Genomic DNA, 138,302 nt, shown 5'->3' on the forward strand with positions numbered 1-138,302 from the left:
CTTCTTGCCTCCAGAGCTGAGAGAGAGAATCAACGTGTGTTGTTTCAGCTGCTGGGTGTGTGGGGCTCTGTTGTGGCGGCCCTGAGAAACTCACGCACAGGTCACGACATGTTGCATCCATATGTGTGACCTCCTGTGCACCTTGTAGGCAGCCTGCACGACCTCTCTGGGCTGCAGGAACTGCACCTGAAGGGTGGGTGTAATAACGGCGCTGTGCCTCGCCCGGATGCTGGGGGTGTAGGAGCTGAGATGTCACAAGCAGTCCCAGCCGTGCCCGGTAGGTAGTGAGGTCTGCAGGTGCAGATGAGTGAAAAAAAAATACAAATAACCTTTTTTCCTTATTATAAATAGAATTAGGTTCAATGAAATATATAGGATATTTCTTAGAGTCAGATTAGAAGATGAGACCGTGAAATCAAATCTGCGGACGCTAATGAAACACACAGAGTGTTCGAGAATAGAGGCTGTCCCCACCAAACCTGCCTTGTGCCTCTTCTGAATCAACCGCGCCCTAGCCAGACTCCAGGCTTCCCAGGCGAACTACAATTCCCAGAACCCTTTGCACTCTATGATAGTCATGTGACAGCTCTGGCCAATGGCGTGCCACCTCTATTTCTAAGGCTGCAGGAGAGTTCTATCTGCGTGCAGATGATCCCCTTCTGCAGTGAAGAGATCTGGGGTGTATTTGGGGGCGGGGCTGCTGTGCCAGGACCGGGGTGTCTTCACGGAGGGACCCTTCTCCTGTGGTCCTGACCCTCAGACCCTACTAATAAAAGGGTACAAGCTTCCAGTTGTGGACCCCGCGCGTCTTCGGTGTCCTCGCCACAAAACAGACGCGGCAACGTGGGAGTGTGTCCCGTGCCACCGTGCACACCTGACACGGACACCATGTGGTAGGACAATTGTACAACACACCCGGGCGAGCTCTGATCTCTCTCCACAAGCGTGTTCGCTTGGAGTCTGCAGGCGTCCACCGCTGGACACGCACAGATGATGTTTTCAGGGACTGTGGAAGATTCCCCTCTTCTTTCCATGGTAAATTCACTATAAATGTAATCATGGTGATAATTCAATACAAGTTTGTAATGACATATAGGCATTATATAATATATATACACAACATATTTGTGCATATAAATTTATATATCATTATATATATAACATATTATTTATAAAATATATATTTATATATGTATAAATATATATGAATATACTTAAGTATATAAGTGCTATAAAATATAAATATGAAATATATTATTTTTAAAATATATTTTTATATTCATGTATATAAATATATATGAATATACTTATGTATATAAATACTATAAAATATAAATATAAAACAAATACTATATAAGATAAATGTATATACAATGTATACTCTATAAGATATATAAAAATATGTATCTATAAATATGTATATATATTTGATGGACCGATAGGATGGATAGATAGATAGATGATGGATAGATAGATAGGTGATATATAGGTAGATAGATATGGTTGATGGATAGATAGATAGATATGATGGATGGATGGATAGACAGATAAATGGATATGATGCATATATCTATAGATAAGATGGGTGGATGGATAGATAGACAGACAGATAGATAGATAGATATGATGGATGGATAGATGGGTAGATAGGTAAATAGATAGATACATATGATGGATGGTTGGATAGATAGATAGGTGGATGGATGGATAGATAGGTGGATGGACGGATAGATAGATAGATAGATAGATGATACATAGGTAGATAGATATGGTTGATGGATAGATATGATGGATGGATAGATAAATGGATATGATCCATAGATCTATAGATATGATGGGTGGATGGATAGATAGATAGATAGATAGATAGATATGATGGATGGATAGAAAGATGGGTAGATAGGTAAACAGATATACAGATACATATGATGGATGGTTGGATAGATAGATGGGTGGATGGATGGATAGATAGGTGGAAGGATGGACAGATAGGTGGATGGATGGATAGATAGATAGATAGATGTGGCTCAGTAATGGCTTTATGATTGAGCTGACATTACAGAATCTGACTTTCAAATTGCCTTTTTTTTTTCTGACTACATGAAGCTTGCTTGTTGTGGAGACTTGTAAACAGGATCTGCATGTGCACTGGTATTTTATCTTCCATCGGACAATTCACTGTACCTTGGGTTGCTTTTTGTTCCAGAGAATTTGAGCATTGATGAGAGCACATTAATCATTTTCTTAAAATTTCTTCCTCATGATACATCACCAGGGCTCTGCCTGGACTCGTGCATTTGTCCCCAATCCCAGGGACACCCCTACCCCCCCGTCCCTACCACCATGGCCTCTATCTTGAGCAAGTGTTTATTGACATTGTGTTTGTTTGCTCATTGAGTTTACTTCCTTTTTCTTTGCATCCCTGGGTGTCTTATCAGATTTATGTGTCCCTGAAGATGGGGACTTGCACCCAGACTGTCTGTTCTTGCTGTCTTGTGTGAGACGGTTGTCCTTAAAGCTCACCGATCTTTCTTTTTGATGGCTGAGAAATGTCAAGGTGGAATGTGATACGGAGGGTGGGTGGATTTCAGAGCCCGTCAAACTTGTTCCGATCCGGTATTGCAAAGCAGTGATGACACATGGTCCCCAACCTGCACCAAGGGGGCTCTGCTCATTGGGACAGTTCTTCAGGATCCTTATTCTGTCCTCGAGCCGTGTAATGTGGGACTCTGAAAGCTAATTCTTGCTCTGAACCCATCAACCTTTCCAGGACACGTTAATCCACTTTCACACGGGCCTTGAATTTTTTGTTTGTTTGTCAGAATGTCAGAAACATGGCCAAACAAATTACTTGAACCAAATAAGTAACCTGGCTTTAGCTTTGTTTCAAAAAAAGATTATTTACTTCTTTTTGCTCATAAACTAGTGATGGGACCCTCGATTTGGAAAGTTTTATTACTATATCTATCTATCTAGATATATGCATATCTGTGTATATCTAGAGATATATATGTATACGTACAATGGAATATAATTCAGCCATAAAAAAAGATGAAATCTTGCCATTTGCAACCACGTGAATGGATCTAGAGTGTATTATGCTAAGAGAAATAAGTCAGAGAAAGAAAGAAATACCATATGATTTCATGTATATGTCAACTTTAAGAAACAAAACCTATTATTTAAATAGAAGTTAGTTAATTCATGGCCAGTGCAAGTTCACTCAGACCTTCGTCTGTCCCCTTGAAAGCAAGAAACAAGTTTCCTGTATGAAAAATACCTTCTCTTACTAACAAGGAACAAGACACCCTTATCACCAGAAACTGGGGCTTTAAAGCCGAAAAAGCTGTGTATGCAAACCTTCCTTTTTCTGATCTGCCTCGGCCCAAATTCTGTTCAGAATTCCTTACTAGTACAGCCCCTGAAATCTGTGTGTGTTTGTTTTTTATCTTGTCCATTTCTCACAAATGTATCATCTCCACCTAAAACGTATAAAAACTGCCTGCGTTGGTCATTTCTTCGGTTATCAATTTCCTTGGCCTCTGTGCACACGTAACAAACCTTCGAAGTTTTTTGTTTTTTGGTTTTTGGGTCTTTTTTCTCCTCTGGTTAGTCTGTCTCATGTTGATTTAGTTCCTGAACCAGCTGGAACACCTTGAAGGGTAGAGGAGGAATTTTTCCTTCCCGACACTTTGAAGGACTTCTCTTCTGGAATTCTGACGGGATGGTCCTTGCATACAGGTGCCTTGTTGTGCCTGCATCGGACTTCTGGACGTGCCCAAGATACACCTGCTAAGAGCACTGTGCAAAAGTGACATCTTCCTCATCTCCTTGGCCTCACTGCTGCGAACCACGGTGCGGACAGCTTCCCTGCGGGCTGTGAGGCGAGAGATTCTGCAGCTGTGTCAGGCATTTGGGTGCAGGTGATAATTGCTTTTTGAGACACCAAATGCTGCTGTCCCCAGGCTCCCCAGAGGGTTATGTTTTACATTATGCACTTGCAGACTCCTTAGAGAGTTCAGGGCTTTGTTCAGAGTGGAAGGGACGTTGTGCAGTGCAGAGCCACCGATTTTATGTCATGCGATCAAGTTTCCTCGCAAATGAGACCTTGGGGCTGAGGACAAAAGTTGGGGTGCAGAATTCCAAGTGGAGATAAGGTAGGTTAGCTGATGATGGCTCCTGTGTTGTCTTGTGATTCTAATGAGCTCTGGTGAAGAGAAAAAGATGTATATTTTATGTACATATAATTATATATGCATTATACATATACATTATTATATTTGTTAATAAATTAGTATAAGAAAATATAATATACGGTATATATAATATATAGATTATAAACATATCATATAAACATATAATTATTACATAATAAACATAATATAGACAGATATATATGTGATTTATAGCATATATTATTGATACATATCATATATAATATGTAATCATATATAACATATATAATATATAATTATATATTATAATATGTTTATATGTGTTTATATAACATAAAATATATATATACATATATACATATGTACCTGTATATATATACATGTACATATGTATATATACACATATATACATGTACATATGTATATATACACATATATACACAAATATATATACATATATACATATGTACATGTATACATATGTATATTACATATATGTATATATGTATATATAAACATATATAAACATGTGTATGTATATGTATATATAATATGTAATCATATATCATATATCATATATAATTATATATTATAACATGTTTATATATATTTGTTATATAAACATATATAAACATGTAGATGTATGTTATATATACATATTACATATATGTATATATAAACATATATAAACATGTATATGTATATGTAATATAATATGTTTATATATGTTTATAACATAAACATATATAAACATATTATAATTATTATGTAGTAAACATATAATATAGACAGATATATAGGCGATTTATAATATATATTGATACATATCATATATAATACAATTATCTATATTATAATATGTGATATATAGAATTTACATGACATTATATATAATATCTTACATATATAAGATATACACACATGGGATATATAAGATATAGATATCTCATATTTATACAACATATATAATATAATAATATAATATAATATAGATATACAGATATGGGATATATAATATAATGTATAGAATATATTTTATATTTATATATTTTTAATATATATGTATATTGCTTGTAAAAATATATTTAAGGAGAGCTAGGTCTTAGAGCTTCAGAAATTTCATTTTTTTGTATATATTCTTCCTAGGTCTACAATCTTAAAAATCTGTTAAAACAACGTGCACAACAATGTCAGGAAATCATCAATAAAAGAGGAAGTGTTGGTTATTTGTGTTTGTTAAATTTCACAATAAAAATTCGGAAGGAGTCACAAAAGAGAGACAATGGTATGTATGATTCATGCACTCCCCGAGAATCTTTTTTTAAATTTTTTAAATACTTATTTATTTTTGAGACAGAGGGAGAGAGAGAGAGACAGACCATGAACGGGGGAGGGGCAGAGAGAGAGGGAGACACAGAATCCGAAGCAGGTTCCAGGCTCCGAGCTGTCAGCACAGAGCCCGACGCGGGGCTCAAACTCAGGAACTGTGCGATCCTGTCCTGAGCTGAAGTCAGACGTCCAACTGGCTGAGCCACCGAGGCACCCCCGACCAAGATTCTTTTAAAATGACGTTTTTTGCCACCACAAAGGCCCATCATCGTTTATTAATATAATATATTACAAATATATATATATTAATATAATTAATTACAAATATAATGACGTTGTGATGAGGAACAGTGAACGCCAGGACCTATGTGTATTCTATTTCAGTAGGAAAGCGGGCAATGGCAGATTATTTCAGAATGTAAGAGTATCAAGGAGTCTTGTGACCAGAAGGCTTGAGAACTTCCGCTAGATTGTATGAATTTGGATGCTTTTCTGTGGAAGCCACACAAAGCCATCTCGAAATGGATAAAACCATAAAGATATTATCACATAAGAAGACCTAGTGAGGTTTCAGCCTCTGGGGTGGGGTAACGTGAGGGTTCAATAATTTCCTCCCGTGGCCCAGTTGTCTGTTTGGTGACGTCAGCTTTTGCAGCCCATTAGCCAGTTTTACTCATGGCGCAAGATGGCTGCTGTAGCTCCGGCTGTCACAGCCTGCCTCCCACCAATCTCGGGAGCCCTAATTAAGACCCATTTCCTATCTGCATTCCGGTTTTATCTTTTATCCGTTTATGCTTTTGACTCGGGACGGGGATGGAGGTTGAAAGTTAGCCAGTACATATAAGTCCTTTGATTATTATTATTTCTTTTTGTATCCACTGGCTTGCAATTATAGTTCTTTAGATATGACCGTGTCCTACAATACGGATATACAATTGCAGTTGTTTAATTTGCAATTGCAATAATCGTGTAATAGGCATATTTTTTCTCATCCTTTTGCTTGTTTTTCAAGTTAGTTCATTCAGCCTTTGTCTCAAAAGCGCGTTGCACAATCACACCGGTTGGCGGGTTTTTGTTTTTGTTTTTGTAGCTTCTGGGTTAGAAATCTATCCCGACACATAGTGATTATAAAAAAGGAAACCAGAAGAAGAAGAAAGTAAGGTCCTTTACGTCTGCAATAATACTTTTTCTGGTGTAGGACGAAAGTCACATTCTCGGGGCGCCTGGGTGGCTCGGTCAGTTAAGCGGTTAAGCCTCAGAGTCTTGACCTCAGCTCAGGTCAGGGTCTCCGGGCTGGGGATAGGAGCCCCGCCTGGATTGGGATCTGATGCCTGGGACTCTCTCTCCCTCTCTCTCTGCCCCTCCCCTGCTCACCGGCTCTGGTTCTCTCTCAAGATAGATAAATAAATTAACTTAAAAAAAAAAAAAGTCCCATTTTCTCCCCAGGGCTCTGTTGGGGAGAACGCAGACTCCCTTGTGCAGTCAGCAACCGCAGCAACGGCCTTATCACAGGAAAGCAGAGGACACCCCACCTTCCGCTGGGGGGTTAAAAATGGACCCACCCTCTGGCCAGGAGCCCGGCAGCTCCCCTGGGGTCACTGCCTTTTGTCCTGGTTTCCAGGCCCAAATTCAGGACTGCAAGCGTCCCACGGGGCAGGCAGGGGAGTGGGGCAGGGGGTACTGGGTCTCAGGACACAGGACGGCTGCTGGGGTTCCTGAACCTTCTCCTAAACCTCTCGGGTGATTGGCCATTTCCCGCTGCCTTTCATCCTGGCCCACCCTCTCCTGCCCCCAGGGTCCAGCGGCCCCCTCCCCACCTTCCCCAGGGGTCAGAACAGACCCTGTGCGGGAGCCCCCTCCCACCTCCCCCAGGGGTCAGAGCTCACCCCGTCCTGGAGTCCCCTCCCACCTCCCCCAGGAATCAGATCTGACCCGGTCCCGGAGCCCCCTCCCACCTCCCCCAGGGATCAAAGCTGGCTCCGTCCTGCAGCCCCCCCCCCCCCCCAGATCAGAGCTCACCCCGTCCTGGAGTCCCCTCCCACCTCCCCAGGAATCAGATCTGACCCGGTCCCGGAGCCCCCTCCCACCCCCCCCAGGGATCAAAGCTGGCTCCGTCCTGCAGCCCCCCCCCCCCCCAGATCAGAGCTCACCCCGTCCTGGAGTCCCCTCCCACCTCCCCCAGGAATCAGATCTGACCCGGTCCCGGAGCCCCCTCCCACCTCCCCCAGGGATCAAAGCTGGCTCCGTCCTGCAGCCCCCCCCCCCCAGATCAGAGCTCACCCCGTCCTGGAGCCCCCTCCCACCTCCCCCAGGGGTCAGAGCTCACCCCGTCCTGGAGTCCCCTCCCACCTCCCCCAGGAATCAGATCTGACCCGGTCCCGGAGCCCCCTCCCACCTCCCCCAGGGGTCAAAGCTGACTCCGTCCTGCAGCCCCCTCCCCCCCCCCCCCCCACAGATCAGAGCTGACCCCATTCTGGAGCCCCCCATCCACCTTCCCCAGGGGTCAGAAAAGGCCCCGTCCTGGAGCCCCCTCCCCACCTCCCCCAGGGATCAGGGCTGACCCCCTCCTGGAGCCCCCTCCCAGCCTCTCCCTGCAAGCCTCTCCTAGATGATGCATCTGGAGGGCTTGTGCACACACAGCACCCACTGGCCCCCAGACTCAGTTTTCTGTTCCTCAGGGTTCTGGGCTGAGGGTGTGCATTCCTGAGATTTTTCCCTGGGTGTGGAGGGGGGGAGTGCCAGGGGGGAGGGGCTGCTCTTGCCGTCTGGTGGGGGCAGAGCCAGGGCTCCCGTTTGGTGGATTGCTTGGGGGCGGGGTGAAGCCCACCCAGCCCCTGGCCCCCTCTCTGGTCCTCTGAGAGCTGGGCTGAGACACCAACCAGAATTCCAGCTTCCCTTTGGGAGCGCTTATCTGCGACTCAGCACAGGGAAAGGGTGGCGCCGGGAGGACAAGAAGCCATCTGCATCTGCGCGCTCCAGCCGGACCTCCCTGCCCCTCAGGCTCCTAGGGAGAGGGCGTCCGCCCCCCCCCCCCCACCTCGCCCTTAGCTCCTGCCTCTGGCTTCCGAGGCCGGTGGGCGGGTGCCCCTGGCCTGTGGGGGTGGAGGCCAGGACGCGGGGTGGACCCCGCTGGGCGCAGGACGCCCCACCCCAGCGCACGCTGGGCACGTGGAGAAGCGCCAGAGGCTCCTGGTAAGTGGCCCGGAGGTCCGCGACGTGCGTGTGAATGGAAAGCTGGAGGCTTGTGCTCCGCTTGGACGGGGATGTGCCTGGGCCGCAGGGGGGACACTCAGGATAGGCGCCAGGTCAGACTCCACTGCGCACGCAGACCCCCACGGTGCCCACTGAGCCCTCGTTCCGCGCGCACACACCCCTGGCACTAACGCCCCACACGATGTGGCGTGACGCGGGGGGCGGGGACGCCCCGGTTTCAGGGCCTGGCAGCCGGCTCTGCTTGGTGCGGCCCCAAGCTGGCGTCCACCCAGAAGGCTCTCTTGCCGCAGGACGGACATTCTCAGCCAGGCGTGGTTTCGTTCCCGGAGGCCTCGGGGCAAAGTCTGGAGACATTTTCAGTTCTTACAACTGGGTGAGGGGGCTCCTGGCAGATGGTGGGTGGAGACCAGGGAGGGACGCTGGGCAACACGGTGCCCAGGACGCCCCGTGTCAAAGAGTCATCCAGCCCCAGACGTCAGCAGCGCTGACGGCAAGAAACCCTGCCTCGGGACAAGAGACTCCATTCGTCTACCCATCTAAATATCCAACCATCCATCATATCTACCTATGTATCTATCCATCCATCATATGTATGTATCTATCCATTATTTATCGATCAATCCATCGATCCGTCCACCCATCCATCCGTCATCTATCCAACTATTATCTATCCATCCAACATATGTATGTATGTATGTAAGTATGTAGGTATCTATCTATCTATTATCTATCGATCAATCCATTCATCCATGCATCCATCATATATATTATCTATCTATCTATGTATCCATCCATCCATGCATACACCCATCCATCCAATCATCCATGCATCATATCAATGAATGAATGAATCAATCAATCTTATCCATCTATCCATCCATCCATCCATCCATCCATCCAATCATCCATGCATCATATCAATGAATGAATGAATCAATCAATCTTATCCACACATCCATCAATCCATTTATCCATCCATCTCTTCTATGTATCTATGTATGTATCTATCTATCCATCCATCCATCATATGTATGTATGTACCTATCTATTATCTATTGATCAATCCATTCATCGATGCATCATCCGTCATCTATCTATCCAACTGTTATCTATCTACCTATTCATCCATCATATGTATGTATGTATGTATCTATCTATCTATCTATCTATCTATTATCTATCAATCAATGCATTCATCCATGCATCCATCCATCCATCCACCCACCCACCCACTCATCCATCCATCCATCTGTCCATCTGTCCATCCATCCATCCATCCATCCATCCTAGCAATGAATGAATGAATCAATCAATCTTATCCATCCATCCATCAATCCATTTATCCATCCATCTCTTCTGTGTATCTATGTATGTATCTATACATCCATCCATCATATATATATATGTATGTACCTATCTATCTATCGATCAATCGATCGATCCATCCATCCATCATATCTATTATCTATCTATCCATCCATGCATCCCTCCCTCCCCTCCTCCCTCCCTATGGCTAACTACCTAGTGCTGATTCTGCCCCTCAGGGGACTGTTGGCCATGTGTGCAGTTGTTTGTGGTGGTCACAACTGAGGGAGGGGAGGGAAGGGCCACTGGCATTTATGGGTGGAGACCAGAGAAGCTGCTGCATACCCTACAGTGCCCAAGATGCCGCCCATCAGAGCATGCCCTGCCCCACACGTCACCGGTGCCGGGGGGGAAACCCTGCTGGTAGACAGCTTCCAACCCACAGAAAGGGGACAATTTGGGAACCTCACTGTCCCATGTAGTAAAGGAGGCAGGACCCGTCTGGGACATTTGCAAATGGATCTCTTACTGTTGGAGTCCCGTCCCAGGACCCCATGCCTCAGAGGAGGGCCTTTGCACGCAGCACTCCACACTTTGCTCACTGACAGGCCAGAATGAGGCCCAACAGAACGACCCCGTGGCTCGGATGTGTGGGGACACTCGGGAAATAATGGAGCCAGAAGGAAGACCACCACAGAGGCCAGGGAGCCTCCCCCTGCCCCTGGAAGTGAGGGGGGTGGGGGGGGGCGGAGCAGGACTCACACGGGAACTCTTTCCCATGCTGTCCACCTTCCTGAGAACGTTTCTCCTCTTCCCACTGCTAGTCTGGAGGCTGCGGAGATTTCAGAGAACCTTCTAGAGGCTCAGTGAGCCCTGCAGATACCTTTCCAGACCCCAGAAGCGGTCAAGCAGGTGCACACAGCCCGTGGTGGGGGCAGGGAGCTCCATAAGCCCCTCTCCAGTGGGGTCAGACCCACGATACCTTCGTGGCTCACCACGTGTGCGTTCTGGAGACCGTGAGCATGATGAGGTGGGGCGCTGCCCCCGCGTGTTCCAGATGGTGTCGCCCATTTCCCTCCCCGGCTTGCAAGGTCTTAACAGCTCTGGGCCCCTCTGGGCCCTGGGTTGAATAACCCCACCAGCACCTGTGCCCCGAGGCGGATGGTTATCCATCAAGCTGCTGTCTCTGTGGACAGGGGCTGCTGGAACCTGGGTCCCTTCCCTTCTCCGTCTCTGCCATTGTTACGCACAAGGTCCTGCTTTTCCAAGCCCCCTGAGGCCTGCGGCTTTTAAGGATGCAAAGCCCCTGTTCCCCATGCAGTCACTTGTGGGCCACTTGTCACAATGGGGAATCATGAAATCCACCAAAGTCCTGTTGTGGGGAGGTGACCTCCTCTGTGACTCTTCTGTCCTCCTCCCCTACCCCAGGTGACTTCGCAAAGCGGGAAGCCCGGTTCTGTCCCTGAACAACAGGCATGTCAACTCCCCCTGCAGATATATGTCCCCTGGACCCCAGAGCTAGAAGGACAATGACAGCTCATTGGATCCAGGAAGGCCACACAGAATGAAGAGCTCCAGAAGGAACTGCCTGCTCTCTCTGACCACTGGTCCTTCACGCTCTCCCATGGCCCCAGTCACGAGCTGTCTGGTCTCAGGAGTTCTTGGCCCATCTGGCTGCCATTTCCCTCCCTCGGCGACTCTCCACGGCTCACGTGTCTCCTGTCCTAACACTAACTCCTACCCTGCTTTCGTCTGCTGACCCTTCAAGTTGTGCGTCCAAGACGTTCGTCTCTTCGGGGCAGCATTTCTGGGTATCCATGTTCCCCCTTCCCCATCCACCCAGTGACGCTGCAGGAACTCACTCATGCGTGGATACGGACACCCCTCCCCCAGAGATGGTGCAGGAACTCACTCATGCATGGATACGGACACCCCTCCCCCAGTGACGGTGCAGGAACTCACTCATGTGTGGATACGGGCACCCCTCCCCCAGCGACGGTGCAGGAACTCACGCCTTCGTGGATACGGGCACCCCTCCCCCAGCGACGGTGCAGGAACTCACTCATGCGTGGATACGGGCACCCCTCCCCCAGCGACGGTGCAGGAACTCACTCATGCGTGGATACGGGCACCCCTCCCCCAGCGACGGTGCAGGAACTCACTCATGCGTGGATACGGGCACCCCTCCCCCAGCGATGGTGCAGGAACTCACTCATGCGTGGATACGGGCACCCCTCCCCCAGCGACGGTGCAGGAACTCACTCATGCGTGGATACGGGCACCCCTCCCCCAGCGACGGTGCAGGAACTCACTCATGCGTGGATACGGGCACCCCTCCCCCAGCGACGGTGCAGGAACTCACGCCTTCGTGGATACGGGCACCCCTCCCCCAGCGACGGTGCAGGAACTCACTCATGCGTGGATACGGGCACCCCTCCCCCAGCGACGGTGCAGGAACTCACTCATGCGTGGATACGGGCACCCCTCCCCCAGCGACGGTGCAGGAACTCACTCATGCGTGGATACGGGCACCCCTCCCCCAGCGACGGTGCAGGAACTCACTCATGCGTGGATACGGGCACCCCTCCCCCAGAGACGGTGCAGGAACTCACTCATGCGTGGATACGGGCACCCCTCCCCCAGCGACGGTGCAGGAACTCACTCATGCGTGGATACGGGCACCCCTCCCCCAGCGACGGTGCAGGAACTCACTCATGCGTGGATACGGGCACCCCTCCCCCAGAGACGGTGCAGGAACTCACTCATGCGTGGATACGGGCACCCCTCCCCCAGAGACGGTGCAGGAACTCACTCATGCGTGGATACGGGCACCCCTCCCCCATCGATGGTGCAGGAACTCACTCATGCGTGGATACGGGCACCCCTCCCCCATCGATGGTGCAGGAACTCACTCATGCGTGGATACGGGCACCCCTCCCCCAGCGATGGTGCAGGAACTCACTCATGCGTGGATACGGGCACCCCTCCCCCAGCGACGGTGCAGGAACTCACTCATGCGTGGATACGGGCACCCCTCCCCCAGCGACGGTGCAGGAACTCACTCATGCGTGGATACGGGCACCCCTCTCCCAGTGACGGTGCAGGAACTCACTCATGCATGGATACGGACACCCCTTCCCCAGTGAAGGTGCAGGAACTCACTCATGCATGGATACGGGCACCCCTCCCCCATGGATGGTGCAGGAACTCACTCATGCATGCATATGGGCACCCCTCCCCCAGCGATGGCGCAGGAGCTCAGTCATTCAGGCACTGCACGCACTCCTATACTCATTCATGGATTCCCTCCTCCTTTGACTGAAGCATGCGTTCAGTTATTCCCTTCGCTACTCACTCACTCACTCACCGGCGGATAGGCTCGCTCACTGTTGCATCCATGCCTGAGGTCGGTCCCGCACATATCCAAGTCTTAGACGCACCCTCTGGTGCTTTGCGGGGTCACAGGCACACCCCTGCGTGCGCACGCGCGCCCACTCGCGCGTACACTCACAGGTGCCCTGGCCCAGGCGCGCACGGATTCAAGTGCTGAGGCGCCAAGACTTCATTAATCTTGTGGTCCTCTCCCGCCTCCCTGCGCGCGCCCGCTTCGCTCTTCCCTGAGCTCGCCCCGAATTCGGTTAAGATCCAGCGTCGCGGTCCCTACGGGTAGGTCTCCAGCGTGGCCTCCGCAGGGCAGCTCGCTGGCCTTGAGCCCAGGCCGGCCAGGCCACTGCAAACATTTACTTTGGAGCGGGCTGGTTGAAGGTTAAATGTGCAAACCTCCAAACCTGGGGCTCCAGGATTTGGCAAGGAGGGGGCTTCGTGGTGGGGTGGGGGCAGGGGCGTGGACGGAGGGCTGTCGCGGCTCGCTCTGGCGCTGGCCGGGGGGGCGGGGTCTGCGGCGGAGGTGGGGACCTGTGCCCCTGCGGCCGAGCGGGGGTGGGGCCTGGCTTCCGGCGAGCGGCCAATCGCGGGGCGCGGGCCGCGGGGCCTCCCAGCGCCTGCCCGGCCGGAGGCTGCCGGAGCGCAGGAGGTGTGGGGGGCGCCCAGAAGGTGTGAGGGGCGCGCGGCTGCGGGGGCTGGGCAGGGATCGGGGGAGGGGGCGCCGGGCTGCCGGAGTGCGCAGGAGGTGTGGGGGGGGGGTAGCGCAGGAGGTGTGGGGGGCGCGCAGAAGGTATGGGGGGGCGGAACTGAGGGGGCTGGGCAGGGATCTGGGGAGGGGGCGCCGGGCTGCCGGAGTGCGCAGGAGGTGTGGGGGGGGCGCGGGGCTGCGGGGTCCTGGGCAGGAGTCCGGGGAGGGTGTCTCCGGGTTGCTGGTGCGCTCGGGACGTGCGGGGGCGTGGAGGCCGCTGGGGCGTGGCGGGGACCGGGGCGGGGGACGCTGCGGGGGAGCCGAGGGACGAGCGGCGGGGTGGCGCACGCTGTGGGGGACCCGCAGGGAAGGAGGCGACGGGGGGCGCGGGGCCAGGGTGGGGCCGAGGCCTCCGGGCGCTCGTAGGAGGGGCGGGGCGCGGCGGGGCCGCAGGTGACTCGGGAGCTTCGAGGGGTCTAGGGGCCCCCGGAGGGGGGGACACGGCGGAGGCCGGAGGGCGGAGGCTGGAGGGAGTGCCGGGCACGGCGGGGACGCTTCTGACACCCGGGCGGGCGGGCGGGCTAGGGCCAGAGCGAGCCTGAGGGTGCCCCGGGGCGCAGAGGGGTCGCAGGTGACTCCGGGTCGAGGAAACAGGGTCGAGGGGAGCTTGGCTGGAGGACAGAGGCTGCCCACGAGCACGGACGAGGACGTGCAGGGCACGGGGGTCGTGGAGGGGGCTCGGGTTCAGCAGGGCCCAGGGTCGGGGCGCGCCGGGCTGGGGCTGCAGCTGTGGGTATCTGGAGTGCAGCTGTCGCCTGCAGGCCTGGAGCTCCGCGCGGGTCCCCTGGAGACGACGACGACGACGAAGCCGCCTCTGCTAGGCCCTGCTCCAGCCGGCGGAGTCCTCCCGCGCGCCCAGGAGAGCCCAGGCGGTCAGCCCCACTGTGCGCCAGGCGACGAGCGCGGAACCATGCCGGGTGAGTCGGAGAAGGCTTTGCGTTCAGCCTCCCTGTTCCTTGTGGCACCTGTGAGATCCATCTGATCTGGAGAGACCCCCGCTGTGCCCCCACAGTCTCCCCAAGCCCCTCGCCTCCCCAGTGCCACCCGAGTGTTTCCGAGCTTTTGCAGAGCCTGGTGCTGCCAGGTGGGCGGAGTTGGGGGGAGTCTCACCAGCGGGGAGGGGCCATTTATAGCATGGGCAGGGGGCTTGGAGACTCCCGAATTTTCCTCCTGTCAGTCGCGGCCCGGGGAGTTCCAGTGGGCTAGTTTCTTGGCCACAGGGTTGCACTGTGTGGGGTTCTCAGCAACCGGGCGGCAGATAGCAGGTTCCGGGTCATCTCCCGGCACCGCAGCAGGCTTAGGGTGGCCGCACGCCTGGGACTTAAGGCTGGGCCTGACCCCGAGGGCTCAGATCCAGCCCTTCGCACGTGGCCTTGGGTTTTGTGGACGTCAAATGTGGACACTTCAGGGAGCCACACAATTAGGTGATTGGCATGTGACGTTCGCCCCCCGAGAAAGATGCCTGTCCTCCTGCTGGCACAAAGCCAGCCCCCGTCTTGCACCAGACCAGACGTGACCATGCAGGAGCCCATTAGAGAAAGAAAAAAAACAAAAAAACAACAAAAAAAAACACGTTACTTTTTATTCAGAGGTTGGTAAATCTGTGCTTTCCTCTTCTCTGGCCTCAGAAAGGAGAATTGTTGAGCGGGGACGCAGGACCATGGTTCCCTGTGGTTCCCGCTGTTAAGAGTCTGTTCCCAGGAGGAGGAAAACAGGTCCTGTGTTGCAGGGAGAGGCCTGCGTTCCTGCACAGGGGAAACCACCTTCCCGAAGCCGCTGGGGCCTGTGGATAATGGCAGCATTCAGTGAGAGGCGTTGGGACACATCCCGGTCAGCCCTGCAACGTGCTCCAAGACCCCAACTGTGGATTCCACATTTTCCTTGGGTGGGGGCGGGGGGAACAGAAACCAGGTTTGAGTCAAAGCGGAGGGGGCGGAGGAGGGAGCCAGCCGGCTGTGTTATTTCGGAGGGGGGCGGATGGAAGACAGGTCAAGTGGAGGACAGGCCAGGAAGAGACACGGGTAAAAATAAACGGGTTTCTTCCAGACCCATTGGGAAACTCTCAGCTGCCACGTTCGTCCGGCTGAACTTGCTTTTGCAGGAATATCTGTTTTGTTGTTTTTTCTTAAACCCGCATTGGCTGATGCCTTATGGAAACTTGGTCGGTGGTAGCTTCTTAAAAGCAGGACTGTGTGGGTGGGTGAATTCTCATCCTTGTCAAGGTGGAGACCCATTGGTCTGCGTTGCTTCCTCTGACGGGGGTCCTCCCCGTGAGTGATTTTGCGCACTCCTGTTAGCGGGATCACGAAGCCGTCCATCCTGAGCAGAATCAGGCCCGGGTCCTTGTGTCCAACCAGCTCAGTGGTCCCAGCTCCGGCTGTGACTTCTGTAGGAATCAGCGAACGAACTGCCTGTCCGCAGTGCCTCATTTGGGGTCCCCGGAGACCCCATGCCTCACGAGGAAGCCGCTGATGTGTCCAAACCCGGTCGTTCTGAAACGTGAGATGGTTGGAAATCTAATTAATTGTTCTGGGCCTGACGGTTGTCTTTGTCGGGTCGTGCTGTTACCTTCCGCTCGGCCAGAATTTGACGTTCTTTTTTGGGTGCTATCCGAGCAAGCTTCGTTGGGGATTTTCTTTTTCTGTGAGGAAGGGTCACTGGGTGATTTCTCTGCTGCTTTTCCCCCGGGCTGGGTGTGCCATTAGCGGACTCCTGTGACAAATACTCCCGATGACGTGTCTCAGATGACACACGTGTCTTTTCTCCTGGTCCTGGAGGCTGGGAGTCAGATCCGGGCGGGGCTGAGACTGGTTCTTCCTGTGGCCTCTCTTTTTTCGTGTGTAGACCGTCTTGTCCCCGTGTCCTCATATGGTCGTCCCTCTGTGCCATTCTGTATCCTCAACTCCTCTTATAAGGACCTCAGTCCTGTGGGATCACGCCCACCCTACTGACCTCATTTTACCTTAATCTCCTCTTCAAAGACCCCATCTCCAGATATATCCATATTCTGAGGTCCCAGGGGGGAGGAGTTTGTGGGGGGGGGGACGTAATTCAGCTCATAACACCCATCGATTACATCAGGTACATTTATGTCCCTACAAAACGCTGCAAAACCAGTGTGTGCCGTTACCAGTGTTTGGACACTTTCGTGTTCTGTTCCACCCAGTACCTTATCTCGGGCCAGTTGAGCAACACTTGCCTCTTGTCTGCATGGCCATCCTGTCACAGGGCCATCCGTTCTGGTCCGGGGCTCTCTCTCATCACCGTGAGGTCTCTGGGGGACCCCAGTCTTTGTTCCCATGTCTCAGACATCACAGGGGTGTCTCCTCAGCCTTCCAGCACCTCGTGGCAAAACTACCCTCCTTGGTTTTCCCACAACATTGTTTTTTGTTGTCCATATTTCTGTGAGTGCTATCCCTGTCCCTGCAGACTTAACAGCATTCAAAGCCAGTTGTGTAAAAAAAAAACAAAAAAACCCTAGATTGATAGAAAAAGAGATAACTAGATGATGGATGGATGGATGGATGGATGGGCGGATATATAACAGACAAACAGATATGGATGGATGAATGGATAGATAGGTGATTGTAATAAATGGTTGACAGATGACAGGTGGTGCATAATATGTGGTAAGTAAATGATAGATGACGGATATATAGATAGATGGTAGGTGATTGATATGTTGGCGATATAGATAGATGATAGATAGATAAATAGATAATACATAGAACGGATGGATGGATAGATAGATATGGATGGATGGATGGATAGATATGATGGATCGATGGATGGATAGATGGATGGATTTATTGATGGATGGATGAATGGATGGATGGATAAATAGATATGATGGATCGATGGATGGATAGATGGATGGATTTATTGATGGATGGATGAATGGATGGATGGATAAATAGATGGATAGATAGATATGATAGATAGATAGATAGATAGATAGATAGATAGATATGATGGATGGACAGATAGACAGACACAGAAATAGATGGATGGTTAGAGGGATGGATGGGTGGATAGATATAGATAGATGATAGATAGATGGATAGATGATAGTTGGATGGATAGATAGATAGATAGATAGATATGATGGATGGATGGATAGATAGATAGATAGATAGATAGATAGATATGATGGATGGATGGACAGATAGATAGACAAACACAGAAATAGATGGATGGTTAGAGGGATGGATGGGTGGATAAATATAGATAGATGATAGATAGATAGGTAGATAGATAGATATGATGGATGGGTGGATAGATGGATGGATTTATTGATGGATGGATGGATAGATAGATAGATAGATAGATAATGATGGATGACAGATAGATAACACGTAGGTAGATGGGTATTTGGCGCCTAGAAAGTTGAGCTCTCAAGTGTGGGGTAAGACTCAAGCCACAGAGGAGACCGTGGAATTCACCCAATCCTCTTAGCAGTAGCCACGTGTAGACGGGATCCTGTTGTCACAAGTGCACTTTGGAATGTAGCCCCATGGCATGTAAAGGTCAGGGAGGCGGCCCAAGAAACAGGCCTCGCTCAGAAGCTTGCCTTTGTCACGTTATATTTACTGTGAATGTGAGTCCTTCAGGCCCTCCTTTGGGAGCCGCCAGCCCTGCTGGGAGGGGAGGGGAGGGCTCAGCTCGGCTCTCTGGCCTTTGAGAACCGAGGTCTGTGTGTTCGGGCCCCACGCCGCGTGCTGCGAATTTTAATTTCTGCAGACAGCACGGAGCCTGCCCAGGATTTCTTTACGCTGTTGTGTCTCTCCTGGCAACGCGCTCTGGGCGGACCAGGAACTAAGTCTGGAAGTCCCAGGAGACACGAACACCGGGAGGGACGATGTACTTGGATTGCAAATGGCCCTCAATGGGATCTGCTGTTACCGTTTCCTCCTGTCGTGTCCACGCGTTGGGAAACCGGGCGTAACTTTTTTGTGGCAAGTCTCACGGACATCTAGAATGTAGCTCGGATCATCGGACGGTGGCTGACTCGTTTCCGTGTGCTCGGGCTCAGGATCAGATATTTGGAGCATCGGCACCTTATATTCTGCTGGGCTGTGTGCTTCACGGGTGGGGTCTCCTTACACTCCATGGGTGTCTGTGTGATTTCTTTTAGTTTTTTTTTTTTTAATATTTACTTATTTTTCAGAAAGAGAGAGTGTGTGTGAGCAGGAGAGGGGCAGAGAGAGAGAGAGAGAGAAACACAGAATGGGAAGCAGGCTCCAGGCTCTGAGCTGTCAGCACAGAGCCCCACGCAGGGCTCGAACTCACGAACCGTGAGATCGTGACCTGAGCTAAAGTCGGACGCTCAACTGACTGAGCCCCCCAGACTCCCCTGTGTGTGTTTTGCAATGAAAAGGGACGTCAGGGAGCCCGACTGGGAAGCGTGTGACTCTTGATCTCGGGGGCGTGAGTTCAAGGTCCACGTGGGATGTGCAGGTTATTAAAAAAAAAATAAAGGAAAACATAAAAAAAAGAAAGGATGTAAGGAAAGTGTTCCCAGGGAACGTTTGAGAAATATCGAGCAGTTTGCGATGATTCGGAGGCAGAGACAGGGCTGACCTCGAACCCGGCCACCTGGGGAGACGCCTCGGGACGTCACTCTGGTGTTTTTGTCCACAGTGTTGGACCAGGCGTTTGTGACGCTGGCCACCAATGACACGTACTGCCAGGGCGCTCTGGTGCTGGGACAGTCGCTGAGGACGCAGCGGGCGACCAGGAAGCTGGTGGTTCTCATCACCTCACAGGTGTCCAGCCTGCTCAGGTAAGACGGGAAGATTCTCACGCGCTCGGCCGCTTCCTGCTGCTGTGCAGGGACGCGAGGCCGCCGATGCTCCGGGAGGTGCGGGGGGGTCCGGAGCACGGGCCGTCACGGGGGGCGTGTGAGTCTGGTACGCGCCAGTTGTGACCCACGTAGGCAGGTCTCTCGAAGGAAGATAGAGATGTCAGTTCGGGAGTCCGGGGATCCTCAGGCGGTTGTGCAGGAGCCTTGGGAGGGCGGAACGGGGCTCTGCTTCCCGATGAGCGCGTACGTGTCCCCGTGTTGCACGCGGATTTCCGGGCGTCTGTCGGTCGTGGTGGTGAGTGCGCGTCTGGGTACGGAGGAGAGCTCTGGGTTTCTCGTGGTGACTCTGGGAGAGAGAGGCTGGGGAGGGTCGGCCAGCAGGCCCAGGGATGTCACAACCAGGCGAGCCACGCGAGGGACGGCTGATTGAGAAGCCTCACGGTGCCTGATGGGTTGGGTGCTGTCGGTGCCCCTCTCTGGCCCCATGTTAGCAGCACCCCTTGGGCGGGCGTAGCCTGCACATCCACGCCGTGCCTGCCACCTGCTCCCCAGGACGAGACACTGGGAGCGGTCAGGAGGTCGGCGGTGCACGAGGGTGGGGTTGATGGTCCCATGAAGGAGAGTGGAGGCGGTGGGGTGGGGGCGTTGCAGGCACACAACACCAGCCCAGTAGAAACAGGACCCCCACTTGGCCCCATGGTCAGCGGACACTGTGTCTGTACAGGCGGGACAAGGAAGCAGGTGCAGGAGGCGGGGACAAGGAAGCAGGTGCAGGTTCCTGCCTCGACGGGCCCCTGACGTGTGTCCTGGGAACAGGGGGCGCCCATGCAGCGATCTGAATTGAGGCGCTCCACAGTCCGGGACCTTGAGATCGCCACGCAAGGTTTGCCACGGGAGGTCGAGGACGATTCCAAGCTCAGGTTGATCACGACGCCTTCACGGCCATGGGCGCGTGCTCGCGAATGCAGACGCGTGAGCTCCTCAGACGTCCTGGTTCTGTAGAGCGGGTTGTGCATTCGCACCCGAGCGTGGGGAGGCTCGCAGACGCGTGTAGGGGTGTCACCACACGGTCGCGAATGGTGCTCGTTTGCGTGGGCAACCCCGCGTTCCTTCTGGGTGCTTTCCGGGTGACCCCGGTCATGACTCCGGGAGCAGATCCCATGACTGCCCGTTTTTCCTTTACTACGTTTGCTTCTAATAAAGAGAATTCTCTTTTTTCTTCATCTTCCTACTAAAGAGAACTGTCTTGAAGGTGACTGTTGTAAGAACAGACTTGTGTGAATTCAGGTGTATAATATAGTTGTTAAACATGTCCATACAGGATCCGGGGCTCATCGCGACAGGTGCCCTCCTTCGTCCTTGTCACCTGTTCCCCAACCCCCACCCCTCCTCCTCTATCTGATATATTTATTTGATAAAGGATGGACAGATGGATTGGATCACACGTACAAGGAAGGAAAAGCAGAGGCGATCAGAGGGTTTTTCCGAGTGCAAGGATCCAGGCAAGAGACGCTATCTAATCAAGTGGAGAATTCACACGTTACATAATACCGCTCAAGACCGTGCACCAACGATCCCTATACAAAGCACGTAAAAATAAAACCTATCTGATACACAGGCAAACGGAAAGAACCGTAGAGGGAGAGTCTTTTCATAGCGTTTTGCTGGTTTTTAACTCACAAAGCAGACATGTAAGTAAGTTGATCTAATGAATAAAGCATAAGGTATCTCTTAAACGTTACGTGTTCTATAAACAATGGCCCTTTTTCTCATCTGCCACGGACCACTTAGAAAAATTGATTTTATACTCACGGCACAAGGAGGCATTTAATGTGTTACTTGACGCAGGAATTGGATGTTATGTCCTTTGACTGTAATGTGATAAACGTAGACATTAAGAGCAAAACACATTTAAAAAACAGCATTACCCTCAGACATTTTAAATCAGAAATTCTCTGCTTGGGATTCTGTTTCCTCTCTCTCTCTCTCTCTGCCCTTCCCTGGTTGGCGCTCTCTCTGTGTTTTTCAAAATAAGTAAATAAACTTAAAAAAAAAATGGAATCTTAAAAAAGAATGCTAGAAGGCATAGAAAACATTGCTACCCAGTACCTGGGGGTGGGGAATAGAGACTTATCAGTTAGAAGGTCCTGAGACTGGGCAGTTGATCAAGGGCGTTCTGTTACGTTGGCCACAAGAAATTAATTTCCATGTGATAGGAACTGTCTCAGAACCTAGGGGGGAAAATGAACATGTTCATTTATTTTAACAAACCATCCTAAGCTTGAGACCCCAACTTGATTTACAGAGAAAGGCAGTGATCCAGTCCTTTTAATATAAAGTTAAACGTGTACCAGGATGAAATCCAGATGAGGAAGTGTAACATTTTTTAATGTGTAGACAAATCTTAGAAGTCGGTAGATCAGGGTGCCTTGGCTCGGGCACTACTGCCATTTGGGGCTGGATGTCTGTCTGTTGTGGGGTGTCCTGTGCATTGTTGGGTGCTGACCAGCATCTCTGGTCTCCATTTGGGATATGCCAGTAGAGTCATCATCCACGACCCTCCCTGCAGTTGTCGGAAAGACACGTGTCTCCAGACACTGATATGATGGATGGGCCATTCATCCGAAAGCTGGGAAAACCATTCTAAATTAAATCAGAGGCTGAGAGCCAGACCTCTGTTGGTCAGAAATACCATGTGTAAACGTGAAAGATCAAATAAACTAAGGGGCACATTAAGGAGATCTGCGGTGGGGACGAGGCTTGTCTGTATCACGTTCAAGGAAGTCTTACAAACAGGACGCACAGACGGACAGGTGGACGTAACAGGGAGGGAGGGTGGGAAGCATCACTGTATCTTTGGAGGATATTTATAACCAGAGAGGTTAGTCTTGGTTGAGATTAAGATGGAAAACGTGGGGTACTTCCTGGTTGCCTACTGTCCCATCAGTTGCCCCGGTGATTGGGGACCGTCATATTTTTTTTAGAGAGAACAGTCCTCAAAGAGCCCAAAGCATCCCCATGACTCCCATGTGATTCCCTCCTCTGTTCCCGTCTCCTCGGGGTCGGTACAAGCTGTCCACACTGACTTTCTGGCAGTCTTCTGGTCCACCGAAGACGAGCCGTAAAATATTCAGAAACGTTCAGTAACCCTGGGAAGGTCCAGTGTTGGAGAATCATGACACGGTTTGCAGGCGTCGGGAGAGCTGAGGAACGGTGCCCTGTGGTCCAGTAGAAGACAGACAGTGACAGGTGACCGCAAGTGACCAAGGGTGTGAGTATGGGGACCACCACTCTGCTTTTGTCCGCTGTAGGGTCCAAGTGCAGAGTGGAGTCATCTTTCTGCACAGAAACAAACCCAGGAGCACGTGCTCGGAGCTTCAAACAAATTGTATTCGTGACACTCAACTCCAAGACCAGGGATTTATTTTGAGAAAACAAGCAGAACTGAACAAAAGAATTCAAGGACATGATACCAGCATCTATTTGTAGCAACACTGAGTGATGCTTTTTTTGCCCTCCACCCTCCTGGCTCCCGGATCTTTACACAACCCTGAGGATGCCATAAATTCCATAAATAACTGGGTTAAAAGCAAGGGGAACTTGGCGTTGAAATAGCACTCTTTCAGACACGTAGGTACTTTCAATACTATTCAGTGAAGCACACAAAAAAATGTAAGGCATGAGCATAAAAGCTGGTATGGGATATAACGGCTCGACTGGGAAATGCCAACACCTGCCTAATAATGGAAATTTCAAAAAGAGAAGAAGAACAGATTGTAGGGAGGAACTCATCTCCTATTTCCGCTTTGAGAAAGGATTTTAGGTTGCGAATGCCCCGTGAGCGTTGAGCACATGAATGAACCCAACAAAGAGCGGAGAAAGGCGCTAAGTGCACTTGAGCATCCGTCAGGTTGAGACAGTGGATGTCTCACATTCTCTGGAGCACAAAGTACTTGTGGAATGGGATTTCTCAATTCGGCCACATCAATGCCGTTCGAAAGCAAAATAAAGATGTTTCAAATACGTAAAAGCTTAATAATTCTACCCCTCAAAGACCTTTTGGGAACATAATTACTTCAGGATGTACTCAACCAGAGTGGACTATGAATCCAGGCAGGAACTTGTAATATAAGAAGGATTGCTAAACAAATAACTAAGTAGAAATCGGATTAAATTGTAAATGCATTGTGCATAATTATGAAGATAGTCTGGGATTTACACTCCACAACAAGGCGATTGTGGAGTGCAGTGGGGAGGGACAGAAGTGAACATCAGGTGATGTTCTTGCCTCTTCTGGGGTGAACATACAGATGCCGCCGACTATCTTTACGTTTGGTAGAAAATATATTTTTAAAAGAATTTTAAGTGTTTTATTTTTGAGAGAGAGAGAGAGACCGTGCACGAGCTGGGGAGGGGCAGAGAGGGGGAGACACAGAATCTGAAGCAGGCTCCAGGCTCCGAGCTGTCAGCATAGAGTCCAATGTGGGGCTCAAACTCATGAACCATGAGATCATGACCTGAGTTGAAGTTGGATGCTCAACCAACTGAGCCACCAAGGTGCCCCAGAAAATATAAGTTCAAATATGTGTGTTGACAGTCTGAGGATGGTAACCACCAGAAGACCATAAAGGGTATGTACAGGTTCCCAAGCATTAATGGAAAAATGCGTGGAATGGAAAAAAAAAATCTAATCCATGCAGTGGAAGGCGGGAAAGGATTACAAAGAAGAAGAAAGTATGATAAATGTAAAAAAAAAAAAAAAAGGGAAAGAATAAAATTGCAGGACTCAGTAAGAATCTGTCAATGATGATACTAAAGGTGAATGGGTTAAAAACCCCTTTTAAGGGAGAGAGACTACCACCAGGGGAAAATAAACATAAAATCCAGCCATATCCTGGATGTGTACAGGAGGCACCTTCAATAGCAACACAAAATGTGGAAAAGAAAGGATGTGCTTGATATTAGATGATTCTGTTCTCCTCCAGGACCCTGCATTAATTATCACGTCTGCCCTTGTGACTTCCCATCTATCACATTTTCTTTTTCTTTCCTTACGTGTCATGATCTTGACATTTGCAAATAGTACTGGTCAGTTATATTATAGAATTCCTTTCAGCTGGGGTTTGTCCGGTATTTTCTCGTTAGTAGAGGTTATGGATTTTTGGCAAAAAAAAAAAAAAAAGTCTGCAGGAGTGATGTACCTCTTTTAGGGCATCCTATCAAGGAGTATGTGATGTGGCTGTGTCCTGTTAGGGTGATATTAACCTTGGTCACATGGATAAGGTTCTATCTGTGGGGTTATGATTTTTGTCTTTGTAATTGATAAATATCTTGGGGAGATACATTCAGACTATGAAAACATGCTGCTGCTTCTCAGAACCTTCACCCATTGATTTTAGCATCTATTGGAGAACCTTGTCAACAGCAATTATTACTGCAGTGTTAGCCTAATGGTGATTTTCTTTTCTTTTCTTGTTTACAAATGTTATTTTATTTATTGTGAGAGAGAGGGAGAGAGGGTATGCATACAAGTAAGGGAGAGGCCAGAAAGAGAGGGAGAGAGAGAGAGAGAGGCTGAAGCAGGTTCCACGCTGTCAGCACAGAGCTTGATGTGGGGCTCGACCTCACCATCTGTGAGCCAACATCAAGAGTAGGATTCTGGGGGCGCCTGGGTGGCTCAGTCGGTTAAGCGTCCGACTTCGGCTCGGGTCATGATCTCGCGGTCTGTGAGTTCGAGCCCCGCGTCGGGCTCTGGGCTGACGGCTCAGAGCCTGGACCTGTTTCGGATTCTGTGTCTCCCTCTCTCTCTGACCCTCCCCCATTCATGCTGTGTCTCTCTCTGTCTCAAAAAAAATAAAATAAAACGTTAAAAAAAAAAAAAAAAAGAGTAGGATGCTTACCTGAACCACCCAGCCACCCCCAATGGTGATTTTCTATTTCCCTCATTCCTAATGCATTTATTTATTTTTTATTTTTTTTTCAACGTTTATTTATTTTTGGGACAGAGAGAGACAGAGCATGAACGGGGGAGGGGCAGAGAGAGAGGGAGACACAGAATCGGAAACAGGCTCCAGGCTCCGGGCCGTCAGCCCAGAGCCCGACGCGGGGCTCGAACTCACGGACCGCGAGATCGTGACCTGGCTGAAGTCGGACGCTTAACCGACTGCGCCACCCAGGCGCCCCCTAATGCATTTATTATTTGGAATTCTTCTGCTAGTCCTTCTTTCCCATTTACTTATCTATTAATTAGCATATTAATACTAATATTATGATATTAATATATTTTTGATACTAATATTAATACTAATATTGACCCATGAAGATTCATTTTATACTTTGGGTTTCTTATTTGTTTTCCTGTTCAAAGTGCTTCCAGCTTGGGCATGGGTAACTCTCCTGATTGGCTCCCTGTATCCTTTTGACCTTCCACCATCCTTTTTCTAGGTCTTCCTTAATTCTTTGCATCCCCAAACATTCTGGTCTATGATGAAGTAGAACTTTAGCAAAAAAATAAGTTAATGGAATAGAGGGAAATTTCATTTTGACAAAATGTCTTTCAACATTTGAGTGTTGAACTTGTATGCGACCAACAATGTAGGTTTTGAATACGTAAAATACAAGCAAAAAGTAAATACATTAAATGAAAAAAATAAAAAATAATCATAAAACAAAAACTGATAGAGATTGTCTGTATCTGCTCAGCATTCATTCCCACAGCACACACATTTTTCTAAGAGAATTGCCTTCTTAAGGGATGACGAGAATCAGTCTAAGACAATTTTGTATAGTTGTCAAGCTTTTTAAGTTTGCGTGAGGCTTAAGCATGAGTGGGAAGTATACAAAACTCCATGGCAAAAATAAAGCCTGAACACAAAGATTGCTTGGGGTTTTGGATCCGTGCTCCATCTTGTGAGTAGCAAAGGGGTGTCATCTTGAAGGGATAGCATGTCCTGTGTTGAATAGTCCCTTGCTCTCCTAGTATTTGGTGTGGCTCTTTTCCAGGGTTATCCTGTCGAAAGTGTTTGATGAGGTGATCGAGGTGAGCCTGATGGACAGTGCAAACTACAGCCACCTGGCCTTTCTGAAGAGGCCCGAGCTGGGGGTCACCCTCACCAAGCTTCACTGTTGGACCCTCACCCATTACAGCAAGTGCGTCTTCCTGGATGCAGATACTCTGGTGAGTACAGGGGGGGACAGCGAGGAACCCCTCAAAGACCCCTTTTAAGTAGCCTGCTGGTTCTTACTGCTGGGTCCCCACCTCCACCTCTGTCACCAGCATTGACATTCAGCGCATCGGAACCAGGTAGAACACAGCACTTGCACTGCCGTAGTCCCCGTTCGGGACACTAAGGGACTTGAAGCCACGCTCCTTCCCTAGGAGGGATTTCTAATCACATCGTTTCATCTACACGAAATCGAATAATTAGAAAAGAGTATTTCGCCTTGATTGGATATTGAAATGCATAGTCCCAATGGGACTGGAACAGCTGGCTTCTGAGGCTGTGGCTCCCTCCCTTTGTCATTTAGGGTAGTGACCCGAAGGGTGGGAGCCTATGTTGGCTGCCTTCAAAACCAGCCATTGGAAAGCTAAAGCGTGACCGGGAGTTGAGATGTCGCCAGTCCATTGTAGGTCGTCTTGGTGGGGCAAAAGCATCTCTGTGGGAAGACGGGGAGGTGCCAAGGAAAATAAGACCCGTAGCAGCATGGGAGTAATGTCTTCTTTTTCCAAGCAGAGCACAATTTAGAAAGGCAATGGGTGTTGGAGGGATTAATCTGGAATTAATAGTTAAGCTCCGGAAGGCAACATCACGTTGACTTGGAAACCTCTCCGTTCACGGGTTTGCAGAGTTTCGTTGGCCACCTTTGCTGGGTTAAAGAGGATATTCAGGTGGGCAAGCTCTACACAGGATTTTAAAAACCTTGAGAAAATAATGTCGTCTCAGAGATGGTGTTACTTCAGTCGCCTGAAATGAGCCGGAGAGCAGTCTTACTCATAACGCTCTCCTGTGTCTGTTGTTAGCCTAACAGAAGAGTCGGTCAAAAAACATGCACGGGTTTCCAGTCGCTGGACATAGTCTGCCCATCCTTAAGTGTCTGTGGCGTTTTCACCCGCATCCCAGACGTAAGAGACGTGTGGCCACACGGTTTCCCATGCTGTGCTTTGCCAGGTGCTGTCCAATATCGATGAGCTGTTTGACAGGGCGGAGTTTTCCGCAGCCCCGGATCCCGGGTGGCCGGACTGCTTCAACAGCGGTGTCTTTGTCTTCCAACCGTCTCTTGAGACACACGGCCTCTTGCTGCGACATGCCGTGGACCACGGCAGCTTTGACGGTAAGCGAGGGAAGCCGGACGTGGGTGGAAGAGAACGGGGCTCTTCCCAGGAGCCATATCCCTGCCTCATGCTCACCTTCCCCCAGATATGTGAATGGCAAATCGACGTGAGTTAAAGACGGGTGTGGAAGAATAGGGCCAGGCACGGTGTTAGGAATTAGTGAAGTCAGTCAGTAAATACGCAACGTAGAAAAGCATTGAAAACATCCGCAGTGAGTAGGAAGGATGGGTCCCCAATCCTGATCATACAGGAGGTAAGCCTTGGTTGGCCAGCCCCTGGAGTAGAATAAAGTGACCCAGCGAGAAGCCGATATTTGGCTGGAACAGGCTTTAATAGAGGGGGAGCGTGCTACGACTGTTGTCACGTAAAAGAAAACACGAGACTGATCGAGAATCCTGTCTGGGTACGGGCCAGGAGTTGCCCATTCGGCAAACATGGTAGAGGAAGAAGTGTTGCTACCAGATGGGGTTCATTGTGGGCAAGATGGAGAATTCTGGAGACAACATGTGAGTTTATTATCAATGGTCTAGGTTATGGGTGCAGAATTTTGGAGACGATATGCAGTGTTAAGATTAACGGTGTGGGCGACCACTCCCTTTTGAGACGAACGGTCGTGTTGTAGTGGGCAGAGAGGAGACACGTAATGGGACCTCGCGGGTGGGTGGGTGTGTATATTAAGCCCTTCAAGCGCGTCTTGAATTCTCTCCGAGCGCTCTTCCGTCATCTAGGGGCAGATCAAGGCTTACTGAACAGTTTCTTCAGTAGCTGGTCCACAGCAGACATCCACAAGCACTTACCGTTCATCTACAACTTGAGCAGTAACACGGCATACACCTACAGCCCCGCCTTCAAACGGTAAGTTCTCTGTGTTCTAGATCCTTCTAGAGCAGCTGCTTTCTGGCAACCCTGTCTCTAGAATCTTTATCAGCTTTTGGCATTTGGGTTAAAAAAAATCGGATCCTGGGGTGCCTGGGTGGCTCAGTCGGTTGAGCGTCTGACTTCGGCTCAGGTCATGATCCCGCGGTCCGTGAGTTCGAGCCCCGAGTCGGGCTCTGTGTTGACAGCTGGGAGCCTGGAGCCTGCTTCGGATTCTTTGTCTCCCTCTTTCTCTGCCCCTCCCCAATTCATGCTTTGCCTCTCTCTGTCTGTCAAAAATGAATAAACATTTAAAAAAATTAAAAAATATTAGATCCTCCCTCCATTTGCCTTTTGTAATTATAAATTATAGGAAGCCAAGGCAGGGAGTTTTAATGGTAGTGGTTCTCAAAGTGTGGTCCGAGGAACCCCCCAGGGGTTCCCCACAGTTCTTTTTAATGTCTGCAAAGTCAAAATGACTCGAAAAAGAATTCTAAGATATAAAAAAATAAAAATAAAAATAATTCTAAGATGTTATTTTTTTCTTTTCTTCTCACTTTTTCATGAGCGTATAGGAGTTTTACAGACACTCTATGATGTAATAAAAAATGCACTGAAAAACAAAAAATCGAAAACAGTGTCCTGAATGCACACAGATATAAGAAGCTGGCTGTTTCCTCTTGGGATGGTCCATGAAAATACAGTTATTTTTCATGAAAAAAGTATGAAATGAACATCAACATCTCAGGGGGTGATTGATTTCTAATGAATTGATTAAATCTGTTTTCAGATTCCTGTTTTAATTTCCATTGCGATAAATATGTACAGATAGAATCCATGTGAACAAATCTAGGCTTGTGGTCCTCAGTGCATTTTAAGAATTTCAAAAAGTCCTGAGACAAAAGTGTTTGAGATTTGCTGCTGTGGGTGATGCTGTTATAAAGAAAAGTGGAAAATCTGAGCAGAACGTAGCGACAGAATAATTCTAGAGTGTGCATTTTTAACAGGGGCCAGACTGCCTCCAAGGGGCAGAAATTGGTCCTTGGAGAGTGCAAACATCCTATTCTTTTTTTTTTTTTTATTTTTTTTTCAACGTTTATTTATTTTTTGGTACAGAGAGAGACAGAGCATGAACGGGGGAGGGGCAGAGAGAGGGAGACACAGAATCGGAAACAGGCTCCAGGCTCCGAGCCATCAGCCCAGAGCCCGACGCGGGGCTCGAACTCCCGGACCGCGAGATCGTGACCTGGCTGAAGTCGGACGCTTAACCGACTGCGCCACCCAGGCGCCCCAACATCCTATTCTTTTTAATGTATAAACCAGAGATGTGCATACGGAACATGCATTACAGTGCAAATATAGTATTAAAATTTCATGGGAAGACGCATATGGAAAAAAATGTTTTAAAATATTGAGAGGAGATGGGGCGCCTGGGTGGCTCAGTCCGTTAAGCGTCCAACTCCGACTCAGGTCAGGATCTCGAGTGATCTCACGTGAGTTCGAGCCCCGCGTAGGGCTCTGTGCTGACAGCTCGGAGCCTGGAGCCTGCTTGGGATTCTGTGTCTCCCTCTCTCTCTGCCCCTCCCCCACTCGTGCTCTGTGTCTCTCTCTCAAAAATAAATAGACATCAAAAAAAATTTTTTTTAGGGGCGCCTGGGTGGCTTGGTCGGTTAAGCGTCTGACTTTGGCTCAGGTCATGATCTCACGGTCCGTGAGTTCGAGCCCCGCGTTGGGCTCTGTGCTGACCGCTCAGAGCCTGGAGCCCATTTCAGATTCTGTGTCTCCCTCTCTCTGACCCTCCCCTGTTCATGCTCTGTCTCTCTCTGTCTCAAAAATAAATAAAACATTAAAAAATTTTTTTTTAATTTTTTTTAAATGAAAAAAAAGGTTGAGAGGAGAAAATCCACAATCTTTATAAGGTTCTTGACTGATTCTTCTGCTTTGGGGGGAATACCCCAGTGGGTTATGATTATGTTCCTTGGTATGTAGAAAACCAAATACTGCAAATGCTGAGTGTTTAAACCGTTATCTTTAAGGAAACCTAAGTGTGGGTCCAATTAGTAGGGTTGAGACAGGTGTTTACTTGCTGCTGTCTTTGACGTGTCTCATGGCCGCGTGATGCTTTCCGTGTGTGTGTGTGTGTGTGTGTGTGTGGTCACTTCCAAGCGGAAAGTGGAATGCTGTGTGTTTCCTCCTCAGATTCGGCTCGAGTGCAAAGGTCGTGCACTTTCTGGGACCCACAAAGCCATGGAACTATAAGTACAATCCGCAGACGGGCTCGGTGTTGGAGGACGGCTCCGGGTTGGGGACCCAGCACCAGACGTCCTTCCTCAACCTGTGGTGGACAGTCTACCAGCACAGCGTCCTGCCTCTTTACAAGAGCTTCCGGGATGCGGGAGAACACGTGGCTCCAGGACATGCCGTAAGCGGGTGACGCCCTCTGGAAACAGGCGTTGGGCATGGGTAGATGCTGTGCGTGGTCCAGATGCCCGGTGTACTTTCTAGAAGCTCATGCTTCTGTTCCCACATGCTGTATTTCATAAAGGATGCTGAACAGACAGACACCCTGTGTGGTTATTGTCTCCCCCCCCCCCCCCCCCCCCCCCGCCTTCGGCTCAGAATCGTGAATGTTTAATGCGCCAGAGTGTTGCTGAGATTTACAGGATTTGTGCATAAATCATTCCAATTAGCTGCCTGCGTCAGGGAAAGAGCCGCTGGGGGATGAGTGGCCGCGGGGGATTGATTACCATGTCTTGCGAGGACACACTTTCCAATTTACGTCATCAGTTGAAGCACGTGTTGCGACGCGTGAGTGAAGAGTATTTCTGAAACTGTAGATTGGCGCTGATCTGGTTTTTTTTTTTTTTAATGTCACGGTGACTTTTTTTTTTTTTTTTTAAATGATCAACGTTTATTTATTTTTGGGATAGAGAGAGACAGAGCATGAACGGGGGAGGGGCAGAGAGAGAGGGAGACACAGAATCGGAAACAGGCTCCAGGCTCTGAGCCATCAGCCCAGAGCCCGACGCGGGGCTCGAACTCACGGACCGCGAGATCGTGACCTGGCTGAAGTCGGACGCTTAACCGACTGCGCCACCCAGGCGCCCCAATGTCACGGTGACTCTTAACGCACTACGTAACGATGTGTGTGCAGTCCGCCGACTAGGGGTACGGCAGGTGCCTCGCAAAAGAGTTTTCGGAATTCGGTCCCAGGGAACTTTCTTACCTGATCGTTGCTTACCGGCTCGTTTATTAGTACGGGAAGGTCGATCCATCCACAGGCATGGCGTTGATGGGAAATCGCAAAGAATCAATCCGTCGTTCAGTCTTTGCTGCGGGTTCTGTCTGGTGGAACCAAGTGGTTCTTCTCTTTGTGAGGACTCGGGGTCTCGGGTCGTGTCACATGAGCGCATACAAGTTTATCTGCGTTCAGGTTGCCACCGTGCTCCCGCCAGGCGGTGAGCCAGGCATCAGGTTTTGGGGGAAGGAAAATAAGACGTGGAGTCAGGTGCTTGTGAGAAATACAGCATCCAGAGCAGTGAGGACACAGGTGGTTTTCACGAGAATGGGGCAGCTTGCATGAGAACCACCTGTCACCTGTTTGATCGGAGCTGACCTTTGCAGGTGTCTCATGGCCAGCAGCCCCTATGGCCCGAGAGGCTCTCTGTCGGCCAGGGTGTGTGGGATGCTGGGGTTTGTTTCCAGAGCAGTTGGCTGTCTGCACAGCCGACCCAGAACATTTATGGCTTGTTGATAGGTTCTGGGGTCCTGGTTTCCCAGGTCTGTGTGCATTCCCTGGGCAAGGCTGTGTTTACTGAGTTGGGGAGCACTGACCTCCCAGGGCATGGTATGAGTCTTGGGGTCCCCAGGGCAGCTGCAGAGTTGGAAACAGGAGGAGGACTTAGCTAGTGTGTTCATCTTTCTGCAGACTGGCGTCGGGGAGCCGTGTGCAGAGTCAGCAGGGTCCAGCCAGCCTTGGCCAGCTGAGGGCCCTTCGGAGGAGACGGTGGTCATGGAGGACATCCCACCTTCCCCCAAGGGATGCCGTTCGGAGGACGTGAGTACTCGACGTCCACACGGCTGTGATGGGAGAGTCAGACGCTGGCTCCCCAAGGACACAGAGCTGAGAGCCTGCTTCCAAGGCTCTGGCTTTGGCGTGGGGGGCGGGGGCTCCTGCGTTCATGTAGATCATTGCGCAATTATACGTGGATCATTGCACAGTTTTATGTGGGGGGGCTCCTGCGTTCACATGCATCATTGTGGTACATCAGATGATTCTCCCCGACCAACACGGGCACGTCCTGACTCTGGGAACCTGAAAATGCTACCTTATCCGGATGAGGACCTCGTGATCAGATGATTCTGAGCAAGGCAGAGACAGAAGACGTGAGCTCCGCTGGCTTTGGAGGAACGTGGCCACAAGCCAAGGCCTCCGGTGTCTCTGGAAGCAGGAGAAAGCCAGGAAACAGACGCTGTGTGGGAGCCGCTGGAAGGAGCTCAAGGCTGCCCACACCTCCATCAGCCCGGATATACTCGTGGGGGACATAATCCCAAAGGATTACGGGTAATCCCAAAGGACACCGGTGTTCCTAGACCCCATATCTCCAAGTGAATACATTGCGATAATATCCGGTGTTGAAAGATTTCTGGATTTCAGTCTTCACGTTGGAAGGCACTTTTATTCCCCTTAAGTTCTCTGTGCTGCACACGGCTTTGGGGAAGCTGTTTTTCAGTGGAAAGAAGCAATGTTTAATTGTTTTTAATGTGTATTTATTTTTGACAGAGAGACAGAGCATGAGTGGGGGAGGGGCACAGAGAGAGGGAGACACAGAATCCGAAGCGGGCTCCGGGCTCTGAACCGTCAGCACAGAGCCCGACGCGGGGCTCGAACCCACGAACCGTGAGATCATGACCTGAGTCGAAGTCGGACACCTCACCGACCGAGCCACCCCCAGGCGCCTCAGTGAAAAAGCGATGTTTAAAGTTTAGCGGACATTTTTGTGTAAGGCACTCTACAGTTTGTTGCACCTCCATGCCTCCGTGCCCCAGGCTTCCCAGACATCTCCAAACGGCGGGTGCCTGCGATGAGTAACCAGTGTGTGCAGATTGCAGAGGAAGGAGTCTAGAACCATCCACCTGGAGGTAGAACTTGGGTTCGCATTCAAGTGCTCAGGCAGAAGGGATCTTCCAGACGTGCAGAGGCAGGGAGGGAAGACATCCGACTTGTCTGCTGAAATGTGTCATTAGGGCCAGGGAGGGGTCACCTCTGAGGATCCCAGTGGCTCGATTCTCTGATGATGACCTTGTGTCTCTACAAGCGATGAAGTCCTCACACTTTTAAAAGGACGGGACGCATCGGTAAATTCCAGCCCTGAAACCAGTATTATGCTCTGTGTTAACCAACTAGAACTTAAAGAAGAACTTGAAAGAAAAAACACCAAAGGAACTCGTGCCTTCGCTGTATCCGAAGTGCTTTATTTTGGAATTCATTACACAGCATTACTGCCACCTACCGGCCATGTATTGAATTATTGACTCTGGGTCTTTGATCTGGGGAGCTGGAACCCAGTCGAAAAACAAAAAATTATTTTTATAAATTCCTATAAATGTATAAGAGCTGGGTCCTGACCTTGGGATCCCGATGGAAGACAGGAGCCTTTGTAAATATGGCAACCAGTACTGACAACTAGGTATCCGTTTTCAAAAGTTACAGCCGGAGGTCTAATTTTCTTCCCATGTACATTGATGTATTAGGCAAATATATTTGCCATTTATTATTTTCTCAGTCATGTGTTTTGTCCTCCAGTATCTTGGGTGGGGAAATGTAGTGAGTGAAAAGACAAGGAATGCCGTTTATTTTTTTGAAGTTATTGGTTGTTTTTATTGTTTGTAGAACATCCTCCTCCCTCCCACCCTCCCTCCCTCCCTCCCTTCAAGCTGAGGGATAACATATGTGTAAAAAATGACACACGTGATAAGTATATACCTTGATGCATTTTCAGAGTGAAAAAAATTCTAAATAGCCACAATCCGGACCTGAAAATTCACCCCAAAAGACCCCTTTCACCCTCCCGGTCACTAGAAAATGCTACCCTGACCTTGGCCCACCATTACCACTTACTTGTGAGTGCCCTTGAGCTCCTTATAAATGGGATCCTACAGTATGTTCTTTCTAGTCTGGTCTCCTTCACGCGACATATTTATGAGATCCTTCCGTCTTGCAGAGTGAGTCAGTAGTTCGTTTATTCTGTGGGTTGCATGGTGTCAAATTGTAGGAGGACACGATATATTGATTCTAGCGTTGATGGATACTACCGTTTGGGCGATACAGATAACGCTGCTGGGAACAACGTTGTGCGTGCCTGGCGTTGCCCTTGCACACGCGTTTTTGGTGAGGTGATACTTAGGGGCGGGGTCGTTAGATCAAAGGGTAGGCTTTTATGTACCCTTTTGCGTTAGTAGATTCTGCCAAGGATTTGGCAAGTGGCGGCACCCCTAGTGGGAGTCCTGGTGGCTTCACCTCGTCAGCAACCTTCCAGAGTGCCAGTGAGCACGTGGGGCGTCTCCTTGTGGTTTTAGTGTGCATGTATCAGATGAAGCTGAATTAACATGAGCCAGTTTTTGGATGCTTATCAAGCTGTGACGCTTTTGGCAATGCTCGTTCAAATATCTTGAACATTTTTTTTTTCCTCCAGGGTCTCCTGTTTTAAAGTTAGTCTTAACAATGTGTATATCAAGCTCTTTTCCAGTAGTACGGTAAATACTTTCTCCTACTCTGTTACCTTTTCAGTCCCCAAATGGCATCCTTTGATGCCCAGAAATTCCTAGTTTAGCATTTCCTTTATGTAGAGTCTGTTTTATTCACCGTTCAGGAAAATCTGTCCCAAAACTAAGGTGATGAAGACGTTGCATGTCTTACAGAATTTGTATTGTGTCTTCTTTTTATATGTAAGTATATAATCCACCTGCAATGGATGTTGGGTAAGGAATGGGCTTGGGGTCAACATTCATTACTCTTACACGTGGATCTAGAATGAACTCAGCACAGGTTAACAACAAAGCTGTTATTTCCCCGCTGCTTTGTCATGTTGCCTTTGCCATCATTCCTGTGCCCATTTGTGGATGGATCTGTTTTCCGATTCTATATTCTTTTGTGTTATCTTTCCCTTCCTTGCACCAGTAACATACTGCCGTGATGACCATGGCTTTAAAATAAGTCTTATTACTGGTCATACAAGTACCTCAACTTTTTTCTTCTTTCCCTGCCTCTTCTAAATTTCCCTGTGAATATTAGGATCAGCTTTACAGTGTCTTGGAAAACAAACACACAAAAAAGTCTTCTGGAATTTCAGCTGTGATTGCACTGAACCTACAGATCAGTTTTAGAAGGACTGATATCTCCAAAGTGTTGAGCCCTCCATTCTGTGGACATAGTATATTTCTAGGTAGATCTTCTTTATTTTATGTCAATATGTTAAATTGTTTGGTAGGGATCTTGGATACATTTTACTAGACTTATTCCTCATTTTTGGTGTGTTTTGAGGCTACTATAAATGGTATCATTGTAAAAACTAATTTTCTTACTACTTGATGAGGGTGTATAGAAATACGTTTGAGTTTTGAAATCCAGCTACCTTGCTAAATTTTTACACACGAACAGATTCTGCCTCGATTCTTTGGGTCAGTCGACATGCAAAATCACATCATCTGCAAGTGAAAAACTGTATAGTAATTTCTTAAAATGTCATTCATACATGTACTATGTACCTTCATTTTAGGCCGTATTTTACTGGATGTGGAATTCTCCCCTGGCAGGTAGTTTCACAAGGGCACCCTAAAAATGTTGTTTCTTAGTCTTCTGACCTCCACGATCTCTTAGCAAGTCCGTCTTCCAGCATCCTGTTTCTGCACTTGAGGGCAATTTTCTCTTTTCTCTGGCTGCTTGTCAGATTTGTCTCTTGGGCTTCGGTTATCTGTTTCCTCACGATGGCTCTGGGTTGTTTATTCTTTGTGTTTGTCCTCCTTAGAGTTTGTAGCAGTCCTTGACCCTGTGTTCCTTCTGAGCATTCTGTCTTTCTCTGTTCTCCCTCTTTCTCTCCTTCCTTCTCCCCACTCACCTACTCTCTTGTTATTGTAATTAGATCTTTAGTATGCCTTTTTATGATGTTCCTTGTATCTGTGACTCACTTCTCTACATTTCCCTCCCATCTCGCTTTCCATGCTTCACTCTACTGGCCTGTTCTCCAGTTAACCGATCTTTTCTTTAGCTGTGTTTAATCAGTTGTTAAACCCATATCCTGGACACTTAACTGCAGTTACTGCGAGCTTGTTTTAAGTTTACTTATTTTGAGAGGGGAGGGGCTGCAGAAAGAGAGGGGGAGAAAGAGAATCCCAAGCAGGCTCCACGCGGTCAGTGCACAGCCTGACGCGGGGCTTGAGCCATGAACCATGAGATCATGACCTGAGCTGCAGCTGCATACTTAACAGACCGAGCCACCCAAGCGCCTCAGTTACTGTGTTTTTAATTCCAATAAACAGAAAATATTTAATAGGACAGTTTCTGGACTCCTTTGAGATTCTCTAATTTCCCCCTTTATTTCATTTAAAGTATTTTTTAGACTTGATTATTGATTATAGTGCGTGTCTGATAAGTCATATGTGGATTTCATGTTCTTGTGGTTTTTAAAAAAATTTTTTTTAACGTTTATTTATTTTTGAGACAAAGAGAGACAGAGCATGAACGGGGAGGGGCAGAGAGAGAGGGAGACACAGAATCGGAAGCAGGCTCCAGGCTCCGAGCCATCAGCCCAGAGCCCGACACGGGGCTCAAACTCACGGACCGCGAGATCGTGACCTGAGCTGAAGTCGGACGCTCAACCGACTGAGCCACCCAGGCGCCCCATGTTCTTGCGGTTTGATTTTTTTCCCTCGTGCTTTTCATTCATTTGATCCTGTTTTGCTCTATGCTGGTTGATTTTGAATAGCCTTCAAGACATTCATTGTACATGGAAAAATTGCTGGGGTCATTGGAAGCTCTAAATCATATTATCCTCATCCAGAGAGCATTGTGTTTTGTTTTGTTTCATCTTTCCTGGCGGGAAGTCTTCATACAGGTGGTGTGCCCACACCCTATGAGGGGTTGAGCTGGTGTGAAATCGGGCTTCTGTGTTTGTAAGAGTCGCTGTTTCTGGCCCTCCTTTTAGTGTGGCCCCACGTGAAAGCCTGTGGCGTTCCGAGGGTCCCTCTTGGACGCCTCATCATTTGTGGGTCCTCAGCCTCATGGCACTGCTCAAATGTCTGCCCAGATTCTTCTCGACAGCCTCTTGGTTGCCTCAAGGGGAAATAAAATGCCAGGTGTATTTATAATATTCATCTTACAAGCTCAGCCCAGTCTACCTGCGTGATTTTCGCAGTGTTTTTGCACAGAGAATTGGGCACATACTCGGCGTTCTCTAGTCGCTGTGGCTGACTGATTAGCTTAGTCTTGCAGAAGCCTTCAGAGCACTTATGGCCCCCAGCCTGCGGGTGCAAGCTTGCTTCCCGATTGTGAATTGGTCAGGCTTGCCGTGTAACAAACATCCCCAAATGAGGAAAACTCTGTGCCCATGTCCTAGTCAACTGTGGTGACAAAGATATGTGTGGCTCCATGCAGTCATCGAGGGGTCCAGGATCCTCCTCTTATTCCGGTCCAGCGTCTTCTAGGACATCCCTTCTCTGCCATGACTCCCTGAGGGACAATTAGGATCTCCTGTCGTAGCCAGCCATTGAACACAATGCGTTATGCTGTCTCTCGTACACCTGGAATGATCTTGGCTGCATACCATCCTTGGAAGAAGTGAGAAAATAGTCACTCAAATCACTTTTGGTCGGGGTTTGTTTTCTGGTGGAACCCCAGTTGAAATAGGCTTCACCTGACCTGGGAGTGGAGAGGTTAAGGAATGTGTATTCCGCCTTGCTCTAGGTGAGTCACATTAGATCTCATGCGTGTGGGTGAGAAGTCCTTGTGTGGCTCCACCTAGGGGCAAGGAGGCTGGGACGCGTGAGCCCGAGACTGAGGAGTAGACACAGGCATCAGTGAGCCCGGCAGCGTCTGTCCCACACGTCTTCCTTAACGGGCTGCCCTTGTATCATGGATGCAGAAAAAAAGAGATTGGGTGTTTTCAGATACCTGCAGGAGGGCTGACCTAATTTGCTTTTCTTTCTTTCTTTATAACAGACGATAGGGTGGCCTGAACTTGAGACTTCCGCTGGAGTGAGGTGTGACCCATTATCACCACCCTCCCCCCAATGTGCAGACTCCACAGAGACCCAGACCACCTCGGTACACCTCATTTATACTCCTTACGCACATCTGTGTCTCCTAGTGTTGTTTTCTCAATGTGTCTGTGTCTGTCAATACCAAAGATTCCCCATGCTTTTCTTCTTCGTCCCATGACCTTTCTGAATGGTTTACCTCACCTCAAATACTTTGTGTGGTGACTAGTCTATAAAGGACCTGGTCATCTGTTCAGATTTTTTTTTTCTCCTCCATCTTTCTGTTTCCTGTCGGCCATTTGGTCACTCCATTTTCCTTTAGGAAGCATTAGAAATGACAAAGGTGTAACATCACCATGACATATATTCTCCCATACATATATTTTTTTAAATAAAAAAATTTGGTACGATTTTGGACCCATGTTTAATATCAGTATTGAAGGATGAGGAGTCCTACCCCTGTTTTTTTTCTAAATTTGCCCTCGTGAATCTGGGCTGTCATTTGCTTGCATCATCAGAAGATTGAACCCAGAGGCTGCTATGCTGCCCGAGAGGCGAGCTTAGTAAAATGCTTCTGTGGGTATTTGGTATAACCTGTAGTCAACCCTTGGATGGCACGGGGTTGAACCACGTGGGTCCACTTGTACACGGATTTTTTCAGTAAATGCAGTACGGTACCATAAATGTATTTTCTCTTCCTTAACGATTGTCTTAATCACATTTACTTTTCTCCAGCTTACATTTTGTAAGAATACAGTATATAATACATAGAACATGCAAAAGAAAAACGTGTTACTTGACTTTTTATATTATTGGTAAGGTTTTCGGTCACTGGTTGACTAGTAGTAGTTACCTTTTGGGGGAGTCCACGGTTATCCGTGGATTTTCGACTGTGTGCAGGTCAATGCCCCTAGCCCCGTGTTGCTCGGGGGTGAACTATAATTGAATCCCTGTGTGAAAAATTAGCTTTGGCACATCCCATAAGAACTTGCGGCATCTTGTGTTGTGCAAGAAATGGTGGGTGTCAGGGGAGAAGGTGGGGAGTGGTGGAGCCCACATTTCTAGACTTTGCAGAAGAGGCCATTTAGCACAATGTGTGCCTTTGATTCTATTTTCCCCTGGCAAAGATTCTCTGTCCTCGTGGCTAAGGCTGTAGTTGTCCTGAAGCCGTCCGCAGACTAATGATGGCCTGGTTGTGTTTCTAGCGGCCTGCGGATAAAGCAGAAAGTGGCCCGTCTGTGGAAGCCGTGGAACCGAGCCAGGAGCCCCCTGTGGATGTCACCGGGGACCCCAGTCCTCAGGATGCTCTGGAGGTGGTACCCTAATTGTCTTGTCCGGCACTCCTGGTGGATGCCGTCCGCCGTGTTGAGGCCAGCCATATTCACGCACCAACCGCTACCTCAATTTCCAGCCTGACTTTCTGGCAATAAGACTCCACCAGCCTCTTTGGTGCTTTTGATCCGCGTCCTTGTCCTTTGCAGCACTTGCCTGTGGTCACTTTCTTTTCCATCCTTAACCACGATGGCCTTTCTCTCTTTTAAACGCCGTTCTGCAAAAGTTCATTGACCATCGGGGGCTTGGCTGTTTTTCTGTATGGCGAGTGTGGGAACGAATGCTGAGGGAGCCATTGTCTCAAAGGAAGCGGATAAAAGCAGAAAAATCTGGGGGTGAGCCTTCTGATCCAAATGGCCCATGTACTGCTTTCCTTCCTCTTCCAGAACGTTCTGTTCTTAAATTTTCTTCTTTCTGTGCGTATATTTAGTGAAAGCAATTGCTAATTTTTTTTTTTTTTTCTAACAGCCATTGAATGACACCTTTTGGTCTTTAAGGAGTAGTTAATACGGCTCTAGAGCTGGGCGTTGAACTCTAATGATCATATTGAACATGTTCCTGAGTACGTTTGAGGAGCCATAGCCGAACACGATACGCCGTGGGGCTGACGCACAGGGTACACTTCTTCCTCAAAGTTGTGCAAGGCGGAAGTCCAGGATGGAAGTGCGACCCGCTTCCTGGTTCATGGACGTCTGTCTTCTTGCTGTGCTCTCACACAGCGGAAGGGACGAGGGAGCCCTCTGGGGTCCCTTTTGTAAGGCCACTCGTCGCATTCATGGGGACTCCACCCTTATGACCTGACCACCTCCCAAAGGCCCCGCGTCTTCATACCCTCCTATTGGGGGTTGATAGGAATTTGGGGGAACAAAGATATCTAGTTCATAGCAATATTTGGAATCTGGCTGACCATATAATACGGAGGACAGTCGGCACAAAGCCTTTACTAGCCGTTAGCGGTGGAGAAAACGTGAACGCCCTGTCTCCCTCTATGTGAAGGTAGTAAATGCCAAATACGCTACGTTCAACTTCATTCTAGAGCGGTTGGTGATGGCGTCTCTTCAGTTCTGCTGGGCAGGATGTGGAATGTGAGCCTATTCAGCTCCGGGAGTACGGCTTTGAAGCTCCGTGATGCAGACGAATAGTGTTTAGAGGGTAACGTGGTTTGGGAGTGCTGCTCGGAGGACCTTATGTAACAGCTCAGCCGGGTGGTGGGTTTGGGACCGTAGGTGAGTTCGCTACCTTCTCTGAGCAGGGAATGCGGGTGGAAATTAGACCTAGGAGTGGTCTGCAAGAGTCCGTGATTAGTGCCTGGCTTCACTGGGGCGCATTCACTTTCTCAGACGATGCTCAGTATCTTGTATCATTCCGTGTGTCACAGAATCAGGGGACTTTCTGGTTTTCTCAGATACGCACCTTCTCTGGTTATCACGGGTGATGCAGTCAGCACACCGTTTTGTGCTGGCGTAGTGTGACATGTGTGCTATGGGTCCTGTTATTTCCAGAAAGCTTTAGTTCCCAGAGATGCGCCGGGACCAAATCCAAGGGCTCACAGAGAAAAGAAGGTATTCTGGAAAAGACCTTTTTTTTTCTTTCCCACTCTTGCTGTTTCCTTGACCAGTAGGATGGCCTGAACACGACACACGGGGACGAGGGCAGAAAACAGAACGTTTTCCGTACAAACTCTTTAAAAACCCGGTTGCAAATGGAGTACAGAGTACCATAGCCCACTGACATCGAAATCCTCTTTTTTTTATAAAATATTTATTTATTTTGAGAGAGACAGGGACAGTGCAAGCAGGAGAGGGGCGGGGAGAGAATCCCAAGCAGCCTCTGCACTGTCAGCCCAGAGCCCGACTTGGGAGCTCAAACTCACGACCGGTGAGATCATGACCTGAGCTGAGATCAACAGTTGGACACTTAACAGACCGAACCACCCAGGCCCCCCCAGCGGCATCTAAATTCGAATTTAGCCATCTGGCATCTAATATCATCCCGTTGACACATAGTGTCTGGGGAATACCCGAGTCACCTTTAGCGTCTGTGTGTGTGTGTGTGTGTGTGTGTGTGTGTGTATTATTACCACATGCATATTTGTAGACATCTTTTCTAATTCTTGGTAAGAAATTTTCAAAGCAAACATATTTGCTAGTTTTGTTGACCCATTTGAGTGCCACACAAAAGGGGTGTGTGTGTATGTGTTTGCACACGTGCGTATCTATATGTTGTCTCAGTTTTTTTGCTTTAAGAAGGTAGAAACCCTACCATTTGCGAGCAGAAAACCACTGGGATTATTATTTCGATGGCTTTGCCAGGCCGTCCAAACTACTACAGGCTTTATTCACATATGGTGAACATCCTCTTGATTTCATGTAGTTTGATTATGTACAAGTGATTCAAAACATTGAGGTTTGGGGCGGGTAGAAGCCTTAAATCAGGACAGGTGTGTGTCTCAAAAGGTTCAGTGGCTAGAAATTGAAACACCTCTTACGAAAAAGTGAACCCAAGTACAATGATACTTTATAAGACTTCACAAAACGTGGCCAGCAAAACCATCTTCTTCTAAGAGTATGGTGTGAAACGCAGCACGTATTTGGTTCCAAAGAGCGGAGAGTCATTTGTAGAATCAGTCGCTGAAGCGGACGGCATGTTGTGCCGCTGATGGCTCCAAAGACCGCCTCCTGTCTCTTTGTCTTCCCCAGGTTGACCTGGCCGTCTCCGTTTTCGAGATTTCCATCGAAGAGAAGGTCAAGGCCCCGAGTCCTGAGGAGGAAAGGAGACACTGGGAGGAGGGACGCATCGATTACATGGGGAAGGACGCGTTCGCCCGCATCCAGGAGAAGCTGGACCGGTTTCTGCAGTAACCTGACCGGTTGTGTTGCTCCGTGTGTGGTTATAGACGGTGCTGTTGCATGGTCCCGTTGCCTGGACATCTCCTTCCGGCCCTTCAGAGGGAACAGGTGTTCAACCATGTGCCTCTATTTAGGGCTGACCAGCCTGAGTGCCTCAAAAAAATAATGTAGACCATCCAAAACCCAGCTTGAAGCCCTCCCTGCCGCCCCCGCCGATCCAAGCTCTCCATGCCTTCTTGGCTGCCCCCCACTTTCAGCACATGGGAGCGGCAATAAACTTCTGGTAGACCCTTATTCGTGCTCCCTGGTCTTGCCCCAAGGAGCTCCGAGATGCTGCCTTGGGCAGGTGCTACCGTATCTGTCCTATGTAGCGTTAGACGTCACTGCGCGTTGTCTTCTGCCCCGAAGCTAATGACACCGGTATACCCGTTCAGGAACCCTCGAGGGTGGAAAGTCCTTTCCTTGAGGATTAGGTAGACGTTCAGGCATCTTGAGGGTGAGTCTCACGTAGACTTTGCAGAGCGCGTCTGAGAAACACCGCAGCTGTTTCTCTTCTGGAAAACCCAACTGGACCGCCACGTGCCATTGACTGACGCCCAATTTGGGAGACGCTGGAGATGATGTGGAAGGAAGATTCTAGCTGGCTTGCGGCAGGGAGCGTCATCTCAGTTTGGAAGAACCAAGGGTTTAGTCCCGGTGGTTCTGGCGACACCTTGCTCACGCTAAGAGAATCTCCAGAGGTTCTTGTCCTTGTTTAGAGGCAGATCCATTTGTGGTGTGTCCCACGTGACTGCTCGTTGCCGGATATCACTACCTCAGCCTGAATAACGGGTCAAGTCAGCACGTTTCCAAACCATTTCAACACCGCTGTTTTGGGGACAGTTCTCAGTTGTTTGAGACTGGACCACGTGGTGATGGTTATGTCATATCCCTGTGGGTGTGTCTGGCCAGAGTTTCCATCCTGTCAAGCAGGTGAGCCCTTGGCTAGCGGAATCTGGGCGCGTCCGTGACATCAGTTGTGGTGACAGCTTTTGCACGATGTGAGTGACGGAGGGTTTGCTTCCTTCAGCTCTGGGAGGCAGTCTTGGCTGACATCACACACATGATGCTCCCGCGGCTAATTGAAGATAGCCATTGGGATATAGCCTTAGAGGGACTGGGTTGGGACGGTACTCAGCCGTCCGAGTAACACGGTACAGTTATTCTGGGGAAAGGCTGGTGCTGTGTGCTGTGGTGTTGGGTTACAAAGAACAGGAGCCCAAGTCTGACATACTTCAGGAGGAGCCCAGATGATGAATATTTGAGTCTGGCGTAGCTTCTGTGGGGAAGAGAACTCCTGTTTCTGGACAGTGGTTCATTGGCTTAAGATACACGCTCGACGAAGACTTCTGTTAGGCATTCTGGTCTGCTCACGCATTTCAATTAAAAATTTAAAACAGCAATATGGTGTCCCTTCTGGTGTGTGTGTGCGCGTGTTGTGAGCAGCAGAATAATATTTTATATGTAACAGCGGGAAGGGATGTGGTTGCCTTTGTGCTGTACCAATTTAAGTCACCAATTTTGGTTTTTTTTTTTTTTTTTTTTTTTTTTTTTTTTTCAGAATTGCTAGTAGCAGTAAAATGCATATAACTATTTACTTCTCAGTGTGTGAAATTCCTTAAGGTCTCTCTATGGAAGCTGCCCATTTTCCTAGCATTGCTTCTCAATGTCACATATTCATTAATTTATTCAGTTTATCCATCCGTCCATCCACGGACCCATGCATCCACCCACCCATTCACCTACCAATCCATCCATCCATCCATCCATCCATCCACTCATCTGCCCATCGATCCATCCATCCACCCATCCATCCATCCATCCATCTACCCATTCACCCATCCATCCATCCCCCCATCCACCCACCCACCTACCCATTCATCCTTCCTTCCTTCCCTCCTTCCTTCCTCCTTCCCTTCCTTCCTTCCTTCCTTCCTTCCTTCCTCCTTCCGTCCCTTCCTTCCTTCTTCCTTTCCTTCCTCCCTCCCTCCCTCCCTCCCTTCCTTCCTTCCTGGTTATTAAGTTCTCTGTATGGCAGGCACTGTGACATGTGCTTATTCAATAAATGAGAAGTTCAAAAACATTCGGAGACTTCTACAAAACATCCACGTAAGAGGTATAATACAATGTATACCTGAATAAAGCCAGTGCCCGAATCTGTGCTATGTAATGTCGGGACTACACAATTGTATACGCTGAGTCCCCAAGAGATGTGATGTGACCTATACCATCACAAGTATTTTGGTACTTAGAAGGAGGGTTGGCTGTGTGTGTGTGTGTGTGTGTGTGTGTGTTTACATTTTATGGTTCTATTATTACGGAGTTGTATTCATTTGGAAATGCTTCCCTCCCACCAGTGGCTTATCTCTTCTTTTGTTCATCTCTTTGAAGCACTCGGGCTTTGAATTTTGCTAAACGCTCAGGCTTTAGGTGTCTTATCTAAAACATCTCTTCTAAGGGAAGACGATAAAGATCTTCCCTTGCGTTTTTTGGTTTTTTTTTTTTTTTCCTGAAGGTTTGGCAGATTTCTCTTTCACATGTGGGTCTCTGGCGGATTTGAGAGTCCATTCTTCTGTTGAGAGATGAAGTGTCTAAATGTCTAAATGTGTGGACGCCCCATTGGCTGTTTACAGGCAGAGCTTGCACAAAGGTGAGGGGGAGGGACGGCCAGCCCTGGGGGTTCAGCAAAGAGCCTCATTTGCTGTGTCTGCAGATTGAGCAGCTGGGCGTGTGGGAGCAAACATTCGAGGGAGAGGTGTGTCTGGCCTCCGGGGCACTGACTTAATCCACAGCCGGTCTAACCGGTTAGGCCAGTGGCCAAGGTTTCACTGTAAATCAACAGACAGGAACCTTGGAGATTAAGATGGGGTCTGTTCTGTCTCTCCAGGGCCCCAACCCCCACCGGAGGGCATTCCGCGGATCTCCAGTCCTGGGGCTGGGGGCCACCCCCTTCCGCTGAGGGTCGGTGGGCGGCTCCCTTCCCCGGGGGATCTTTCCCCGCGTCCCTCCCGCCCCCCTCCCTGCTGCACTTACGTGACTTCTCTTATCTGACTTGGTTTTGCATCCAGTAAGATAACGCAAATCCGCAGTGACTGGTGTTTTGTGTTGTGTTTCACTCAACGACTCTGACTCACAAGAAAGTCATAAAGGATGAAAAAAAAGAAAAGAAAAGAAAAGAAAAGAAAAGAAAAGAAAAGCAAAGCCCGGGGCGGGGGGGGGGGTTCTTGCAGAAATTTCAGATGTTCAGAAGCCACCTGGAAACTCTACATTTGCTGAATCAGTAATTGGGCAATGAAATGATGTTTGGAACACCCTGGTCACTTCCGTAAAGATGGGCCACCCTATAGGCTGACGAGATTAACCCTGAATTTCCCCGGGGCAAGTAAGCGCCCACTTGAAAGCCCAATTTCTCAGTTCCCAGAGTTGTTCCTTCTTTTTAAGCTACTTTTTAAGTTTATTTATTTTTGAGACAGAGAGAGAGAGAGAGAGAGAGAGAGAGCAGGGGAGGGGCAGAGAGAGAGGGAGACAAGAAGCAGAGTATCCCAAGCAGGCTCCACAGTCAGCACAGAGCCCAACACGGGGCTCGAACTCACCACGTGTGAGCTCATGACATGAGCCGAAATCCAGATTCCCAACCACCTGAGCCGCACAAGCACCCCTTCTGTGGATGGGGGGGTGGGGGGTGATCGGCGGAGGCTGGGGTTAGGAATTCTGCAGAATCTCCTTCACAAGGGCTGACTCAGCTGGGAGGAATACCCTTCCTCCTGCAGCTGAGAATGTCGATGTGCTGCCCGGAGCTGCTGCAGCCATATTAAAGCATTGAGGTAGAGGCTAGGACGGTTAGAGACTAGGTGTGAGCCTGCCGGCCTGGGTTGCTCCCCTCTCTCGTTTATGACATTTATTCCCAGGGTGTGTTACTACCAGCCCCAAAATAATCTCTGAGAAGAGTAGGCAACATACTTTTATCTCCCATATCGAAAGGCTGTCCCCGGAGGCAACGCAATCCCAAATAGGCTTTAAGATTAATGGCTACAGAAATCGGACACTGGCGCTTTGATAACCCCTGAGCTTTGGAAAACGATTAGGACTGGGGTGGGGGGGGGCATGATTGGGTGTCCACTGGGATTGTCTTGTTTCGCAGATGAGAAAGTGGACACACGCTCCCTGCCCACGACATCCTCCTCGAGAAAGGGAAACCGAGCTCTCCTTTTTGCTGTGCCCCTTCTGGGTCCGCCAGCCAAGTGCTGGCCTTTTGGGGAGCTTGTGAACATTTATCGCCCAAGGGTGCCTGGGGGGGCTCAGCCGCTTGAGCGTCTGACTTTGGCTCAGGTCATGATCTCACAGTTTGTGAGTTCAACCCCCGCGTCGGGCTCTGTACTAACAGCTCAGAGCCGGGAGCCTGCTTCCGATTCTGTGTCTCCCCCTCTCTCTGCCCCTCCCCTGCTCATGCTCGGTCTCTCTCTCTCACAAATAAATAAACATTAAAAAAAATTTAAACATTTATTTCCCAGCTTTCTTGGGGTAGAAGTGACACATCAAATTGTATGTATTGACGGAGGACAGCGTGACGATTCAATGAACGTGTCCATCGTGAAATGAGCGCCCCAGTCTCGTTCATGAGCCCAGCTGCCACCTGCAGTCGTGATCGCCCCCTGTGTGCGCGGTGAGGACACCAAGCATCTGCTCTCTGCAGAGTTCAAGTATATGCCACTGTATTAGGAGCTATAATCTACGTGGACTGTGAGGTGGGCACAACGTAGACCTCTTACAACTGGAAGCTCGTGCCCTCCGACCACCCCCCTCCCCGTCTCCCCCAGACCCTGGCAGCCAGTCTTACGCTCTTTTACTCTTGTAAATCATACTTCATACTCTTGTGAATCAGGCTTTACCAATGAAGGAAACAAAAGCTCAAAAAAGAGCATCAGAGACAAGGTCAAGGAGATCCGCTGGTTGCAACTTAGCGGCAGAAAGTCTAAAATAATCACCTCATTCGATAACTGTTTCTGACTCATCTGGGAACCGTTTCTCTGTTCTGTTCCCAGATAACGATAAAACGATGTGATTGGCTTTAAAAACTGTGTACCCCGGCTGTTCGGAGCCACACTCTTATCAAGAGCGTTGGTCCCGATCGGTCGGCCTTGCCTCTCATTGTAATAGACTTTGCTGTGACTGTCACTGGTGCCCGTAGCATTCTGTTTCAGGAGTCGTGTGGATGCAACACCGCGATCACTAGACTGTAGGGCATGTATGCTTTTAACTCTTTGAAGAACCGCCTTCCTGTTGTCCAGGGTGGCTGCACCAGTCTGCATTCCCAGCAACGGTGCATGAGCGCTCCTTTCTTTGCACCCCGTCGCCAACCTGTGTTGGATGACGGGCACCGTGGCCGAGGGTGAGGTCACGCCTCGTTGGGGTCTCCGTCCTGCGTGCACGCGCATAAGGGGAAGGTTCCGCAGCACGGCTGCAGCCACGGCTTCCAGACGATGTTGCCCAGGGAAAACTGGGGGGGCACAGGACTCAGGGTCCTCCTGTGCTGTTCCAACGCCTCGTGCACCCGCGCCAGCACCGCATGGTACCGGGGCTCCGAGCCAGGGGACAGGGGCCGCGTCTCCGAAGGGTCCCTGGACAGGTCGAAGAGCAGAGGCGGGCTGTGCTGGGTCACACCGTCCCCGGAGCAGGGGCACACGCCTTGGCCGTGGCAGGCCCCTGCCCCCTTGGGGTGGAATCGCGGTGTCATGTAGTGAACCTTCCAGAGTCTTCCGCCTAAAGGCAAACAGGGAGGCGGTCAGGGCAGGACGAACCAGCAGAGCCAAGAGCCAGCCCTGGGGACGTCTTCCACGTCCCGTTCAAATGGAGAGGAGAGAATAAGCAGCGGATGCTCTTGCAAGTTTGAAAAGACGTCGCGTCCTCATGTGTGTGTGCGCGTGTGTGTGGGTGCGCACGTGTGTGCATGGTGTGCTCCAGGCACACCCAGGCCAAGGGACTCATCCCAGAGTGCTCAGCGACACACTGAAAGAACCGTGACAACAACATGGAGAACAATGGCAGAACAGTCACAACTAACCATGGCACTTAGGGTGAATTTCATGTGTCATCGCGGCCAGGCTATGGCACCCAGACACGTGGTCAAACACTAGCCTACGTGTCAGTGTGGCGGGGACTTTCTTGGGTTGTTTTTTTTTTAGAGGAGAGGAACAGTTCCATTAGTACACTACCCTCCACATTGTGGGTGGGCCTCACCCAATCAGTTGAAGGACATAAGCGAGCAGACAAAGGGCCCCTAAAGAGGAAGGAATTCTGCCTCCAGAGCAGAAATTCTGCCTCAATTTCCAGCCTCTGGGCTCAAGATGGCAGCATGCACGCGTTCCAGGCTGCTGGCCGCCCCTGAAGATTTCAGACCTGCCGCTCCCCATGGCTGCATGAGACAATTCTTTAAAATCTCTCCCTGTTTCTTTTTTTTTTTTTTTTAATTTTTTTTTTCAATGTTTTTTATTTTATTTTTGGGACAGAGAGAGACAGAGCATGAACGGGGGAGGGGCAGAGAGAGAGGGAGACACAGAATCGGAAACAGGCTCCAGGCTCCGAGCCATCAGCCCAGAGCCTGACGCGGGGCTCGAACTCACGGACCGCGAGATCGTGACCTGGCTGAAGTCGGACGCCTAACCGACTGCGCCACCCAGGCGCCCCCTCTCTCTCCCTGTTTCCATCCATCCTCCATCCATCCATCCATCCATCCATATCTGTCTTTATCTTCTATCTCTATCATCCATCCATCTACTACCTATCATATCTATGTCATTAGCTCTTAATCAATCTATCCTGTCATCCGTCCACAATCTGTCATCTAATCATGCATCCATCCTCTATCATTTATCTACAAATCCATCCATCCATATCTCCATCCATGCACCTGTCTGTCCACCCATACATCCATCCACCCATCCATGTATCCATCTGTCCACCCATCCATCCATCCCTCTGTCCATCCACTCATCCATCTGTGCATCCATCCATCCATCTGTGCATCCATCCATCCATCCATCCATCCATCCGTCTATGCATCTCTCCATTCATCCATCCGTCTGTGCATCCATCTACCATCCATCCATCTGTCAATCCACTCATCCACCTTCCATCCATCCATCTCTCCATCCATCCACTCATCTGTCTGTCCATCCATCTACCATCCATCCATATATGTCTTTATCTTCTGTTTCTATCATCCATCTATCATTTATCTGTCATCTATCCATCTATCCATCATCCGTCTATCACCTGTCTACCCTTCCATCCATCTGTCCACCCACCCATCCACCATCTATCCATCCATCCACCTGTCCATCCATCCATCCATCCATCCACCCACCCATCCATCTGTCCATCCATCCATCCACCTATCCATCTGTCCATCCATCTATCCATCTGTCCACCCATTCATCCATCTACTCTATATCCACCCACCTATCCGTCCATCCATCTGTCCATCCATCTGCCCATTCATCTGTCCATCCATCCATCTGTCCATCCATCTACCATCCATCCATATCTGTCTTTATCTTCTATTTCTATCATCCATCCATCATTTATCTGTCATCTATCCATCTATCCATCATCTGTCTATCACCTGTCTACCCTTCCACCCATCTGTCCACCCTCCATCCACCCTCCACCCATCCATCCGTCCATCCGTCCACATCTGTCTTTATCTTCTATTTCTACCATCCATCCATCTATCTACCTATCATCCATCTATCTCATTAGCTATTAATCAATGTATCCTATCATCCATCCATCACTTATCTGTCATCTACCCATCTACCCATCATCTGTCTATCACCTGTCTACCCTTCCATCCATCCATCCATCGATCCATCCACAGTCCATCCGTCTGTCCATCCATCCCACACACTCTTGGTTCTGTCTCTCAGGGGAACCCTGACTAATGCAAGCCCCCTCCTGCCACAAGAGAAGGGTGTGTACTCACTGTCTTTCTCATGCCAGCGTGCTGCGTGCAGATACTTCCCGCAGTAATGAAACAGGAATTCGTGTGCTGAGTGCTCGGCAGTCCCTTGCAACAAGGGCACCAGGCTACGGCCATCGATCACCCTGATTCAGTGAAAAGACACAGGAAGGAATCAGACCGAGGTTGTTCGTGCTGTGTTGCACCTGCAAATGAAACTCCAAGCTTGGAGGGGACCCCCGCTGAGGGCAAGGGAGACGAGCCATCTCCCCAGTATCGTGCAGATGGCAGGTTGCTGAGCGAGATGCATACTGTTTTTAGACGCAAAGTCACTAAGTCGTGGGGTCACTTCTTCCACACAGTCATCTTAAATTCTGGCTGGACTGCCCAGGCCCCTGATTTGAGTGTTAATGCAGCAGAATCGTAACATAACATATTATGTTATGATTTAAAATCATAACAGATTCCAAGACATGTTGTCACATGTCTATAGGAGCTGGGTAGGGAAGCCAGTAACGGCCACATGACCTGAAGTGTCTTCCTTACAAACAACTTATATTTTTAAAAAGTCCTTAATCTGGGAGCATCTGGGTGGCTCAGCCAGTTAAGCGACTGACTTCGGCTCAGGTCATGACCTTGCGGTTCACAAGTTCGAGCCCCACGTCAGGCTCTGTGCTGACAGCTCAGAGCCTGGAGCCTGCTTCAGATTCTTTGTCTCCCTCTCTTTCTGCCCCTCCCCCACTCACACTCTGTCTCTGTCTCTCTCAAAAATAAATATTAACAACAAAAAAAGTCCTTAATCCGAACTGAATGTAAAAATGGAGTTATTTTCCCTTTTATTTTAATTGTACCCTAGTTGTGATGGTTCCATCTTCTGTGTCTACTTGGCTGGGTTATGGCGCCCAGGGATTTGGTGAGACGCCAGCCTAAGGGTTACCGTGAAAGCGTTTTTTTAGATACGTTAACATCCACAGTCAGTGGACTCAGAGCAATGCAGAGCATCCTTGATAATGAGGGTGGGCCCCACCCAATCAGTTGAAGGAGAGTTTCAAGAAGGGAAGGATGTGTTCAGAATCTTGCCAAGAGCAAAGCCTGAGGTTTCCCAGAGAAGATGAAATTCCGTCTCAAGACTATGACACGGAAAATCCGGCTGCATTTCCAGCCTGCTGGCCCGACATGAGGATTTCAGTTGAACAGCCTCCACAGTTGCCTGAGCCAATGCCTTAAAATCAAGGTCTTACTTGATAAACCCACAGACACATGCCTGCACATATTGTATTGGTTTTGCCTCTTTTACTCAGAAGTATTTCTTTGTCGTCTTAAAATCAAATCATTGTGAAAAGATTTACTTTTTTGTTTTTACCCTGTATTAGCGTGAGCCTTTGGTAATGTGCAGATATCGAGGCCACAGCCTCATCCGCCTATGGGCAAGACTGCCTTTTTGGGAAATCATAGGGGGATGTTTTCCAACGGACTGACTTCTACTGCTTTAATCTCCCGATTGTTACAGTTATCAAATTCTACCCACTCGGCAAAACCGGTCAATGGACCCAATAGTGTATTTAATCATGTTTTCGCCAGTATGGTTATTTTGTGTTGTTAGGCTGACCCCTACCTTTGAGGACGTGAGAACCTTTTAGATGTTCTCACGTTGTGGTCGTTTTTCTCCCCCACGTGTGAAATAGTACAAGGGTAGCTGTCAGGAACTGGGGAACAGAGGGTCTCATTGTACGCGTACCTGTCCTGGGGCACGTGGCCGCCCCCCAGCTCGACCACAGTGGGGAAGACATCCATCAGACTGGTGGGCTCGTGGATCACTCGGCCGGCCGGCAGCACCCCAGGCCACCGGAAGATCCCCGGGACGCGGATGCCGCCTTCCCAGCCCCCCATCCCTTTGCCACCTGTAAGGAAGTGCCATTAGGGTTGTCCAGGAGATGGTCTCATCCACACACACACCTGGGCACACCTAGCGTTTCCCTGGACACCTACACCCATCAACGCACTCTGCGGCAGGCTGCGTTCCCCATAAATGGTTGTGGCAGTAATCCCAGAACCTCGTCACTCCCCCACGGGCACGTGGAGTCTGTGCACTCTCCCCTTGTGATTCAGGGTGTCTTTGTGACCGCCAGAAAAAACGGGGTGTGCGATGCATGGCATCAGGGGCATCATGGCCCTGGAGTTTCACACCGTGTGCGGCTGGTGACCCCTATCTTATTCCATCCTTTTTCCTTCCGGAAGGACTGGGAACTGGGTCTGGGACCACCGTCCCTCCCCCACCTCTCTTCCTTTCCCACCTGCTCACCACACCATCCACCTGTTCCTTTACCCCTTGCCTGGTTCTTCCTCACTTCTGGGGTGCCTGGCAATGAGTTGGGACCCAGCTTGGCTTTTGGGGAAACACGCACAACTACTGAGCATTAGGGAGCATGCTTACGTTGCCTAGGAACTCTGGATAGGGGAGTTAAAGCAATCTTATGTTACAGAAGGAGAGTTTCAAGAAGGGAAGGATGCGTTCAGAATCTCGCTAAATAAAGGCTTCTCTGCCACCGTTCAGATTATAATGTGCTTCCTTTCATTTTCTGTCGCTGTGTGACGAGTGACTGAAAATCAGCGGCTTCACTCCTGTGTATCTGGTCCCGGTTCTGTATGCTGGGTTCACAGGTATTCTGTTCCGGGTGCCACAGTCGCAATTCAAGGTTTTGGCGGTTTGTAGAACACACTACCGGGAACAGTAAGAATCTACTGTAAATGAACCTGCTACATCTTGGACATGTATACAGTCAACCTTCATTATCCCCCGGAGTGGTGTTCTACAGAGCCGTCAAAAACACCCCATGAGCAAATACGAAACCCCAGCTCCCAGGAGTAATACAGGGCTCGGTTCCAGGGAGACTCTGGTCTCTACATTTTCATCAGTCAGTTGGTATACCTCTGTGTGTTTGGCTTAAACACACCTTACTGAGTAGATACTGTGATTCATTGACATTGATGTCACAGCCAACAGCATTAGAACGCATGTCTCGACCACGCGGATCTAACACACTGGTTTTCTCAGCGAGGCACAGCGCAGGCTTCTTGCCCTCGGACACAGGGCACAGCTTTCAGCACTATGGTTGGGAGCCATTTGAAGCAGCAAAGTCGCCAACAAAAAGCAAACAAAACCGCAAAAACGTGGCCGCGAAAGAGACCTGTGTTCATAGTCTGAGAGACGAAATATAGGCACACGGTCGCCTCATCCAACCTTAACTGGGAATGGGCGTGTCAGGTGACCAGTATTTTTATTGCTCTTTCAATGACCACAAATTCATCATAAGTATTGATTTGGGGGCTACAGATAAATTTTAGCAAGCAGGAGAATTCATAAATATGGAATCCATGAATCATGTGGAGCGATTGTGTCAGACTTTAAAAAGAGTTATGATGGGCTAAGTATCGCATAATATAGTCAAATACAAGGATGCATATAATTAGGGTTACAGTTACTGTACTGTCTTTTATTTAGGATGGCATTTGCTTTGTCTTAATCATTTATTTGTGTATCTCGCACTTCTACTAAAATGTAAACTCTTCATGGGAAGGTCAGGTGTCTTTTTTTCTCTCTCTTGGCATCTGGTAAAATTTGGTGAATAGCTGCTACTCAAGAAATCCCCCTTTGAAAGCACACACTCTTGGGGTGCCCGGGGGGCTCAGTTGGTTGAGCATCTGAATCTTGATTTTGGCTCAGGTCATGATCCCAGGGTTGTGGGATTGAGCCCTGTGTTCGGCTCTGTGTGCTGAGTGTGGAGCCTGCTTAGGATTCTCTCTCCCTCTGCCCCTCCCCTACTCACACTCTTTCTCTCACTCTCTCTAAAATAAAAAAAAATAAAAATAAAAATACAATGAAAGAGAGAAAGAAAGAAAGGAAGAAGAAAGAAAAGAAAAGAAAGAAAGAAAGAAAGAAAGAAAGAAAGAAGAAAGAAAGAAAGAAAGAAAGAAAGAAGAAAGAAAGTGAGTACACACTCTTTCCCCCTTCTGCTTGTTCTCCAGTCTCCACTGCTGGGAGTCATTTGGTGGACCACGATCTGCCTTTTCAGCCCCGATCTCCACTGGTCTCACCTCTGAATACTCCATTCCATCCCCCCAGCTGGCCGCGTTCGTCTCTTGCCTCCAAATGTCCTCCGTGATCAGAAGTAAAATACGCGAATGTCGTGTTTTTCAGACCGTTTTCTTCAATGGCCTGAAGGATTTCACCTTTAGGAAAAATGGAACATTTCAGGACAGAGCCAGTAATCCATCATCAGTGAATTCAACCCAAATTTCCCCGTTCTTGCTAGAAAGTCCCCCAAGTGGATTCTGCAGTCACCATAGACCATCATAATGCACGTGGTCAGAAAGGGTCAATGCCTATGAGATTATTCTGATGCCACAGGATTCAGAATCTTGCTTACAAAGGTATCACCAATGCAGAGAACATAATAAGCACCCAAAGTCATAGAGTGTTCTGAACACGCATGGTCGGCACGCATACACGTGTCCATGATGAGTGCAGGGGGGTGGCAACGTGGTGAGAAAAGGTTTGATGGGAGTCCCCTGTTGGGACACGAGGAAGCCAGACCTGTGAGCATCTGTCTGTGGGTGTTGACACAGGGAGCCCAAGGCTCGGGAGTGCAGAGCCACGTACAAGCCATGTGCACATTTTATCCATGGAGACCGAACGCACCTCTAAAGCACTGAAAATGAAGATTTTAGAGCACATTGGCATGCGTAACAGTGGAAATGCAGAGTTTTAAAACATTACGTAATCCACCCTCCCATTTTGGGGTTGTTTGCCTCTTAACTTGGTGTACCACATCACTATGTTTCTCCCAGGACATCCCTCAGATCCTGCAAGGATTTAGATGTCTACGTCTTTCTGAGAATCTCTATACAGTTGACACTAAGTGCGATGCACTGTGTATCAGCTACACTCCAAGGTGAAAACAAATAGAATCTACCATGTCACTGGATCTGTCCGGACTTTCTCGAGGCCACAGGAGGAAAGCTGTGTTGGTCTGTTGTCCTGAACAACAGTGTTCTTGCTTCACTTTCGGTAATGTCTCACGATGGCTTTAAATAACGCACTTTGTGGAAGGATGATTTTGTGCAGAAGCAGACTGAGGAATCTGAAGTGCTGAAGGAGCACGTGAATGATATGGGGACGTTTCTCTCTATTCTTTGCCTTTTTCACTATTCTTTTTAAAAATTCTTTTTTGATGTTCATTCATTTTTGAGAGATGGAGAGAGACAGAGTGTGAGTGGGGGAGGGAGAGGGAGACACAGAATCCAAAGAGGGCTCCAGGCTCCGAGTGTCAGCACAGAGCCCAACGCGGAGCTTGAACTCACAAACCATGAGATCATGACCTGAGATGAAGTCAGACGCTTAACTGACTGAGCCACCCAGGTGCCCCGTTATTCTTTTTTTTTTTTTAATTCTTTTCTTTTCAACGTTTTTAATTTATTTTTGGGACAGAGAGAGACAGAGCATGAACGGGGGAGGGGCAGAGAGAGAGGGAGACACAGAATCGGAAACAGGCTCCAGGCTCCGAGCCATCAGCCCAGAGCCTGATGCGGGGCTCGAACTCCCGGACCGTGAGATCGTGACCTGGCTGAAGTCGGACGCTTAACCGACTGCCCCACCCAGGCGCCCCATGCCCTGTTATTCTTTATTGCAACCTGGTTAACAGTGAGATGGCCCATGTGTTTCCCAAACTTGAGCAGTGACTCCAAGAGTGAATGAGGCTCAGGTGTGCGTTGACTTACCTACCAGCCAATCCATCTCCTCAACGTTGTCGCCATATAAGCCGTGCTGGCTTTTCCCGAGAAACTGTTTTGTGGTGACCAGGGGGATGTGCACGTGTAGCAAGGACACAAAGAGGAGGAATGGCCCGTGCTTATTTCTGAAAGCAGAGAAACACCCTTCAGACACGATGGAACCTCTTTCGACATTATTCGATCCACCTGAGCCCCTGAAAACCATCTCCCCATTGAGGCTGGTTGAGGAAATCCCAAAGATGATAAAGAGACTCAGGTGCTCTGAGAAGTCACCTCCTCTTTCAAATGTGGTGTTTTTGGCACTCCTGGGTGGCTCAGTCGGTTAAGCGTCTGACTCTTGATTTCAGCTCGGGTCATGATCTCATGGTTCATGGGTTCGAGCCCCATGTCAGACTCTGGGCTGACAGTGTGGACCCTGCTTGGTATTCTCTCTTTCTCTCCCTCCCTCTCTCAAAATAAATAAATAAACTTAAAACAATAAAATCAAAGGTGATGGTTTTATTACCTTTCAATATAGGAAACTGCCTCCTGTAGCATGAGACGCGCGGTTCTTTCCAAAACCATGGGCTGCTCTGTGACGTCATGGTTTCTCATCAGGATACAGTTCCAACGACGCACAAACCCGAAGCTGGCATACCAGGAGACAAAAAAGAGGAAGACGAGGCTGGCCGCACCCAGGACCGCTTTCCAGGGCACGGAGATTAACCCGCAAATCTTGCCAAGAGCAACGGTCAGCACTCCCAATGCCGCCACCTGGGTGTAAAACCACAGCCTCGCTCTCGTGCTGGCGTCCACTTCCGGGGGCCTGCCTGGGTCACAGTCATTCACAAGCGTGAAAGGCATGCCATAGAAATAGTCAAATCCGTGGTTCAGTGGGTGGTGGCAGTGGTCAGTGCGGGATTCACAATTTACGCCCTGGTGCCATTTCCCTGAAAATGAGAGCAGGGCGTTAGAGAAGAACATACAAATAAGGTGCTCTGTCTGATACGAATCACCTTCTCAATAATTTGGATGTTCTGATGAAAAAAGATGGTATGCAACCAGCAAAACTTGAACGAGAAAAGCAACATAATAGGAGCGCCTGGGTGGCTCAGTCGGTTAAGTGTCTGACTTTGGCTCAGGTCACGATCTCATGGTTCATGGGTTTGAGCCCCACGTTGGGCTCTGTGCTGACAGCTCGGAGCCTGGAACCAGCTTCGGATTCTATGTCTCCCTCTCTCTCTGACCCTCCCATACTCGTGCTCTGTCTCTGTCTCTCTCTCTTTCTCAAAAATAAACATTAAAAAAAATTTTTTTTAAAGAAAGGAACACAATAGAAATTCAAAATAGAAAGGGATGAAATGAATTCATTCATATTGGGGTATTTTTAAATGGGTGTGTTACACTTTGCAAACAGTAATGAACATTACAAATACTCATGACGGTTATCAAGAGATTAAAGGTTTAAGATTTTCTGGACTGTTTGGAATTATAAGTTTGTCACCCTAGACTATCCTATTAAATAACTCACATAATATCATTTACTGCTATTTCTTACTTAAAAGACAGCCGCTTGATAACAGGAGTTGGTTCTTGCAAAATCTCAAGACCGAGTAGAAGTAACCATCTCACTCCACCAACTAGTAAGCAAGAAATGCTTATAATAGATTTTTTCCCAAAGGCAAGAACTTTTGACAACAATATCATTGAGATGGAACGTGAGTAAGCCCGTATATCAAATTCCAGCAGGATATGCAAGAGTTGGGTTCTCTATGGGCACTTTTTAAAAAAAAAAATGTTTAACATTTATTCATTTTGAGAGACAGAGGGAAACAGAGCATGAGCGGGGGAGGGGCAGAGAGAGAGGGAGACAATCCAAAGTAGGCTCCAGGCTCTGAGCTGTCAGCACAGAGCCCGACGTGGGGCTCAAACTCACGAACCGCGAGATCATGACCTAAGCTGAAGTCAGACGCTTAGCCGACTGAGCCACCCAAGCGCCCGTCTATGGGCACTTTCTATTTCATTTACTCCAGACCTTCAACCACCTTAAATTTAGCAACAAAACAGGATAGAAAAGGCTCCAAAGTACTATTTGCCATAATTTCCAAGTGCACAGGGTACACCGGGTCCTTGCCCTGTCGCTCCCTCCCGCGACTCACAAAGTGTCTTCAGGACCTATAGGAATGGGTTCTAACTCCAAGCCCGGGTATCTTCCTTTATTCCCCTGCTTTCATTTAAGGCAGGAAGAAAGTTCGAACAGGGTGAGGGTGGTGGAGACGAAGAGCGTCCAGGAGGGTTTCCACCTCTCATGCTGTCAAGAACAGCCTCCTCTAAAGATAGATGGCACGTGTGCACCAGAAGAAGAGGCACAGAAGGAACCGGTACACAGGTCTGCAATTCTAGTCAACACAAAATAAATCTACTTTTCCAGTTCTGGGGTCAGGGACACTGATCCAATGGTGGTGAGTTGCTAATGGAAAGTTCTAGTCAATTTGGGTGGCTAAGAAGTTTTGCTCCATTTCTTGGGAGTGAAAAGAGAAATGTGGTAGTGTGGATGTGCAACGAGTCCTTGAAAATGTCCCCAAAGATGTGATATGCTATGTTCTGAATGTCTGTGTCGCCCCCAGATTGCTACATGGAGACCAGAAAAGTCATGGGTGCCGGGAAGCAGGTGCCTATGAGAACAGCCCCGAATATAGAACCTGGGGATGGAGGAAAGAGGGCCACCTCCCAAGAGATTGAGTGAAAAACTGCCTGTCAATAACAGAAGTTCCAACAGTGTGACAAACCCAAGAGAGATCAGAAGGGTCCAGCCCCCGATTTTGGTTCTGACACACGACTTTTTTTTTTCCGCCTTGTAGGGAAACAGGTTCTCTTGATGGTCTTCCTGTTCACTAGCGATATGAGTACCTATGAGGCCGGTTGCATAACCTTGTTGCTGCAGGATTCTTGCAAACGTGGTTTCATTCTCGGGGAGTCCACCCGATCCCCCGTTCCACTGGAGGGCGCGGTACCCATCATGGGCTTCCATGCCTGTGGAACAGAGCAGACAGCAAGTGCTCACTCTCCCTTGACTACAGCAGGGCTTCTCACCTGGGGAGGAGCCTGGCCCACACCAGCGGACTCGTCGCCGTGCCTGGGCTTGGCCTGGGTGTCACAATTGTGGGAGGGGTGATACTGGCATCTGGTGGGTGGAAAATACCCTACGGTGCCCAGGACGCCCCCACTATCCATCTTATCCATCACTTATCCATCCATCCATATCCATCACTTATCCATCCATCATATCTATCTATCTATCTATCTATCTATCTATCTATCTATCATCTATTCACCCATCCTTCCATCCATCCATTCATCTATCTGTTTCTGTCATCTGTCAATCCATCTATCTACTCATCCATCCATCTGTCCATCTGTCTGTCTGTATCATCTATCTACCTTACTCTCCATCTATCAATCTATTAATCTACTATCTATCTATCTATCCATCCATTCATCCATCCATCATATCTATCTATCTATCTATCTATCTATCTATCTATCTATCATCTGTCCATTCATATCTATTTACCCACATACTTATCTATCTATCTATCTATCCATCCATCATCTATCTATGTATGTATCTATTATCTATCATCCATCTATCCATCCTATCTATCTTACCTATCTATCTATCATATCTATCTATCCATCTTATCTATCTACCCATCCATCCCTATTTCTATCTATCTATCTATGTATCTATCCATCACACTTATCTATTGATCTATCTATCTATTATCTATCATCCATCCATCATATCTCTCTATCCATCCATCATATCTATCTATCTATCTATCTATCTATCTATCATCATCTGTCCATTCATCATATCCATCTATCCATCATACTTATCTATCTATCTATCCATCCATCATCTATCTATCTATCTATTTTCTTTTTTTTTAAATTTTTTTTTTCAACGTTTATTTATTTTTGGGACAGAGAGAGACAGAGCATGAACGGGGGAGGGGCAGAGAGAGAGGGAGACACAGAATCGGAAACAGGCTCCAGGCTCCGAGCCATCAGCCCAGAGCCTGACGCGGGGCTCGAACTCCCGGACCGTGAGATCGTGACCTGGCTGAAGTCGGACGCTTAACCGACTGCGCCACCCAGGCGCCCCTCTATCTATTTTCTATCATCCATCCATCCATCATATCTATCTATCTTGCCTATCTACCTATCCTATCCATCTTATCTATCTATCCAACCATCCCTATTTCACTCTATCTATCTATCCATCCATCCATCATCTCTATCTATCTATCATCTATCTATCCATCATACCTATGTTTCCATCTTTCTATGTATCTATCCATCATATCTATCTATCTATCTATCCATCCATCCATCATATCTAACTATCTATCCATCACCCAACATATATTCTATCAATCCATGCATCCATGCATCCATCCATCCACCCATCCATACATCATATCTATCTATCTATCTATCTATCTATCTATCTATCCATCATATCTATGTATCTATCTTTCTATCTATCCATCATATCTGTCTATATCTGTCTATCTATCTATCTATCATCTATCTATCCATCATATCTATGTTTCTATCTTTCTATATATCCATCATATCTATCTGTCTATCTATCTATCTATCTATCTATCCATCCATCATATCTATCTATCTATCTATCCATCACCCAACATATATTCTATCAATCCATCCATCCATCCATCCATCCACCCATCCATACATCATGTCTGTCTATCTATCTATCTATCTATCTATCAATCATCTTTCCATGATCGATGTCAGTGTTTCCCAACCAAAGACAATTCTGCCCCCCAGAGAATACTTGGCAATGCCTGAAGGTATTTTTGGTTGTCACAATTTGGTGGGGAAAGTGGGTGCTACTAGCCTCTAGCTGACCTCTAACCGCTCAGAATGTGACTATGTTTGAAGATAAGGTCTTAAAGAGGTAAAATGAAGTCAGTAGAGTGGGCCCTGATCCCATAGGACTGGTGTCCTTTTAAGAAAAGAAGATGAGAACACAGACACGCACAGAGGGACAACCACATGAGGACACAGGGAGAACATGGTGTCTGCACGCTGAGAAGAGAGGCCTCAGGAGGAACCAGCCTCAGCCCCACCTGCTTTTTGGACTCCCAGCCTCCAGGACTGGTGAGAAAATTCATCTCTTTTGTTTAGGCTGCCACACCTGTGGCGTTCCATGTGGCATCTCAAACAGCCCAATACAACAATATTCCAATACGTGAATATACCAGATTATTAACCCACTCTTCTGCTGGTGAACTGTCTCCATGTTTGCATCTTACAAACAGTGCTGCTGTGAACGTTCTCATTCCATCTTTTGTGGAACATGCCTGTGTGTCCATATTGGGCACATACTCAGGAACTGCTGGGTCACAGGGTACGCACGCATTTAGCTTAAGCAGACACTGAGAATCAAATCACGGCCCCTTCCTACATCCTTGAAGTTCATCACACCAACCTCTTCCTTGTCCTTTTCTGACCCTGACCCTGACCCTCTTGCTTCCCCCTTATAAGGACCTTTGTCATGACACTGGGCACCTGGATAATCTAAGATAACTTTCCCATCTCAAGATCCTTGATTTAATCCTATCTCCAAAGTCCCTTTTGCCATATAAAGGAACATTCGTCACTTCTGGGAATTACAATGTGGGATCTTTGGAGACCCTCATTCAGCCCCCTATACACTTACCCAGAGCCTATCTGAAATCATGACTGCACGTCAAGATTGACTAAAATATTTAGACAACTAAACACAATGTCAAACATAGTCAACTACCCTTGGAGAGTTTCAGCCTTTGAATTCCCAGTCGACCCAATCATTGCATGACTATATAAAACACAGTATTCTTCATGTAATTACAAGGTGATGTCTCTGCAGATTATATTTGCACCATTTCCCCTGGATCTCAAGCATCGCTAATAATATTGAAGATGAGAAATGAGTGGCGGCCCCTTTCTCGATTGTCCCGACAACACTGACCTGATCTGAAGGAGTGCCTCCCCGTGAGGAAGGAAGATCTGCTTGGGGTGCACAGGGGGGCGGCCGCCAAGTGCTGGGTGAACCTCACGCCTTCCTCTGCAAGCCGGTCGATATTGGGTGTCCTGAGCAAACCACACAGACAATCACTGTCAGGACGGGGACATGCATTCAGCTTATGGGGATCCATGCACTGGAAGGTACTGGCAGAGTGCATTTCTATAGGTTTTAGAAGTAGTTGCGTATGGTGTCTTGCAGAGGCAGATGGACCCACCCCCAAAACAACCAGCATGAGCACATGCATTGAGTACTGCTTGCTATAAAAGATGCGGGGCCCTTGTCCTGGGGTCCTCAGCTGGAGCCCAACCCACTGCCTGTATATTCAACATCTGAGCCCACTGTGTCACCAGAGGGTCTTGGGGGTCCGGAGCAAGCTTCCCCTGATACCCATTGCTGCTCTGTGAGCATGCTTTGTTCCACATACAGGAAATGCTCTTCCCAATCGAATGGGGACAAAGTGCCCCTTTCCTGCCTAGACCACCAAGTTTTCGTGCAGATGGCTTATAAATAGCAGAGAGCAAGTGGATTAGAAAGAGAGAGGACGACATGAAGACCAAGGCCACTGGCTGGAATAGAATCTGCAAAAGCCAATACCTAAAACTTCCTTATGGGCAAGTGGTCCAAAAGCCCATGACCTCAAGGTGAAAGGGATCTTTGGACAGTATTGGAGGCATGGGTGGAGGGCTTCCTAGCTGAGCTTAAGAGTATTGGTGGAGGATTCTGGGAGTCGAGTGTGGTCCACAACCATTATCTACAGGGGAGAAGAGCCTCTAAAGTTCCCTGTTCACCCAATGCTACAGGAGGAGTAGGCTGAAGTGACTGTGGCTTTGTTGAGGGGGAACGGGCAGCCCCGGGTTGAGTCATGGCACTAATGGGCGCTATTTTCTTGTACATAAGGCACACCCCAAGCCCTGTGACACTGACTGCTTGCTAGTGGGGGGTTCCAGGTGTCCCAGAGGGTCCATGTCCATAGGTTGTATGGACAGAGGATAGAAACGAGATGAGCTGTGAAGGAACAAGAGGTCAACTGAAGGACCTCTGTGAGTTGGTGGGCGTCCCAAAGTCCTAGTGTGGGTTTTCAGCTTCAAGAACGTGAGACGAATCAAGACCACCACCGAGACCATTCTCTGAATGCTGCACTAAGTATCTTTCTTTCTAACTCGAATGGTGTTTCACCTTTGGAAGAACACATTTTTAGCTTTACTTTTGCTTTTGTTTCGGTCCCTTTGATTGAACATGGTACATGTTGTCTGAAAAAAAAAAAAACATGAAAAATTAAATGCATTCGTCCAAACCCGCAAAGCCAGTGAAGCATAAAGGTAACGGGCAGGAGGATCATTTTCAAAAGATGTTCGTTGTTAAGGTGTAAACTTCTGAGCTGGTGTAGTGATATAACCATTTGATGATTTTGGAGGCCATTACAGAGAAAAGCTGCATTTTGGGACACCCTGTGTTATCTTTAGCCCTGGCGATTTCTCGGCCAATGGAGCGATCTCCCCGTTTGCGAGGAGACAAGCAACGTTTGCAGGTTGAACCCCTCATCCTTGGTCATGGAGCAAAAAAGTGCCAAAGGAGGGCTTAATGCCAAATCTGTTTGACTTAAAAAAAAAAAATCCAGAGTGTGCCGTACTGGGCATTGTGACTCAAGCATCTTAGATATTGGGGGTCACATCTTGTATGAGTCACGGATTATCTGATCGTTTACAACCACCCATCCACTTTGTGACCGTGGCAGCCTTTTTCTTGATCGCTTTGTTCCTGTTCGAAGGCAAGGAGTGCCCCTCACCCTCTTATGTGTAAGCTGATACCGGAGCTCCATCAGCTGTGACTTCCAGGCCCTCCCTGCCTTCCCAGAAACCACAGGGGAAGCTCAGACACCTGCTCCTCAGGGCAACTGCTGGGGCCCTGCCCAGCCTCTGTTTCCAAAGAACAGCTGTGTCAATGTCATTCAAGATAGTTATGGCTGCTTTTGACTCATATTTTAATTGCAACCAACTGAGATATAACTGTTGTTGTTAAAAAGCACCCATTCTGTACTCATGCTGGTTGTTTTCAATAACCCAATTATAGAAATTTACTTTTTTTTTTTTTTTTGGCTCAGCGATGAACATGATTTGCAAGGGGCTTATAGGATTCTACCAATTAAATATAATTTTGTTAGCGTTGACCTATTTTTCACAGTTGACAAAAAGTTCTCTCCAGTTTGATATCCTAAAGTCCAACTATGTATCTATTATCTACAAATTTATGAATCATTTATCCATCCTTCATCCATCTTTCCATCCATCTATCCATCCATCCACCAATTTTCCATCCATCCATCCATCCATCCATCCATCCTTCTATCCACCTGATGAGGGAGCATAAGGAGAACTGAGACTCGGCACACAGCTCCCTGCCCGGGTAGGACATGTGTGACATTCCTCAGGCACCCCTTGATGCTCAAAAACAAAGTAAAGGAAAGAAAACAAATGGTTAACTGATCGAGATCACAGTCATGCAAGACAGGAGTCTTGATCAGTTTAAAAATGTCTTAGTACATTACAAGAAAAAGGCAACCCTATCAATAGCCTCATCTCCAGAACCCTATAGACTGTTTCCTGGAGCCCCAATATCACCCTCCCCTCCATCATGATGTAGGGAACAAAGGCAAGAGGAAATGGTAGATATAATGAAATTTCCTTATAACCTACAGCCCATTGACAGATACTTGAGGTAAGTACAGAGTAGAACATTTCTCCAGGAAACCCCTACCTCCTAATGTTAACGCCTTACTAGAGGAAAAACCACCTTAACTTGACAATAGCAAGGTCTCAGCTATCTTAGGAGTCCTCTTTAGCACATCAAAGTCCTTCTGGAGGTCTCCCTTCTGCTTTTACCTCCCCCAACTCCATAGTATATAACCAGTCACTCTTCACAACCCCAGTACAGCTCTTTCTGTGGGTCCTGTCCTGTGCTTTAATAAAATCACATTTTTGCACCAAAGATGTCTCAAGAATTCTTTGTTAGCCATTGGTTCCGGACCCCACCATCACTCCAGAATCCTATAACATCTCTCCCTCCCTCCATCCACCTTTCCTTCTATCCATCCATCCATCCATCCATGTATCCACCCACCCATCCATCCCTCCATCCATCCAGCCAGCCATCTGTCCATCCATCCATCCATCCATCCATCTATCCATCACATCCAGCCAGCCAGCCAGCTATTCAGTCTCTCCATCCATCTATCCACCAATTTTCCATCCATCCATGCATCCATCCATCCAACCTTCCTTCCATCCATCAATCATTTGTCTATCTCTTTTCTATCAAGTATTTATCTCTTACACATGTCTTTATGTTGTGGAACAGAATGTAAAACACTACAGGTTTCAACCTCAGCATGGAAATCTCCTGCAGAATCTCATTCCTTCACTTGTTAAAAGATAACCTTAAAACAGGAAAAATGCTTATATATGTGTGTGTGTGTATACACACACACACACACATATACATAATATCTATATCTATATCTATATCTATATATATAAGTTGATTGCCAAATATAGTCTTACAGTATTACTCTCAAACGCCTTTCATTTTTTACACATCCTTTTTCTTTTAACTAGGTATTCCGAAGCCGGGTTGGGGTCACAGAGCCAGTCCTGGGACTCCCTCTTCTGTCCTGACCTCCTGTGCCCCCTCAGTGCCTACACACTCATTACACACCTCATGGGTTCTCAACGTCCCTTTCTCACGAGGCCAAGCATCTGGGATATTGCGTTGCCACCACTGAGTGTCCTGTACGCAGCGAGGGAGAACCGGTGTTTCGAACAAGCAGAAGTGAGTCTGGACGCACCTCTCTACGGGGTCCTCAAGGTCTGCTCCGTCCATCAGAGATACTTCGGAGTTTCATGGTTTGGAACAAAGGTCAGCACACTATGGCCAAATCTGGCCCTAGCTCTGTTCTTAGGGGTCCCCGTGGATCTAAGAACTTTTTAAGATGTGTCACGAGTTGGAAAAAATGAAAAGGGAAGAAGGTGGGTGTGAAACACAGATCCGGTGTGGCCCACACAAGGTACCGGAGTGCTATGTGGCTGACCCCTGATTTAGAACGTGAGCATCTTCTAGCATATTTAGACATGCGCACCAAACGCCGAGGCAGCTGGAAAGAATGATATGGGGCTGATTTACTACCGGAGGGAGAATGGCCTATGTGCCAAATGGGTTGGAGGGATTTCATCGCAAATCACTGAAGGATGAAGTGAAGGAATGGAACCACGTCGCCGTGAACCCAATGACAGTTTCTCTAAATCGTGGGGTTCTTACACAAAAGTTAAGTCTTCTAGGGGCGCCGGGATGGCTCCATCGGTTCAACGCCCAACTCTTGATTTCAGCTCAGGTCATGATCTCACAGTCTGTGAGTTCGAACCCGCATTTCGTACAGACGGACCTGGAGGGGCACGGCCCCCACGTCTGCAAGAGAACATCTTTGTGGGCTAAAAATATTTTAATAGTTTTAAGTTTATTTATTTTGAAAGAGAGAGAGAGTGCGTAAGCAGTGGAGGAGCCCAACGCAAGACTCGAACTCACCAACTGTGAGATGACCACCTGAGCCGCAATCAAGAGTCGGATGCTTAACGGACTGAACCAATTTCTTCATGGCGGTTTTCTGAGCCCCAAACCCGCAGGCCACAGAAGATCCCGAGGGGTTAGGGATGCATCGCATGAATTCCGGGGGCCACGATTCAGTCCACGGGGGGGGGGGGACGATGGTTAAGAGAAAGCAAAGGGTTCCCTGGGGGCATGAAACTGTCCTAAACTGGTTCGTGCCGATGGATGCCCATCTCTGAAGATCCGGAAGCCAATGAATTGTCCACGTTCGGTGGCTGAATCGTCCGCCCTGCGCGGGCTCCGCGTGGGAAAGAAGAAGCATGGACACAGGGGTTTCTCGTGGTGCTGGACAGGCCGCTCGGAAAGAGGGTGGCCCCGGTCTGTGTAGGTCAGCCCTAAGGTGGGCACCTACTGCAAGGCAGACGTGTGTGAATCTGCGGGGGGGCGGTCGTCCTAAAGGAAATGCTCACAGAAGGAGTGAGATGCTTTCTTCCCTTTTGTCCTTCTGCACGGAGCCAAGCAGGCAAACGTGCCTCTGGGAGCAGGCACACCCTGAATATGCACTAAGCTCCCTGCGGTGGATGAACCACAGCCCCGGGGCAGATCGGCCCAGTCCTAATCCCCAGTATTTATTTGTGAATAGGAGCTTACCCCGGAGTGGGGATTTGAGAGATGTAACTAGTTAAGGATCTGAGATGAGCTCATCCTGGATGAGGGTGGGCCCTAAATCCAATGACGGGTGTCCTTGTAAGAGTCAGAAGAGAGACACAGACACAGAGCAGAAGCCGTGTGAAAGTGCAGTCAGAGACAGGAGGGAGGCGGCCACGAGCCCAGGAATGCCTGGAGCCCCAGAAGCTGGAAGAGGCAGGAAGGACCCTCCCCTGCAGCCTCAAGAGAGAGTGTGATCCTGCCCCCCTGGATCTCGTGGCCCTGCCTTGCCTGAATCTCAGTGGTCCTGCCCCTCCTGGATATCTGTGGTCTTGCCCTGCCTGGATCTCAGCGACCCTGCCCTGCCTGGGTCTCAGGGGCCCTGCCCTGCCTGGATCTCAGTGGCCCTGCCCTGCCTGAATCTCAGTGGCCCTGTCCCTCCTGGATCTCAGCAGCCCTGCCCTGCCTGGGTCTCAGTGGTCCTGCCCTGCCTGGATCTCAGTGGCCCTGTTCCTCCTGGATCTCAGGGGTCCTGCCCTGCATGGATCTCAGTGGCCCTGCCCTGCGTGGATCTCAGTGGCCCTGCCCCTCCTGGATCTCAGTGGCCCTGCCCCTCCTGGATCTCAGTGGTCCTGCCCCTCCTGGATCTCAGTGGCCCTGCCCCGCCTGGATCTCAGTGGCCCTGCCCCTCCTGGATCTCAGTGGCCCTTCCCTGCCTGGATCTCAGTGGCCCTGCCCCTCCTGGATCTCAGTGGCCCTGCCCCTCCTGGATCTCAGTGGCCCTTCCCCGCCTGGATCTCAGTGGCCCTGCCCCTCCTGGATCTCAGTGGCCCTTCCCTGCCTGGATCTCAGTGGCCCTGCCCCTCCTGGATCTCAGTGGCCCTGCCCCGCCTGGATCTCAGTGGCCCTGCCCCTCCTGGATCTCAGTGGCCCTTCCCTGCCTGGATCTCAGTGGCCCTGCCCCTCCTGGATCTCAGCAGCCCTGCCCTGCCTGGGTCTCAGTGGTCCTGCCCTGCCTGGATCTCAGTGGCCCTGTTCCTCCTGGATCTTAGGGGTCCTGCCCTGCATGGATCTCAGTTGCCCTCCCCTGCCTGGATCTCAGTGGTCCTGCCCTGCCTGGATCTCGGCGGCCCTGCCCTGCCTGGATCTCAGTGGCCCTGCCCTGCCTGGATCTCAGCGACCCTGCCCTGCCTGGATCTCAGCGGCCCTGCCCTGCCTGGATCTCAGTGGTCCTGCCCTGCCTGGATCTCGGCGGCCCTGCCCTGCCTGGATCTCAGTGGCCCTGCCCCTCCTGGATCTCAGTGGCCCTTCCCTGCCTGGATCTCAGTGGCCCTGCCCCTCCTGGATCTCAGTGGCCCTGCCCCTCCTGGATCTCAGTGGCCCTTCCCCGCCTGGATCTCAGTGGCCCTGCCACTCCTGGATCTCAGTGGCCCTTCCCTGCCTGGATCTCAGTGGTCCTGCCCCTCCTGGATCTCAGTGGCCCTGCCCCGCCTGGATCTCAGTGGCCCTGCCCCTCCTGGATCTCAGTGGCCCTTCCCTGCCTGGATCTCAGTGGCCCTGCCCCTCCTGGATCTCAGTGGCCCTGCCCCTCCTGGATCTCAGCAGCCCTGCCCTGCCTGGGTCTCAGTGGTCCTGCCCTGCCTGGATCTCAGTGGCCCTGTTCCTCCTGGATCTTAGGGGTCCTGCCCTGCATGGATCTCAGTTGCCCTCCCCTGCCTGGATCTCAGTGGTCCTGCCCTGCCTGGATCTCGGCGGCCCTGCCCTGCCTGGATCTCAGTGGCCCTGCCCTGCCTGGATCTCAGCGACCCTGCCCTGCCTGGATCTCAGCGGCCCTGCCCTGCCTGGATCTCAGTGGCCCTGCCCCCCCTGGATCTCAGTGGCCCTGTCCTGCCTGGATCTCAGCAGTCCTGGTTTCCCGGATGGAGAGAGAATACAGTCCTGTTGTCTAAAGTTCCTCCTTTAGGAAGGAGGCAGCCCTAGGACAGGACTACACCCACTCACCCGAGTGCTGTGTTGTTTGAAAAGTTTGGGATCCTGCTTCCCTGTGTAAAAGCAATTTTTCAGTGTTCAGATCTGATGCTCTAAGGAATCACCAGTATAGGCAGATTTTAAATGCATCATTTGGCCAAATATACCCCCCACCACACAGGCAAACACAACAGCTGGACTGGGTACCTCAGAGTATTGTTTCCATAGCAACCAAGATCCCCAATGCCAAGATCATCTGCCATTATCAGTAGAATGTTGGGTTTAGAGGCATTCGCTGCTTGGAACCCCGAAGTCCTCAGAAGCAAACTGAGACAGAGTAGAACCCACCAAGAGTCCCTGGAGACAGAAACAAAAGGGGAAAATTAGGGGTTGGGACTGGGAAGGTTAGGGGAGTGACATTTCAAAGCGGGCTGCTGGGGAGGCTCGAGCATCTCCACCAAACCACCAAATTAGGATTCATCCCAAGGGCCTGCATCTGAGCCCTGGGTTCCTTTCGTCCTTGCTTTGTAACTCCCACCCCCAGAACACTTGAACTCGCTGGGGTCTGGTTGTGAAAGTTAGGGTCTGCCCGAGTGAGGTTTCTTCCGTGAATTAACCCAGGCCGGTCCTGCCGACCCCTTGGTAACGAGGCCACTTCTGTGAGGTTCTTTCTAAAGGACTTGCGTTCAGGGCCTCGCCTTCCAGCCTTTCAGGGTGCCAAGCGGGCCCGGGTGCGCCAGGCGTCCCACAAGCGATCCCGCAGGAGGGAGAGGGTCTAGGCAGCCTGGGCAACTTACATTTCAAAAGGCAGAATGTGGGATTAAAAGCACCCCAGGCGCGGCAGGGAGATGATGGGACCCAGTAGTTGCAACACGGACTTGAAACGCATGGCGCCGGGGAGGCGGGGGCGCACCGCTGACCCCGCGTGGAAGGGACCTGGAGCGTCCCCGACGCGGATCCCGGACCCTGCCCGCCCCAGAACCGAGGGGGGCGCCTGGGGGCCGGGGGCGCCCTGATCCCCATTCCTGGATCCTGGCTGGCAGCTGGAGCGTGCGCCGGGGTCCCCGGCAGGGCCCCCAGGGCTGTCTGGTTGCGCTCCGGTGCGCCCGCAGTCCGGGGAGGGAACAAGGGGGCAGAGGGAGCGCGACCGGGCGCAGGCGGAGCAGGGAAGGGGCGGGCCCGGCGCGTCTTAGAGGGCGGCGTGGTGGTGGGGGGGGGGGGGGGGTACGCACGGTAGCCCGCAGGCTGGGGACCCGCGAGGACTGGGCCTGTGTCGCGTTGGGGGTGGGGACAGACGCCTGCGCGAGGCCTGGGGACGAGGCGGGACCGAGCAGGAGGGAGGAAGCGGCGCCCTGAGGAGGGCGGGGACTGGGGTTTGGACCGGACGTGTGTCCTAGGGGGGAGGGTGCCGCCGTGCTGGGGTGGGGGGCGGGGACGGAACAGGGTGGGGGATGGGCCGTGGCCCAGGGGGCCAAGGGGCTGTGCCCGGTGGGGACGCCGCCCGGCTGTTGGGGGGGGGGGGGTAAGAGACCCAAGGGGGGGTGGGTGGGACCTGTGTCTGCCGTTTGGGGACACGGCCGCGCTCCGGGGGTAGGGGAGGGCTTTGGGGGGGAAGGGGGGTACTCGGGGCCCAGGGAGGGTGTCCCAGGCAGTGGGGCTGGGGGACACGGCCACGCTCCGGGGGTAGGAGAGGGCTTTGCTGGGGAAGGGGGGTACTCGGGGCCCAGGGGGTGTCCCAGTCAGTGCGGGTGGGGGCACTGCCGGCCGCGCTCTGCCGGGGCGTGGCCTGTGAGGACCCTCGGGGTGTTCCCTTGCCTCTCGAGGCCCCTCCCTCCCCTCCCCGCGTCCTGTGGCCTCCCCACCCCCCCCAATAAGGCTGGCTCTCGGATCCAGCAGCTGACAGCCCGCGGGGGGGCCTCCAGCTGCGTTTTGGAGGCGCATCCCCGGCCCGGCCGCCCGGCCCCGGCCCCGCGCTCGCCCAGGTGCATGCACCCCCTCCCCCAGCGCCCCCATCTCCGCCCCGAGTGGCCGTGTCCCCGGGCCCCGCGCACCTGGCAGCGGGCGCGGCGCGTTCCCTCCGAGCCCCGGGTCCCATGGCCGCGCGCGGGCCGGGCGCGCAGGACCTTGTCCCCAGCCTGCCCCTGCGGGGACCCGCCCCGGCAGCTGAGCCCTCTGGGGTGCAAGGCCGCGCCCCGCCCCAACCCGCTTGATCCGCAGGCGCCCGGGGGCCTCCGGGAACTGATCTCGGAAACAGGTTTTCGGGGGTCCGGCCGCCTCCGGGCGGGCACCCCGGATACTGGGGTGCAGGAGGGGAGGGGATGATTCTTCCTGGCTGGGCCTGGGCACGGGGAGCCTCCGGCAGGCCTCGGCCAGCGACCCCCGCTTGCCAGCGAGTTCTGGAAAGGTCTGGGGACTGACGGCGTGCAGGCAGGCAGGATGTGAATGCCGGGGTTCTGGACGCAGACTCCTACTCTGTGGCCAAGTTTGGGGGGGTGTGGAGAATGTGAGCGGGGCTACTTAGTTCCCGTGTTATCCTTCCAGCTCAGTTCTGCATTTGGGGGAGATAGGAATTGGGAATGAACGTTCCCCGCTAGCTTGGGAGTGGGCCTGGTTTGCCCTACCGCCCCCGTCCCTGCCCGCGCCTTGCTGGGGGGCTTCCGGCCTGCAGAGCTTTGGAAGAATACATTTCTGTGGTTTAAGCTGCGTCCTCCGTGGTTCCTTGCAGATGCTGGGCTCAGGGGAGGGTCACAGGCGGGGACTAGGTGTCTGCGTGTGTGCACCGACAGGGAGTTGGCACTGAGTCTGGAGTAAAGGCCGCGTCCTGCCGGTGTCCCGTCCCGGGCAGGTGCGGTGCAAAGCCAGCCAGCAAGGGAGGTTGGTCATCGCGCAGTGACCTTCCAGCACGGAGCCGAAGGACGCGCAATTCTCAGCACAGCCCCCAAATTCTGGGTGTCCCTAAATCACTGGGGCGTTTGTTCACCAAGAATAATGATCCGCCTGTGCCCTTTGAACTGGCCCGACTCCCACGCTTTCGGGGTCGTTGATTATATTGGGTGCGCACCTGCTCTTTGCCTGAAAATCTGTTTGGCACGGACCTCCCTTCCGCTGGGACTCGGGGCTCTTGATGGGGCCAGAGTGGCCTCCTCTGGGTGACACTGAGGTCTGTGGGTGAAAGTCCCTGGGGTGGGGGTGGGGGGCTCTGCTCCTCCCCACTTCCTTGTGGGTGGTCTGATCACCCCCCCCCCCATGGCTCCTTCTAGCTAGTAGTGCTGCCTGTGCCTTCTAACTTCCTGTTTTGAGATGCAAAACTAGTCCGCCCTCACAAATGGATAACTTAACCCGCCAGGGGAGGTTTAATTCCACCAGCAAAGACCTGCAGGGATCTGGAAGGGGGACCTGGTTCTCCCTGGAGGCGCTTATGCCTGGCCGTTTTCCCGATCACACCAGCAGAGGGGAAACGGGCCACAGCACGGCTGCAGCCAGGGTTTCCAGATGTTTCCCAGCGCGTCCAGCTGCACTGGGACTGGACTGAGCGTCCGGCGATGCTCCTCCACGGCGCGTGAGATCGTGTCCATCACCCGGTAAAAGGCGGGCTCCGTGTCCGGCGTGAGGGCATGCGCCTCGGAGGGGTCTCTGGACAGGTCGAAGAGCAGAGGTGGGTCGTGATGGGCCACTTGGTCCCCGAAGCACGGGCACACCCCTCTCCCGTAGCAGGCGCCAGCTCCATGTGGGTGGAACACTGGGGTCGTGTAGTGGACTTTCCACAGTCTTCCTCCTGAGGGAAGGACACGAATCTCAGAGGGTTGACGTGGAGAAGGAGGATGAGTTGAGGTGGAGACGGAGGAAGGGTGTTGGGAGAAGCCCAAGTGTCTGATGGGCTAATGAATGGAGGGCAGATTGGGCAGCTCAATGAAGCTACAAAGGAGTGAGTTCCTTGTGTGGTAGGTAGTTCCAGGCAAGATGCTCAGAGGCTTACAAGGGCGCTAGCTGCTCTCATGAAGCTTGCTCCAAGGCGCTGGGCAGCTAGGGAAAGGAAAGGAGGGAGGGAGGGAGGGAGGGAGGAAGAAAGGGGGGGGCAAGCTATAGCAACCAACCTTCCTCTCTGGGAGGGCACCCATCCTAGTTCTGCCTCAGGAAGGGACTTTGAAAGAATAGAAGGAGGGACCAGGGAGGTCGCTGCACTGGCCTCCTGCCCAGAGTTGGGTTGTGCCAGCTGCACAGCCTGTCCTCCCGGCTTCCTGCTGCCCTGGGAGGGAGGCCCCCACGCGTGTATCCCGACAGTCAGTCTGGAGAAGCCATGTGTAACCTAGGGCGGGGGCAGTAGACAACGTTCAAGCCTCTTCAACAGCACCCTCACTGGCTTCCCAGAATCACCCACTGTCTACTGACCTTGAAAAAACATTGAGATATTCACCCAGTTACTGTGAGATGAGAGGTCATTAACGGGCAGCCACAATGTAAAACAACAAACTTGAAGCCTGGATGTAGATTACAATAATATGGAAAATAATGGATGAAAAGGGAGGGACGTTTAAAGAAAACAATCTAAGGGCTCCTGGGTGGTTTAGTCAGTTAAGCGTCTGACTTCAGCGCTCATGATCTCACGGTCATGGATTTGAACCCGTCATTGGGTTTGCTGCTGTCACTGCAGAGCCCTCTTCAGATGCTGCCCCCCTCCCTCTCTGCCTTACTCCTGCTCACTCTCTCTCTCTCTCTCTCTCAAAAATAAATAAATATTTTAAAACTGTGTATGTTATAGGGGGCACCTGGGTGGCTCAGTCAGTTAGGCGTCCAACTTTGGCTCAGGTCACAAACTCACAGTTCACGAGTTGGAGCCCCGTGTCGGGCTCTGGGCTGACAGCTTGGATCCTAGAGCCTGTTTCAGATTATGTTTCTTCTTGTCTCTTTGTCCCTCCTCCACTCACACTCTGTCTCTCTCTCCAAAAAATGCTAAACACTAAAACACTAAACACACACACACACACAAAATCTATGGTAACTTCCTCAAATAAGGGAGACCCCAAGAGGAATTCCTTCACCCTTGATTCCGATGGCTGGAGACTTCTAGAGTATGGTTTTGAGGAATGGAAAGATAACAGTTAAATCACAAGAAGGATACAGTCCTTCCCAAACAGTGGAGGAAGAAAAGAAACACAAAACCTATGCAATCATAAAGTCACAAATCCAATCAATCCATAGGGCAAATCCAAAAGAGAGGAGAAAATGTCAAGGCACAGAAGAGTAATAGAAGGGAAATAGAAATGAAGAAAAGTAACTCAAATGAATGAAACTCTGCTATCAGAAGACAAAGGTGGCAGCAGAAATCAAATGTGTGTAAAATTCAAAACTAACAGTTCTACAGTAAATGCAAGAGCTGAATTAAAAAATTTCTAACAATGGAAAACCTCTAGCAATGCCACTTAAGTGATGATGGAGATCAGATGCATAGAAATATGGAGGCAATTAAAATACAATGAAATTAGTAGGGATGGGAACAATGTGCTTGATGAAATCAATATTTTTTTTTTAAATTTTTTTTTTCAACGTTTATTTATTTTTGGGACAGAGAGAGACAGAGCATGAACGGGGGAGGGGCAGAGAGAGAGGGAGACACAGAATCGGAAGCAGGCTCCAGGCTCTGAGCCATCAGCCCAGAGCCCGACGCGGGGCTCGAACTCACGGACCGCGAGATCGTGACCTGGCTGAAGTCGGACGCTTAACCGACTGCGCCACCCAGGCGCCCCGAAATCAATATTTTTTAAACAAAAAGACGAAGTAGGGGGGCATAATGTGACTCAGTCAGGAAAATCTGATATTGTAAAGATAACCAATCTTCTCTCAGAGTCAGTTTATACATGGGATGCAGAGCCAAATCGTAGTCCCATCGGATTAAAAAAAAAAAAAAAAAGTCTTGCAGTGCATCCTGAGTGGCTCAGCTGGTTGAGCATCCAACTTCAGCTCAGGTCATGATCTCATGGTTCGTGAGTTCGAACCCCACACCGGGTTTGCTGCTGTTAATGCAGAGCCCACTTTGGATCCTCTGTCCGCTTCCCCGCTTGCACTCTCTCTCAAAAATAAATATTTATAAAAAAAAATAAACAGTAAAAAAAGCCCTTGCAAATGATTTTAGACTTCTTTTAAAAGGCCAGTTGGGCCAAAATAGCCCAGGAGGTTTTGAAATGCAAACATTATTTGGTATGCATGTTGTTGCTTATATCATAAACTAGTGATTATTACAAGGATGAAATCATGTTGTTGAGAGAAGGTGGTTGGGACAGGTGGAGACCAATGTAGGTTAAGAGCACAGGTTTCAAAGATGAGAGGCAGACTAGAACACTTGTGTTCTGGAAGGCCACATGAAATCCCCTAAACAATGGTACTATGGTGATAAGGTGACTGACCGCTTGCATCCGGCAGCTGTGACGGGAAAATACGGTCAAGAAAGGGATGATAAGGGCTCATGTGAAGCAGAGCCATGGGAGTACAAGCCAAGACGTGACTCCGTGTTCCAGAGAACTCACCGTCACGTTGGTGCCAGCGGACTGCGTGCAGAAAATTCTCGCAGTAATGCAGCAGGAATTCGTGATCCGAGTGCTGTGCTGTCCCCAGCAGCAAGGGCAGCATGTCCCGGCCATCAATCACCCTGCAGACGAGGAGCACAGGGACTCAGGGGTGCGGCAAGGATGCACGGAAGGCATGCTCGAGCCTTAGCAAGTTTAGGGAAGCACCGGGACAGGTGCCTCCATTCTTTGTCTGCCAACATCACCTTTGGCTAAAGTATCCCCAAGGATCCAGCTATTACCAGGCCGACCTTGTTAGGAATGCAAACATAAGCCGAAGGTTCTGTGACCTGTCTCTTTGGTTTTATACTGTGCTGGGTTCTAAGCCATTGCAGCCTGCGGTGTATTCATCAAGACCGAGCACCATTTCCTTGCCTGCTGCTCGTTCCCTCCCCTAGCCCCACCTGTTGGGTTTTCTTCCCCCTTCCCTTCCTTGTCTTCTCCAGTTTCCAAGGTGTGACTCCATCCCACTCAGGACGGAGGTCTTCTAGGGACTCCGGTTTCATGTTCTCCACACTTTGCAGGAGACAGCTTAAACCCACTACTTGTGATTTGCAGGGATGGCCCTGAGCGTTTGACGTCCTAGTGACGGGGTCCACTGCTTCAGGGTGGGAAACAGGTCTGTGTTTCTTTGGGACTTGCCCACCACTCCTAAAGCAGTAAAGTTGCGTGGATGTATCGGGCCATTAACTGTCCCCCTACTTGAAGGTAATCAAATGACTTTATGGACAAGTGCAGCGATCCTTCTTGATTTTTCTTAATTGTCTTGATTACTTTCAGAATCTTGTGGGTCAGATGTAAATCACCGATACTGAGGATAGGTTTTGACAGATGCCCAAGGAAAGGGGATCTTTTTCTCTAGTTTCATTAATGTTCTTCATCGTGTTTATATACATATAAATATATATATATCTTTATATATATTCTTATACACACACACATATATGTAATATATAGTATTGGTTTTGTACATGTGTGTATCCTTATATATACCCATATATACACACACATATAATAGATAACATTGGTTTTGTGTGTATATATACACACACATATATACATACACATAAATACCTGTGTATATCCTTATATATCCATATATATACACACATATATATAACATAAATATATGCATTATGTGGCTGCATTTCTTTTTTCATCTAGTGAAACACACTTGCAATATACATGTCAAATTTTTATTTTTAAGGCAAATGATAAATTAGAAATTAATTTAAAGATTAGCACCCAGTTAGAAAAAAAAAATCAACCAGAGATATGATATTCAATGCAAGAAAACACAGAAGAATGTTGACTAAAGGTATGAAATATTCAACCTCTCCAGGGATAAAATGGTGGAAATTATAATACACACATATATGTATATTTGTATACACACATATGAGTAATTTTATATAAATTACCTGTACAAAATCTATATTTATCTTAGCTCTGTTATGTTTTAAAGTAGACATCTCGCACATGTCTGGTTGTGGTTCCTAAGGAAAATTTTGGCAAAATACATGAAGAGATTTATCTGTAAACAGCCATACGCTTTGACTCAGGAATTCACCTTCTAGGGGATTCTTAATAAGGAGGTAATCATGACAGACAGTAACATGATAAGACAGTATTTTTTTTAAAGCGAGGCTAAAAATTATAAGGGGATGGTTGAAAGAAAATACCATGAAGGCATTCAATTTTTTGTCTGTTCAGAAAGATGTCTAAATATATATGGAAATATGGAAAACGTATCTAAATCATATATCTAAATCTACATATCTCGATAGATCTACATATAGATAGATCGACATGATATATATCAATTTATAATTGTATGAGAATCATATATTATATTTTTGCATCATTATGATTATATGATTATATACATAATTAATTAGATTATGAAATAATATTATTTTCTATTTCCCCAAAAAGTCTCTATAATTTTTAAAACAAAAAAATCGGAATCTGTACAAAATCTCTACCACACTACATGAAAAGTAATTTCCCACGATGAATTGTTAGATTTTTTCAATGGCCACCATAATAACATGGCTCCACTTATGAATCGGGAGAAGGGAAATAAACATTCTGTGTATCAAATGAAGCGGACAGCTGATCCTAATAGCTCATAACGGGGGGGGCCTGGAGTGTTTTCCCAGAAACTGATGTCACGGGCACGTCACGCAATGCAGAAGTGACAATGACATTTCACATACACGTTTGTCCGCATGCAAAACTGAGCTGCTTGAGTTTCCTTGGGCTGTTATGTACCTGTCCTGGGGCACCTCACCGCCCCCCAGCTGGACCACGGTGGGGAAAACATCCATCAGGCTGGTGGGCTCGTGGATCACTCGGCCGACCGGCAGCACCCCAGGCCACCGGAAGATCCCCGGGACGCGGATCCCGCCTTCCCAGCCCCCCATCCCTTTGCCACCTGTGTGTAAACACGAACAGAAAAGAATGTGATCGGGCCGTATTTTTTTGGTAGTGGGTTTTACAATCCTTGGGGTACATCTGATAATGATATGTCTGTGGTTGATAGCATTCTAGTTTGCGTATGATGTGGCCACCACGGGTACCCACCCTCCTTGGATGCATTGCCTAATTCCTGAGTCCCTCACTCAATCAATGGGTAATCAAACTGTGGCCCCTCCACACAGTGGAAGCTTAGCCATAAAAAGGAGCACGGCACTGACACGTGCCAGGATGTGGGTGGACCTGGGAGAGACATCGTGCTGGCTGAAAGAAGCCCGTTGTCAAGGACCACGTACTGCACGATTCATTTACATGAACTGGTTAGAAGAGGGAAACAGAGAAAGAGTTGGTGGTTGCCAGGGGCTGGGCACAGGGCGGACCTGGGAATGACTGCACATGGGTGCTGAGTTTCTTTCTGAGGAATTGACCATGTTTTGCGATTGAGCAGTGGTGATGTTTTCATAATTCCGTGATTCTACCGAAACCACAGCGTTGTGCAAAAGAAAAAAAAAATCAAGTTTCAGTATGACAAATTATACTTTCTACCCTGAATAGAAAAGCAGAGTCTCTGGTGACTCTCTTGACATGCATGGCCCCATTCCAAGGGAAGGGTGGGGAACTGTAGGGTGGAGATAAAGACCAGACACAAGGATCTGGGACTCTCCCTACCTTTATAGATTCCATTCGAGCCGCCATACTGGTTGTTTCGGAGTCGAGACTCTAAAGATCCCCCATGATCCGACGTAAAATAAACCAGGGTGCTGTTGGCCAAGCCTTCCGTGTCCAAAGTATCAAGGATCTTCCCTGCAAAGAATAGACGGCATGTGAGCCAGTCAAAACGGAAGGCCGTCTTAAACCAAAGTCTTCCGTGCATGCTGGAGTATTTTGGAGCTCTCCATGAGAATAAGCCTTTAGTGTTAGCACATGAATGGGAGCGAAGGCCAGTGTAGTCGTGCTATTCCGAGCATCACCGACCCAAGGTTCATATACACCCTCGGATGCACCCCATTCTGTTTCCAACATGCTCAGGCAAGCTACACGGAATATATTGCATAGGAAAAAAAATAGCAAAAATTTAAAAAGGAGACAAAAGAAGATTATGGAGTCAACCATGCTTCCATTAAACAAAAACAAAAAACGAAAAACAGGGGACACCTGGGTGGCTCAGTCGCTTAAGCATCCAACTTCAGCTCAGGTCATGTTCTCACGGTTCATGGGTTCGAGCCCTACGTCTGGCTCTGTGCTGACAGCTTGGAGCCTGGAGCCTGCTTCGGATTCTGTGTCTCCCTCTATTTCTCTGGCCCTCCCCCCGTTCATGCTCTGTCTCTCTTTGTCTCAAAAATAAATAAATGTTTAAAAAAATTTTTTTTAATGATCATACTGTGGTTTGGTTGTGTTTGAAACTGGAACACAGAGGCACTAAGGCTATAGAAAAGATTCCTTAAATGTATCTTGGGTTCCTTATCTTGATGGACTTAGGGGGTTCTTAGCTCTGTACTGTAGAATTTCAGATTCTATCACTCAGTAAGTGTTCGAGTACATACACCTGCACATGCATTCATTTAGCAGATTTTCCCCCAACCGTGACTTGGTGAATTCCATTTTCAACACTCAATATCTAGGGTGCCTGGGTGGCTCAGTTGGTTGGCCATCCGACTCTGGATTTTCTACTCATTTTTCATCTTTTCCACACAAGGACCATAGTGGTAATGGTGAATGAGTTCGCCCTGAAGAAAATGGCATCACAAAGTCCCACGGGGGGACGCGATGTGACATCAGTCTTTGCCTACAGGTCTCACAACCGCCACTATTTTCTCCAGCAGTTCATTCAAGTCATACATTTTCCTCCAAAGTGATGTTTTCGGCGAATTTCTTACAGTATGTTTTCTCCTAAAATCTGATTCCCATCATTCTGCATCTCTTGGCCCTCTCCGTCCACCGGCACGTCAGCCCGAGGGGACCCGAATCCTCCTGTGAGGAGCAGGGAAGTGTGTGTGTGTCTGTATCCATGTACTCATGGGACAAATGTGCCCTTTCTGTCATTCCGGGCATCATTCCAAACGCAGGGGATGCACTGGGAGAACAGGGCAAGACAATCCTACCCCATGGGGATTTTAAGCTCTGTTCTCCTGGGGGAAAATCCAACATCAACCCACCTAAGACAGTGTGATGAGAAGAAACAAAGCCTTCAGAGAGACGAAAAGGCTACAATCGCTCGCAGCCTTCCTGTGCAATGAGATCGCACTGTTCACACTGCCTCTTCCATCTGTAGTCTGCACTAATCTCCTTTCCTGCTGCTGTTTCCAGAGAAGCAACCATCCTGCCTGCACGGGGAAAAGGCACTTACTTACCCAGCATCCAGTCCATCTCTTCCGTGTTATCCCCGTACAGCCCGTGGACACTCTTCCCGCGGAACTTCTCGGTGGTGATCAGAGGGGTGTGCACGTGTAGAAAGGACACAAAGAGGAGGAAAGGTGTTTGCTTGTTTCTGAGAATAAATAACACGACTGGGTTTACTTTTACGTAAAGCAGAGACCGAGGCCCTAGAAGATGCAAAATAGGGATCTAGATCGTCATGTCCTTAAAGAAGTCTACCTGCTAGTGTTTAACGTGATGGCGTCACCCTTCTAAAGTCTGTTGAGGGGCGCCTGGGTGGCTCAGTTGGTTGAGCGTCTGACTTTGGCTCAGGTCATGATCTCACGGTTTCTGACTTCGAGTCCCACATCGGGCTCTGTGCTGACAGCTCAGAGCCCACTTTGGATCCTCTCTCCTGCTTTCTCTCTGCCCCTCCCTTGCTGGTTCTCTCTCTCTCAAAAATAAAATGAAGAAACTTAAAAAATGGCACAGATACGACACGTATTTTTTCCCTGGTTTTTAGCAGTTTATAGGTGTATGTGCCTCTGGATCTGAAGGTAAGACAATTCCAGGTGGCTGGAGTTTACTTAATTCAGTTATTTATTTCATTCAATTATGTCGGTATAGGTTCCCACCTCAATCCTTAGTGTATAGGATAAAGTGATATTGCATATTTGGCTTTCTTTTTTTTTTTTTAAGTTTTATTGTTAAGTAATCTCTATACACAACATGGGGCTCGAATTCACAACCCCATGATCAAGAGTCCCATGCTCTACAGACGGAGCCACCTGGGCTTCCCTAGCTCACTTTATTGTAAGAGCACAGCATAGAATACATATAGCACACAAACAATGTGTTGATCGACTCTTCATGTGATCAGTAAAACTTCCAGTCAACGATAGGCTATTAACAGTTACGTTTTGGGAGAGTCAAAGTTATTCGTGATTTTCCTCAGCACGTGGTGTGGGCGTCTCAAAACCCCCACATTGTTCAAGGTCAACTGTAACTGTCAACATCATTTCAGACTCATGTTAGGCACTTCCATGAAAAGAATGTTCTGGAACATGATCACAACCTCATCACCACCAAGTGAACTGGGGTTCACCAGGGGCTCCCCTGCCCCCACTTTACTGGAACACCCTTGGGGAGCATAGAAACTACCTCTGTTTGGCGTAGCTTTTCATCAAGTCCCTCTGGGCTCTGACACAGTAAGTTCCTTGTTACTCAAACTCACATTTAGCCTAAAGTTACCAAGAGGACAATGTAGTTCTGATGATAGAGCTTTAAAAATATTTAGAATTGATTGCAAATCTACGGGTGTTTCAGTTTGTTTTGTTAGTTAAATACGGCCGGTGGTGATCGGCGGGTGCTTACGCAATGGGACTGACTCAAGTGGGGCTCAACTGAACATCATCTATGACACAGTTTACCAAAAACGTCTTTCTGGGCTACGGTGATTTCACTGGTCTTATCCTCATTATAGAAAAAGACTTTTCAAAATGCATTTTCACCACGGACCAGAGCCCTAGGATGAAGCTAGCCCTTCCTTGGATGCTCACCTTTGGATGAAGGACGAGACCTCTTTGAGAATAAGAGACGTCGTCCTTGGAAAGTGCATGGGTTGCTCAGTGATGGTGTGGTTTCTCATCAGAAAGCAGTCTGCGTGAACAATCAGGTCTCCCAGGAAATACGTGGTCGTAAAGAGTAAGATGGCAGCCATGGTTGACCAGATGACCGGAGTCCATGAGCCTGACGTCAGGTGGGTGAGTTTCCCAGCGGTGAGCGTGAGGGCAGCCACGGCCATGATTTGGAAGCAGACGTTGAGTTTCCGCTCCATACCTGCACGCTTCTCTGACAATTCCCAGCGGATGCAGTCTCCCATCATGGAAAACGGCATTCCGTAGAAATGGTCGAATCCGTGGTTGAGAGGGTGGTGGCAGTGATCGTTGGGAGATTCACAGTTGAGACCCAGGTGCCATTTTCCTGAAAGGCAAAATAGTTGGGTCATTGGTTAGTGGGTATCGTGTGCTCGCCACATTCCGGGTGCTCTGCTGAGAGCGGAAAAAGGGCAGGACAGCCAGATGGGTGTGCGTAGTGCTCACTGTGATTTAAAGCACAACCTGGACCCGGATGTCGTGTGGCAGCGTTATGGGCCATATTGTTCCCTAGGCTGCTGTGACTAATTACCATAAACATGGTTGCTTAAAACAACGGGAATTTGTGCCGTTGTAGTTCTGAGGCCAGAAGCCCCAGATCAAGGGGTGAAGGGTTGTGCTCCACCTGTAGGCTCCACAGTAGCATCTTTCCTGCCTCTTATGTCTTCTGGGGGCTCCAAGTGCTCCTTGACTTGTGGTCATATCCCTCCCATCTCTGCCTCTGGCCATACTGCCTTCTCCCCTTCTGTGTCATATATCTCTCTACATCTCTCTCTAAAGGACCCTTGTCCTTGCACATAAGACCCACGTGGGTCATCCAGAACAATCTTGTCTTCTCAAGATCCTTATTTTATTTTATTTTATTTTATTTATTTTATTTTTTCATTTGTGAACATAACTGTGATGTTTATTTAATTTATTTTTTTAAATTTACATCCAAGTTAGTTAGCATGTGGCACAACAGTGATTTCAGGAGTAGATTTCTTAGTGCCCCTTCCCCATTTAGGCCATCCCCCCTCCTACACCCCCTCCAGTAACCCTCTGTTTGTTCTCTGTATTTAAGAGTCTCTTCTGTTTTGTCCCCCTCCCTGTTTTCATATTATTTTTGTTTCCCTTCCCTTATGTTCGTCTATTTTGTCTCTTAAAGTCCTCATATGAGTGAAGTCATATGATATTTCTCTTTCTCTGACTGACTAATTTCACTTAGCATAATACCCTTTAGTTCCATCCAGGTAGTTGCAAATGGCAAGATTTCATTCTTTCTGATTGCTGAGTAATACTCTATTGTATAAATATACTACATTATCTTTCTCCATTCATCCATCGATGGCCATTTGGGCTCTTTCCATACTTTGGCTATTGTTGATAGCGCTGCTATAAACATGGGGATGCCTGTGCCCCTTCGAAACAGCACACCTGTATCCCTTGGATAAATGCCTAGTGGTGCAATTGCTGGGTCATAAGGTGGTTCTATTTTTAGTTTTTTGAGGAACCTCCATACTGTTTTTCAGAGTGGCTGCACCAGCTGCTTTCCCACCAACAATGCAAAAGAGATCCTCTCTCTCCGCATCCTCGCCAACACCTGTTGTCACCTGAGTTGTTAATGTTACCCGTTCTGACAGGTGTGAGGTGATATCAAGATCCTCAACTTAATCACATCTGCAAAGACCCTTTTTCCATAGAAAGTAATATTTTCAGCCTCCAGCATGTAGGACATGATATCTCTGGTGAGCATTATTCAATCTACTGTGCCTGAATTTGCAAAGGTCTCTGGTAGGTCAATAAGGAAGGCACAGGATACTCAGATTGCTCTAGAAAATGCAACCTGGGGGCGCTTGGGTGGCTCAGTCGGTTAAGCAGCCGACTTCGGCTCAGGTCACGATCTCGCGGTCCGTGAGTTCGAGCCCCGCGTCGGGCTCTGTGCTGACAGCTCAGAGCCTGGAGCCTGTTTCAGATTCTGTGTCTCCCTCTCTCTGACCCTCCCCCGTTCATGCTCTGTCTCTCTCTGTCTCAAAAATAAATAAACGTTAAAAAAAATTAAAAAAAAAAAAAAAGAAAATGCAATCTGCTGTAGTCAGCGGAGAAAAGATTTCTTGACTTTGGGATTGTCCCTCTCTTTGTTAAAGCACTGAAATGATGGTCAGGATCATGGTGGACATTAGGTTCTACAGAACACAACTGTCAAGTTCAACCAATGACAGGTGTTTAGCTTCTCTACTGTCACTACTAGGGTATTGACAAAGAGGCCTGTGTATCTTCCCAACACCCCAAATGGTGTCTCCCATCCAGAAAACCTCATGCAATTTTCCAAGGAATGTTCCACGTGGGTAGACTTCTGTCCCGAAAACAACAAAGAGCCTGTCAGATTTGATGGTCAGTGTATCAGGTGGTCTTGCTTTTTTTTGGTCAATAAATGGCACTGTTAATAAAAGTTATCAGTATAAGATGATAACGATAGTGACAGCTTGGTCCCCTCTCAAGAAACTACTGTCCCTGATTGTACTTACACATGACATGGTTTGTTGACATACAGAAAAGTAAGCATGCTATTTGTGGAAGCAGAGAGGGAATGTACTAAGAGGCACATTTCTAAGCGGAATTTAGGGGGAACGACGTTGTGGAAATTGTTGGTAATTTGGTGACATTAGAAAAGAATTTTCTAATTTTTTTGTGACAGTGCATCAGCAAATAGTATGACATGCTAGATGTTTCATTAAGCGGACATTTCTTGAGCATGTACTTTGCACGAAGCAACCTGCAGGTATTAAGGTCGTTCCTGCATGCACGGAGGGAGCTTTCTGTCCGGTGGACGATCCCAGTGTGTCATGACCACGTAATCTGCAAGCTTTATGGTTGAATATCTTCTTCATATAAAAGTAATGTGATTAATACTTTAAAAACTGCACATACCTATTAGCCCAGTGGCATAGCCTCTGTCCTTTAATATTTTTGCAAACGTTGTCTCGTTGGTCGGGAGCCCTCCAGATACTCCCGTCCACTGAAGAACACGATAACCGTTACTGGAAACCATACCTTTGAGGAATCATTTTCAGAGAAATGTTACCATCAAACATCGACATTTGCCATTATGGTTAATTTTTCATGTAAAACAGGCAGTGAAAAATTAATTGAACAATTAGCAAAAACACTTAACTGTGCTGCTGTGTGAAGGTTATATACACAAAGAGGATGAAAGGACACAGGAAGGGGAATTAAAATTGGTTTTATAATTTCACCAAACTCTTGATATAACCCAGGGGTTCTCAAACTTGTCTGCACTTTGGAATCATCTGAGAAGCTTCAAACCATTCTGAAACCTGGTCATCGATCCAGAGTTTGATTTCAGTTGGTTGGGGGTGGAATTTGGGGTGGGATGCAAGACACCCTAGATGATTCAAATGTGCCAGCAAGGTAGGGAGCCATGGCTATAATTCCTACCAGCCCTGACATACCCAAGGCATGGACGCGAGTGTTCCAAAAGGTAGGTTAAACATTTTTCTGAAGTTCTGAAGTATACAGTTGAAAACCACTGACTTAGAAGGTGCTCTATGCCCCCTAGACCATTTTCACCAATGCAGCTCAGTCTTACTAGGGAAGATCCACCTGGTTCAAAGAGTGAACGTAATTCCCACTGATCATCTTTTGGGGACCTGGAGAATTCTTTCTGAGATTTTCCAAACCTTTGAGAATGCATCTGACTCCGCAGAAGACTAGGGGAACGAACATACGTAGTTCTCGGCCATAACAAAGACAGATGGGGTGTTTCAGCTTAAGTTGGCCAGGATTTCTTCTTCCCTGGGACATGAGAGGGTGCCAGAGACCCATACACAGGAGGGTGTGTGACAGTTCATTTGATATGTCACATGGCCAGGCCAGTGTCCAGTTATTCAAACAGCAGCCCGTTACTTCAGATGGTGCTGCGAAGGCCTTTCAAGATACGGTTGACGTGTACAATCAATTGGCTTTCACCAAAGGGGAAAACCCTTGATATGGACCTTCTTCGTCCTTAGGGTCCAAGAACATCACACAGACTTCCAACTTTTTGTCTATTCCCTACTGAAACGCCCCATCTGAGTCACGTCATTATCGGTGGGGCTCTATATCTGATGGTAAAACTATGGCGATATCAGATTATTCTCTCCCCACGATACCAGTGGACCCATGCTTTAATACCTGCGTTAGAGGAGTTACAGGGAACACGCTCTTCTCCAGAGCCATGGTGAGACAGGAGGGAGAACAGACCTGATCGGAGAGGGTATCTGCCCGTTAAGAAAGCTGCCCTGCTTGGGGTGCACACTGACGCGGCCGCGAGGTGCTGGGTGAGCATCACACCGTCTCGTGCGAGGCGGTCAATATTTGGAGTCCTGCAGAAGAAACACGAACAGTTTTGTTGCTGAACAAGGACACACACGGGTTTTTTGTCTACAAGAACTGCTACATATTTCATAGAAAAATCAGCCCATCACCATTTAGCACAGCAAGGTGTTCTTGGGAGTGGCCAAAAGGCAGTGGCCAGAACTTGGGACGTCACGTGAACCATGAGAGGACCTGAAAATTTGACCTCATGGCAGCCGCACGCTGTCGTTGGGACTCAAGGGTGGGATTCAGATGACACTTCCTGGTGTTGGCTGAGTTCAGTGCCCAAGGGCAGTTAGAATGTGACCCAGGTGATGGAGTGAGGTCATTCTACGCGAGACGGGCTAGCGATGACAGGTGAGTGTGGTGAGGTATGTTGGGGTGACGGGGGCATGGATTTGTGTGACTGAAGCAGGGCTTTCCAGCGGGGAGCACGGGAAAAGTCATGCATGGTTGGGTAGGCTTGACTTGATGGACGGAAGTGGACAGTGAGGAAGCCCTGGTGTTTGACTTAGACGCAACACCAATGAATCTTTGGACTCTGTCCCTCATGGACTGGGCTGATAGAAACCACGTTTCAAAGCGAAATGAGGAGTCACACGTAGGAGGCATCTGAGCTGGGGTTAGCGCTGGTGAGGGCAGAACGAGGGGCGAGGGGGCGTGGCACGGACGTGTGCGGAATCCGGTCAAGGTCTGGACTGCACGTCAAAGGTTTGACCCCTTGTTAGTGGGGTTTTCATCGAGACGCCAGAGGACCCGTTCTCAGATCCTTGCCTGATGGTGTCGTTGCCGTAGCAGCCAATGTCGCCAATGCCGAAATCGTCTGCCATCAGAAGAAGGATGTTTGGACGCGAACCAGATAGATCCCTGCTGGCGGAGGGCGTCACACCCAGAAGTGCGCCGACTGTCACAGCTAGCCAGGTCCTGCAAGGCAAGGCGCCAACGAAAGCTTAACGCTGCTTTCCAGTTAAACAGTGACGTTTGTAGGGGCGTCACTAGGGGACTTGGATATTGCATCGTGTTGTGGAAGGGTTTGACTACATTTCTCAGGTATTTGATTTTTGTTTTAAAGTTGGAAACAATTCACCTTCTGGATGGTTTTTTTAATTTTTTTTAAATTTATATATTTATTTTGATAGAGCATTATGGAGAGGAAGAGAGAGGGGTGGTTTTTTATTTTTTATTTTTTTTAATTTGTATATTTATTTTGATAGAGCATTATGGAGAGGAAGAGAGAGGGGTGGTTTTTATTTTTTATTTTTTTAATTTGTATATTTATTTTGATAGAGCATTATGGAGAGGAAGAGAGAGGGGTGGTTTTTTATTTTTTATTTTTTTTAATTTGTATATTTATTTTGATAGAGCATTATGGAGAGGAAGAGAGAGGGGTGGTTTTTTATTTTTTATTTTTTTTAATTTGTATATTTATTTTGATAGAGCATTATGGAGAGGAAGAGAGAGGGGTGGTTTTTTATTTTTTATTTTTTTTAATTTGTATATTTATTTTGATAGAGCATTATGGAGAGGAAGAGAGAGAGAGGGAGAGACGGAATCCCAAGCAGGTTCCGCACTGTCCGCTCACAGCCTTAGGTGGGGCTTGAACTCACGAATGGTAGATCGAGACCTGAGCTGAGATCGAGAGTCGGACGCTCAACTGACTGAGCCACCCAGGTGGCCCTTGATGATTTTATCTGAAGTGTAAACATTTTGTCTTTGGAAGCCCTGGGGTCTGTTATTAGGACTCATACCATGACTGAGGAAAGTCCTTTTTTGTGGCTTGGATCAGGTCCCCAGAACAGCTACAACTCTCTGCCTTTGCCTCTTCCTCGTTTTTCTTTAAACAAGTAAACTGTGTTGAACTTGGGTCTCTGTGGCCCGTTGGTGGGAACTGGGCCACTGAGTCAGGGCCCAAGTCAGGGCAAAAGCTCACCAATGCCATCTGGTGATTCTGAGTCTATGAAAAGTCGCCGTATATTCTAGCATGACTGTGAAACTACCAAAGGCTGGCACGGGGTGGGGAGGGGGTGGTGGTGCCTTTCCTACCACTGTCGCTACCATAACCGTGGCCTCCGTGGGGGCCCTCCTGTTTCTGGAAGTCTCTGTGGGCAGGTGCATATACAGAGGGACAAGAGTGTGCCAATCCCCCGGGCCATGAAATCAACATGGGATCTGAGTCTCCAAAGAAGATTTGCGGTGTGGGCACCCCGGAAAACCAGACGACGCGGTTTGGGAAAAGTGGAATAGAATTCCTTCGAGTGGCTCCCAGACTGCAGAGTGTGGGACAGCGATATAAACCCTGAGCCCCACGGCCAGCGCCCCAGATGCATCAGCAATTACTAGGTGCGCCAGAGCGCTCCATCAGTGCGTCCTGAGCGAGGCGGCGTAAAGAAAGGTAGAGGCGCAAACAGAAGACTGGAGATTGCACTGTTTCTACCTTACCAAGCGTGCTCCAGACGTAACATGTTCTCTTTTCACTCGTATTTCCTGTAAGAAACAAGGACCTACGTAATAACGATGTTCAACACGTAAGATAGTACCTACCTATCGAACGGGAAACTTTGATGCGCTCGGATCGTGTCAATAAAACCTTAAAACAGCTACCGAGAACTCGTAAGAATGGTCTTCTCTGTCAGAAAGGCTTTAAGGAAGCTGAACGCTGTGTTAAGAATGTGGAACGTGCGTCTGTCATGGGCAGGACGATAAATATTTGGGGCTTTTCTGCCCACGTTGCCGCTACCCCCACTCTGCCGTTGGAACGTGACTGGGTGTCACTGGCTTCCCCTGAAACAACGTTTACAGATCTGGTCAGCTTTGTTCGCCCCACAAATCATAGATGCCCGGTCTTTTCATTTGTTCGTTTGTTTTTAATGTTTATTTGTTTTTGAAAGAGAGAAAGACACAGAGCATGAACGGGGGAGGGGCAGAGAGAGAGGGAGACACAGAATCGGAAACAGGCTCCAGGCTCCGAGCCATCAGCCCAGAGCCCGACGCGGGGCTCGAACTCCCGGACCGCGAGATCGTGACCTGGCTGAAGTCGGACGCTTAACCGACTGCGCCACCCAGGCGCCCCATCAATTTTTTTTTTTTTTTAAAGATAAGGACACAGAGAAAGAAAAGCCCTTCAATGCAGTGTCTTCCCCGGGTGGGAAGAAATTGCACGCAGCTTCCCGGCTGTCCTCCAGACCCCAGAGAGCAAGCCTGCCTTCCCGGCTCTGCCTGGACCTGCTCCCAAAACCAGCTCGCTTTCCGGTCTCCGGGATCCCAGCCACGTCGAGTCCACAGGCTCTGAGACCCGTTCACAATCCCGTCTCCGTGCTTCCCCGTCTCTGCATGATCTTTCTGGTTCCTTGCAATCTGGTTCCTTTTTGCAATCACCCCAGGGGTGTGTGTGTGTGTGTGTGTGTGTGTGTGTGTGTGTCTGAGAGAGAGAGAGAGAGAGAGAGAGAGAGAGAGAGAGAGGGGGTGGGGGGGACCAGTCAGTGATACTTTCTCGCTTCTGTGGGCTTCCCAGTTACCTGGATGGCTGTGCTCCGTCGGGGCCGGGCCGCCTGGACCTCAGCGATCGGCTGGCGGTGCAGCAGGGGGCACGGCTGGTCCTGCGAGACTGTCCTGAGGCGGCCACCAGTGCCCAGGCCTCCTCGGCCGGCCGGCCGGCCGCACGCATGTGCACAGCGACTCAGCCCGTTCAAAGCCACAGCAAGGAGGTGGAGGAGAAACAAGTTCGGTTGTGCAGAGAGTGGCCGGGGCCGTGGCCAGCGGCCTGTTGGTACAGGAGACCTTCTGTTACTCATTAGAACACGCAAGGCGCCCGGGGGGCAGCGCACAAGGCTCCCGCGGGGGCCGGTGACTCACTTATTCCCCAGCGGGTCGCAACCTCCTGACCTCTGTCCTCAGCTCAGGGCTCTGTGCTGGGTCTCCCTCCAAAGCGGCCAACCGGTTGCCTTGAAAATGCCTCTCCCCAGCTCCTCGCAGCCCGCGCCCCTTCCCCTGCAGCCCGCGTCTGCCTCCGCAAGGAAAAGGGGGAACAGAAAATAGGTGTGCCTTCGCGGGCCAGCAGCATCACAGGCCAGGAACTTCGCAGCCGCCGAGGCGGATGCCCGCGTTGGGGAGCTGCTCTGGGGTTTGAGGCCATTGTTTTTGTTTGTGTCTGTTCTTTTCTACTCACCGGGGAGCCGGCTTCCTTCTGCCGGAGGCACAGCCGTCACACCAAAGACTTCCTTTCCAAGGCTTTCCTGAATCAGACCTTGCTGCGCATTCCCAGGTGTGCCGTCCCGTCAACACGTCCCCCCTCAAAGCCCCTCGTGTGTGGTCACCAACCTCCCCCCCCAACCCCACCAGGGGGCCTGAGCCTTGCAGACTTTCCACTGGGGGCTCCCGCCTGGCAGATAACAGCAGTCTTAAAGGCTCCAGGCGTCCAACATTCTTTGTGAACTTAACAAAGGACAGGAACAAGGTTCCGCCCCGGGATGCGGGTGATGGAGGAGGGCAGCGGGACTCCTTGTGTTTTGTGGACTGTTTGCTTTAGTTTAGTTTTTTTTAACCCGACTAAGCGGAGACACATCTTGGAATTTCCACGTGACCTGTGGTGCACCCCACCTCGCTCCCTGCTCCCCGTTGAGGGACAAGACCAGAGGCCCGTAACACCTCCCGCTGCCCAGGTTGTGACCGCCCCCAAATGCCTGCAGACGTTGCTGAGTGTGGCCTGGGACCAAGATGGCTCTTGCTGAGGACCCCCCAGTGATCCAGCACTTTGCAGAAGGCTTCCTGGCGCGTACTGACCTTCCGCTGCCCTGTCACAGTCCTGCTGGGCAGGTCGCACACTGAAGCTGTCAACCCGGACTTCCAGCCTCTCCCCGTTTCTCCCCTTGGCTACTTTTTCCAGTGTACGCCCCGGAACGGGATCCTTGCGTGTCTTTGGTCTGGAGTCATTTGGGGCTGTGAGGTGACGTGTCACTGTGTGTGGGTACAGAGTGTTCCCCAATTCCTACCAGGATCCCTTCTGAAGGGGACTGTACCCCCTGCCCTCCGGACCCTCGGGCTTCCTCTGTTGTATTTGCATTGATGCTTCAGGGAACTGGAGTGAGTTGTATTGTGTTCTCTTCCCCAACAGCCCAGGCGTCGGTTACAAGCGAGACGCTGCCCAGGGAGAAGGTCTCTGGGCAGAGAGGGCCCTGCGGGGGAGGGGGGGAGGGGACGGCGTGCAGGATCCCAGGGCTGGAATGTCTTTGAAGTATGACCTCCTTGCAACGCTGGCTCCTTGGTTCTGTCTCCAGAAATTAAGGAGCTCTGGCTGAAGATCCCTTCCCAGGGATGATGTGCCTGTCTCGCCCACGGTAATGCTCGCGTGAACATCACTGCTTGTCTGGCTCCCATACCCCGTTTTCACAGACATAATAAGACTGTAAAACAGGGTACAATCAAATGAGAAAAATATCTTGTGATAGAAGCAATTGTACCTATCTATCCATCCATCTATCTATCTGTCCATCAATCATCTATATATCCATCCATCCATTATCTATCTATTTTCTATGTAATCTCTATCTATCCATCCATCTATCATGTACCTATCCATCAATCATTATCTATGTATTCATCCATCCATCTATTATCTATCTATCTATCTATCTATCTATCCATCTCAACATCCATCCATCCATATATCCTCCCATCCATACATCTATCCATCTATACTTCCATCATATCTATCTATCTATCTCCATTCATCCATCCATCCATTCATCCATCCGTCCATCATCATATCTATATCCATGTATCTATGTGTCTATGTATCTATCATCTATCAATAATCTATCCATCCACCCATCCATCCATTCATCCATCCATCATATCTAACATCTATATCTATCTATCTATCATCTATTAATCATCCATCCATCCATCATCTATATCTATCTATTATCTCTGTATCTGTCTCTATCTATCTATCTATCTATCTATCTATCTATCTATCTATCATGCATCCATCCAATGTATGTATCTATCTATGTATCTATCCATCCTTCCATCATCTATATCTATTATCTCTGTATCTCTGTATCTCTGTATCTATCTATCTCTCTATCATCTATCAATCATCCATCCATCAATCATATATATCTATCTATTATCTCTGTATCTGTCTCTATCTATCTATCTATCTATCATGCATCCATCCAATGTATGTATCTATCTATGTATTTACTTGTGTATCTATCTATGCATGTATCTATCCATCTATTATCTATCCCCTATCCATCCATTTATAAATCCATCTAATATCTATCTATCTATTTATCTTTCTATCTATCATCTGTCCCATCTAATATCTATCTATCCATGTATCTCTTCATCTATTATCTATCACCTACCTATCCATCCATCTATTATCTATCATCTATCTATCTATCCATCCATCCATCTGTATATCTATCTATTCATCCCTGTATCTATCTACCTATCTCTGTCTTCCCTCGAAGCATTTCTTCTATCATCTATTGTTCTTGGAGTGTCTAACTGAATATTGCATGCTGTCTCAGTGCCATTATGTCTCCAGGTATCAATGCAGCTAATGACCCTCCCCTTCCTCAGAGGTGCAAGTTGCAGCCACACATGATGCAGTGTTTGTAAGACACATGTAGACCACAAGACAGAAGCTACTCTTGAAAGTTGGCGTCAGAATTGAAGATGGTGAAATTCTTGTTGTACATCTACCCTCTCGTCTCTATTTTGAAAGTCTAACTGGAATCCTTCGTGGAGATTTTGGTTTTTTTAAATTATCCTGGCAGAAAACGTATTCGACTTAATTAAGTCTCCTTAATTATACATGAGTATTTGGTGGCAGTTGAAAGCTGAGATGAAATATTCCTTTGGTAAATAAGTATGCAACAGCTGCCAGGTAGGTTATATTTAAATACAAAGATAATTGACAGACTTGAGCAGGGCACAACCTTGGTACTTAATAAACGTTTAATTATAATAACGAGCACAGTCTCTTGGAACCGTGGCAGGAGCCTGGACACACAGGACCCGTGTCCACAAATGTAGGAATTGGAGAAACCACTTGTTTCAAGTAAGTAAAATATGTTAAGTTCATATAATTAATGTAAAAGACGTTAAGTTAAACTAATTCCAGTTTGGTGGGCTGAAATTTTTAACGGTCAACAAGGTTGAGCATGAAGGGTTGAGTGTTACTTGCATTGAATCATCTCTCTCTGTCTCTCTCTCTCTCTTTTTTTTATGTTTTCTAGGATTTTATATAACTGGGAGTGTGAAATATTATACATTTTTTTTTGTGGCTTTTTTTTTTTTTTTTACTCAGACTAATCACTTGGAGATCCCTCCCTGGTGCTGCCTGTGTTATTGACAGTTTGCTCCTTATGGTGGCCGGATGGTATTCTATAGGATTCTAGATATCCCAGAATTGATTTACCCACTCACCTGTGAGGGGATATCTATAAAATTGTATTTTCTGGAGTGGATGTTAAGTGTTTAAGAGTATTTATGGTGTTTCCAGGAAGACGAGTAGGGAGGGTAATCAGAGGTCTTGGAGGTGGGTGACCTTTGCTTGGTAGTAAAATGGTAAAATCTCTACGAGTAAGTTTGTACACTTTAAATTTTGCTTTCCCTCTCTTTCTTTCTTTCTTTCTTTCTTTCTTTCTTTCTTTCTTTAATTTCTTACCAAGCGCCCACTCCTTCCTTCCTTCATCCTTCCTTCCTTTCCTTCCTTCCTTCTCTCCTTCCCTCCTTCCCTCCCTTCCTTCCTCCCTCCCTTTTTTCTTTCTTTCTCTTTCTTTCTTTCTTTCTTTCTTTCTTTCCTTTTGTTTCTTACCCCCTCCCCCAATCTCTTCCTTCCTTCCTCCCTCCCTCCCTCCCTTTTCTTTCTTCCTTCCTTCCTTCCTTCCTTCCTTTCTTTCCTTGTTTCTTTCTTTCTTTCTCCCTTTCAGCTATCTGTTATCCTCCTTGAATGGGATAATGTACCATTGCAGTGAATAAACAAACACTAAAATATTGAAAACCACAGGTGGACCCATATCATAAGAGTTTTGCCAATTTAGAAACCAGGCTTCTGGTCTCTGAATTTACTTCATAATGGTGTCATTGAATGTTTTATTAGTGGAGTTTTTCTTAGCTGAAAGCAAGTAATGAGTTTTTCTCATCCTGTGAAAAACGTGGGTGTTTTGTATGAATTGTTAGTGGGAAAAAAATAACAGACATATTTAAACTTTTTTCTTACTGTTGCGTATTCCCTGTTATATTTTATCATAATGACGTTGCCAGAGTCACTGAAGATCAGGCAGGTTGGAGGAAGTTTGGGGATTGATGTGAATGTTTTTAGAAGTCTCTCGGATGCGTGAGGAGACCCAAGGTGATAGAGCCATACTCCACGTGTTCAATTCTTTCCAGAAGGACTCAGTAAAACAAAGCCCTCACAAAGCTGTCAACTTCAGTTTTAAGTCTCATATATAAACTAGGGAAAACAAAGAAGAGAATCACAGATGGTCTATTCTCAATCCACAGCTCTGGATGAGAAAATCGGAATCTTGCAGGACGAATCAATAGCTTTCGATACCATCCGAGAACGGTTTCCTACCTATCAGGCTGCTTCAGTGCAGCTAGCCGCGGAGACAGGACCCTGTCATGCCCCTGGGGGACACTGGGCGATGTCTGGGAATAACTTTAGTTGTCATGTGTGGAGTGGGGGTTCTCATAGCAGGTGGCAGGTGGAGACCAGAGACACCGCTCCTCCCCTCCATGCGAGAGCCACCCAGCCCCAGATGATGCTCTCAGTGCTGACACTGAGAGATCGTGATCCGTGGGGATTTCTTTATGCGTCTCTGCGTTGGCTGCCTTGACTCTCTCCGCTGCAGGGCTTGGCTCTGAGCACAGGGCAAAGAAAGGACTGGCTTCGATGCCTGGAAGGTCTTGGCTAGTGGGTCTTAATTAGAGACAGTGTTTTAATTAGGCTGCAGTTGACTTTATTGGTTGACCCTAAGCTACAGCCCCACTCCTGGAGCCCACTGTATCCGCGGAAGAGTGGGACAAATCATATGATTATCCCCCGTCCTCCAAAGCGTGAGGCCATGACACCCAGGAAGCATCTGTGTGCCCCTGGATGAAAGGTCCCGTCAAAGTAATTAGTGTTTTGATGTCAGCTGGGGTTGACGAATGAATGCCTCGCAGCACGATCCAGCTTTACCATCAAAAAACCCTAAAGGATCGACGTGTACATCCTCTCTATTTTAAGGAAAAGAGCACAGAATTCCGCACTAAGAGTGTATGCCGGGTGAATTAGCGATGTCAGCGCAGCACGATTTCAGCCGGCTTCAGCATGGCATATTTAAAGGCAGTGTGATGGGGCGCCCGGGTGGCTCAGTCGGTTGAGCGGCCGACTTCGGCTCAGGTCAGGATCTCGCGAGATCTCGCGTGATCTCGCGTGAGTTCGAGCCCCGCGTCGGGCTCTGTGCTGATGGCTCGGAGCCTGGAGCCTGTTTCGGATTCTGTGTCTCCCTCTCTCTGCCCCTCCCGCGTTCACGCTCTGTCTCTCTCTGTCTCAAAAATAAATAAACGTTAAAAAAATTAAAAAAATAAATAAATAAAAATAAATAAAAGCAGTGTTGCCCCGAACACCCTCACTCCTGCGTGTTGCGCACTGGCCGAGCGTTTGTCCGGAGTAAGAAATCACAAGCGGTGTGTGATAGCTTATGATATTTTTTTAATCTACTATTTAATGGCCACGTACCCCCACAGAAGCTTTCACCGGCAGCACAAGTGCCCGCTGTTGACCCTGGAGAAATTACTGGAGGTTTGATAGCTGTACGGCCTGGTGATGCTTAAAACGTACCTGTTCCGGTCGCCAAAGAGGCTGAGCCTACAGCGATGTGCTCATTAATCGTGTCTGTGTGCTGTCAGTTGCCTGTGGACAACCTATGTCTGATTTTTACGGTATCTTTCTCCCTTGTCCGATCTATTGATAGAAAATATTGCAAATGTTTTCTCCTTCTCTGAACATGCCACTTTTGCTTTGCTGACGGTGTCTCTTGGCACAGGGAAGTTTTCTGCTCCCCCCCTACTCCCCTACAATTACTTCTATTTCTCTCCTCGGGCTGGTGTAACAAATGGTCACAAACTAAGGGCAGGGCTGCTGAGACCCAGGCAGGGAAGGATCACTGAGATCCAGAGCAGGGCTGTGCTCCCTGCTGAGGCTCCAGGGGAGGGTACTTCCTGCCTCTTCCAGCTTCTGGGGCTGCAGGCGTCCCTGGACTTGTGGCCGCCTCCCTCCCGTCTCTGCCTCCGCCTTCACGTGGCTTCTCTTCTGTGTCTGTCTCCTCTTGTCTCTTACAAGGACACCTGCCCTTGGATTTAGGACCACCCTGATCCAGGATGAGCTCATCTCAGATCCTTCACTTAATCACATCTGCAAAGACCCTGCAAATTCCCATATAAAGCCCCACCCGAAGGTTCTTCCTTATCAGTACCTGATAACCTCTCTCTCAGTAAGGTATTGATTGGGTACCATGGGTCAGAGAAAACGGGCCACCGCTAAAAGGTGGGGTGTGAGCCTACCAAATGCCCCAGGAGGGTCAGCTTCTAGAACTGTGTCACTTGAGATCGTCACTGGAGGTCTAAGATGAGAAGGTGAGAACTGCACACACACACACACACACACACACACACACACACACGATGGAGAGGCAGAGACCATCCAAATGGGACCTCTCCAATTCACTGGCCTTCGTGAAAGTGTTCAAAACTCTCTCACCGCAGCTCCTTCTCCCATAAAACAAAAGTGTCATTAACCCTTCGAGGCAAGCAGGGTGAAATGTTTTAAGGAGCCAATGGGAACATGTGTGTGGAAATGCCTTGGGGATGAGGAAACCCTGTAAACTCTATGGTGGGGTCATTAACCATGATTATATATCATTTTCCTTGGGGGTGGCCCATCAGCCTACAAAACTTCACCCACCTGGAGCCATCTGAGGGTCTTTGGCGGGGGGGGGGGGGGACACAGGACTCTTCCAGTCTTTGGACTCTTATAAAATCATCATAATTACAGCGGCTAAACATGCCTTCTTGACCTCAATGAGTTTGGCCAATGCGGCCACGGGTTCATGGTGTTGATCACTGTGCTTTTTAAGGTAGGCTTTGATTAGGCACCTTGGGCAGAAAAATGTTCTTTCCTTTTTTTAAAAAAATGTGTATTTAGTTTTGAGAGGGCGCAAGCGGAGAGAGGGTCAGAGAGAGAGGGAGACAGAGGATCGGAAACAGGCTGTGTGCTAACCGCAGTGAACCCTACACGGGGCTCAAACTCACGAACCGTGAGATCACGAGCTGAGCTGAAGCTGGACACTCAACCGACTGAGCCCCCGAGGCGCCCTGAAAAATGTCAGTCAGTGGCTTGATGACTTATTTGTTCTACTGACTCTGGAATGAAGGGTTTTTGTGGCCAGATCATCGTTTGTCGGGAGTCTGCCACGACAAGTGTCCAGGAATGACTGGGTCACGCATGGTGTTTGTCACATTCTCTCTGGTCAAACGCGACTTGTTTGCAATTAGGTATAAAGAATCGAGGGGGTGACCGCGTTCACGGGTGGACTCATCTGCCCATGAGAGAGATATCGCTGTTGCAGCCATGATGTGGCCATTCCGTAAGTGGTAAGTATGCGACCTCGTAAACTGTCATTGTCCTTTGTATCCAGACGGAAGGGTTCGATGTCCCAGTGTTGTTCACCCTGGCTGATGTTAGTTCTGCTTTGTCTGCTTGACACGTGATGAGGGTCATGAGGGGTGTGCCGGGGGCTATGGGTTGATGGCATCCTACAGGGTGGCTTTTCTGAGGAATGCCTACCTTAAGGATGACAGCACGGAGGTGGGGGTTGTACAAGGGCCAAAGTCAGATTGTTGTAGGGATTTTAAGGATGTCCATGGAGGAGCGAGGGGTGGGGGGTGGGCAGAGAGAGGAAGCCATGACAGAGTAGCAGAGCACCATTTGCTGAGGCTTGTCAATCATGGCGCAGTGGGAGGCCGTTGGAATTCTCTACGGAGCATAGCAACCAGCTTTGTATATTGATAGGGTCGCTGTGCTTGGCTGCATTTTGGTGCAGCCCAAGTGGCAAAACCGGGAAGGGCCAGGCAGGCCATTCAGGAGAGTCTTCGGATATGTGAGTGAGAGACACCGTGATTGGCGTGCCATGATTGCTCTGAAAATGGATGGAGGCCAGTGGATCTAAGATATTCTTTTTTGAGGTAGAACTAAGAGAAGGTAAAAGGGGTCGGATGGAATCTCTGGGGTTGGGGAGCCAGGTTCTTGCACCGGAGAACCGTCCTCATCTCAGCTGGTGGGGATTTCGGTCAAAGGCTGTTTGTGCTTTTCTGCCCATAGGGTACCATTCGGCAGTGACAAATGGGTGATTCTACAGCCTAACACTCAGTAGGATATAGGAGTAGATTACATTTCCCCTTTCGGGTGTCAAAAGGATTCCCGATGGTATTTTAAATGTATATTTTAATATTTTAAAAAGGACAGGTCAACGTTGAAAAAAAAAAGCTTTAGCTGGTGGCTAGCCTCTAATTTTCCATTTTCAGTTTTTATTTAAATCAATCAAACTATTAGGCCTTGCACTCATGGTTAATTGCTATTAAGTCTTTTTTTTTTAAGTTTTATTTATTTATTTTGAGAGAGAGAGAGGGAGCATGAGTGAGTGTGGGGGAGAGGGGCAGAGAGAGAGAGAGAATCCCAAGCAGGCTTCATACTGTCAGCACAGAGCACAACGTGGGGCTCGATCCTGTGACCCTGGGATCGTGACCTGAGCCGAAATCAAGAGTGGGACTCCCAACAGACAGAGCCACCCCGGTGCCCTTGCACTGTTGGTCTTCTTTAAGGGTTTCCTATCACAAAACCCTGTGTAGCATGATAAGAATTTAAATATCACCAGACATATAAAACTAATTTGAACGTGAGAGTATGTTAACACAAAACATGAGTTTTGGGATGCTTGGGTGGCTCTGTAGTTGAGCGTCCGACTTCGGCCCAGGTCACGATCTCGCGGTTCGTGAGTTCGAGACCCGCGTCGGGCTCTGTGCTGACGGCTCGGAGCCTGGAGCCTGCTTCTGATTCTGTGTCTCCCTCTCTCTCTGTCCCTCCCTCACTCACGCTCTCTCTCTCTCTCTCTGTCTCAAAAATAAATAAATGTTAAAAAAAAACACATGACTTTAAAACACAAAACTTGTGGCCTCTGAGCAAGCCCACTCAGGTCCTTGGTGTAGTTGGAATGGGTGAGGAATCACAGTGTTTCATATTTTCAGTTGCCCGACATGTAGACGCGGTTGACAGTCTTCTGTTTGTCACGTCCCCAAACGCCTCCAGGACCTGCTGGCTGTCCGTTCACCTCTGGTGCCTGTTTGGGGGCCTGAGCTCAGCGCTGATGACGAGGAACTCGAGGCCCAATATTGTGCTCCTGATGGCGGATGACCTCGGGGTGGGAGATGTCTGTTGCTACGGCAATAACACAGTGAGGTAAGGAGGCCGCCCGTCCCCAGATGGTGACGCCCTGGTCCCTCGACTGCTAGTTGCCCATCTGCTTTCTGTCTCTCAGGATTGGTTTCTTCTGGAAATTTCACATCCACTAAGTCCTATCACCCATGACCGTCCCTACCACATATGACCGCGGTATAACAGATACCGCATCCCGTCCCAGGGCCACCATAACAGACAGCACATCCCGCGTGGCCGTCAACAGCACACGTTGATATTATTTGTCCTTGCAACGTGGGTCATGGACCAGTCCTGTATTTTAAGCATAGTTTTGGTCTTCTTAAGGGCAATTTGGGGCCACATGAACACTGTTCCCTAGTCACCTCCTCCAGTCGTGGTTAAGACGGAAAATACTGTCCGGGATTCTTGTGACTGTCAACCAGGTGGTGACTCTATCCACACAAAGTACTGGGAGGTACACACAGATCGTCCCCAACACCGACACTGAGGCTCTTTGGGCGTATCTGAGACCCTCCCCGATCACACCGCTGTGCGGTTGTGTGAGCAGTATGTCATCAAGACTGGGGACATGCTTTCGTCATGGGAGAGCCTACAGTCTACCGTTCTCCCAAAAGATTTTGGAGACCTTAAAACATCAGACGACCAAGGCGGGCAATAAGGGACCATCCAAAATGTCACAATTTGGTTATTTTTTTTAAGTCACCTTTTCCTAGAAGAATTACAGTAAAATTTAGTGTGATCCAAGTTACCCCTTCATTTTGGGAATATAATATAACCAAACGGGCTAAGTTTTGCATGGACAGGCCAATGCGCCCGGGGCGGTAATAGTTGAATTGTACACGCACTTGTGCCTGGAGACATATTCTTGTAAACTCTGTTTTCGTGTCCCTTCTGGGCATCGATGCGTCCCAGCAGGTGGATGGATAGAAGGTTAAAGAGCATGTGTTTTATAAGTTTTGGCGGGAACAGAGTCAGTGGGACTCACGCCAGAGTGGATGGCTTCGAATGTTCCGTGCTCTGCTGAGAATGCGAAACACAGGTGCTGAATCCTCTGTCTGTCTGTCTGCCCGCAGCACACCGAATATCGACCGCCTGGCGAGTGAGGGCGTGCGGCTCACCCAGCACCTGGCGGCTGCGTCCGTGTGCACCCCGAGTAGGACTGCCTTCCTGACCGGCCGGTACCCCGTCAGATCAGGTGCAGGAACTCAACAGTCTTGTCTTTCTCTCGTGCTTCCTTCTTGTATGTTTATTGTTTGCTCCTCCTCGTAAGGATCCTCGAGATCGGTCATTTACGGGATTAAGAATCTCAGTGCAAACGGGGGTCATGTTTTTATACCTGCAGAGTTTACACAGCCGAGTGTCTTGACAAGTGCCTCCCAGGCTGCCCCACTGTGCGCATCCAGTGGCCGGGTTTGGCGAGCAGTGTCCCAGCTCCTTGTCCAAGTTTTGGACTCAGCAAGAACATAGCCAACCTTTTATGATGGAGAAGTTCCCAATGTTTCTTACCCCTAACTTTCAGCAAAAATAGTTTAGGAAAGGTGCCAGGCTGAAAATAAAACCAAGATCGAGCTTTTGAACAAAGGGATGCAGTGTCCACCTGTCTTCATGAGAGTAATGGTGGTGGACCTTCATGAGATGTTTTCACCACTCAGATTTGGCAGAAATCAAGGCTCTTGTTTTTTTTTTTTAAAGACTTCTTTTTTAAAGTTTATTTATTGATTTTGAAAGAGAGAGAGAGAGAGCAGGAGGGTCAGAGAGAGAGGGAGAGAGAGAATCACAAGCAGGCTCTGTGTTGCCAGTGTAGAGCCCGACATGGGGCTCGAACTCACAAACCGGGAGATCATGAGCTGAGCTGAAATCAAGAGTCAGATGCTTAACCGACTGAGCCGCCCAGGCGCCCTGAGAAATCAAGACTCTGGGTACTGATGATGTGAAAATGAGTTTTCTGAACCTTTTGAGGGAGCAAGTCAACTGGGGAAATAACATTAAATGTCTGTCGGTAGGAAGTGATCAAGTCAATAGTGTGGAACCCAATGCATCTTTAAAATGGTAGACAAATCTTCTAACACGTGGACCCTGAGCGTGCTGCAAGATGTTTTTTGTTAGATGGGGAAAGCAACCTGAAAACGCAGAGTAGAGGTCGTGCACAATGGAATAGAGCTCCGTCATTGTCCTGGAAAAGCAGCTGGTCACACCGGTCGCCTCTGAGAGGGGAGCTGGCGTGGTTGAGGGCTCGGCAGGATGGAGATGTTTTTAAGCTCTTTTAGGTGTTGAGTGTCGTGTCGTGTGAATGGCGCCCATCAAACTTTTGTACACACACCAAGATGTAAACAGATATCTACATTTAATGAGAAGATGTAACCACTTTCCTTGCAAATGACAGGCATGCTTTTTGCCTTCTAGGATTTGGCAAAAGGCATCGTTTTTAATGTACCCGTTGCTCTTGGGAAGGGAAAAACAAAGCTGTAGGTTGGATCACAAGGCTATTGAAACATGTATTGATTTTTTTTTTATTGATCGTGCACATTGGTACCTTTTATTTATAGGTGATCGTTGTGACGTAAGTAGGACATACCTCAAGGCACATGTGTTTTAGTGGTTGAGATGCAAGGAACAGTTCAGTGAGCTTTGGAAGCCCCTAAGGGCCCGTAGAGCATCTGCAGAAAGTTGTCCTGGAACGTGTTCCTAAAAATGCAGCATTTCTGAGTCAGGACTCAGGAGGAAGGGTGTGCCCAGCAGAGGAAATGACACGCTCAGGTAACGCAGTCACGCATGAGTGTGTGGAGAAGGAGGTGGCCACACCGATAATCAAAAGACTGTGCAGTCTACACCCCAGACTTAGATTTCTGTAACGGGTGCTGGACGGACAGTCATGAGGTTTGACCAGTGGAGGCGTGTAGGTTGGAAGGGTTGTTGAGAAGGTGACTGAGATGATGCATGGAGACTGGCTGGTGTATGCCATACAGCCCAGTGGAAGCTGTGCTCCGAAGCTATGATAGATACCCTAGCGTTTACCGGGACAGAATTATCAGGACTGGACACTGGATAGGGCAGAACAGGGCAGGGTGTGTGACAAAGAGGCTAGGAAAGGAATTTGTGCGTTGGGTGGCTGGGGGCATCATGGCGTCCTCGGCTGAGGTAGGTTTGAAGTCACATGACTGTGGACTGGTGTGTTGGCCAGGCCAAGATTGGGATTCGTCGCTATAGAGATGTCCAGATAGGACGTAAAGTTCAGAGCAAGGTCTGGAGGAGAGCGGGCTTCTCACCGTGTAGAAAGACGTGATGAGGGGCACCGGGGTGGCTCAGTCCGTTAAGTGTCCTACTTCAGCTCAGGTCGTGATCTCACGGTTCGTGAGTTCAAGTCCTGCATGGGGGTCTGTGCTGATGCTCGGAGCCTGGAGCCTGCTTGGGATTCTGTGTCTCCCTCTCTCTCTCTGCCCCTCTCCCACTTGCGCTCTGTCCCTCTCTTTCGCTCAAAAATAAATAAAACATTAAAAAAAGTCTTAAAAAGAAAGATGAGATCAAAGTTGAGAATCGAGGTCCAGCGACGTCACCCAGAGTCACGTGCACAGTTACATTTGAACCTCGAACAATCAGTGAATAAATTTCCAGCACAGATCCGCCCCGCGCAATGTTTGGGGCACGTGTATGTACTGAAGAGTCCTGCACGGTTAATATGAGATTCCGCTGTGACCGGGCATGCTTTCTGGAGCTGGGGATCCTGATGACAAGACAGCAGGTGCATGTGACAAATGTGAGGGTTAGCTAAGTAGACGCAAAGAAAGCACGTACAGTGGGGGAACGAACAGCGTTGGGGAGACGCTTGAAGGAAAGGACTACGAGCCCTGGGGTTTCTCGTGTCACCACGCGGCCTGTATACGTCACCTGCTCTCTGCTTCTGTGAGTTTAGGGATGGCGTCTCCCTTCAACCTGAACCGCGTCCTTACCTGGCTCGGAGGCTCGGGCGGTCTGCCCACCAACGAAACCACGTTCGCCAAGCTGCTACAACATCGGGGCTATCGCACGGGACTCATAGGTATGGGCTGTGGACACGTGGGGACGCACGTCCCCTGGCAGTGGGGCTCAGACCTCCCGGGGGACGTCCGCCGGGTGCACGCCAGCTGACTTCTGGGTGGCAGGAGACCCGCGGGGAAGGAGTCAGATGCACGATTACTCAGGACCTTTCCGGAGTCCAGAGCAGGGTATTGGGGGAGTCAGCGGCAGGAACAACAGCTTGTAGATTCTTATCCCCAAGATGGGATATTCTGTGTGTGTGTTGGGGGGGGAGACGCTAGTTTTATGACATCATTAGTAGCCGGGAAGTGAGTGCACTTTTATTTATTTTCTTATTTGAAAGGTTATTTATTTATTTTGACAGAGAGAGAGAGTTGGGGGGGGGGGAGGAACACAGAAAGAGAGAGAGATTCCCAAGCAGGTTCCACGCTGTCCGCACAAGGTGCAACGCAGGGCTCGAACTCACAAACTGTGAGATCATGACCTGAGCCGAAAGCAGGAGTCAGATGCTTAGCCCACTGGGCCACCCAGGCGCCCGAGTGAGGGCATTTTTAAATATGTCCTGTTCAACCAAAAGCATGAATGGTGACCAAGTTACTACATTTGACCCTTGAACGATGAGGCTCTTACGGGCACCAACCCCCCTCACAGCTGATAATCCACATACAGCTTCTAACTCCCCACCCCAACCCCGCGCACCAAACTTAACTACTAATAGCTTGCTATTGACTAGAAGCCTTACCAATAACACAATTGATGAACACATATTTGTAAGTTATATATAGTATATACTGTGTTCTTACAACAGAGTAAGCTAAAGAGAAGATATTTGCAAGTTGTAGATAGTGTCTATTGTACTCTTACAACAAAGTATCTATTGTACTCTTACAACAAAGTGTCTATTGTACTCTTACAACAAAGTGTATACTGTACTCTTACAACAAAGTAAGGTAAACACAAGAAATTGGGGCTACGGAGTCTGTTTATACGGGTTGTTTGATATCTTACGCCCTTTTGGGGAGACCCATGACACTGTGACAGCATCCCATCAAGTGTTTTTTCCGTGGAATTTCTATCCAGTGCATTTTTGCCCCAACAAGAGATGAGCCAAGAAGATGCCACCTGCTCCCTGTACCCAGTCTCTTCAGGCTTCTTCGAGGATCTCGGCTGCCCTCGCTTGAAGCAGTCAAATAAAAAGAAAAGAATGACCCTGGTTCCCCCGTATGTGACCTGTAGTGCAACCATCCCTCAATAAACCCCAATGGGCACCGTGTGGATGGAGATCTTGTACGCGATCTTTCAGGAATATTCTAGGGCGCGGCCAAATCTGAGTTCCCGTTCAGCTGTGTCGTTTTTAATTAACATGACCTGAGGCCTGTTAATACGAGGGTGAATTTCTCACTGGCAGTAAGGGGTCTGGAGTGGGTTAGGTATAATCCCGTGCGTAAATGAATGGGCATGTATGTGAGCCATGTAGTAGGTGCTCAATAAAGGGAATGGGAACCATCACCTGAGTCCTTTTCCTCGTGGCTCCCTTATGATCGTTACTCAGGGCTCTTGGACCAGATCTTTGTGTAGAATTCTGGTTCCCTTTCGGGGGCATGGAACAAAGGAGTCAGATTACAGCATCTGGGGGCAAACCCACAGCGAGCAGCTCGGAGGAGGGCAGAAAACACCCAGCACATGCGATCTGGCTTTCCGGCTCCTTCCAGACCCCTGGGAAGGGTCTGATGGAGAAGGTGGCTGTGCTCTGCGCACTAATTGTTGCCTCTGCCCCCAGCAGGGACTCCCGTCCCGGCAGCACGCGGACGGTTTTCTGTGGCCCTGTTTTCGTGCGCGAGGTGCGGGTGGCAGGGACCGCTACGGAGTTGGTGGGAAATACGGGAACCCATGCGTTCTCCAGACGGACGGATGTTCCCGGCGCCCCGGTGACGCTGTGTGTCCCCTGCAGGCAAATGGCACCAGGGCTTGAGCTGCGCCTCTCGGAACGACCACTGTTACCACCCGCTCAACCACGGCTTCGACTACTTCTACGGGCTGCCCTTTGGGTTGCTCAGTGACTGCCAGGCGTCCAGGACCCCCGAGCTGCACCGCTGGCTGCGTATAAAGCTGTGGATGTCCACGGCGGTCCTCGGCCTCGTGCCCGTCCTGGTGCTCATCCCCAAATACGCCCGCTGGTTCCCCGTGCCCTGGAAGGTCCTCCTGGCCCTGGGCCTGCTGGCCTTCCTCTTCTTCCTGTCCTGGTACTCCAGCTACGGGTTCACGAGACGCTGGAACTGCATCCTGATGAGAAATCATGACATCGTCCAGCAGCCCATGCGCGAGGAGCGGGTAACCTCCCTCCTGCTCAAGGAGGCCCTCGCCTTTATCGACAGGTACGCGGCCCCCGCCGGCCGGACTGCCTGCTTGGGGCTCTGGTTTGCGCGGCAGAGACGTTGGCTTTGTCTTGGGGACGCGGGCCTGTGCGTGTGCGCACGTGTGTCTGTGACGTTTGCGACAGACCAGACTCTCTCCTTAGAGTAAGATTGAGGGGCGCCCGGGCGGCTCAGTCGCGGGAGCCCCCCGCCTTTGGCTCGGGTCATGATCTCACGGTCCCTGAGTGTGAACCTCACGTTGGGGTCCGTGCTGACAGCATAGAGCCTGCTTGGGATTCTCTCTCGCTCTCTCTCTCTCTCTCTCTCTCTGTCTCTCTCTGCTCCTCCCCTGCTCTCTCTCTCTCTGAAAATAAACTTTAAAAATTGAAAAAATAATAATAATAAAATTGACAGTTAAATTTCCTGCCAATTTTAAACACCGAAATGGCCAAGAGCTATATTGCGCTCGCTCTTGTTCATGCAAAACTGCTCCGAAATGGATTGGTGTCTAAATGGATTCGAGCTTTCGGATGGCTGCTGATTTTGCTTCTTCTCAGGAACAGCCTGGAAACGCCTCCCTGTCCGTCAAAGATGGGGCTGTGATTCAATGTCCAGATACGTCGTCTGAGGTTTTACATGTTCGGTACAAGCTCCTTTCTAGATGGGGAATGGGGGTCTAGATGGGAGACGAGATTAACCCCTGGCAATGGAGCCTCCTTCACTCCTATGTCTGCATGACCCGCACGTTCGTTCTTTGCCCTAACACAGCGGTCAGAGCGTAGTCACTCAGCCCAGCTTTCACTCAGCCCAAGGGCTGTCCTTGAGAGAACGCACCCCGTATCTATGCACTTCATCCTGTATAATGCCCGCTTGTGAGAGTATGTGAAGGGGCAATTTGAAATGGCTGCATGTGACGTTAAAATGCAGAATACAAGAAACAACATAGATTAGCATCCTCTCTTGCGACCTGTGATGCTGTGCCAGCAACCTCATGGCTCAAAGTTAATGCCAAAGCTCCAGCCATCACGTCTATGTTCCAGACAGCAATTGGGGAGAAAGAGGAGGAGGAGGAGGAGGAGGAGGAGGAGGAGGAGGAGGGAGTGAAGAACTCTTTGTTCCGAAGTCAGAACTCACTATTTTGTTGCCAGTGCAAATGTTCCCATATTGTTTATTCCTACCCACGGTCGGTCTTTTCGCCGTACTTTTTGTTACTCCCGTGAGTGGCATTGATCACTGAAGTACTTGCACAACCTCTATCCACTGTTGCAACACCTTTCAACCTGTGCAGCGTCATAGCCAAGTGAAGAAAACGCCTTTGTCTGTGGCGATAACTCAGTTAATGTTCCACCCGTTAGGTATAAACGCGGCCCCTTCCTCCTCTTCGTGTCCTTTCTGCACGTGCACACCCCACTGATCACCAAAGAGAAGTTTGTGGGGCACAGTAAATACGGGCTCTATGGAGATAACGTCGAAGAAATGGACTGGATGGTGGGTGAGTATTGAGGAAAACGGGGTTTCTGGGAACGGGCGGGCCCTTGCACATCTTGGGGCCGCCGAGAAGTGTTTGTTCCTGTGAACCGAATTCAAATCTGGCCGTAGGTGCAGCAGAATCAGTGAGAATCATTCACGATTCATCGTGACCAAGAAAGCGGTCACGATGACGAATGTGGGGTTTTCTGTCTTGAAAACAGAGGCGAAATTAGTAAAGTTACTAAAGGATACTGTCCTTCCCCGTTATTTTGATGCATATAAAAGGAAACCTGTTATTCTTATTAGTTCGTCTTACAAGAAGCGCTTAGAAATGTAGGAGGGAATTCTAAACCGAAGCCATTCGATTCAAAGCTATACGATCAGTACACAGAATAAGACAAATGGAATGAATGACAAGGAGGGTATTTTACTTTTGAATTTTTTTTTGCACTTATTTATGTATTTATTTTATTTTTGAGACACAGAGACAGAGTGTGAGCAGGGGAGGGGCGGAGAGAGAGAGGGAGACCCAGAACCTGAAGCAGGCTCCAGGCTCTGAGCTGTCAGCACAGAGCCTGACACGGGGCCCAAACTCATGAACCTTGAGATCATGATCTGAGCCAAAGTTGGATGCTTAAGCACCTGAGCCACGCTGGCGCCCCTAGGGTATTTTACTGTTGAAACACAGTACAATTTTCTCCCCCTCTACTTGAAGCTTGAAAACTATTCTGTGCCGACTGCCTACACTGATATTCACAGAATTTGAAATGTGTTTTAAAATATATTCAAAGTTCCTTAAATATGAAAATGTTACTCTTACATATATAAGATATATATTCATTTAATATCTATTAACATTTAATATTAATTTCTATTTAATATTTATTCAATATCTATTCATATTTAATACCTATTTAATATCTATTTAATTTAATATTGATTTAACTTAGTATCCATTAATTTAGTATCTATTCAATTTATATTTAATATCTATTAATTGTATACTTAATGTATTTAATATCTATTAATATTAAATTATATATTCAATATCTATGAAATAAATATAATATATATCTATTAATATATAATATATCTATTAATATTTATTCAATATCTATTAATATATATTACTCTTTAATAGCTATTCAGATTAATATCTATTTAATATCTATTCATTTTAATTTAATATCTATTAATATCTATTAATTTAGTACCTATGAATATTAAATCAACTAAGTATGCAATTAACTTAAGTGTTCAATATTCAATATCTATTTAATAGTCATTATTTATGAGTATCTATTTAATATCTATTTAATATCTATCAATATTAATACATTTGATGTATTTAATATCTATGAATCAACAGTGTATCATTATGTTATTATAAATCTATCCATGCAACTGAAACATTAATGTGCATATATGTATGGATACATGATTTATATATGTCTCTGTGCATAGTACAATATATATATATTTTTTAAATTTCCTGGCAGATGTACACAAACACTGAAACTTATTGAGAGTTGCTACAAGTAAAGCCAAGCTGTAGGCTGATAACTTAGTGTCATTGCAACATTGTGGTTTATTTCCTTGATGTGTTTTATCCTTCAGGATACTCTCCTTGCAAACAAGGCATTTCTATCTTAAGTCCAAGACCCGAAGGGGCAGAGTTTGCCACTAACAGATAATTACGTTTCTTCTGCCGTCTATGTTAACTCCGCGTTACAGGTTCCTTGTAAACGCTATTAATTGCATTTAGTTCCGGGGCTCATCCGATGTATGTGGGAGAAATGCCGAGTCAGCATTTCCCTGCACGACACCTGCCAATTACATTGCTGTATTTTTCCCTTCAGGGATTAAAACAGATTTTTTTTTTTAATGTTTATTTTTGAGAGAGACAGAAGGAGTGTGAGCAGGGGAGAGGCAGACAGAGAGGGAGGCACAGAATGGGAAGCAGGTTCCAGGCTCTGAGCTGTCAGACCCCTATGTGGGGCTGAAACCCACACACCGTGAGATCGTGACCTGAGCCGAAGTTGGATGCTTAACCGAGGGAGCCACCCAAGCGCCCCTCCCTTCATGGCTTTTGAAAAGCACATCAAAAACAGAGGCAGGTCAAAAACCAGAGAGGTGTCTTGTGTGTGTGTGTGTGTGTGTGTGTGTGTCTAGTTGGCGATATGATGATACAACTTAAGATCATTTCCTAAGTTACTAACTTTCTCAAGAAGCCATAACAATGTTACAGTCAGAGTGACATAGAGAGTGAATGTCCTAAAATGTCCAGGGTTCGGGAACATTTTAGACTCTGGATTCAAGCAAACTTGAGCCTAAAAAAATATGTCAGACACTCTGTATTTTTGCAGTCTTTCCTCATATCTTGTCTTATATTTATGATTATGCCGTTGCCATTTGCACATACATATGGACACAGACATCTCTATGTTTTACACCTTGCATACACATAGGCTTACGTGGAAATATTTCCAAAAAATATCAGGATTCGCATCGGTGTCATTTACTTTATCTAACAAAATCAGGGCTTTCATTGATTTCTAGCTACAAGGTTTCTAAAAAAAAAAAAAAAAAGGCCAACGTGGCTTCGGAAACAAACCGCTTTTCAACAACGAAACAGAAAGGTTAACGAGTTTATGCTTCAAGGGGTTTTCTTTGCAGTTAGCCACGTTGTCTTTGCATGTTTGAGTGGAACAGGAATGTGGCCGGGGAAGGGGCTCCTGCTGGACGGCAGGACCGAGGTGAGACCTACAGAAGCCCAGGGCTGATGTCCGGCTGGGATCACAAATTAAGTCAACGTCGTGTGGAACGTGGCTTTCCATCTGTTTGTTTCAAACCCTCGTTTGTCTTCTTACGAGAGTGTCCACACTTAACACACAATGTTTGCCGAGTCTGGGAAGATGTTAATTATTGTCGGAGGCTTAGGACCTGTGGGTCCGGTGCCACCTTCAGAGAGCCGTGGGGACAGTACATCCTGGTGGGGGGTGGGGGGACCGTGTTGCTCTCTGGCACAAGGGTAGGACTTTGCTTCTTTATTCCTGCAAATGTCCGTGTTTCATCTGTTATCTCTTTTGTATTAGTGATTGTAAGGCTCTTCTAACTGCCAGACTTCATATTTACTGCCTATTAAAACTTTTGTCTTGGCTGTTTGATCCTTGACCCGTGATAGTGTTGTAGCTACATAGTAGTTCATATGTTCTCACACACTCTATGTGTATACGTCATGTATTTATAGAATATAATGTGTGTGCATATCATTACATAATTTCTAAAATAAATATATTTTCCTGCATATTATATATTATATATATTTCTTGCAGGTATTATATAGCATACTTCTTACATTACATGTTATATTTTATATATCATATATTATACTTAATATATGGTATATAAAATCATTTATTATGTACTAAATGATATATTAAATGTATATAAAATTGCACAGTACAGAAAACATTATCCATCAATATTACATAAATAACCAATATATAATACTATCATATATAGTTATCAAACACTATACAATATTTTAATATATATGTTACTTACATTATATATTATATACATTGTGTATGTTACTAATATACTATATCATTATATAAAATATTATATGCTTAATATAACATTTTAATATATTTTAAATCATAACTTTTATAGTTATACATATTTCCTCATATTTACATATCATATATTATATACCATTGTATGAACTTCATAATATGAAAAGCATATAGGATTATAATACATAAATTATACTTTCATATATTTACATACACATAATATGTTTATCCTATAGTATATGTTGTAGATTACAATTTATTATAATTTAAAACATTATGATATATGAAGCATCTTTTATATTTATTAAATATATTTATTATTATGTTATTATATATAATAAGTTATTCCTATTATATATTTACTATTTATTATATAGTTATATGGAATATATATTTATATACATATATGACATATTACATATAATGTCAAATATATGTAATAAGTAATTATAAATATATAAAGCCCAATTTTATGTTATATGCTACTTAGCATATACATTCTATGCTATATAGCATATATTTATGTATCCACTCTTAGTATCCTTACATATACTACCCATGTATTAGAGTATATAACAGTGATTTATTATATATTATTACAACCTATACAATAAAATAACCCTTAGTTACACTGTTACGCTAACAAGTGCCTGATAATAAGCACCTCATGGAGATGACCGTGGTCACACTGAAAGTTGAGAGCTTCCTGTCCGCACCTGTACCAGGTAGGATCCTGGAGGCCCTGGACCGGGAGCGCCTGTCCAATCACACGCTGGTGTACTTCACGTCGGACAACGGGGGTCGCCTGGAGGTGCAGGAAGGCGGGGCCCAGCTGGGCGGCTCCAACGGCGTCTACAAAGGTGATGTGCGGAGAATCCGCATGTTTTATTTTAATGCCCGAGTAGCGTCTACTTAACTTTGCATGCACGCGCGTTCATTTGCAAACTCGGTTTGGAGATCTTTGTGTGAGTGATACTCTCACGTGAAACTAGATGGGAAAAGGTGCAAGTTTGGGGGCTATTTCTGGGAGTTTAAGACAGAAGTGCCTGAAGTAACGAAAGCCTCTTGAGTGGGAAAGCACAGGGTCTGTGTGACTATCGAAAGCTGCTCTCTCAGGCTTGCAGTCTAGGCATTTGGAGCTTGATGACTGTGGCATGGGGCGTCCTGGACCCTGTAGGGCATTGAATAGCGTCTCTAGTTCCCACCCAGCACATGCCAGGGGCGCTTAACACTCCCCTCCCCAGCAAAATAGTGACAACCGAACGCGTCTCCAGACATTACCCAGTGTCCCCCAGGGCCACAGTCCTCTCTAGCTGAGAATGACTTACTCTAGAATAATACTCACTTGAGCACCCAAATTCAGGTCTTAATGAGATAAAATTGGTCATGTTATCAGTAGGCTTCAAACACTGTGAAACAAAGAGGAAAGGAATTAATGATCTAGCACGGGGCCTTCCTCCTCATTGAGGGAGTTCTTTTGCCTGTCTTTGATGTGTGCGTGCTGGGTTACTCAGCAGCTCTCCTGAGCCTGCCCTTACAGATCTGCAAAGTGGGGCCAAGAAAAAGAATAGTCTTGCTGTTTGCTACTCCTCTCCTACCACTCCGAACCCCAATCAAAACAAAGTGAAAGCGTGTCCAAGTTGTCATCTTTACAAAAATCAGAGCTTTAGGGTTTCCTTGTACTTCATGAAACAATTTAGGATAGATAGGTAGATGATAGATAGATAGATAGATAGATAGATAGATAGATGGAGAGATACATGGATGGATGGATGGATAGATAGATGTTGGATGGATGAATGGATGGATGGATAGAGATATGATGGATGGATGGATGGGTGGATGGATGATTGGATGCATGGATAGATAGATAAATAGATAGATAGATACATAGATAGATAGATGTTGGATGAATGGATGGATGGATAGATGGATGGATGAATGGATGGATAGACAGACAGACAGATATGATGGATGGATGGATGTATGGATGGATGGATGGATGGGTGGATGGATGATTGGATGCATGGATAGATAGATAGATAGATAGATAGATACATAGATAGATGTTGGATGGATGATTGGATGCATGGATAGATAGATAGATAGATAGATAGATAGATGTTGGATGGATGGATGGATGGATGGATGGATAGATAGATGTTGGATTGATGGATGGATGGATGGATGGATGGATAGATGGATGGATGAATGGATGCATAGACAGACAGATATGATGGATGGATGGATGCATGGATGGATGGATGGATGGGTGGATGGATGATTGGATGCATGGATAGATAGATAGATAGATAGATAGATACATAGATAGATAGATAGATAGATAGATGTTGGATGAATGGATGGATGGATGGATGGATAGATGGATGGATGAATGGATGGATAGACAGACAGACAGATATGATGGATGGATGGATGGATGGATGCATGCATGGATAGATAGATAGATAGATAGATAGATAGATAGATAGATAGATGTTGGATTGATGGATGGATGGATGGATAGATAGATATTGGATCGATGGATGGATGGATGGATAGATGGATGGATGAATGTATGGATAGACAGACAGACAGATATGATGGATGGATGGATGGATGGATGGATGGATAGATAGATGTTGGATGGATGGATTGATGGATGGATGGATGGATAGATAGATGTTGGATCGATGGATGGATGGATGGATGGATGGATAGATGGATGGATGAATGTATGGATAGACAGACAGACAGATATGATGGATGGATGGATGGATGGATGGATGGATGGATAGATGTTGGATGGATGTATGGATGGATGGATAGATGGATGGATGAATGGATGGATACACAGACAGATATGATGGATGGATGGATGGATGCATGCATGGATGGATAGATAGATAGATAGATAGATGTTGGATGGATGGATGGATGGATAGATAGATAGATGTTGGATCGATGGATGGATGGATGGATAGATGGATGGATGAATGGATGGATAGACAGACAGACAGATATGTTGGATGGATGGATGGATGGATGGACGCATGGATAGATAGATAGATAGATAGATATGATGGGTAGATGATACCTTGACAGATCAATAGGTTGATCACTCGGTTGATTGATAGATATTAGATAGAAGATAGATAGGACAGATACATCATACATTGGAACTGACAACAAGTGACCTCCTAAAAGTATCCACCTTTCCTGGCAGGTCATGTCAACTTGCTGTAGGCATCCTGTTAATTAGCATAGACTAAATTGGTGCCAATCCTAGGGAAAAAGTTATGTAGTAAAAGTAAGTCACTCTATATGTGCCATCAAGTGAGATGTCACTATTAAATTATATTCACATTGCTTGTGTGTGTGTGGGGGGGGTTGTGTGTGCACAAGACCATCACTCTGAAAAGTACCTTCTGATATCTCTGAAAGAGACATGGCTGAATTGTTGTCGAGCAGTTTTACCTTCGGAACCAGTGTCCGGCTCACCAGGAGGGGCTGAGTCCATTTGGCACACAAATTTGGGTGTCCTGGGCAGACGATTAATTTTGTTGTAGGTGCCTTACACAGTTGCCAGGCATTAAATACGACCATGTATATGTCAAGGTGGGTTTATGTTTGCTTTTTTTGTTCGTTGTTTATCCATATATAAAACAAACATAAATTCAGTTCAGAGAGCTGGTTAAGTTTTCCATAAAGAATGGTGCTGTAGACTGGGGGTGGGGGTGGGGGCTTTGAACACTGACAAGACCAGTATCTTGGACCCTAAATGTTTTCCCATTTAATGTTTTCCCCACTTCTACATAGAGAGACACTGTCTTGTGTTTTCTTTGTGATTTGTACCGTCAGAGTAACACACATGGAAAAGGTGTTCCGTGAATGTTTCATGTTTGTTCTACTTTGGAAGAATTTCCTTTACCCAGCCCAGAGAACCTCATTTTTTTTCTCTTAAAGCTCACAGAATGTTCTCTTTTCTCATAGTATTGAAACTCCATGGCAATCATTGTCATCACAAAATAATAGCACTGTATTAGGACAGCACTTGCTTTACAAGTGGAGTTTCAACTGCTTGGAAACAAGAATTTGGCAAGTGACAGAAAACATTCCATCTAGACGTAATTTCCAACTGAGTGGAGAAATATGATTGACTTGAATTCATCCTTGGCTTTCATCTTTGGTTTTAGGTGGCAAAGGAATGGGCGGATGGGAGGGGGGCATTCGTGTCCCAGGAATATTCCGGTGGCCGACGGTCCTGGAGGCTGGGAAAGTGATTGACGAACCAACAAGCCTAATGGACATTTATCCGACACTGTCTTATGTAGGTGGAGGGATATTGCCCCAGGACAGGTATGGAAACGGTATTTGTGCCTAACCTTGGCAGATATATTTGACAGGCACTTGGATGTGTTAGAAAATGTTCTATGTGTATGTGTGGTATATCACTTAATTTTCAATATTCCGTTAAGATGGGCAGACATCTTTTTCCCCTTAGTGGGTGGTGGGTGGATGGATGTTTCCCGATTAGGACACGTTCTACTTTGTCTCTCCTACGCATGTGCAGACACAGGCTTGGCTGTCCTCATGGGTGGGATGGACTCTCATTCACTTTTATATCCACCACATCGTCCAGACTAAGCAGATATTTATTAGGTGAATGACTGAATACAAGTGCATTTGTGTCAACGTATGAATGAGGCTGTACTTATCTATGGGCTTTAAGATGAAGAGACGTGGTCCATGCTCTAGTGGTTTAATTCCATGTGTGGGGACTGGTATCTGCTCATCTGAGGGGGGGATGCTCTTGAATCAAATGAGTGTCAGGAGCTCAATTTTCTAATCCATGACGCTCATTCATACTGTCTTCCAAGTATCAGAATAGTATCTCCAGCCACTCACCTCTCCCACTGTCTTAGAAACTGTGTGACATTTCCTCCTTTTTCTTTTGTGGTTGTTGTTGTTACTGGTATATAATGGGTGAAGATGTGTAGTGAGGCTTAAAGTCCTTTCTTCTTCTTCTTCTTCTTCTTCTTCTTCTTCTTCTTCTTCTCCATCTTCTTCTCCTCCCCCACCTTCTCCTTCTTCTTCTTCATCTTTCTCTTCTTCTTTATCCTCCCCCTCCTCCTTCCCTTCCTCTCCTTCTCCTTCTTCTCCTTGTCCTCCCCCTTCCCCTTCACTTCCTCTTGTCTTAAGATGTGTGATGAAACTGTGCCCCTCTCACCGCATTCTGCATTTCTCCTTCTCTCCAAAGAGTGATTGATGGCCGGAATCTAATGCCCTTGCTGGAAGGCAGGGTATCCCACTCGGACCATGAGTTCCTCTTCCACTACTGTGGGGTCTACCTGCACACAGCCAGGTGGCATCAGAAGGACTGTAAGTATGGAGATGGCAGGAGTGTGGGGACACAATAAGAACACAGCCCCGTTTCCTTTCCCTCTTGGGGGAAGTTGTACCATGTACAAACAGCACCTAGCTGTTTGAGGTTCTTTTTCCTTGGGGAAGTTAATTATAAGCAGCCATTGTACTGCGGTAGGATTTTACAGGTGTATGTAAGCTCATGTGCACAAATATGCCAGAGACAGAGAGAGAATGTGAATGCTCACAACTAAGGACAGTGAAGTAATTAGCAACAGGGAGTAAGCTCTGCAGTGTAACCCACACAACTGTCCTGTCCCCTTCCAATGAACTGTCTCTGCCTTACCTTCGCGCTAGATGATTCATGAAAACAAATGTAAATTAACAAAAGATACTCATTTCCTTACATCTGTCGGAAAAGCTCTATCAAAGGCAGTTGGATAAATTTCCAGAATTCTTACATGATGGGAATTAACTTAATCTGCAGAAAAGATAAAAATTTTCTCCCACAAGACCTATCACTTGCGTTGTGATCCATTCTTCATGTCAGTGTGGACTAATCGCCCACATAAAACAAGAACAAACTGACAAAAACCTCTTTCTTCTAGCTTCTCTATACTTAGGGACATGTTCAATGGTGAGTAACGAAAGAAAAACAGCCCCCCCCCCCAACAGCAAAACTTCCTAAACTTAATGATGGAGGGTTAAACAAATAGAATTTTACTTATATTTTCATAATCAAGATTTCAGAAGTTGGAAGCACAGAGGTGGTACAATGTTCAACACCATCTGGGGGAAGGGTAAAGTCAGGTGATTGATTAGGGGTGCATATCTTTTCTGTAAAACCTCAGCTTACAGACTTCTATGAAAGTTTCATTGACCGGACGCTGAGAAATGCTTATGATGTTTTCTGTCTAAAATCGATCTCTGGAAATAGAACTGCCAACCACTGATACAGGAAGAAAGAAAGGAAAGAATGAAAGATAAAAGAAAGAAGGACAGACAGATGGAGAACGAATAGAACAAGGAATGATTGACCTTGCCAGATGACCTTTGTCAATTTCAGACCTGAAAGTGGTATTTAGCTTTAGAATTTTGGGGTGCCTGGCTGGCTCAGTTGGTTGAGAGTCCAACTCTTGATTTTGGCACAGGTCATGATCTCGGGGTTGTGGGATCGAGCCCCACATCAGGCTCTGCACCGAGCATGGAGCCTGTTTGAGATTTCCTCTCTCCCTCTACCCCTCCCCCTACTCATGTTCTCACTCTCTTTCTCAAATAAAAAGAGGAGAAAGAAAAGAAAAAAAAAGAAAAGAAAAGAAAAGAGAAAAGAAAAGAAAAGAGAGGTACCTGGGTTGTTCAGTCAATTAAGCATCCAACTTCCACTCAGGTCATGATCTCGTGGTCCATGAGTTCAAGCCCCGCATCAGGCTCTGTGCTGATAGCTCAGATACTGGATCCTGCTTCGGATTCTGTGTCTCCCTCTCTCTCTGCTCCTCCCCTGCTCATGCTCTGTCTCTCTCACTCTCAAAACTGAATAAATGTCAAACAAATTTTTTAAATAAAAAAAGACAAGAATAAAAGAAAAGAAAAGACAAGACAAGAGGAAAGGAAAGACAGGACAAGACAAGACAAGACAAGAAAAGAAAAGAAAAGAAAAAAGAAAAGGAAACTTTCCATTTTGCCTATGGCAAGTCAGAGCAAAGTAGTGATCAGACTCACAACTTCTGGAATTATAGCAGCCATGCAGGTAATAACTATTATTTCCACATGCCCTTGTGATAAGGTAAAAAGTTTTCAAATTTGCAGCAAAGTTGTGTGTTGTTCTCACAGTTGAGGAAATGCTACAATTGCTAAGTAACTCTGTGCACAGGATGGTTGATTGTTGGCGAAAGCATTTGAGAAATAGGTTTCCATGGAACGAGTCCTAAAGTGATAACAACTATGGCACTTTCAACAGAGCTCTGTTTTCCAGGTGCAACGGTGTGGAAGGTCCATTACGTGACTCCCAAATTTTCCCCGGACGGAGCTGATGCCTGCTATGGAAGTGGAATATGTTCATGTTCTGGAGATGTCACCTACCATGATCCTCCACTGCTCTTTGACATCTCAAGAGACCCTTCTGAGGCCCGGCCTCTTAGCCCTGACAATGAAGCCTTATTTGACTCAGTGGTCAAGAAAATCGAGGCGGCCATAAAAGAGCATCGCAGGACTCTCACACCTGTCCCACAGCAGTTCTCTGTGTTCAACACCATTTGGAAACCGTGGCTGCAGCCCTGCTGTGGGACTTTCCCTTTTTGTGGGTGTGACAAAGAAGATGACATCCTCTCTACGGCTTGGTGAGCAGCAAGGGGCCACTTGTTACCAACCACCAACACACTGTTACAGACTTCATGGAAGCAGCTCTCAGCTGATTCCTCCCTTCCTTGTGGGATGAATAATTATGCCCTCCGCCATTTTTTTTTAACCCTCAGATTTCAGTTCTTTCTTCAAGTCACATCCGGGAGCTCGACGAAGCGAAAATGGATCTGGACACCAGCGCCCCTGGAGTAGAGAACTTGTGTCATATCTTTATATAATTGTGTCATTGTTCAAGCAAAAAGGTAGACCTAGGAAACCTTCTGCAGATTCTTATGGATCCGTGGCGCTTAGGAGATGGTGAGAAATGGTCGGACGGATGGCATCGTTTTTACGTAGTTGTGGTAGAAACTTCTACTTGGGGATCTTAAATCCAGATGACTTATTTTTGTAATCAGTCACTTCGTTTCAGCCTGAAGCGGATGGTGTTCATGACAGTGGAAGTGGTCCCACACTACTTTTCAATTCTTGACTTCCGGTATTTTCTTCTGTCCTTCTCTTCCCGCTTACAAAATAAATGCCCGCCTACAGGTGTTGGTTCTGATTCCTGGCAACTTTTGATGACAGAGGATGTGTTGTGTCTTGTGTGCTCATGTGTGAATTGGGGGGAAACCAGTGTCTATCGCATGGAGTGGCTTGAACATCGCATGCATTAATTCACCTGAAATCACCTTCCGTACAGTGAGCACTAAATCGGTGTTATTGTTATGAATGTTGTAATTGTTGTCAATTGCAATTCATCATGTTCCCTAAAGTACAGAATAGGAAGAGCAGAGAAGAGGCCATATCTAAAATGGAAAAAAAAATGGATGGAAAAGTTTTTAATTGATGAAAGGTATTCAGGCATCACATGCAGAGCAATTCTAAACAGGATAAACAAAAACAAATCCACACCTTGAAGAATCATGAGAAAACTGCAGATTACAAAGGACCAAGAAAAGATCTGTAAATCAATCAGATTTCCTATAAAATACAAAGTATTCAAATAAAACTAGATTTGCTAATGGCCCCAAGGGAAGCTATAAGAGAACAGAATAATCTCCTCAAACTATTATTTGAAAATGATGCTGAAAGTTTTAAAACACAAACAGCCAATATTTTGGATTTTTTATCCCTTTATTTAACTCTGTTTTCCTGTATTTTGAAGCTCTATGGTACTAGAAGCCTTTGAAAACAATTGTTTTCCTGATTAATTGAATCTTTGATCAGTAGGCAAATTACCTCCTCACATCTGGTAATGCTCTGTATCTTGAAGTCCAGTTAAGCTGAAATAAACATAGCTTTAATGTTAAAACTTAATTACATGAAAAATTGCTTAGTATTTAAGTGATGTACTTTTCCTCATCAGTTTAACCAATGTGTGGCTTTATATTTAAAGTGCTTCTCAGGGCGCCTGGGTGTCTCAGTTTGTTAGGCGTCTTACTTCAGCTCAGGTCATGGTCTCACGGTTTGTGAGTTTGAGCCCCACGTCAGGCTCTGTGCTGACAGCTCAGAGGCCGGAGCCTGCTTCCAATTCTGTGTCTCCCTCTCTCTCTGCCCCTCCCCTGCTCATGCTCTCTCTCTCTCTCTCTCTCTCAAAAAATAAAATAAACATTAAAAAAAATTAAAAAATAAAAATAAAGTGCTTCTCATTGTGTGTCAACTAATCCCAAACAAAAAAATAAATTAATTAAGAAAGTAAGGTGCCTCTCTTTTAGACATCATATAATTGGGTCTTGCTTTTTTTTTAAATCCATTTTGATAATCTCTGGTATTAATTGGAATGTTTTGTCCATTAACATTTAGTGTAATTATTGATATGCTTGGGTTTGCATCTTCAAATTCTGTTTGTGCCATCTGTCTTTTTTGGGTTACCCGATTATTTTATTTTCTTTTAGAACATTCTTTTGAGGTGCCTGGGTGGCTCAGTCGGTTGAGCGTCCAACTTTGGCTCAGGTCATGATCTTGTATTCGTGGGTTCAAGCCCCGTGTCGGACTGTGTGCTGACAGCTCAGAGCCTGGAGCCTGCTTTGGAATCTGTGTCTCCCTCTCTCTCTGCCCCTCCCCTGCCCTCTCTCTCTCTCTCTCTCTCAAAAATAAAGAAACATTAAAAAATTAGAATATTCTTTTATCTTTGGTCTTTCTTATATTCCTCTTTTGCATTTTTTAGTGAGGGATCTAGAAATTCTAATATATGTGTTGAGCTTATGGTCTAATGAGAGTTAATCTCATCACTTCCCATAAAATGGAGAAACTTTGCTACTCCATATATCTATTTGCCAGCACTCATTCTTTATGCTCTGGGTGTTGTATTACAACTACGTGTATGATGTAGCCCCCAGTAGTGTAATTATTTGCTTTAAACCCAACGTATATTTTAAAGAAACCAAGAGAAAAAAGTAGTCTTCTTTGCTTAGCTCAATATTGACTATTTCTCATGTTCTTTGTCTCTTTTTGGGGACTTGTGTTTTCATTAGGCATCATTACCCTTCAGACTAAAGATATTATTTTAGTATTTTTTTATAGTGTAGGTCTTTAGATGATGGGTTCTCTTAGCTTTAACTTTTTCCTTAAGGTCCATCTAAAACTGTTATTTCACTTTGATTTTTGACAGGTATTTTCACAGGTTCCAGATTTATCTGTTGATTTTTATTTTATTTAAGCACTTTAAATACATCAATCCCCATGTCTCCTTTTTTTCACAAGTATGTGACAGTCATTTGAATTGATGTTCCTTTGGATTTCATCTATCATTTTTCTCAGGCTGCTTTCAAGATTTTCCTTCTACATTTGGCTTTTAGCATTGTGTTTATGATGTGCCTAGACATGTTTTTCTTCATATTTATCCTACGTGAGTTCTCCTGAGCTTCCTGAATCTGTAAATTGTTTGTCTTTCGAAACATTTTGAGTATTTCCTAATTTATTCAAATAATGTTTCTACCTTTTTCTCTCTTCTTCTCTTTGGTGACTCCAAATTAGACTTTTTTGAGATTGTTTTGTAAGACTTCCTTTACAGTTTTTTCTCTCTGACCTGAAAATTGGATAATTTCTGCTGATATGTTTTCAAATTATTGACTGTCTCCCCCTTGTGCTCTATTTAGTTTTTAGGCATTTACAGTATAGAAGTTGTATAGCTTGATTCTAGAGTTTACATTTAGTTCATTACACTTAGACTTACCAACCTTGTTTTTGTTATGAACATATTTTTTGTTACGTCATTAGGCATAAAGATAACAGTTGCTTTAAAGTCCTTTAAAACCAAGGACTTTAAAACCAAGGTGGATGGTTTTAAACCAACCATCTTGAAACCATCCATCTTTAAAACCAAGATGGTTTTTGGGCGCCTGGGTGGCTCAGTCGGTTAAGCGTCCGACTTCGGCTCAGGTCATGATCTCGCGGTTCGTGAGTTCAAGCCCCGCGTCAGGCTCTGTGCTGATGGCTCAGAGCCTGGAGCCTGTTTCGGATTCTGTGTCTCCCTCTCTCTCTGACCCTCCCCTGTTCATGTTCTGTCTCTCTCTGTCTCAAAAATAAATAAACGTTAAAAAAATTAAAAAAAAAAAAACCAAGATGGTTTTAACCAACTTGGGGTTGATTTCTGTTGATATTTTTGTTTCTTTTATTCTTGGGAGTGGCTCACGTCCTCCTGACTGTATGTAGACTGAGTAATTCGGGATTCTATCTTGGACATTGTGAATGGTAGAGTGAGGATTCTGGTTTCTCTTATATTCATCAAAAGAGTGTTGATGTTTTTGTTTTCTCAGGGAATTAACGTGTTTGGACTCAAATCAAGAGCTCGGGCTACTAGGTAACGGCTCAGCTGCCAGTCTTTTCTCCATGTTTTCTCTTTAACTGGGCATTTTGTGTTTGCTCTGGATGTGTGTGGTTCTGACATCAGACACAGATCTGGGCAGCACTTATATGCAGTGTTTTACAGTGATCCCATTCAGGCTCTTTCTTTTCTTTCTGTCATGTTCACCTTCCTTTACATGCATTTTGGATATTTTGGGCTCTACCCTCCAATCCTACCCGAGCTTTAGCTGCCCCTGGTACTCTCAGATTAGAAGTTTTGAAACCTGGGAAACCTCACCCTTTGATGGTCCCTCCTTCCACATGTTGACTCTCATCCTGAACCCGCCTTGTTGTGTTCACTCTCCAGATCCTTCACTACTTAATGTGTTGGGTTTTTTTTTTTTTTTTTTGCATTTAGTATAGCGATTATAGCTGTGATCTCTGGGAAGACAGGTCTGTCAGGAGCTAGTTCATGCGTTCTTGACGTAGAAGACAGAGCAATGGTTTTGAGTCAATGGTTTTGGGGATCAGACATTGCAATAATTCAGTTCAACCGTCTTCTGTGACACAATTATGTTTTTGTGACTCAGTTTCATGGGTGAATCTTGGATATTTTAAGTGTCTATGAGCTAATAAGAGTACATAGGTTCTTTCTCCTAAGGATATTTGCACAAGTGGAACAAGAGTATTATTTCTTGCTTAAGAGAAGTGAGTTCACAAACCTTACTAAGTAGACTGAGCCCCAAGGCCAAACTCATCCCATCTCTGAGGACAGTCACCTGCTGGTAACCTTGTAATCTCACCAAAAAATTTAGGTAATCATCCCTCCTCACTAAAGGTTAATAATAGGCATCATGAATTGATTTATGATGTAAATCTCACACAACTACTATTACCTTTAAAGTGACCACAGGAATTTCACATTCATGGAGTATGGAATTTTACCTCTTGGACTCACAGAGTTACTTAGAATCATCACTGTGTTTTAGGGAAGAATACATAATTGTCTCTTTATCATAGAATTATCTCCATGTCCCCAGTAATTAGGGTGGTATCTTTTTCTTCTGTAGCCTCGTGGTGATTTTCGGGGGCCAGACACACATTCAGTGCTTAAATACATGGTAGTTTCAAAGGCTGCAATGTTCCACCTCCATGAGGCATCTAAATTAGTCAGACTTGTAGAAACATGGAAGTATAATGGAAGTTGCCAGAGGCTTGGGGAGAAACGCATAGGGAGGTGCTGTTCAACACGTATAAACATTCAGGTTTGCAAGATAAATAAATTCTGTAACATCGTGTCTGTAGTTAACAGTATTATATAGTGCAGGTAAAAACTCAACAGGGTAGATCTACATGATGTGCTCTTACGACCGTAGGAAAATCCTAAATGAAAGAATTTTCAAAACGAAAAATAAAGGTGAATCAACGACTACGTTGTCTGAACTTTCTTGTAAACACAACCACTCATGTATAAAATGTGTATCATGCTTGCACATCACGGTCACATCAGTGACAGTGAGGCTTGTCTGACATCTAAGGAACAGCATAACCTTGTGCTTGTTGTAAACTCTATGTCCCAAAGTTTCCAAATTGCTGGGTTCCTCACAGCTTGTGTGTGTGATAGTCTAGAGCGGGAGACAGTTTAACACATGGGTTGGGATCCTCAACATGCGTGGGGCAACACTTTTAACTAGCCAGATGGGAACAGATTGTGGTGAAAGACAGGAGTAGAATGACACATCTTCTGACCCAAGCTTTGTTGGATGCTGTGTTCATGTCGTCAGCATTGATTTGTTTGTCTTCTATGGAACTGAGTCCTTTCCATATTTTTATCAGAGTTTTTTTTTCTATCTTCTAAACTTCGGTCATTGGGCTTTCTGGTAAACATTGTATTTGTAATAGCCATTAACTACTTCCATTCCATTGAGAGAGTAACAGAAATCCTATCTTTCATTGATAGAAGAACAGAGAAACAAATTGCCTAGGATGGAATAGTACTCAACAGTGAACAAGAAGAGAGCACAGATGTATAACTCCCATAGATGAATTTCAAGCCCAGTATCCTCAAATTAAGGAATAAAGCACCAAAAGAGTATGTACAGTATTACAGTATCTTCTATTTATGTGAAACTGTAGAAAACGGCAACGTAATGTAACGTTGCAGAAAGCAAAATCCATGAATGCCTGAGTCTTGGAATTGGCCGTGGACAGATAGATTTTCATGGTAGTTCCATGAGTGTAACATTAACAACATTTTTTTCCTTGTCACATGTCATTGGTCTTGACATTTAATTAACCTGCATCCATTTTATATTGTGTAAATTGTTACACAATAAGGTTGATAATTTAAAAATGTTCCTTCTAAAATATTTATGAATTGACCCATAAGTTTTTTTAAAAAAATTTTTTTATGTTTTATTTATTTCTGAGACAGAGACAGAGCATTAGCAGGGGAGGGACAGAGAGAGACGGAGACACAGAATCCGAAGCAGGCTCCAGGCTCTGAGCTGTCAGCACAGAGCCCGACGTGGGGCTCGAACTCACAAACCGTGAGATCATGACCTGAGCAGAAGTCGGACGCTCAACCAACTGAGCCACCCAGGTACCCCTGACCCATAAGTTTTAAAAATAAAACCTATGTAGGGGCACCTGGGTGGCTGAGTCACTTAAGCGTCTCACTCTTGATTTCGGCTCAGGTCATCATCTCACGGTTCCTGGATTCGAGACCCCGAACAGGCTGTGTACTGACAGTGTGGAGCCTGCTTGGGATTCCCTCTCTCCCTCTCTCTCTGCCGCTCTCCCGCTTATGTGCCACCCCCCCGCAAAAATAAATCAATTAGAAAAAAAATAAAACCGATACATCTTTAACGTGCATTTAATTCAGTCTAAATACCTTAGGTTTTGGCACTCATCCTTGACCATGTAACAAATACCTCTGAACAAGCTCCTCTTTACGACACTGAAATGCACATAGTTCTTTGTTTTCCTCGGATCTATTTCTGTCCTCGTTTTCACCACAGAGTGGTGTTTGTGCCTCTGAGAAACACATTTCATCTTGAAACTCTTCGGTAGATTGCCCACCGAGAGACAGAGACAGAAAGGAGGTCAAAGAGGATCCTCCAATATGAGGATCAAAGAAGAAGCAAAACTCAAAATCCTACAAGTATTGGAAGAGAAATGGAAAAGCCAATATGATATATTTCACAATTTAGATGCCCTGGAGGGTGGTGTCACTGTTCCGTTCACCTCGCAGAAACGCCATCAAGCCACACTTGGAACTTGTGCTTTTTCTTGAGCGTATTTTTCAATGACAAAATGACATAAAAAGAGCCTTTTTTGGGAGGAGGGGGGCAGTGTTCTGTTCTTGTAGGTTCATATGCGCGTATGCAAAGCAAGTGACAGAACACTAATTCTCAAGGACTAGAAAGAACTTTGGGGCTGTAAATGGGAGCTTTGAGGGCTTTGGCCAGTTTTCTGGTTTCTGGGAACAGAGGAGACTGGGTTCCCCAAATCTGGAGGGAAGTGGTCCACCATGAGGGCTCAGCTCGTGTAGCACAGATTAGTGTGTTTTTGAATGCGCCACGTGACCTCCATTTCCACCCGGGGAGAATGAGTTTCACGACGTGTAAGGATTTCCCTGAGCTGACACGGATGTCTAAAGCCACAGGGGCAAAGCCAGTGTGTGTTTTCCCAGGTCTTTTGTCGGCTTTGTCCCTGTGCCCGCGGGAGAGGTCAGTGGCCATCCTAGTGCTCTTTGAATACTGATGTTTAAAGATAACACTGTTATACTCACGTTTTAATCCTTTCCTCCGCAACCAGTCACTGTTCATTCGAGATCCAATCTTGCCCGTGTTTTCTTAAAAAAAGGTACAAATAGGAAAAAGCTTCTATTCACTAGTCGGAAAGTCTAAACGGCTTCTTCTCTGTGAAATCTTTTTTTCCGTTTACCAGTATAGCACCTCCACACCATTTTACTGTTTTTAGCTTGAAATTCTTCTGGTGGTTACTTTATCATACTTCTCTACCAGACAAAAGAGTTACAGATGATTTCTATTTTATAAAAAAGTTTTTTTTAATCAGTTTATTTATTTTGAGGGAAACAGAGACAGCCCAAGCAGGGGAGGGGTGGAGAGGGGGAGAGAGAGACAATCCCAAGGGGCTCCTTGCTGTCAGTGCAGAGCCCATGTGGGGCTCGAACTCATGAAACCCGGAGACCATGACCTGAGCTGAAGTTGGACGCTTAACCGGCTGAGCCACCCAGGCGCCCTTAAAATTAAATTTCTAACACTGCTGACGGCTTCCTAAGGTTTTTCAGGAAGCAAAGTCTCTGCTCGAAGCGGGCTCGGGGGTGTGGGCTGGGTCCTTGGAGGATCTGTGATTTGGTTCAGCGTCTTGCCAGGGCAGATCAGTTCATACTCGCTTACGATTAAGCAATAACGTCGGGCACCTGGGTGACTCAATGCGCTGAGGAGATTGACCCTTGATCTCAGCTCAGGTCGTGACCCTTGATCTCAGCTCAGGTCGTGATCCTTGATCTCAGCTCAGGTCGTGACCCTTGATCTCAGCTCAGATTGTGATCAGGGTCATGAGGTTGAGCTCTGTGTCAGGTTCCATACTTAAGAGAAATTTTTTTTAATTAAAAAAAAACAAATTATGGGGCACCTGGGTGGCTCTGTCGGTTAAGCATCCAACTTCAGCTCAGGTCACGATCTCCGGGTTTGTGAGTTCGAGCCCCGGGTCGGGCTCTGTGCTGACAGCTCGGAGCCCGGAGCCTGCTATATTGAATTGTATAGTATAATATAATGGAGTATAATATAATATAATATAATATAATATAGTATAATATAATACAATACAATTCAATATAGTATAGTATAATATAACAGTATAATATATTATAATATAGTACAATGCAATATAGAATAGTATAATATAATACAATGTATTCTATTATAAATAGTATATATAGTATAACATAATATAGTATAATATCATGGAGTATAGAATAGTATAATATAGTTTAGTATAGTACAGTATAGCATAGTATAACATAATATAGTATAATATAATGGAGTATACTATACTATAATACATACTATATTATGTATATTATTATATATGATAATATATAGTATTATATAATACATATATACTATATAGTATAATATATTATAGTATAATATAACCTAGGGTTTCAAAAAAGGTTAAAGAGAAAGAAAGAAACTTTGGACTGAATGAGTGATTTGACTAATCCAAATAGAATAGAATAGAATAGAATAGAATATGGTATAGTATAATATAACATAGTATAGTATAGTGTAAGATAATATAGTATAATATAGCATATATAAAGAATATATGTATATATTCGTTAAATAGAGCCCTAAATGTCCCACTCAAGACTCCAGTGTAATTTTCCTCATTTGTCGACGCATATTTATGGAGCTTTGCCATTCAAAGAAAACAGGTCAGAATCACAACCTACTGTAGAAAAATGCTCTAAGGAGTAAAAACAAAACAAAAGCACACATTCTTAGAAACAGACCAAGCCGGGGAACCCAGGTCCTGAATGAGAGCTGTGTTTGTGTTCTGTATACCTGTGTTTCCTTCCTACCCCCGCCTCATACTAAAGATAATTTAGAATGATTTTTTTTTTTTTAACGCATAGGAAGAACTCCAAGAATATTTTCAGGCATCCCTGTCTCTGAGGCTCATCCCACTAGCCTCACTTTGCTATCATCACTGCAAATTATGACTCACGGACAAGTGATAAAGTAAAATCAGTTGTTGATTTATTTTATTTTTTTAACGTTTATTTATTTGTGAGACAGAGAGAGACAGAGCATGAACAGGGGAGGGTCAGAGAGAGAGAGAGACACAGAATCCAAAGCGGGCTCCAGGCTGCGAGCCGTCAGCACAGAGCCTGATGCAGGGGTTGAACTCACGAACGCTGAGATCGTGACCTGAGCCGAAGTCAGATGCTTAACCGACGGAGCCACCCAGGCACCCCTAAATCGGTTGTTGATTTAAAGCGAAAAACACAAAAGGACGACCGTCTGTGAGAAAGGCTTGAAGGGGAGCTGCCCCAGTTAAGAAGCGCTTGCCTGAAACTCGGCAAATCCTTGCCCAAGGGTGAGGCAGCTGCCAGCACTTGCTCTCCCCGCAATGGTGTGGGGCTATGTGGTGTCAGGAGATCAGCTGTGACTTAGATCCCAGGGGAGGGTGCATGGGTGAGGCCCCCTTGGGTGGCTCTTTCAGGAGGACTTCTGAGCTGTCAACTGATGAGCCCGAGAATGTACGCCCTTACCAGCAGGACAGCGAAAGGTCATTTCCGCAGCAAAAACGGACATTCAGCGGTTCCAGAAACGACCGTGAGCCCTCAGCCACGGATTTGGGTGCCTCTAATGAGCCGTGGACTGCATTACTGCCCAGACTGCCTTACGTGGGAGACTATCTCCTGCCCGCGTCCTGACCCTGACGCATGTGAGTATCTGTGCCCTGGCTGTAGGAATTCTGACTTCCTCAACTAAGACCAGAGAAACCTTCCTGGGCGACTGAGGGCGGTCCCCGCCTGCCTTTCGTGCTCTGCGAAGCACATGCCGGCAGTCGATGGCCCTTTGGCCACCTCTCACGCCATTTTAGCCTCTGCGAACGCTTTCTGTCTGGCTTCTGTCTTTCTTTCTGTCTTTCTTTCTGTCTTCTGTCTGGCTGTTTCTCGACAGGCATAAGTCTGAATCTTACAGCACCCTTGGGGTCGGTGGTGATTCATGCTGAGCCTGTGGTACCCGTCTTGTGCATCACGTGTATTGCCCCTCTCTGTCATCGTAAAAACAAAATAAGAAAGACGCAGGAAGGAGAATGGAGTGGGAAGCTGGTAAAATTCGAGATTTCTATGTATTCTCTGCTGGCTCGCCCAGAAACGACACGCCCCGCCCCCCTCACTTCACAGTTGTGGGATCTTTGCATCTGCCCGCACAGGTACGGCTGGGTCAGCACGATGTCAGCCGCCCAGCGTGTCCCAGTGATTGTCCTTCTCCGAGTCTGTGACTCGCCCAGGTGTCCGCGGGGGCAGGGGCTGAGCCTGCTGGGTTGAACCACATGACATTGTCACAGCGTGGCAGCTTATGACCTACATGCACAGTGGTTTGAGAGGATTCAACCCAGTATTGATTCAGGGCTCGAGAGACATGCCTGGCAGAAGAAAGGTTGAGACCCGATCCCGACCGTGTTGTCAGGATATCTGAGCAACCGGGACGGGTGAGACAGACACCTGTCGTAAGAAAAGGGACTACAGGGGCGCCTGGGTGGCGCAGTCGGTTGGGCATCCGACTTCAGCCAGGTCACGATCTCGCGGTCCGTGAGTTCGAGCCCCGCGTCAGGCTCTGGGCTGATGGCTCAGAGCCTGGAGCCTGTTTCCGATTCTGTGGCTCCCTCTCTCTCTGCCCCTCCCCTGCTCGCTCTGTCTCTCTTTCAAAAATAAAGAAACATTAAAGAAAACTGCCTGGAAATAAGGTGGGTCTGATGGCATAACAGTGTGCAGAGCAAACCGTGACCTGCAAATGCTTCTGAACCAGAGGAAACGAAATTTGAGAAGAACCAACCATGATCAGCCAGCCACCTATGTTTCCCCAAATGCCGTGGAGGGGATCAGATAACCTCCTAGCTGCGTCTGCCCTACGAAAGCGTTTCCCGAGCTCCTGTGCCTACAGCACTCAGGACCACGTTAGGTTTGGTGATCCCTGCTGGACAGCCTTGTTTGCTCGCGTGAACTGCAACATTTTAATGGGACTGTGTTTTCTTGTAAATACACAGGGGAGTCAAGTGAGTCAAGGCATGAAACAGGACCTGGCTTCACGGTTCCGTCTTGAAGTGATGAGCTGGGGACCTGGGCTTGGTGAAGGTCCTCCGGGTGCTAGGACTGCAGAAGGCAGGTGGCAAAGCCTTTCCTGACTGTCACGCACCTGACATTCGAATGGGGCACAACGGGTCATCAGAAGTGGCTGCCCAGAGTAGGGTTTGCCAGGCAAGGGTGCGTGCAATGAGCCAATGAGAGAAGAGACCTTCTGGAGGTGACAGGACAGTGGAGCACAGCCTGTGGATGGACAGGAGGGACGTCCCAGGGTGGCCATCAGAGAGGAGCTAGGTGAACAGGGTGTGTGTGTGTGTGTGTGTGTGTGTGTGTGTTGAGGTTGAGGGTTGAGGGCGTCTTGTGGGTTGAATGGCGTCCCTCGTGCCTGAATCACATGCTGAAGCCCTAATTGCCCAGTACCTCGGATAAGAATGTGACCTTCTTTGGAACAAATGTTGGTGCAGGTATCATCATCAGCTCTGTTAAGGTGACGTCATCCTGGACCCAGCTGGGACATGACCCCCATATGCCTGGTGCCCCTATAAAAATGGAGAAATTCAGACATAGACAGACACGTGGGAAGAAGGCCGTGTAGACACGGAGGCAGAGGTGGGACATGCCAAGGGACGCCCAGGATCGCCCGCAGCCCCCAGAAGCTGGGACACAGACACAGAACAGCCTGTCCCCTGGAGCCTCCGGGGGGAGCCAGCCCTCTGCCCCATCTGGATCTCAGACTTCTGGTCTCCAGAACGGGAACAGAATGAATGTGTGTTGCTCTCAGCCACCAACTTTGTGGTTAGTTGTTGCAGGAGCCCCAGGAAAGTTGCACACTGTGTCTGTATCTGTGAGCTTCCAGACTCGTGGGTCTACTGCTCCCAAATAAGACCAAAGCGTATTTCAATTAAATGTCCCCTCGATTTGTTTTTCTTTACACTTGAAGCTGAAAACAAGCAGACAAATGACCAGGATGTGCCCCTTCTGATCATTTTGTTGGATGCTGATGCAACAGTAGTTTGAATCTGTCTTTGGGACTCATGGAGACAGTCTTCTGGCTTTCCTTGGATTATCTTGTGCGCACGCACACACGCGTGTGCGTATGTCTGTGTTCCTTCTTGTTTTTCTGGAGTTGCTTTCATCACAGAGCTTGTCCTTCTTGCAACCTTTGTCTACCCACACACTTTGCTGTTCCCACTGGCCTCTCATGAATTTCATCCCACGTCCCGTGGGTTTTCATCATGTTATGACAACCATTGCCGGGTTTAATGCAGGAACGATTTCTCATCGTGAGGTGTCGTTACTGCTTCTGCACAGTGCCTCCCCTGCCACCTTTCTCCAGTCCCAAAAGTCTACTGATGACATCCATTAGTGGCTTGAGCACAGCTTCTCTGCTTTACACAGAAATTCTGTGTCCTGGCATATTCTGAATTTTTAGAAGGACGTCTGTGTTTTGGAATCTTTTCCAGGGTCAAGTTACTTTCCTTGTATCTAAGCTTTGGGCGTCTCTTTTTTGGTGGGATTACTGGGTGCGGGCAAGGGGAACGGTTTATGTGTCTTTGCGGTGTGTTGGACCGGATCGGGTCTGCCTTGTTAGAGGCGTGGAGAGGGGTTAGATTCTTGGAAAGTGAGGACCCTGTTGCGCTGTTCCCCCGAGGGGTTTGGCCGCCTCCTGAGCGTGTGGACCCTCCTGCTGTCCTGCCTCACAGCCTCCTCCCCGCGGGACGTACACGTGTCCCATTGGAGGGGACAGGAGCTGTGAGGGAATTCGCCATCCAAACCATTGACTGTGCCATCCACGTGCTGTTTCTTTTATAAACAACAATAAGACCTCATCCTTTCCTTCTTGTGGTTCTTACGTTCATTGGGCAGAACTCTCAACACCAGAGTGTGGTATCAGAGGCACACAGAGACACAACGTTCATGTGCACCACAAAGGGACACACGAAAACACATCCATGCACAAACACATATGCACACACATATGCACTCACACACCCAGGTATCCGGACGCATAGATACATCCTTATACGCACACACATGGTCCCTTTTCAAAAAAAAGAACAAGAAATCCTGTCATCTCAGTTTGCTGAGACATTTTTTCGAGAAGGCTCCACGCTGGTCACGGACCTTGAAGTCATGACTCTGAGGTCAAGATCTGCGCTGAGATCAAGAGTCGGATGCTTAACCGACTGAGCCATCCAGGTGCCCCAAGGGATTTGGTTTTTTTTTAGTGGTGGATGTTTATGAGTTGTGTCAAGTGGTCTGATGATGACTTTGACCGCTGAGGTCAGGTATTACACTAACCAGTTTCATACTGGTGATCTGCGAAGCCTTCAAACTGATCTGCTCTCAGAGCCGTAGCTCACTGTCTATGGGGTTGCTTGGCATGACACCAGATGCCCCAGTTAGATTTGGATTCCGGATAAGCAACACGTCCTTTTCCCCGTGTGAGCTTACCCATGCAGCGTCTGGGACATGTTGCACGAAAATGAACATGGCTCGTTTCGTTGACATTCACAGTGAGCTGGGCATCTACTTGCTAAATCTGCAATCCTATGAGCTTGGGATTTCACCCCGTGTGTTATAGAGCAATCCGTTTAGTGTCTCCCGAGAGCCTGTGTGGACGGGGCTGACATCAAGGGTAGTGGCTGCGGGACGCACGCCTTTGTGGGCTGTGCTAACACGGGCGTGTTGTTCTCCAAGTCTATCCTGGTCTGCGAGCCTGGGTGCAGATTGTGGCAGCATCGGCATGGGCAGTGTTTCCCGGGAGGAGACTTCTTTGCCCCGGCTGGCTGTCAGGTCCCGAAGCCAGGACTCAGCCTCACAAATATCGCTGCCGTGGCCCACGGTGCTTCAGCCTGTCCGCGGGGTCCCTTGAGCCCTTGGGGAGGAATCGAACACACTTCTCCAGGACCACTAGAGACGCAAATGGTTTCCTACAGTGGCTTTGAGGGAGCCAGCCGATGTATCTGCATTGTCACATTTTCTTTATGATTGATGTTGGCCGCTTTTCAAACGTGTTTCTTCCAAACACAGCAAGCTGCTTCTTTATCTGGGGCATAAATCACGGAGCAGGTGTCCTTTGGGGTGTGCCAGGATCCAAGTGCTGGGTGGCGATGGCTAAGTTCCCAGCGTTTTTACGATTTCTAATTTATGATATTCTCCTGTCCTGTGTGCATTTCTCCGAGCAACCCCGCACCCTCTCACCTGCCTGAAAGGCACCTTCAGTCCAAGACTTACCTTTCCCAGATCCCTCCAACTCCTCAGCATCCCGGGTAGAATTCCTTCCATGTTCTCATCTGTGTCCTCATTTCAACCGAGGATGCATTCAGCTGTTCCTGTGTGATCTTTTATCCCACCTTGTCACTTCTACGTTTCCCTCCTGTTCTGGAATTCAAGAGTCTCTGTTGAGCAACAAGGCATGCCACTCAGCTTTATAATGCCGATGTGTACCGTAGATATCAAATGCTTCGCGGGCATCTGCTAAAATTTCATCGCACGAATGTAGTTTTGCTCAAAGGTGCAACCACTAGGTCTCCAACATTGGTGGGGAGAGTCTCGCTACTTTCCATACAGGGTTATTCTGAGTGTGTTGTTTATTGCAAACATGATGTGCGTGTTAAGGCTTCCCTGAAACTGGATATCGATAGGCAACGTTGTTATGTCAGAAAGGCAGAGGAGGGTTTGTGCTTGTTTGCTTGGTTTGGCCCAGACTATGGTCCACATCAGAGAGGAGTGGAACTCTTGTGTTCTCATGGACTTTGCTCGCCTCACTAATTAATCATCGGTTATCTGGCTGACGCATGTTTCATGTCTAGATCTGGTTATGCGTCACTTGGGATGGTGTGCGGAAACTTCCCCACCTGATCGTCTTGAAGCATGATGATGCTAACCCCTTTTTAGGGAGACACCCCAAATTATCAAGGGACGTGGGCAGGGACACTACGCCCAACAGGATCATGAGTGGTTGCCTCTACTCAACATCATGTTCAAGTGTCCTGTTAGGGCTTATATCTTAAGATTCATGTATGTCTCAAGAGGGACTCGGGAGGCTCAGTCAGTTAAGTATCTCAGTTCCGCTCAGGTCATGATCTTGCGGTCCAGGAGTTCGAGCCCCACATCAGGCTTTGTGCTGACAGCTCAGAGCCTGGAGCTGCCTCTCCACTGCTCACGTTCTGTCTCTCTTTATCTTTCAAAATTGAATAAACATTAAGAAAAGATTCATGTATGTGTTTCAAGGATAGTAGCCAAGTGCCACATGGTATATTGGTATGCCCTCTGTGGTACGCATTCTGGAGAATGGGTTCAGAACTTCTTAACACATGATTTTTGGTCTTTTTAGACAATTCCAATGCAGAGTTCCCCAGGGAACAAAGGCGGCCTGGGGATAATCTGTATGTTGGGTCTGACGGTCCAGGATCTGGTATCTGGAGTGATGGAGTCATGTGGTAGCACCTTGAATGAAATATCCCATCTCAAACACACACACACACATACACACACACACACACACACACACACACACACTATGTTCTGGTCAAACAGGGCTCTATGATGACAATCTGTGTAGCTAATCCCCAGGCAAACTGCTCTGGTTTGTTTAACTGGGTGTTCATGATATTTTCTTCAGGGGTAGGATGACAATGCCTTGGTTCTTATACACCCAGATCTGTCCATCATGTGGAAGAGTGGCTGTTTCACTCTGCTTCAGTTAGTGCGTAATGGCGATGTTGACAAATAGTAGGTCCACGAGCCCCCAGATTACTCCCCAAACTTTACCTTGCCAAACAGAATTCAGAAATAAGCCTGGGGGTCAGGGAGACATATTTTCTCTCCGTTAGTTGGGTTCACAGATCGCCCCGAGGCAATGCCAGAGTTCCTGAAGTCATCAGAATCCAAAGGACAGGATCAAACAATGACTCTTCTGGAGGAGGGCTGGCCTTTTTCATCTTGATGAATCATTTTGGTGCCAGTCACAGATAAGAACACTCAGTTACTGCAAGGAAGGTTGCAAGTGTTTCGCTGACTGTAATTCCCCCCCTCCCTTCCCTGGACTTGTATCAGGAGATGCAAATCAGGGAGGCAAATCAGGTTGCCTCATTTGTGTCTCACAAATCTGAACCATCTGGGTGGGCAGAGCATGGACCGGCCTCCCCATCACAGAGACAGGTGGTAAGAGGAGGCTGACGTTCAGCTAAAGACTCCAGGCGGCTGCTGAGGAGAACCAAGTGTTCTTCAAGACCTCCTTCTTGTTTTGTCCCAGACATCAGGTAGACCACACTGTGGACCGGTGAGTCAAGGAAGCTTTGTGAGGCTGCACGCGTGGGACACTTCCCACTTCTCGCTTAGCTTCTGTCATCATGGGCGGAGGTGGGATTTTGGACACCCCTTTGGCTGACTCTTCTCTAGAACGCAATGGACCAGCTTAGGCATTGAAAGGTTGATTCCAAACCAGTGTTTGTTTGAGTCACCTTCTCTCCGTTCTCCCTGCTTCCTTTCCATTTCTTAGCCAACGGCTCGTTCTCTGTGGTCTCTGGTGGCATCTCGTTAGGGGCAAGACGGATTGATAAAGGAGGTGGTTCTTATTATGTTCTCCATATTATTTTAAGTACAAATTGGAGTAATAGCTTGCATGTGGGAGATGGGTATCTGTTTTCTTTCACTGCAATATATTTCGCTGTTGTATCATGTGCTTATCATAGCTCCCACCCTCTTTATACGCAAGGATTAGCTATTCATAGGTTACCGTAGAGTCGTATGAATTTGCGCTGACACAAAACCAAAGTAGTAGCTTCATTGAAGTAATTACCTCTCTTCAGGGGACCCAAATTCATCCCATCTAGACGTTCTGAGCATAAGCCCTTGTGTTCAGCTGCTCCTCAAGACTCTACTGCCATCCAGACGTGTTTTAGTAAAGCTTTAGAGACTAAGCCAATTGTCTCAAGACGCAGAAAGAAGCAGGTAGACCCAGGACTTGGCACCTAAGGATGAGCTC

The 138,302-nt window shown here is 47.7% G+C and overlaps 4 protein-coding genes across 13 annotated transcripts; 2 read left to right on the top strand and 2 right to left on the bottom strand.

Moving 5' to 3' along the window:
- The first annotated feature begins 14,015 nt into the window (after positions 1–14,015).
- On the top strand, positions 14,016–45,021 carry GYG2 (glycogenin 2). 4 transcript variants are annotated; one of them, XM_030305718.1, is made up of 11 exons: positions 14,016–14,075; positions 14,916–15,071; positions 19,795–19,936; positions 26,960–27,134; positions 28,126–28,288; positions 29,018–29,144; positions 31,344–31,566; positions 33,073–33,201; positions 39,361–39,465; positions 40,604–40,711; positions 43,430–45,021. In XM_030305718.1, exons 2-11 carry the CDS (start codon positions 15,065–15,067, stop codon positions 43,589–43,591), a joined length of 1,341 nt encoding a protein of 446 aa, XP_030161578.1. In that variant the 5' UTR covers positions 14,016–14,075; positions 14,916–15,064; the 3' UTR covers positions 43,592–45,021. The 4 variants fall into 4 exon arrangements, with proteins under 4 accessions (XP_030161578.1, XP_030161582.1, XP_030161579.1 ...); XM_030305719.1 differs by lacking the exon at positions 14,016–14,075 and adding an exon at positions 14,173–14,196; XM_030305720.1 differs by lacking the exons at positions 14,016–14,075; positions 14,916–15,071 and adding an exon at positions 21,378–21,648 and having other exon boundaries at positions 19,906–19,936.
- Positions 45,022–48,584: 3,563 nt separating this feature from the next.
- ARSD (arylsulfatase D) lies at positions 48,585–72,838 on the bottom strand. 5 transcript variants are annotated; one of them, XM_030305216.1, is made up of 11 exons: positions 70,867–70,957; positions 70,693–70,733; positions 67,159–67,230; positions 63,391–63,512; positions 60,255–60,377; positions 57,871–58,294; positions 57,354–57,490; positions 55,671–55,805; positions 53,314–53,476; positions 51,600–51,721; positions 48,585–49,378 (listed from the first exon to the last, which is right to left on the bottom strand). In XM_030305216.1, exons 3-11 carry the CDS (start codon positions 67,161–67,163, stop codon positions 49,014–49,016), a joined length of 1,596 nt encoding a protein of 531 aa, XP_030161076.1. In that variant the 5' UTR covers positions 67,164–67,230; positions 70,693–70,733; positions 70,867–70,957; the 3' UTR covers positions 48,585–49,013. The 5 variants fall into 5 exon arrangements, with proteins under 5 accessions (XP_030161076.1, XP_030161073.1, XP_030161075.1 ...); XM_030305213.1 differs by lacking the exons at positions 67,159–67,230; positions 70,693–70,733 and adding an exon at positions 72,711–72,838 and having other exon boundaries at positions 70,867–71,016; XM_030305215.1 differs by lacking the exons at positions 67,159–67,230; positions 70,693–70,733 and adding an exon at positions 71,457–71,870 and having other exon boundaries at positions 70,867–71,016.
- A 1,147-nt stretch (positions 72,839–73,985) lies between these two features.
- ARSL (arylsulfatase L) lies at positions 73,986–91,896 on the bottom strand. Of its 3 annotated transcripts, none has more exons than XM_030305212.1 (11): positions 91,579–91,896; positions 90,498–90,547; positions 88,838–88,987; positions 87,950–88,071; positions 86,618–86,740; positions 83,612–84,035; positions 82,049–82,185; positions 80,367–80,501; positions 79,494–79,656; positions 77,181–77,302; positions 73,986–74,434 (listed from the first exon to the last, which is right to left on the bottom strand). In XM_030305212.1, the coding sequence occupies exons 1-11, from the start codon at positions 91,852–91,854 to the stop codon at positions 74,076–74,078; spliced, it is 2,061 nt and encodes a 686-aa protein (XP_030161072.1). In that variant the 5' UTR covers positions 91,855–91,896; the 3' UTR covers positions 73,986–74,075. The 3 variants fall into 3 exon arrangements, with proteins under 3 accessions (XP_030161072.1, XP_030161070.1, XP_030161071.1); XM_030305210.2 differs by having other exon boundaries at positions 87,881–88,071; positions 90,503–90,547; positions 91,579–91,723; XM_030305211.1 differs by having other exon boundaries at positions 90,503–90,547; positions 91,579–91,664.
- Positions 91,897–101,429: 9,533 nt separating this feature from the next.
- ARSH (arylsulfatase family member H) lies at positions 101,430–121,009 on the top strand. The gene is made up of 9 exons (XM_032592241.1): positions 101,430–101,579; positions 102,632–102,753; positions 105,469–105,594; positions 107,524–107,947; positions 109,282–109,418; positions 113,700–113,834; positions 117,171–117,333; positions 118,235–118,356; positions 120,311–121,009. The coding sequence occupies exons 1-9, from the start codon at positions 101,488–101,490 to the stop codon at positions 120,676–120,678; spliced, it is 1,689 nt and encodes a 562-aa protein (XP_032448132.1). The 5' UTR covers positions 101,430–101,487; the 3' UTR covers positions 120,679–121,009.
- The last annotated feature ends 17,293 nt before the right edge of the window (positions 121,010–138,302 follow it).

This window comes from Lynx canadensis, chromosome X (genome assembly GCF_007474595.2).
Source record: "Lynx canadensis isolate LIC74 chromosome X, mLynCan4.pri.v2, whole genome shotgun sequence".
NCBI lineage: Eukaryota > Metazoa > Chordata > Mammalia > Carnivora > Felidae > Lynx > Lynx canadensis.

What these genes read in the sequence shown, in the direction of transcription:
- ARSH (XM_032592241.1), top strand. Translation starts at nt 101,488, where the DNA reads ATGACGAGGAACTCGAGGCCCAATATTGTGCTCCTGATGGCGGATGAC. An exon ending in AGAAATGGACTGGATGGTGG is followed by an intron (nt 109,419 to 113,699) that starts GTGAGTATTGAG and finishes CACCTGTACCAG; the next exon opens with GTAGGATCCTGGAGGCCCTG. An exon ending in GGGATATTGCCCCAGGACAG is followed by an intron (nt 117,334 to 118,234) that starts GTATGGAAACGG and finishes TTCTCTCCAAAG; the next exon opens with AGTGATTGATGGCCGGAATC.
- ARSL (XM_030305212.1), bottom strand. Translation starts at nt 91,854, where the DNA reads ATGAGTAACAGAAGGTCTCCTGTACCAACAGGCCGCTGGCCACGGCCC. An exon ending in TACGGCAACGACACCATCAG is followed by an intron (nt 88,072 to 88,837) that starts GCAAGGATCTGA and finishes TTTCTTCTGCAG; the next exon opens with GACTCCAAATATTGACCGCC. An exon ending in CCGCTGGCACCAACGTGACG is followed by an intron (nt 74,435 to 77,180) that starts GTGAGTTCTCTG and finishes TCCTTCCCTCAG; the next exon opens with GAGGAAGACTGTGGAAAGTC.
- GYG2 (XM_030305718.1), top strand. An exon ending in GGACCACGGCAGCTTTGACG is followed by an intron (nt 28,289 to 29,017) that starts GTAAGCGAGGGA and finishes TCCGTCATCTAG; the next exon opens with GGGCAGATCAAGGCTTACTG. An exon ending in GTCCTCAGGATGCTCTGGAG is followed by an intron (nt 40,712 to 43,429) that starts GTGGTACCCTAA and finishes TGTCTTCCCCAG; the next exon opens with GTTGACCTGGCCGTCTCCGT.
- ARSD (XM_030305213.1), bottom strand. Translation starts at nt 72,754, where the DNA reads ATGGGACCCGGGGCTCGGAGGGAACGCGCCGCGCCCGCTGCCAG. An exon ending in TATGGAAACAATACTCTGAG is followed by an intron (nt 63,513 to 70,866) that starts GTACCCAGTCCA and finishes TGGTTTGCTCAG; the next exon opens with GACACCCAATATCGACCGGC. An exon ending in GCAGTTTCCTATATTGAAAG is followed by an intron (nt 57,491 to 57,870) that starts GTAATAAAACCA and finishes CTCTGCTTTCAG; the next exon opens with AAATAAGCACGGGCCATTCC.